Source organism: Callithrix jacchus, chromosome 4 (genome assembly GCF_049354715.1).
Source record: "Callithrix jacchus isolate 240 chromosome 4, calJac240_pri, whole genome shotgun sequence".
Classification (NCBI taxonomy): Eukaryota; Metazoa; Chordata; class Mammalia; order Primates; family Cebidae; genus Callithrix; species Callithrix jacchus.
In genome coordinates this window covers 105,970,851-106,115,029 of record NC_133505.1, presented here as the reverse complement: position 1 = coordinate 106,115,029, position 144,179 = coordinate 105,970,851, and the positions used below count along the sequence as shown (strand labels likewise).

At 37.8% G+C, this 144,179-nt stretch overlaps 1 protein-coding gene across 1 annotated transcript; it reads left to right on the top strand.

The window, feature by feature from the left end:
* Window positions 1-35,194: 35,194 nt before the first annotated feature.
* Window positions 35,195-100,002, top strand: MCHR2 (melanin concentrating hormone receptor 2). The gene is made up of 6 exons (XM_017971280.5): window positions 35,195-35,301; window positions 59,503-59,709; window positions 68,143-68,352; window positions 72,601-72,795; window positions 84,554-84,673; window positions 91,062-100,002. The coding sequence occupies exons 2-6, from the start codon at window positions 59,528-59,530 to the stop codon at window positions 91,375-91,377; spliced, it is 1,023 nt and encodes a 340-aa protein (XP_017826769.2). The 5' UTR covers window positions 35,195-35,301; window positions 59,503-59,527; the 3' UTR covers window positions 91,378-100,002.
* Window positions 100,003-144,179: the final 44,177 nt, after the last annotated feature.

Genomic DNA, 144,179 nt, shown 5'->3' with positions numbered 1-144,179 from the left:
AGTCTACAGGTGGATAATAAAACTTGAAAACATGGACTAGAATATAAGCTAGTAATAGGTATGCTGTATTCACCTAAATTTTTGCCGAATATAATCAGATTAAGACTAATTTGCTCTAAATAAATTTAATTTTACTAGATTTTGTCTTATGATTTACATAAGCATACTAATAATATAATGATTAGATTTCAGATTGGACTTAGAAAAATTTTCAAGGCTAGGAAGACAAATCAAGGTGGGCTTTAGGTTTTATCTGTAGTACCTATAAATATTTTTTTGTTTTCTTTTTCATCTTTTTTGTGATTATAATTTACATACCATAAAATCCACTGGTTTAAAGTACACAATTCCATGACATAGTACCTATAAACAACTTTAAATATGACAACCTAGTTAAATCTTGTTAATACTTTAAATTATATCTTGTTATGAAGAAAATATTTGTATTCAATTTATGTAAGCACATATATGGTCATAAGATAAATGTAGCCACAAATTTTTTGAATTTTGAAGGAACCAGATAGAGTTTGCAAATACTTTAATTCTGTTCACAAAAGTATATTTTACCAAATTGTTGTACACTGGAGGGACCTTATGAGTTTCTAATGCTAAATCTGAAAAATAAAGCATTAAAGAACCATAAATATTTTAAATAAATATTATAAAAATTATAATCCTTTATCAGTTTAGTCCATATAATTGATTCTTTTTTATATTATATTATTAATTCTTTGATCTTTTTTGAGTTTACTTCATGAAGTCATGTTTTATGAATTCATCAATTGTTAGCAGTTTCATGAATTCATCAATTGTTATTTATAAGAGTTTTGGACATTTTTACTTCATTCATCGATTTTAAAGTTATCAGAAACTGCATTCAAAAGTACTCGTTAGAGTATTTTCTATGAATCTGATTGCAGACGCCTTTAGAAAATCAAAACTATAAATGACAAAAACTTAAAATAGCCATGGTTAAAAGTCTGATGAGAATTCTTTGTAACTAACAACAAGGAAATTTAGTCACTTCTACCGTATTTTAAGATAACCAGAATTACAGCTAACAGTATCACAACAGGACTATCAAACCTTTATGAATTTTATATAATTTTTAAAATATCAACACATCTACATAAATAAGAAAGATTTAGCATCACTAATTAGAGATGACTGTTTTTCTAAGTAATCACAAACCTAATAAGGATAGCACAAAGCACAAGAAACTATATTAAGAAAACAAAAAAAATCCTGTTTCTTAGGTTGATTACTTAAAACATTAAACAACAAGCACACACACACACACACACACACACACACTACTCTTACAAGATTTCAAAGTGTAAATATCCCTTTGAAATTCTGTAAAAGTAATGAGAAGACCCAGTAGATTTAAGGTGATGGCACTTTTTTGCAACTTGGTCCCCAAACCTTTGATTAATCTAGGTACTAGTATTAGTGCTTCTCTTTATTGGAAGCCCAATTAGATAACCTTAAAGTAGAAACCTGTTGAAAGAGTACTTCAATTAAATTAGACACTGAAAGAGGTTGTGTCCATGATTATGAGTGTATACCATATTATAAAATAACAATGTAAGCAAGAGAACCATTACCTTTAGAAGGGGAATCTATGGCTTTGAGAAAAAGTGAAAGCAGGTGAAATTGTCTGGTTACATAGAACAATTTAGAGGCATCAAGAAAAGCCAAGAATGTAGAATCAAGTTATAAAGGAGGAAATATTATTTTCTTAGTCCTTTAAGACAAATTTTCTCAGTGTTAGGCCACAATAGCAGAGTCAAACCTGGAAAAAAAAAGCTACAGAAATGGATGAAAAGGTTAAAGAGAACAGCACTCCAGTTCAGTAAAAATATGTGCCTTTTCAGGGAGATTAGGAAGAAGAGCAGAAAGCAATGATGTATGACCTGCAAATCAAACATAGTGAGATGCAGTAAAAAGCCAAACCCTTACGATATGAATCTGAAAGGCTTTAAGAGGAAAATTCTACCTCAAGAAAGGTAATTATCATTTTAAGTGAAAACAGCACTTCCAACTTGAAATTAGGTAGAAACTGTAAAACAAGAGAAAGCTCTAAGCCAGAAGATGGTTGAAAATTTAAAGAAATTGATTTTAGAATTAAACTCCAAACCTGTTGTAATTTTTTTTACTAAAAGTAGATCAACATTCTAGGAAAACCTTGTTGCTTCCAATACAGAGAATCAGATTCTGGTCCTGTATCAGTGCATCCCTGACATTAATTCTCAGTTCTTAGAAAAACTTACAAGCAATTCCCCTCCAATCCCAGCCAACCCAATTACACACAAAATTCCCTTTACAAGAGTTGTAAACCCCTCATGACTTGTTTGGACTTTTCATTATTCTCTTAAACCCAGTCTTTGTCCTATACTGTGACAGTTCATAAATTAGAATTGTATAGGTCTGGAAGATTTCTTAGTAAATAGAGAGTATTTTCTTTTATCTACCAGAATGACCAAACTGCAAGCTCACGAGAGAAATCCAATCAGCAGTATTCTAAGGACTAACCTGAGTCTAAAACTCCAGTAGTAACTTACTGGGTACTTGCATAAAGACAGAGTTTCAGATGAAATGTCCATTTTCATTTGGACTTTTTGGTAGAGTATAAGCAGTGTGGAAGGAAAAAATCTGGCGACCCCAATTCACTATGCCAAAAGGAAAAAATTAAGCTGAAAGCTGTCATGCAAAAAAAAAAAAAAAAAAAAAATGCCTTCCTATTGTTCCTACACAGATAACCACAGATAAAAGGTTAAATATCTTCACAGGTAGGCTATTCTATGTTCACCTTATCTTATGTAAAGTGCAGATTTACTGAGCTTGAGACTCTAATAGGTAATTCACTATTCCCCTATCTGCTTACTTTCTCTTAAAACATGTGGATTAGTATCCCCTTCCTCTTTTCTCTCCAGCTTGCTTTTCCCCTTTAAATACTGAAGTTCTCAAAATCACCTTTGGAGAAAGGCACAAACCACAGACTGTTTGTGTGACATCATGTTCTTTTCTTCCAGGCATGTCCTTAACATTGACAAAATAAACTTCTTAATTGATTGAGACCTGTCTCAGATACTTTTTGGTTTAGAACAGAAAGGCATTTATTAACATTTCCACCTTGTTTCTGAGTTATTCCCAAACAAAGCCACAAATAAAGTTAGATTTATAAAACAGTTAAAAAGGATTTTAGTAATTTTTGTTTCACATGTGTATAAAGTGAGGCTAAGAGCCCAAAGAATTTTGGTGTCAGGTCACCCAGGAAGAAAGTGAAAGAAGATTCCCCAGCCAAGGCCTCTTACAAGAGATAATATCCCTTTGAAATCCTGTAAAAGTAATGGGAAGAGCCAGGAGATTTAAGGTGATAGCGCTTTTTACTGACTTGGTCCCCAAAGCTTTGATTAATCTAAATCATGGTAGTCACTGAAGTCTTACATATAAAGGATTTTGCCTTTGTTATTAAAAATTAGAATAAATGACAGAGATATCAATTCCATTATCAAAAAAAACTGAGTGTTTAAAATTCTAGATTAAAAGTTAGCCCACTTTCTTTTACACAGCATTACTTCACCTTATCATTAAAAAAAAAAAAATCATTGGTGGAGAATGGCAGGGGAGTGGAGAAAGCTCTTGTGTGTATTGGCTGTGGCAGGCTGAATGGGTAGCACATTCTAACTTTATGTATGTAGGCAACATGTATCAAGAAATGCCCCTCTACTGAGTTAGACCAAGCGTCAGGTTCCTGTAGCCCTTGGCTGTATGAAAAACAAGCAATCTCAGGATTCATGAAGGTCCAGTGATTTGGCAGTTTGGACCCACATTTGGGCCACATAGCGGCTAGCAGGAAGAAAACATCCAGCCCAGGGGAGGGAACCAGCCAATTAGTAGGCAAGATCAGATCTGAACCTAGGCCTTGAAAAACTCCGGGAGCACCATTCAAATTATATTCTATGCAAATGAGCTCACATCAGCCAAAGGGAGGTTGAATCTAATGAAGAAAAGCAGACCAAAGGACGGGAAAGCATAGGACAGATGGGTTTCTGATATTCGCCTATTCAGACATAAAGGATACCAGACTTAAGACAATTTTTGGAGACCACTGGGTCCTTTGTTGATCTGGAAAATTTAATTCAATATAAGGATCTATCAAAAGTTAATAAAAAATAAATAGGACATTCATATAATAGAGTATTACGAATATATCATCTTATATGTAGTGACTTTGATTCATTCAACAAATACTTATTTATCATTTACTATGGTTACAAGAACTGTCCTAGACAATAAGAGATAGAATGAAGAAGAAAGATAATATCATCTCTCACCAGAAGCTTCTATTTTAGTGGGAAAACACTAAAAAAGGAAATAAGATTATTTTAGATACCAAATGCTATGAACAAAACTAAACAGATTAATATTATAGAGAGTGGAATTGATCACAGAAAAATGAAATTGAGTAGTTAGGGAAAACTTATGTGATGAAGCAATATTTGGGTTGAGACCTAAATGAGAAGAAGACATTAGCAATTTAAGATGTGAAGATACAGCATTCTAGGCAGAGGGAACAGCAAGTGCAAATCTGAGATCAGAGTAAATCTAGTGAATATGAGACACAGAAATAATTCAGGTGTATCTGAAGTGTAGTGAGAAAAAGGATAGGTGGCAGCCACAGAGGTCAGGGAAGTTAGCATTCTGTAACATCATTTCCAATTTAATTAGGAAGTTATACTTTATCCTAAATTCTTAGCAGGAAATTTTAAGCAAGGATATAACATGGTATAATTTATATTTTGAAAGGATCATTCTGTCTATAGTATAGAGAATAAAGCCATTAGCAGCCATTGTAAGAATCAAAAAATTACTTAGAAGGGATTTATTGGTCCATGTTAATGAAAGTTCAAAGGAAGAAAGGGATTTAGGAATGGTTTAGTTGGATATTTTACTCCATTTCTCTGAGATTCCAATGGCTTTGCCTCCTACTTAGTGGCTTCCTTCTCAGGCTGGCTGAGCAAAATGGCCACCAGTCTGCATATCACATAATGCTTTCTCCTTCATATCCAGGAGAAAAGAACAAGATGGCTCACTTTGTCCATTTGACAAATGCCCTGATATTTGCACAACTGAACCACCTTGAACCAATACTTTGGCCAGATAAATATCAGGAGCTGCTTCGGTTAGTCCTGGGTTGTCTGAACTAAGTACTGAAACAACAGCACATGGATTTTCCTGATAGGCTTTAGGTCATCAGGGTTTTCCCTAGGGATGCTGGTGGGGTCAATCCCACACAAACCACACAGCTGTCACAATACAGAGAGTTGACTGGAGGCTGTCAACACAATCACCATGTCTACTACAGGGAGGAACAGCAAAAAAGAGCAGAACCAGATAGAATGCTTTTGACACAGTTGTCCCTTTAAAAGATAAGAATGGACCACGCACAGTGGCTCATGCCTATAATCCCAGCACTTTAGGAGGCCAAGACAGGTGGATCACCTGAGGTCAGGAGTTCAAGACCAGCCTGGCCAACATGGCGAAACCCCATCTCTACTAAAAACACAAAAAGTTAGCTGAGCCGGGTGGCAGGTGTCTGTAATCCCAGCTACTTGGGAAGTTGAGGCAGGAGAATTGCTTGAATCCAGGAGGCAGAGATTGCAGTAAGCTGAGATCATGCCATTGCACTCCGGCCTGGGTGACAGAGCAAGACTGTCTCAAAAAAAAAAAAAATGACTTTACTTGGGCTGGTGGCAGTGGAGGTGGAAAGAAGTGAATAGGCAATACATTTTGAAGGCAGAGACAAGAGGACTTGCTGCTAGATTAGGAGTTGGGAGTTTATGCTAATTTTTAAGTATGAAAAACAGGTTAGAAAATACTGTATCTCTCCCACATATACTCTAGTTCCTCTTTCAGGCCAAATAAAGATCAGAAGAGTAATGAATGGCAAGCCTAGGTTTGAGCCAACTGACACCAGAGAACAAGCTTCTGTACTTGCCAGTCCAAGTCCCATTTAGGCAGCAGTGTCAACCAACAAGTCAGGTATGAAAAAGTTAACGATTAGCACTTGCTGTACTTTAAAACAAAGGAGAAATAGAACGTGAGTTTTACTCAGAAATTCTTGATCCTGCAGCCTCAATTCAACTCTATTACACACAGCACAGGTTATTTTCCTCATGACCTAAGTCTCTGTCTGAGCCACAGACTCCTGTGACTTTTCCACCTCCAGCACCATGTAATATATGGTACCATATATTCAGGCTGAAGCCTGAATAAATGAATTACATCCCAGATGCCAAATTCCTTGCAGGAGTTTACATACATTGTCTCATTAATTTGATTACTGACTCTATAAGTGTTATCTCCTTTAGAAAAATGAGGAAATTCAAGTGTGTGGGCTGGAGATTTTGAGCAAAGTAAACTATTTTCTCAAAGCCCTCTGTGTGTTGCTTCACACATCCTATGTTACACAACTGACTAACAATATTAAGATTGTTACAGAAATAAGAAAATTAGGACTTAGAAAGATTCAGTATTGTGTATAAGGTCACACACCAAATTAAAGATTGATATGGTTTGGCTCTGTTTTCCCACCCAAATTTCATATTCAATTGTAATCCCCAGTGTTGGAGGAGGGACCTGGTGGAAAGACATTGGATCATGAGGGCAATTTCCTCTTTGCTATTCTCATGATAGTCAATCAGCGACTTCTCAAGAGATCTGGTTGTTTGAAAGTCTGTAGCACCTCCCCCTTCACTTTCTTCCTCCTGCTCAAGCCATGTAGGATGTACCTCCTTCCTCTTCACCTTCTGCCATAATTTAAGTTTCCTGAAGCCTCCCCAACCATGCCTCCTATACAGCTGGTAGAACTGTGAGCTAATTAAACCTCTTTTCTTTAAAACTATCCAGTCTCAAATATGTCTTTATAGTAGCATGAATACGGACTAATACAAAGGTGGATTCAAAATTCCACTTCTGCTGGTTTTGTTTTTTATTGTTGTTTTGGAGTCTTTCCACCACCTCATAATCTCTTTTTGGGTGGGAATGCTTATCACTAAGTTGGATAGGAAAATACAGAACTGGGCTTTGGTGGATGTAGAGAGTGAAAACTTTCTTAGGAAGCCAACAGAGCAGCTCTTTTTCCTGACTTCAAAGTGCCCCACGCCATTCTTGGGAGATAGTTGTGACTCTAGTGAATAAACTTTAATCCTTTCTCCATCCATGGATGTGAGTCATATACAAACATATGGGCGAAGAGGCAGGTAATAGTAGTAATAACACATTTTTTTCACTTTCATACACATTCATTGTCTGATTTTTCAGCAACTCTGAGGGATAAACATAGTGGATATTTTTACTGATTCTCTATTTACTAGGAAACTAAATCTCAGAGAGGTGAAGGGACTGATTCAACACTGTTTGGTGCCAGAAGGGATACATTTTATCTAAATGTATGCAAATATATGCTACCCAGTAAGACTTTCATGTAAACAAAGAAATAGAGTAATTTTAATTTTTTTCTCCTCTAACAACAGCATAATAGGTTAGGTAGTTACTTCATGAGCAGCATTTTAGAGGATGCACATGTAAGGGGCATTATAATTATCATAAAAACCATCTAAAAAATCCCCAGATTTCCCATCTGCAGATGACATTGGAGAAGGCAGTGTTAGGTGTGGATGGCTCTGAATGCTAATGTTGTTATTGTTTTCTACTCCTGTGTACATCCTGGGACCCACCACCCCGGCAGGGATGTGCTGAGGGGCTGTGTGAGCCACACACTCCTGCTGTCTTTCAAGGTCAGCCTAATGGTCACAGTATTCTCCATCAGGCTGGCATGGCTTTTCTTCTCACCCTGCAGGGACCCATACTGTCGTCTGTCAAGAGCTTCCTCCAAATTTCAATGCAGATGAGATTCACCCAGACCATGTGTGACATCAGTTTGAAAATAGAAATATGCATGAAACAAATTTGAGCTCATTTGTGCAAAAGGCATTTATTGAGTGACTACCATTTTCTGCACAAATTCTGAAAGGACTTAAGGCCATGGAAACAAAGCATTTAAAATAGGATCTCATGTATATATATATATATATGGCTTATATATATAAAATATTTGATGTATACTGGAAAGTGAAAGAATATATATCAGGATGTTTCTCTTATTTACACTGTTAGAAAATATCTTTCAAAGCAGGAGCCATATTTGCCATTTTTTCTTTATATATTCTCGGTACCTACTAACTGCTATTCATTGATCCAATGAAACAAATCAGTTTGTTTAAATGAAAGGAGAATCTATCTGGATCAGTGCCTATGCCTGCTTTATTCCCTGACCCTCACCTAAAAAAATGCACAGTAAATTTCCTACCAAGAGTGACAAAAAATTATATTGTGCAGAAAAATTGAATAACATTTAAAATGCCTCTTTATTACCCTATTTTGTTGTTTATTAGCACAAATAATAATTAGCATGTGGTGGCAGATCATTTAACTTTAAATGTATTCACATATAATGCTTGTTGAAAACCTAAATTAGAAGATGGCAGAATAGGAACAGCTCTGGAGTGCAGTTCCCAGCAAGAACAATGCAGAGGGTGAGTGAACACCATATCTCCAAATGAGTTAGTACTGCCCAGGAGATTCCTGGGCTGAAAAGCACCACAAGTTCCCAGCACAGCTGTTCCAGCTGGCACAGCCTGTCTCAGCACAAAAACTTACAAAAATCTAGGCAGTCGTTTCAACTGGCGCCTGGAATGCCTGGGAGACAGAGTCACCCATTCAACTGAAAAAAAGGGGGCTTAACCAGAAAGTCAGGTGATCTGGCTCAGCGGGTCCCACCCCCACAAAGACCAAAAATCTGAAACGCTCTGGATTGAGAGTTTCGCAGCAAGTGCAGTTGAACCCAGGATGGTCCAGCTCTGTTGGGAGAAGGGTGTCTGCCATTACTGAGGCAGTCTGCCATTACCAAGGCATTCCACCATTACAGAGGCAGTTCTAACAATACCTCTATAAACAAAACTGCAAGGAAGTTCACACCACAGCTGGGCAGAGACCACGGCAGTTCAGCAATACCTCTGCTGGCAGACTGCAACTAGGCTACCCCCTTGCTGGGCAGCACAGCTCTGAAAAAAGGCATCAGCATATCAGACACTTATAAATAAAGCCCCACCTTACCAAGACAGAGCATCTGGGAAAAAAGGCAGTTATGAGTTCTGATGCAACAGACTTAAACATACCTGCCCAGCAGCTCTGAACAGAACAATGGAACTCACAGCTCAGCACTTGAGCTCCTATAAGGGACAGACTGTCTCCTCAAGCAGCTTGCTAACCCCCATATATCCAAAGAGTCACCTCATAAGGGAGAGCTCAGGCTGACATCTGGCGGGTATCCTTCTGGGACAAAGATAACAGAAGAATAAACTGGCAGCAACTCTTACTGTTCTGCAGCTACCCAGGTGATCCCCAGTCACACAGGGTCTGAAGTGGACTTCCAGCAGTCCTATAGCAGAGAGGCCTGACTGTTATAATGAAAACTAAAAAACTGAAAGAAATAACTTCATCATCAGCAAAAAGGATGTCCACTCAGAGACCCCATCTGAAAGTCACCAACTAAAAAGACCATAGGTAGATAAATCCACAAATATGAAAAGAAACCAGTGCAAAAAATGAAAACACCCAAAATCAGAAATTCTCTCTTCCTTTGAGGAATCACAACTCATCACCAGCAAAGGAACAAAGCTGGATGGACAATGAGTCTGATGAATTGACAGAAACATTCTTCAGAAGGTGGGTAATAACAAACTTCTCTGAGCTAAAAGAACATGTTCTAACCCAATGCAAAGAAACTAAGACCTTGAAAAAAGGTTTGACAAAATGCTAATGAGAATGAACAGCTTAGAGAATAATATAAATGACTTAATGGAGCTGAAAAACACAACATGAAAACTTCACAAAGCATACACAAGTTTCAATAGCCAAATCAACCAAGCAGAAGAAAGGATATAGGGGTTGAAGATCAACTCAATGAAATAAAATGAGAAGGCAAGATTAGAGAAAAAAGAGTGAAAAGAAATGATCAAATCCTCCAAGAAATACAGGATTATGTGAAAAGACCTAACTTAACGTTTGTACCTGAATGTGACAGAGAGAATAAATTCAAGCTGGAGAACACCCTCCAGGTTGTTATCCAGGAGAATTTCCCCAACCTCACAAGGCAGACCAATATTCAAGTCCAGGAAATACAGAGAACACCACAAATATATTCCTCAAGAAGAGCAACCCTAAGGCACATAATTCTTAGATTCACCAGGGTTGAAATAAAGGAAGAAATGGCAAGGGCAGCTAGAGAGGAAGATCAGGTTACCCACAAAGGGAAGCCAATCAAACTCACAGCACATCTCTCAACAGAAACCCTACAACCCAGAAGAGAGTGGGGGCCAATATTCAACATCCTTAAAGAAAAGAACTTTCAACCTAGAATTTATATCCAGCCAAACTAAGCTTCATAAGTGAAAGAGAAAGAAAATCCTTTACAAACAAGCAATTGCTGAGAGATATCATCACCACCAGGCCTGCCTTACAAGAACACCTGAAAGAAACACTAAATATAGAAAGGAACAACCAATACCAGCCAATTCAAAAATGTACCAAATGGTAAAGAGCACACAATGAAGAAACTGCATCAACTAATGGACAAAACAACCGGTTAGCATCAAAATGGCAGGATCAAGTTAGCACATAACAATATTAACCTTAAATGTAAATGGGCTAAATGCCCCAATCAAAAGACATGGACCGGCAAATTGGATAAAAAGCCAAACCCGTCAGTGTGCTGTATCCAGGAAACCCATCTCACATGCAAGGACACACATAGGCTCAAAATAAAGGGATGGAGGAAGATTTACCAAGCAAATGGAGAGCAAAAAAAAAAAAAAAAAGCAGGAGTTGCAATCCTAGTCTCTGATAAAATATACTTTAAAGAAACAAAGCTCAAAAGAGACAAAGAAGGGCATTACATAATGGTAAAAGGATCAATGCAACAAGAAGAGCTAAGAATCCTAAATATATATGCACACAATATAGGAGCACCCAGATACATAAAGCAAGTTCTTAACGACTCACAAGGAGACTTAGACTCCCACACAATAATAGTGGGAGACTTTAACATTCCACTGTCAATATTATACAGACCAATGGGACAGAAAATTAACAAGGATATGCAGGACTTGAACTCATATCTGGACCAAGCAAACCTAATAGATACATACAGAACTCTCCACCCCAAATCCACAGAATATACTTACATTCTTCTCAGCACCACATTGCAACTACTCTAAAATTGACCACATAATTGGAAGTACATCACTCCTCAGCAAATGCAAAAGAATGGAAATCATAACAAACAGTCTCTCAGACCACAGTGCAATCAAATTAGAACTCAGGATTAAGAAACTAACTCAGAACCGCACAACTTCATGGAAACTGAACAACTGCCTTTGAATGTTGACTGGATAAACAATGAATCAAAGGCAAAAATAAAGATGTTCTTCAAAACCAATAAGAATGAAGACACAACATGCCACAGTCTCTGGGACACATTTAAAGCAGTGTCTAGAGGAAAATTTATAGCAATAAATGCCCACATGAGAAGCAAGGAAAGATCTAAAATAGACACCCTATCATCAAAATTTAAAGAGAGGAGCAAGATAAAAAGAACTCAAAAGCTATCAGAAGACAAGAAGTGACTAAGATCAGAGCACAACTGAAGGAGATAGAGACACAAAAACCCCTTCAAAATATCAATAAATCCAGGAGCTGGTTTTTTGAAAAGATCAACAAAATAGACCACTAGCCAGATCAATAAAAAAGAAAAGAGATAAGAATTAAATAGATGGAATAGAATATGATAAAGCGGATGTCACACCAATTCCACAGAAATACAAACTACCATCAGAGTACTACAAACAACTTTATGCACACAAACCAGTAAACCTGGAAGAAATGAATAAATTCCTGGACACTTGCACCCTCCCAACCCTAAACCAGGAAGAAGTGAAAAACCCTGAATAGACCAATAACAAGGGCTGAAGTTGAGGTAGCAATTAATAGCCTACAAACCAAAAAAAAGCCTAGGTCTAGATGGGTTCACAGCTGAATTCCATCAGACATACTAAGAGGAACTGGTACCACTCCTTCTGAAACTATTCCAAATAATCCAAAAAGAGGGAATCCTTCCCATATCATTTTATGAGACCAACATCATTCTGATACCAAAACCTGGCAGGGACTCAACCAGAAAATGAAACTTCATCCATGATGAACATCAATGAAAAATCTTCAATAAAATACTGGCAAACCGACTGCAACAGAACATCAAGAAGCTTATCCATCATGATCAAGTAGGCTTGATCCCAGGGATGCAAGGCAGGTTCAACATACAAAAGTCTATAAATGTAATTTGCCACATAAACAGAACTAAAGAAAAAGCCTCATGATTATCTCAATAGATGCAGAGAAGGCCTTTGACAAAATTCAACAGCGCTTTATGCTAAAACCTCTCAATAAACTAGGTATCAATGGAACATATCTCAAAATAATAGAAGCTATTTATGGCAAACCCACAGCCAATATCATACTGAATAGGCAAAAACTGGAAGCACTCCCTTTGAAATCTGGCACTAGACAAGGATGCCCTCTCTCACCACTCCTATTCAATATAGTACTGGAAGTTCTAGCCAGAGCAATTAGGTAAGAAAAGAAATAGAGTATTCCATTAGGAAAGGAGAAAGCCAAATTGTCTCTATTTGCAGATGGCATGACTGTATATTTAGAAGACCTTATCATCTCAGCCCAAAATCTCCTTAAACTGATAAGCAACTTCAGCAAAGTCTCAGGATACAAAAATCAATGTGCAAAAATCACAAGCATTCCAATACACCAATAACAGACTTAATGAGAGCCAAATCAAGAACGAACTGCCATTCACAATTGCTACAAAAAGAATAAAATACCTAGGAATACAACTTACAAGGAACGTAAGGGATCTCTTCAAGGAGAACTACAAACCACTGCTCAACAAAATAAGAGAGGACACAACAGATGGAAAAACATTCTATGCTCATGGTTAGGAAGAATCAATATTGTGAAAATGGCCATACTGCCCAAAGTAATTTATAGATTCAATGCTATCCCCATCAATCTACCTAGGACCCTCTTCACAGAAGTGGAAAAAACCACCTTAAACTTCATATGGATCCAAAAGAGAGCCTGCATAGCCAATATAATCCTAGGCAAAAAGAACAAAGCTGGAGGCAGCACACTACCTGACTTCAAACTATACTACAAGGCTACAGTAATCCAAACAGCATGGTACTGGTACCAAAACAGAGATATATACCAATGGAACAGAACAGAGGCCTCAGAGGCAATGCCACATATCTACAACCATCTGAACTTTGACAAACCTGACCAAAAAAATCAATGGGGAAAGGATTCCCTGTTTAATAAATGGTGTTGGGAAAACTGGCTAGCCAAGTGCAGAAAGCAGAAACTGGACTCCTTCCTGACACCTTACACTAAAATTAACTCCAGATGGATTAAAGACTTAAACATAAGACCTGGCACCATAAAAACCCTAGAAGAAAATCTAGGCAAAACCATTCAGGACACAGGCAGAGGCAAGGACTTTATGACTAAAACACCAAAAGCATTGGCAACAAAAGCCAAAATAGACAAATGGGATCTAATTAAACTCTAGAGCTTCTGTACAGCAAAAGAAACAATCATTAGAGTGAACCAGCAACCAACAGAATGGGAAAATTTTTTGCAATCTACCCATCTGACAAAGGGCTCATATCCAGAATCTACAAAGAACTAAAACAGATTTACAAGAAAAAAACAAACAAACCCATTCCAAAGTGGGCAAAGGATATGAACAGACACTTTTCAAAAGAAGACATTTATGAGGCAAACAAACATATGAAAAAATGCTCATCATCACTGGTCATTAGATAAATGCAAATCAAAACCACATTGAGATATCATCTCATGCCAGTTAGAATGGTGATCATTAAAACATCTGGAGACAACAGATGCTGGAGAGGATGTGAAGAAATAGGAAGACTTTTACGCTATTGGTGGGAGTGTAAATCAGTTCAACCATTGTGGAAGACAGTGTGGCAATTCCTCAAGGACCCAGAAATAGAAATACCATTTGACCCAGAAATCCCAATGGGTATATATCCAAAGGATTATAAATCATTCTATCATAAAGACACATGCACAGGTATGTTTACTGCAGCACTTTTCACAATAGCAAAGACTTGGAACCAATCCAAATGCCCACAATGATAGACTGAATAAAGAAAATGTGGCCCATGTACACCATGGAATACTATGCAGCCATAAAAAATGATGAGTTTGTGTCCTTTGTGGGGACATGGATGAATCTGGAAATTATAATTCTCAGCAAACTGACACAAGAACAGAAAAACAAACACCACATGTTCTCACTCATAGGCGGGTGTTGAACAATGAGAACACATGGACACAGAGAGGGGAGCATCACACACTGGGGTCTGTTGTGGGGGAATAGGGAGGGACAGTAAGGGATAGGAAGGTTGGGGAGGGATAACATGGGGAGAAATGCCAGACATAGGTAATGGCGGGATGGAGGCGGCAAACCATATTGCCATGTATGTACCTATGCAACAATCCTACATGTTTTGCACATGTACCCCAGAACCTAAAGTGAAATAATATATATATTTTAAAACCCTAAATTAAAATCATGCCTTAAACGTGTAAAATATTTTTTCAAATGTAGTTATCGTGCTTAAGAAATTGCTTGATGGAAATTTTACCTACTATTTTTTAGAAGGAGTAATCATCAACAAATTCTAACTGATTATTTCTTCAGTGAAATAGCTGGATTTTTTCCTTGACTATATGGAAAGGAGCCCCTAAGTCTTGTATGTTAGATAAAACCTCTCCTCATTCTATGACTAGCATTTTTGCCTAAAAGCCCAGCTCTGTAAAGCATCCTTGTCTAGTAAAAGGGATCTTGGCCACGTGTTCTTAATTCACTTTATAACGTTTAAAAAACTAAAGAGTAGACAAATCCAGAATATAGGCCAGTCTGCAACACTTGTCAAAAAAGCCAGGGATGTGAAAAACAAACAAAAGAAGGCAGGGGACTGTTCTAGATTAAAGAGATAAAAGAGACACAGACAAATGCAATGCCTGAAACTTCATTAGATACAGGTTTAAAGCAGCTAAAAATAATATCCGGCGGATAATCAGGAAAATTTAAGTACATGTTTGACAATATAAAATTATTAATTTTCTGAATTGAAAGAAAGATGGGTGTTACTTATATTCTTCTTTCAATTTTTTGGTAGATTTAAAAAGCTTCAAAAGAAAAGCATTGAAGCTATACGAACCCCTAAAGGAGGGAGTAGCTGTGAGAGATGAATGAGGTACTCTGTTCTGCAGCTGAGTTTCCACCATGCAGCACCTGCTCAGGGTTGGCCCAGGTGTTAAAGGTCCATATGCCTCTAACAGGAAAAGCATTCATGTCAAGCTTTGCTATTGCTTAACTTTCATTAGTAGCAGCACCACTGAATACTCCGCAGGACAAAATGTACATTCATTTATTCATCCCTTCAATAAACATGCATTAAATATCCCCACGCTAGATGCTAAAGATACAACAATGAATAAGAAACTGTTGCCTGTCTGCAGGTTGCTCAAGAATATCTATGTTAAGTGGCCATAGAATTTATCCACATGAAAGCATGTTTGAGAGTGAAAGAGAATATGCTAAAAATAATGAAAAGTACATAATTAAAATACTTATTGAGCAACAAATTTTTACTACATTGGTCCTATTGTATTACTTTGGTAGTTCTATTGAAAACTTTTAAAAACATATAATTACTTCTAAAAATTAAAAATAACATATATTCATGCACCTTAAATAATTTTTAAACAATTTTGTTATATTGACTACCTGAATGCTTTAAAAATGTAATAAATAAAACAATGGCTTGTGGTGCACATTCAGTTGCTTAGCTGCATCTGTCTGTAATATGTTTAGTAAAAGTGCATTTTTTAAATAAGCATCTTATTACTTTCAATTTGTTCATCAAATTGTAATCTGCAAAGTGTTATTTGGGTGGTTAATACATTTGAAATTGTTGACACCTAAAACTGATACTTCTTCGTTTTTTTCTTTCGGTAAAATGTTCTGTCCATAGGCACTGAGGTTCCTGGCAAACTCAGAGCAGTTATGCAGAACAGTCTCACTCCTAATTTCTTCTAACTGAGATGTATAAATATTTTACCCTAATATTGTGACAAGCACTGCTCTCTTGCTTTCCTTCAAAGTACAATTTCTTTGACTAATTATTTTGTAAGAAAAAAAGGATTTATAAAAAACATAGCCTGTATTTATATACTTTTGAATTTTTTGCCAAAAATAAATCCTGCAAAACCTAAGCTTTCTCAATATCTTTCAACTCCAGATGTCAATATGAACTATCCAATCAAAAACTTGAGCTCCATCAATAAGTCAAAATAGTCAAAATTTACTCCTGTACACACGGTTTGAGTTCCCCATAATTTCTTCAGTTCCTCCTTGGTTTTGTAGAAATAAGGTTTTTTGGTTTTTGTTTTTGATACAGGGTCTCACTCTGTCACCCAGTCTGGAGTGCAGTGGTGTGATCTCAACTCACTACAGCCTTGACCCCCACCCCCACCAGGCTCAAGCGATCCTCCCACCTTAGCCACCTGAATAGCTGGGACCACAGGTGTGCACTTGTATAATTTTTTAAATTTTTTTTGTAGAGATGGCATTCTCCTTATGTTGCTCAGGCTAGTCTCTAACACTTGGGCTCAAGTGATCCACCTTTGCCTCCCAAAATTCTGTGATTAATATATTTAACATCTTCCATATTACAGGCTTTCTTTTTACTTTTTCTTTAAGAATAATTTTAGAGTTACATAAAAACTGTAAAAGTAGTATAGTTTTTACATTTCCTGTATATCTGTATATAATACAATTCCTGTATATATTTCATCCCATTTCTCCTTTTGTTAACATCATGCATTAACTTTGGTACACTTGTCATAACTAAGAAATCAACATTGGTACATTACTATTAACTAAACTCCATATTTTATTCTGATTTCATTAGTTTTTCCCTAATGTTCTTTTCCTATTTCAGGATCTCATCCAGGACACATCATTACATTTAGTCATCATATCTCCTTAGTCTCATCTAGTCTATGACAGTTTCCTAGTCTGTTTTTGTTTTTAATGACCTTGATAGTTTTGAAGAGTACTTGTTAGATATTTTATAAAATGCTCTTCAATTTTTGTTTGATATTTTTCTTATGATGCACTGAAAGACAAATACCACAGAGGTGAAATACCTTTCTCATCACATGATCAACATACCATATCACTAGTGATGGTAACAATGATCACTTGCCTAAGGTAGTGTTTGTCAGGAAGAGGGAATTACACTTCCATTCCAGAGGAATTGCATATATGTATTCAGTGCAGGTTCATGTGTAATCATACTACACTTTCAGTTATAATCCAACATTATTATTATTTTGTTTTTCAAATTACTCCAATGTGGCCACTGGGAGCTCTTTCAGGTTGGCTCTTTTATCCCTTCTTCATGCCTTTATCCTTTTGTTTTGGGGTTTCTTCCTTGCTTTCTGGGGCTACAAATGCTTCAAACTCATCTTCTATTTTCCCTGTTCCAATCCTAGCAGAAACTGAGAGTTGCTGACATCAACCATTTCTCTAATGCCCCCTCGTTCCTTTTATTGGAGAATGATATTAGAAAGCAACATCTGGAACCTGGGTACCGAATTTTTAATAATTTCAACTCAGTAAATGCTGCCACAGCTGACTTTTTGACATTACATTCATAGAACAGCTTAATGAGGGATAGATTTACAGGTGACTTCTTAATATACTAAATGGTTAGAAAGCTCATTTACAAAAAAAATTTGAGCACCATTGTAGAACATTAAGATTGGTTGGCAAAGTAGTTCTTCAAAGACTAAAATACTTGTAAATTCAATTGATAATGGGAAGAAAAGAGATGAAATGCAATTTGCCATGTCAAAGCTTGTTTTATTATTCAACATCAACTTTATTGCAAATATTTTATGACATTAACCATGTCATATATATTAAACTCTTTAAACTGCAACAACTACAGACTCTATTCTAACAGATATTATATCACACTTTGTTTGAATACAATTATGGTTTATCTGTACATGATAAACAGCTTCGAATTTAGTTCTCCATAGATTTTTATATTAATACAAATGTTTAAAAGCCTTACTCCACCAAAATTTAAATTCATATCAGTACCACAAAACAAATAGTTCTCTTTAATGTTAAAAATTTTATCTAAGTTTCCAATAGCTTCAGAGAGTTTTCATTTGTTTCATTTTTTCAGAATGCATTTCCTAAACTTTATGCATAGGAGTTAATGCAGAATAATATGAGAAACTAAAAATGAATTTAAGCAAATCAGAGCTTCCTGTTTGAAATTCCCTCTTGCAGGAATTTGGAGAATGGGTTTGTTGGAAAAAAGAATGAGCAACTTATTCAGTAATTTATGGAAAAAATGAAGACAGGCTGAAATAAGACAGTGGCAATGCAGATGAAGACGTGAACTATCTCAGTAGATGTAAAGGTACTGCATTTAACTGAATTTGGTGCCTACATAGATGTGTGAAGTGAGAGAGAAGAAGATGTAAAGCACGAGTTCTAGGTTTTCAATTTGATAACTAGGTGGTTAACAAAACCATTCATGAGATGAAGAATAAAGGATGAGAAGACTTGGAAGAAGACTGTAACCTCAGCAAATTTGGGAGGCTGAGGCGGGTGGATCACTTGAGGCCAGGAATTTGAGACCAACCTGGCCAACATGACAAAACCCCATCTCTACAAAAAAAAAAAAAAAATACAAAAATTAGCAGGATGTGGTGGTGCACTCCTGTAATCCCAGCTACTTGGGAGGCTGAGGCACAAGCATCGCTTGAACTCACAAGGCAGAGATTGCAGTGAGTCAAGATCATGCCACTGCACTCCAGCCTGGGTGATGAAATGAGACTTTATCTAAAAAAATAAAATAAAATAAAAATGAAAAACTCAACAGAAGAGATGGAGGAATGGGGAGTTCAGGTTTAGACAAGCTGACTTTGAAGAGCCTACATCTAGAGAGAGTTTCAGGAGCATATTCCTTCAGTATTTAATTGATAATTGAAGGCATAAAAGAGGTCACATGGGGTTGTAGAGAGAGAAAAGAAGTCTAAGGAAGAATTCCAGCAACATTTAAAGGGTTGTCAAAGGAGTCTGGGAAAGAATGGGCCAACACACAAGGAGGAAACTTCCCTGAATGAGAAAAAAAAAAAAAAAAAAAAAAAGCAGGAGCAGATATGTGTGTCCCATTTGAATGCTTACTGAAAGTTAACCTCTGCAGAGGAGAATTTCAGTAATCAAGTAGATAAGAATGACCTGTCCTGTGGATACCAGTCAGTCTCTTTCTTTCCTGCCACTGTGTCATTGGCCAATCGGCTCATTAACAAAGTGGCCATGATGGCAGAGATAGTGGTTATGCATTAGCTCAGCAACACAGACTTCTACTCACCAAAGCCATCTTGGATATGGCCACAGTTGAACAACTGAACACCAAGACTTGAACACCAATATGACACCATTCCCCATGGTTATCATCCAGCTACCTGCTGGCCAGTTGATTACACTGAACTACTTCCATCATGGAAGGTGCAGTGTTTGTCCATACTAAAATAGAAACTTACTTTGGATACAAACTTGCCTTTCTCACAGCAACGCTTCTCTGCCAAAACTGTCATCTGTGGATTTATTTAGATTGCCTTATCTATCTTCATGGTTTTCCACACAGCATTGTTTCTGATCAAGAAACTTTTACAGAATGCCTTATCCACAGTCGTGGTTTTCCACACAACATTGTTTCTGATCAAGAGACTCACTTCACAGCAAAAGAAGTGCAGCAGTGAGCCTATGCCCTCACCAATGCGGATAGACATTATCTAATTCATTGAGATCTTGGACAGAACAAACAGGTGGACTAAGAGTGAAATCACTCTCCCTGTTTGAGCTGGGGCATCTGTTCTCTCCTGTCCCTGGACATTGGAGAGCCTGGTTCTCTGACCTTAGGAATTAGACCAGGACTTACACCATTAGGTCTCCTGGTTCCCAGCTTGCAGATGCCAGACTGTGGAACTTGTCAGTCTCCACAATCATCATATGAGTCAGTTTTTATTATAAGTCTATATCTAGCTTTCTCTATATTTAGCTGTCTCTATAGTTACCTTTAATCTGTCTAATCCATCTATCTATCATCTACATTCTATTCATTGTGTTTCTCAGGATAATCCTAGTACAGAAGGGTTGCAGAATGGACCATGGAACCTGGAAAACAGGAAAAAAGAGAAGCGCTCAAAAGACTGTGATCTCTGAAAAAGCACACCTTTCCTCTAATAGCAAAGAGGGAAAGATGGGTGTTTGTGGTTACAGTTTCAGGTTTTGGAGTTCAGGGTAATAAGCAGTTCTGGGATAGGACCTGGATTATGTGTGACCTATGCATGATGTCTTATTAAAAGACACTGAGGAAATTGCCATTATTCATCTTTTTAGGTGTAACCTAACTGGGAGCCTAATCTAATGTCATAAATTAGAGTAAGAAATTTATTTTAAAATTGTAATATAGCCTCTTTGTCAGTAAGATAAGTTTACCTTAAGCCATATGATTGACCAAAAAAATCCTTGTAGGTCCTAAAATTTGAGTGGATAAATAGAAGTTAGGGATCACATGCTTGGATGCACTCTGACGGCTTGAGCTGGCACTTAGTTGGCACTGCCACCAAGTGGCCAGTGGGAAGAACTACATTTGGTGCTTGAGCTAGTTCTAAGTATTTGCCTTTCTGCGATCTAACTCTCAAGGTCTGGAGCTACCAACTCTTCAGAGGAATATTTGTGTGACAGCTTTCCAGTGAAATGTGCAATCTGCCAATCCTTTAAATGAGAAAGCACCTAAAATGTGTAGCTTTATGGATGAATTTCTCTAGCATAGGCACAATTTTTTCTTTGACAATTTGGGAAAAGGTTGTTTTCAGAATAACCATATACTTAGAAAAACAGAAATGCCAAACATTGAAAAAAAGAAAAAGAACAAATGTTTGATGATGCCATTTCTATATACAAACCTGAGTCTTCAGATCCTTGCAAATTTCTCAATAAGGAGGGACATGGTAGCACGGCAGACCACATGGATATACACAGGAAAGCATCATGAGCATGGCCTGCCCATTGCCTTTTGCCTTTGTCTTGTGTAATGGAGCCATTTTTACTAAATATATGAGGACACTGTGTATCTTTAAAATATATATTTAAGAGACAAAAGGTGAAATTGGTCAGGATTAAGAAGCAAAGAGTAAATCAGTGGACACTGTCCAATATCTCCTTGACTCTATTGTGGCTCTTCATTAAAATTAAGAAAAAAAAACGGTTATTGGGAGATGAATAGCTAACTTCATTTACTAAAAAAATTCCACAACTGTTAATATTTACTGAGTATTTACCTTGGACCAGGTAAGTGCTTCCTACGTAAGGTAAGGGCCATAGTGCTTGTAGTGTTCTAAGTGATGGAGACACAGTAATACACAAATGAGGTCAAAGTCCCTACCCTTGTAGTGCTGACATTCAAGTAGACTGGGGTAGATATTACTACTACTGCACCACAGATAAAGAAGCTGAAGCTCAGGAATGTAGAAAGTAATTGACCGAATGAGATATTAGGCACTGGTCTATTCTACAACAAAATCTGTGCTTGCTATTTTTATGCTAGGAGCAAGGAGGTGTAACCGCTGACCCCTTCTTCGACCTGAGAACTGAGTCATAATCATTATTACAAAAGGCTTTCTGACATATGCAATATCCTTGGCACCTGAAATCTTTCTTTAAACTTACCTTATAAGGGTCAGGTTTGCTAAGTGTCTCCACATTCTTCTGGGACTTTTTTTTTTAATGATACTGTTTATTAAATTATATTAAAATTAACTTGTGTATATCTGTCTCCCTCGTTGGATTATGGGCTCCCTAGGGAAGGACCATGTCTTATGTATCTTTATAACCGAATCAAGCTCAGGCACTGGCAAGGGTAGGAAATAGTGGTGCAGAATTTTCAGACTAGCATCTTTGAAATGCTCCATTGACTGGCAGTTTCTGCCCACCTCCAACCAATTGCTGTATCCTGATCAAGTCTTGACAAATTCTTGTTGGCTGGAACTTGTTTGAACTTTAGTCTGTGTAAGGGGAATGGAATTGCCAATGGAAAGAGAGACAGACTAAGAAATCTCACCAAGTGCATATCTTTTCTTCTGTGGGTATACCTCTCAATAACCTGAAGGACAGAGCTCTTTGCTTTGCATATGATCACACAGTGCTTTGCATTTGATAAGTTATTTTTACATTAATCACATTGGTTTGGGTTATGAAGTGGGTAGGGCAAGTTTTACTTTCCTCATTTTATCCATGATTGCTCAAAACATTGCTCGAGTTGAGACTCAAAAACATTAAATGACGTCCCTCAAAGCATGCAACTTACACAAGGGGTCTTTAGATTTGATTTCAATCCATACCTAGACCCATACATAGATCTGTCTTCCCTACTGTGCTGCTACTATGAATTTTAGTATCAATTCCACTGTAAACATGTTTTATAATCTGGAATTTAACAAATACGGCATGCCTTTGTATTAGATAGTTTAGCTATTTTTACTCAATACACAAGGACACATTGTACCTTTGAAATAAAGAGATGAAATTCACCAAGATTGAGAAACAGTAAACTGGTGAGTTCTCTTCAATTTCCCCTTGGATTTATGGTGGTGCTATACTAACACTGAGTAAATTAAATTATTTTCTGAATATCTATGCCAGTAAAATGAAGAGTATTTATAAATTATTTGTAAATAATTATAATTCAGAAAACATAAATGTAAATATTAAATGTAGGCATTAAACATTTCACTCTCAGAAAATGAATGTATGAGAAGTAAAGGATCTGAGGCTAATTTGATGGGGACATGAAATAGTAAAACCTTAGAATTCTGAGCTACTCTACCCCAAGAAAGACATCGATGTGCACACAGGAAGTTTCATGGTACCCACATTTCTGCTCTGTCTTCAGCTCTTATCTCAAAGACAAAGGGAGCAGACTATAACACTCCCAATCTCTTTCCCACAGGGTGAGGAGGGTACATACATGGCTGCCCCATTAACCCATGACACTGGCATAAGATACAACTAATAATCACACCAGAATAGCAGGCAATAATTGAGAATGGTCCAGATAAACTGAAATATTTGGTAACCCTAGTAATAAGAGCATGCATTTCTCAGAGCATTTTGGGAGGCAAGTATCCCTACAAACTCTGAAACCAAAGTGAAACTTGTGCAAATTAATTGAGACTGAAAACCAGCCCTGGCATTTCTGCCTTAGCCCAAGAAGCACCAGAGACATAGCAGATGTTTACGGGACCTGATGAAGCAGGAGAAATAGAGTGGATTAAGGCAAAGACAGCTCATTTAAATTTGTTTCCTCATAATTCTTTTTTTTTTTTTTTGAGACAGAGTTTTGCTCTTGTTGCAAAGGCTAGAGTGCAGTGGCACAATCTTGGCTCACCACAACCTCTGCCTCCTGTGTTCAAGCAATTTTCCTATCTCAGCCTCCTGAGTAACTGGGATTACAGGTATGTGTCACCACAGCCAGCTAACTTTCTTTGTATTTTCAGTAGAGACAGGGTTTCTCCATGTTGGTCAGGCTGTCTCCTGACCTCAGGTGATCTGCCTGCCTCGGCCTCTCAAAGTGCTGAAATTATAGGGATGAGTCACTGCACCTGGCCCATAATTCTTGAGGATGGAGTTGGATACTAACATCCACCTTCTCTTTTTGAATTATATGTGGTTTATTATCTATAAGTAGGCTTAGGGTAACTGTTTAGTAGAGTATGTAATTCTCATTGCAAATATTAAAGACAGTAGTTCACAGTGAATCTTTGTGATTGTCTGTCTTAGAACCAAAGGTAAAGCACTCGTCATGTTTTATCAAAGAATAAAAACTAGGCTGTATGCCTTAACTCACTAACTCATCAAAATTCTGCTACCCAACATAAGCAAACTCATAAAAATAGAACTCCTTTAAGAATATTCCATTTACATGTCTTCTATCTTAGGAATGCATATCATACTTTCATTTCATTTGCACTGTAAATATTCATGTATTTATTTTCACAAGATTGCAAGCTCCTCATTGGCAGGGATGATATCTTGTTCATCTTTGTACCCCTAGTACCTGGAATAATACTCCAAGCATTTTATTATTGGGAGTGAATGTCTTCTAAAAGCACTGCTTAACTACAAATGAAAGGATTTTACTAACACTTTAGTTAATAGCACCTTACCACAGACCAGCCAGCCAGGGGCAAATATAGTGGAAAGAAAGAAGTTCACCTAACAGAAGGAAAAAGTGTAAAATGTCAACTGATTTTTCACTTTGTTTTAAGACATTTCAAGTCATAATGATTTATCCTTAGTGAGGCAGCTTCCATGAAAAGCTATGACCATTTTTCAAGAAGCTGGAAAGAAGTAAATTCCTGTACAAACATCATTGCCAATGGTAGCTGTTGAACATGAGCACCTGTGAATGTTTGAAACAAAAGCACAGGCCAAGGCCCCTTAGAGATATAAACAGATATCAACAATGATTCATAGCTACCAAATGAAATGAAAAAGGAGGTGTTTTCTATACATTTCCTGAAACCCCTGTATTTTCTTTGGTGCCTGAAAGCAGTCCCAAGCCTTGGCATTGTGACTAATTTTGAAAAAGTTTTCCTGAACGTGCTCCCCATTTCTGAAAAATTAAGAGAAAAAGAGATCAGCCATATTTCAGGTTATTCATTCTAATTTTTAGCACCAACATAGCTGCTGAGTAACTTTAATAGCAAATATTAGATATGTGATTTGAAAAAAAATAATGAATTTAATTAAAATTGATCAATATAATTCATTGGTCATTTGCTTTAAAAATAAATGTTCTTTATTCTGATTATAAAATCATTCTGAAATTTGGCTAACACCAGAGGTAGATAATAATTCTTAATCATTTAGAAATTTAGAGCCATACCAGACAAGTCATCGATGTGAAATTCAGCAGCCTTGAGAGGGTAAATGGGAACTTACTAATAAGTAAATTTTTGAGTCTGATTGATTGGTAAGGCTTGAAAATTGCTGTCAATTGTTCTAAGAGTTCATCCAAGTTTCTTAATAGCAAGTTTAGGATTTAGACCAACTGCTCTTTGTTGTTGTTGTTTTTTTTAATCCAAAGTGTGTGTTTTATATATTACTATAACCCATGAAATGAGTTTGGGAAGTAATGGATTAATGCAGTCATTCTCAGAGCCTTTAATGTGTTAATGTTGGTTATGACTCTGAAAAGAGGGAGTTATATGTGTCCTGAACTCTTTTGACTATTATATTAGTAATCTACTGCCACAATAATGCCAGATGATAAACCACACCAAAACTCAGTGGCTCAGAGCAATCACCATTTATTCTCACAGAGCTGCAGTTTGACTGGAACACTTCTGCTTCAAGCAGCAGGTCTGGGAATTTGTGTTTTCTATGCTTCTCTCATCCTCCTTGGCTTAGCAGGCTAGCCAGGACATGTTCTTCTTGGACAATGCCAGAGGTACACAGGAGGCCGTGAAAATGCACTAAGTTTCTTAATTTCTACTCCTAAAATTGTCATGCTGTGTCTCTAATCCATATTCAACTAGACAAAGTAAGTGACATAGCCAAGCCCAAAGTCAAAGAGTGATGAACTATGCTCCACCCATGATGAGGCCATTGCATGGAGTCGATCCAAGGAGGGGCTAAAGAGCTAGGACCAATAATTCTCTCAGAACGATGAAACCCTTTGTTTATGGATCATCTCAAGGGACTAGGGCTATACAGGACACGCTTTTAGAAACACTGCAATATCTCACTGCTGTTTATGCAACGCTTATGTTAGTGGGTGTAAAATGATACCTGACTAACTTCCTGAGATGCTGTAGCCTGAGAGACATTTTAAAATATTATAATCTAAATGGAACCCACTACTAGATTTCTAGCAGAGATTCTTCTTGTTAATAGGTCTTTAAAATTCCTTCTCTGGAGGGGGGACTCAAGATGGCGCTGTGAGAACAACCCAGGATTGGAGCCCGTGTTGAATTCGCAAACGGTGAGTCAGTGCTGCATTTCCAGACTGATCTTTGTTGCCCACAGAACGGGGAAACTCCCAAGTATAAAAAGACACGGGACGCCAGGCAGTAGGTCTGCCTGGCGAAGCCGGCAGCCGGGGCGGCGGCGGCCGGCCCTACCCAGCAATCCCCACAGGGCGCGCTTGTCCGGGTGCCTTGTTGAACCGGCAACCTGAGACTTGAGAGGGCTGGACTTGAGACTGAACGAGACTTGCACGGTAGCCCAGCCCAGGGGATTGCAGGGACAGATCGTTTGGGATACCCAGTGGGACAAACAAAACCGCGATTTCAAACTATCCCGGGCAGACTGTCCGAGACGCTCTGTGGGGGAGGGGCGTCCACCACCATGGAGGCAACCTGCCCCAACTGATATACACGCCCACTGCTGAGGCAGCCAGCTGTTGCCGAGGCAACCCGCCCCAACTGAGATACACGCCCACTGCTGACGCAGCCAGCCGTTGCCGAGGCAACCCGTCCCTACTGAGATACACGCCCACTGCTGACGCAGCCTGCCATTGCTGAGGCAACACGCTACAACGAAGAGACTCCGCCGCAGGGCGTGGCGGAGACCACAGCAGAGCCTGCAGGAACAGCGCGAATCACACAACAGCAGGGCGGAGCCTCGGCAGCCAAACAGTGGCTAGTCTGCCTTTGAGCTGGGCAGGACACCTGATCGGACATCCAAAAATAAAGCCCAAACCCCTCAACACAGAGCATTTGAGAAAAAAAAAAAGGGTTGTTTAATGAGCTGTGTTGCAGCAGAATCAAACATAGCAGCCTAACAGCCCTGAATGAACAACAGAGTGCACAGCTCAGCAATTAAACCCCTATAAAGTACAAACTGTCTCCTCAAGCAGCTCCCTGACCCCTCTATATCCAAAAGACTGTCATTAGGCAGGCATCATCCTGGGACAAAGAGAGCATAAAAAGAAACTGGTAGCATCCCTCGCTGTGCCACGGCTACTAGAGGTGCACCCCAGACAAGCAGGGTCTGGAGCGGACCTCAACAGTCGTACAGCGAAGGGGCTAGACTGGTAGAAGGAAAACCAAGCAACAGAAATACTTCATCATCAACATTCTGGGTGTCCACTCAGAGACCCAAACGAAAAGTCAGCAACTACGCAGACGACCAGCGGACAAATCCACAAAGATGGGAAGAAACCACCGCAAAAAGGAGGAAAACACCCGAAACCAGAACACATCGCCTCCTAGAAAGGACCAAGACTCCTCACCAGCAAGGGAACAAAGCTGGACGGAGAATGACTGTGACGAAATGACGGAATTAGACTTCAGAAGATGGATAATGAGAAACTTTTGTGAGCTAAAAGATCATGTATTAAATCAATGCAAAGAAACTAAGAACCTTGAAAAAAGATTTGAAAAAAGATTCGAGGAAATGATAACAAGAATGGATACCTTAGAGAGGAATATGAATGAATTAAAGGAGCTGAAAAACACAATACGAGAACTTCGCGAAGCAAACGCAAGTTTCAATAGCCGAATTGACCAAGCAGAAGAAAGAATATCTGAAGTCGAAGACCAACTCAATGAAATAAAACGAGAAACCAAGATCAGAGAAAAAAGCGCAAAAAGGAATGAACAAAGTCTCCAAGAAATGTGGGACTATGTGAAAAGACCTAACCTACGTTTGATAGGTGTACCAGAAGGGGACGAAGAGAATGAATCCCAGCTGGAAAATACTCTTCAGGACATCATCCAGGAAAATTTCCCCCACCTAGCAAGACAAGCCAACACTCAATTGCAGGAAATACAGAGAACACCACAAAGATATTCCGCAAGAAGAGCAACCCCAAGGCACATAATCGTCAGATTCAACAGGGTTGAAATAAAGGAGAGAATACTAAGGGCAGCCAGAGAGAAAGGTCGGGTCACCCACAAAGGGAAACCCATCAGACTCACAGCAGATCTCTCGGCAGAAACACTACAAGCCAGAAGAGAGTGGGGGCCAATATTCAACATTCTTAAAGAAAAGAACTTTCAACCCAGAATTTCATATCCAGCCAAACTGAGCTTCAGAAGTGAAGGAAGAATAAAATCCTTTGCGAACAAGCAAGTACTCAGAGATTTTGTCACCACCAGGCCTGCTTTACAAGAGCTCCTAAAAGAGGCACTACACATAGAAAGGATCAATCAGTACCAGCCATTCCAAAATCACACTGAATGCTAAAGAGCTTCAACATAATGAAGAATCTACAACAACTAACAGGCAAAACAGCCACTTAGAATCAAAATGGCAGTATCAATTTCACACATAACAATATTAACCCTAAATGTAAATGGACTAAATGCACCAATCAAAAGACACAGACTGGCAAATTGGATAAAAATCCAAAACCCATCAGTGTGCTGTATCCAGGAAACCCATCTCACATGCAAGGATACACAAAGGCTCAAAATAAAGGGATGGAGGAAGATTTACCAAGCTAATGGAAAGCAAAAAAAAGCAGGAGTTGCAATTCTCATCTCTGATAAAATAGACTTTAAAGCAACAAAGATCAAAAGAGACAAAGAAGGCCATTACATAATGGTAAAAGGATCGATACAACAAGAAGAGCTAACGATCCTAAACATATATGGACCCAACACAGGAGCACCCAGATACATAAGGCAAGTTCTTAATGACTTACAGAAGGACTTAGACTCCCACACAATAATAGTGGGAGACTTTAACACTCCACTGTCAATACTAGACAGATCAACCAGACAGAAAATCAACAAGGATACCCAGGGCTTGAACTCAGACCTGGAGCAAGCAAACCTGGTGGACATTTACAGAACTCTCCACCCCAAATCCACAGAATACACATTCTTCTCAGCACCACATCACACCTACTCTAAAATTGACCACATAATTGGAAGTAAAGCACTGCTCAACAAATGCAAAACAACTGAAATCATAACAAACAGCGTCTCAGACCATAGTGCAATCAAGTTAGAACTCAGAATTCAGAAACAGACCCAGAACCGCACAGTTTCATGGAAACTGAACAACTGGCTCTTGAATGTTGACTGGGTAAACAACGAAATGAAGGCAGAAATAAAGAAGTTCTTCGAAACCAATGAGAATGAAGACACAACGTGCCAGAACCTCTGGGACACATTTAAAGCAGTCTCTAGAGGAAAGTATATAGCAATAAGTGCCCATATGAGGAGAATGGAGAGATCCAAAATTGACACCCTATCGTCAAAATTGAAAGAGCTAGAGGAGCAAGATCAAAAAAACTCAAAACCCAGCAGAAGACAAGAAATTACTAAGATCAGAGCTGAGCTGAAGGAGATTGAGACACAAAAAACCCTTCAAAAAATCAATAAATCCAAGAGCTGGTTTTTTGAAAAGATCAACAAAATAGACAGACCACTAGCCAGATTGATTAAAAAGAAAAGAGAGAACAACCAAATAGATGCAATAAAAAATGATAAAGGGGAAATCACCACAGATTCCACAGAAATTCAAACCATCATCAGAGAATATTACAAACAACTCTATGCACATAAACTAGTAAACCTGGAAGAAATGGATAAATTCCTGGACTCCTGTGTCCTCCCAAGCCTAAACCAGGAGGAAGCTGAAACTATGAATAGACCAATAACAAGGTCTGAAGTTGAGGCAGCAATTAAGAGCCTACCTCACAAAAAAAGCCCAGGTCCAGATGGGTTCACAGCCGAATTCTACCAGACACACAAGGAGGAGCTGGTACCATTCCTTCTAAAACTATTTCAAACAACCCAAAAAGAGGGAATCCTTCCCAAATCATTTTATGAGACCAACATCATCCTGATACCAAAACCCGGCAGAGACCCAACGAGAAAAGAAAACTTCAGGCCAATATCCATGATGAACATAGATGCAAAAATCTTCAATAAAATATTGGCAAGCCGATTGCAACAGCAAATCAAAAAACTTATTCATCATGATCAAGTAGGATTCATCCCAGGGATGCAAGGCTGGTTCAACATACGCAAGTCTATCAACGTAATTCACCCCATAAACAGAACCAAAAACAAAAACCACATGATTATCTCAATTGACGCAGAGAAGGCATTTGACAAAATTCAACAGCCCTTTATGCTAAAAACCCTCAATAAACTCGGTATCGATGGAACGTATCTCAAAGTAATAAAAGCTATTTATGACAAACCAACAGCCAATATCATACTGAATGGGCAAAAACTGAAAGCATTCCCTTTGAAATCTGGTACTAGACAAGGATGCCCTCTCTCACCACTCCTATTCAATATAGTACTGGAAGTTCTAGCCAGAGCAATCAGGCAAGAAAAAGAAATAAAGGGTATTCAAATAGGAAAGGTGGAAGCCAAATTGTCTCTATTTGCAGACGACATGATAGTATACCTAGAAGACCCCATCGCCTCAGCCCAAAAACTCCTGAAACTGATAAACAACTTCAGCAAAGTCTCAGGATATAAAATCAATGTGCAAAAATCACAAGCATTCGTCTACACCAACAACAGACTTAAAGAAAGCCAAATCAAGAGCGAACTGCCATTCGCAATTGCTACAAAAAGAATAAAATACCTTGGAATACAACTCACAAGGAACGTAAGGGACCTCTTCAAGGAGAACTACAAACCACTGCTCAACGAAATCAGAGAGGACACAAACAGATGGAGAAACATTCCATGTTCATGGTTAGGAAGAATTAATATCGTGAAAATGGCTATACTGCCCAAAGTAATTTACAGAATCAACGCTATCCCCATCAAGCTACCATTGACTTTCTTCACAGAACTGGAAAAAACCACCATGAACTTCTTATGGAACCAAAAGAGAGCCCGCATAGCCAAGTCAATTCTAAGCAAAAAGAACACAGCGGGGGGCATCACACTACCGGATTTCAAACTATACTACAAGGCTACAGTAATCAAAACAGCATGGTACTGGTACCAAAACAGAGATATAGACCAATGGAACAAAACAGAGGCACCGGAGGCAACACAACATACATACAACTATACAATCTTTGATAAACCTGACAAAAACAAGCAATGGTGAAAGGATTCCATGTTTAACAAATGGTGTTGGGAAAACTGGCTAGCCATGTGCAGAAAGCAGAAACTGGACCCCTTCCTGACACCTTACACTAAAATTAACTCCAGATGGATTAAAGACTTAAACATAAGACCTGGCACCATTAAAAACCCTAGAAGGAAATCTAGGCAAAACTATCCAGGACATAGGAGTAGGCAAGGACTTCATGAACAAAACACCAAGAGCATTGGCAACAAAAGCCAAAATAGACAAATGGGACCTAATGAAACTCCACAGCTTCTGCACGGCAAAAGAAACAGTCACTAGAGTGGATCGGCAACCAACAGAATGGGAAAAAATTTTCGCAGTCTACCCATCTGACAAAGGGCTGATATCCAGAATTTACAAACAACTCAAGCAGATTTACAGGAAAAAAACAAACAAGCCCATTCAAAAGTGGGCAAAGGATATGAACAGATACTTTACGAAAGAAGACATATATGAGGCCAAGAATCATATGAAAAAATGCTCATCGTCACTGGTCATCAGAGAGATGCAAATCAAAACCACATTGAAATACCATCTCACGCCAGTTAGAATGGTGATCATTAAAAAATATGGAGACAACAGATGCTGGAGAGGATGTGGAGAAAAAGGAACACTTTTACACTGTTGGTGGGAGTGTAAATTAGTTCAACCATTGTGGAAGACAGTGTGGCGATTCCTCAAGGCCTTAGAAATAGAAATTCCATTTGACCCAGCAATCCCATTACTGGGTATATATCCAAAAGACTATAAATCGTTCTACTATAAGGACACATGTACACGAATGTTCATTGCAGCACTGTTTACAATAGCAAAGACCTGGAATCAACCCAAATGCCCATTGATAATAGACTGGATTGCAAAAATGTGGCACATATACACCATGGAATATTATGCAGCAATCAGAAATGATGAGTTCGTGTCGTTTGTAGGGACATGGATGAATCTGGAAAACATCATCCTCAGCAAACTGACACAAGAACAGAAAATGAAACACCGCATATTCTCACTCATAGGTGGGTGATGAAAAATGAGAACACATAGACACAGAAAGGGGAGTACTAAACACTGGGGTCTATTGGGGGGAAAAGGGGAGGGCCAGTGGGAGGGGGAGGTGGGGAGGGATAGCCTGGGGAGAAATGCCAAATGTGGGTGAAGGGGAGAAGAAAAGCAAAGCACACTGCCATGTGTGTACCTACGCAACTGTCTTGCATGCTCTGCTCATGTACCCCAAAACCTATAATCCAATAAAAAATTTAAAAAAAAAAAAAATTCCTTCTCTTGTCAAAGCTCAATGAAACTTCAGCTTATAGACTCAATATGGACGCCATGGGTTCCGTTTAGAGAGAGATCATTTTTCTAGAGAGCCTCAGTCAGAATTCCATAAAGCATTTTGAAGGGAAGCAGATGCTTTGATAGGAGTAGTTGATTAAGATTAAGTTCTCAGAAGCTGTGATTCAAGGAAGTGCAGAGCCAAAGACCAAGCTGAGTAGGAAATGATTGCAGAGACAAGTAAAACCCCAGCCCAGGCCAGTGAGGAGCTCAAGAACAGCCTAGGTCCTCAGAAGACATCCATGCCAAGTCAGTACAGAGATATTCCTGAACAATTCCTAATGAGAAGGAATAGACATCAGGACCCACTGCGGGCACTCTGCAGTCCATGGTATAGACACATAGCGTAGTAAGCCTTATTCTCATCAGCATGTGGAGTTAATCATTGCACCAATCTCTTTTATTTTTATAAGACAGGAATTAATGAAACTCACAAAAATCCTTGAACTAAGTGAAAGTTTTTCTGATAAGCATAGCCAGAAGTCTGTAACCAGAATGGGACAAAACCAGGTCAGCAGGAGCGCCACCCACAAAGCCACCTCCCAAGACCTAAATTGCCAGTAACCTGAAGTGCTTTGTCTCACAAAGTTCCCAGTTTCCAGCTGAGAAAAAAAAAGCTGGGACTTTACAGGGAGGGGTGGGGTTTTAATTGGACATTCTGACTCCCCTACAGTTATCTAAAAACATGACCTCATCAGAGAGCTCAAGGTCCAGGGAGAGAACTGGGTGGGATTCTATTTCTGATTCAGCCTCTGTTTCACTGTCTATGGTTTACTTTAATTTTTAACCTCAGTTTCTTTATTAGTAAAATGGGATAACACCCATCTGTGTACCTTTAATTATTATAAAAATAAACAAGGTAATAATACTTTTTAAAGTACACATAAAAGTGGCACCAGAATGTGAGACCAAATATCCTCTGTTGACATCTATGGAAATTGTCATACATAAGCACAGATGCAATTAAACCTCATATGCTAATATTTTCTTGAATAGTGATCTCTAGCACAGGCTTTTTAGCCACCAGTGCTCCATAAAACACAATACAATATATTGGGCTAGAAAAAGAAATTGTATTCTTCACTTTTTCAACTTGGCAACAAGAACAAAAAGAAATTTATTCATCCTTCATTTCAAGTACACAATTAGATAGAATTTGTCAGCATCATCATTCTCATTATCCATCACTGGAACAACGAATTGAAGTAGCAAAAATTGGCATTGCCAATATCCCTGTCTTCAATATATTAACTTGGAAAAAAAACATAAGGTGTATAAACTCATAGTGGACTGCATTTTTATAATATTGGCGAAATAGAAAGGCTTTTTCACGAGGGTATTGTAGAGGGGCTTTAGATAATCAGCCTAATAAATGGTTCAAGTGTTTCTTCTTGTTTTTCTTTCCTTAGAGATGCTTCAAAATCTCTCACTTTGAAATCCAAATTCTTTTTAAGTTTAATCTCCTACATTCACATCTCCTTGGTTTTTCTAAGAGATTTTAGAGATGAGGTCTTTTTGCATGAACACTAACTCTAAGGTGACTTCCAGTTCTGAAATGTATGCTCATTGACTCTAGACTTGCTTTTAAAAATTCTGATGTGCTGAATTTTGAAATTTTAACCAATTTCACTAACCTTTCAAGTTTTTCTCATCTTTCTAACTTAGTGTGAAATACAGGACATTTTGCCATGCCACTCCATACTATAGATGGAGGAAGGATTCTGAAAGGTGCTATAATGATTATTGTCATAGGGACCACATATTGATCACTTACTATATGCCAGGCCTGATTTGAGGGCTTTTGCTTATGTCAAGCCAGTGAAGCCTCTTGGCATCCCTAGGAAGGAAGTTTCGCAATTCTGGTTGTACCGAAGGAGCATCTGAGGATTATAAACATTAAAGTACCTGCCCAAGGTCATATGCCTAACAGTAAATGATAAAGTTGCGGTGGAATTCAGGGCAGGCTGTCTGTCTCCAAAATAGTATGATGTTCCTTTGGGTAGGAAGTGATCCAACTCCAGCTTCTTCCTTGTCACCTTATTTACTAAGTAGCCACTAAGGCCAGCAGATTTGATCAGGGTGCAGGCATGAAGCTCAAGATCATTATCAAGCAGTTGTGCTGGGTGGGTTAAAAGCTTGTGAAAACAAAACAAGTCCCTTGGTGGTATTATAGGTTTCTTCTTTCCTACCTCCTTTCCCACTTCCCTTCCTTTAAACCTTTGGTACATCAATAAACATTTGTTCATATAAAAAGAAGGTCGGGTTTCTTTAACTGCTTAGCTGAAAACACCTGCAAATGCTCACAAGGACTTTAGTGACTACCAGAGTCAAGAGAAGCAGTTGAAAATAAGAAAAAACAAGTTCCGCGAGAGCAGAGATGCCCTCGGATTTTATTCACGAAGGCACCCCACGCTCCTAGAAGAGAACACAACGCAACCGACGCTCGGATTGGATCAAGTTGCAAAGGTAACCCCGCTGGTTCGGCGCTGGGCTGTTCCTGGGTCTTCACCCACCCTTTGGAAATGGAGGTAGGACTGGCTCCCGACCTGTCCCAGAGACCCTCCCACTCCACCACCCCCCCCCCCCCACCTTTCCGCAGCTGGGACCCGCTGCGAGCCTTTGACCACGCGTGCTTATCGGATAGACCGGCAGCCCCGCAGAGAGGAAGGGCGCCAGGGCCGCCAGCCGGCCGCGCGGGGAGGACGCGAGAGCACCCAGGTGACGTTCCGGGGGCCGCGGCGCGGGGGGCGAGCTCGGGCGTGGGCGCGCCCCAGGGCCCGCTGGCTGCGCGGCGGAGACTGTCGGGCGCCCGCTCCACCTGTCGCTCCTCCTCGGGGCAGGCTCGCCAGTACTGTCCGATTGTTGGGGGACCCCCCCTCCATCCCCAGAAGGTACAAAGTTTGGCTCTGTGGAGCCACCTAGGCGACGGAGCGGGGCGGGTGGGTGGCCGGCTTGTTTCACACTCGGCAAAGAAAACGGAAACACAGGTGGGAAAAGAGAGAGGGAGTGGCTTTCCGGGATGCAGCGCCCCCGCGAGACTGCTGGAGCGCGCCGGGCTCTTGCATCCCAGCTCTCCATGGGGACTAAAGAGGCTGAAATAAAGTGGCGAGGGCGAGGCACTAATCACGGGCTTGTTTCCTAATAGCTCAGGAAGTCTTTTCTGAACTAGAAAAGACAAATTCCGTTCCTCCTCCAGGTAGATCCCCGTGTGCCCTGTACGTGGCTCCGGTCGGCCTTCCTTGAAGCCGGCCTTCCCACTTAGGCAACTTATTAATATTATTCTTCTGTCTCATGATTCCTACACGGTCAGGTCATCTGATCTCCTCAGTGGCCCTAGGGAAGTTAGAGAACTGACTGTTAGAGATCTGTGGAGAGTGGGCAGGAGGTAGCCTAGGCCCTTTGCAACTCGGCCCAGGCTTCTGAGAGCATTTGAAACATTCTGAAAGGTTTTTTCTGTAGCGATGAACAGGAAATGTACTTGTGTTTTTTAATGAGGCTTTGCCCCAAAGCCTAATATCTTTGTTTGAGGTAGAATCTTCTTATTAAAATGTCCCTGAAGCTACCACTGAAGAATCAGGCATGAACAGAAAATCGTCTGGATTTGAGGAATGCACAGATATTTCACAGAATTTAGCTCAGTGCAACTGTGGAGGCAGTCTGTTTTCAATAAATGTTTTCTAACTTTTTAACATTGCATTTTTCTACTTAAATAAACCTGTTTGTTACTATGACTTAGTGGGTAGAGATGTTCGGGTGCTGACCGGCTGGAAATGACTGGATTGGGTTGGTAACCCATTATTTGGGTTTCATTTGGATCATGACATCTGTTTAATGTCACAATCGAATTGGCCTTTTGCAGAGCAAACATTTAGTGTCTTATGGCTATGACAAGATAATTACAAGGGCAGTGGTGTTCGACTCTTAGCCTAACTCTTGGCCTATTTTAGACTGCACAAAGCATTCCAATTCCAATAAAAGAGATTTTTGAGCCTGGGGAATAAAGTATGATCAATGCACAGGCCAGCGAATGTTTCTGAAATATTAATGTCGATAGTTAAACAGAGATTGAATAGGGAAGGAAAAACCACCAGGCACTTTAAAGAGGAGCTAGGAACAATTCTACAGGTCCAACATGCTGTGAAAGAACCGATTTCATTTTTAGTGTCAGCCTGACTCTTTTCAAAAACTAGAAATAGATTTTGAAGGGAGGTCTGTTGTGTATACTACTAAGTCCAGTGTCTATTTTGAGAGGCGAGCCTGTTAATTTAACCCAAGTAATGAGCTACATGCAGAAGAGGCAACAATTGTCCTAACTCCCCAGCCTAGCACTTTAGTCCTGGAGTTGGCAGAGTGGGGAGTGGGGGAGCTCCCCCTTCACAAGACCTTTGGAAGCCCATGAGACCTATGGCCCAGGGCAGTGTCTATCTAATCAGAGGTCCCAGGTGCTCTGCGAAGGACAGTCACAGCTCCTGCTCCGCAAGGGATGGAAAATGCTTCTGTTCCCTGAAGACACCAAGATGCCTCTGCCTTCCACAGTGACACCCCCTCACCCAACATGACACCTCCTTCAACCCAGCTGGAAGAAACCTGAGCTAGCACTTATTCAGTCTCCAATTTACTCACCTCCAATCCCTTGTGCATTTATTTTTAACTTTCTGATTCTCAGATGTGAAATGAAATAAATACAGGTGGGGAAAATCGAGCAAAGCTGGAAATGAGAAGAAAAACCTTCATGCCTCAGGGCTGAAATAAAGAGAAACACTTTTGTCAAGAGCCTGCTCTGTTTTAGGCAATGTCCAGGTGCTTCATTTCATAAAATCCTCACAATAACTATGTAGAAAGTATTATTCCCACCTTAACTATATGGAAACAGGCTCAGACAGATTGGTGACAACCTAAAGTCACACTGCTGAAAAATGACAGAGCTAAGATTAGGCCCAAATTTGTCAAATTCTTCTAGGAAGGCAAGCGTGCTTTGCTGGTGAGGGCTGTCAGGGAAAGCCCAAGAAGCTCTGTCCTCCCGCTCCATCTGTCTCTCAGCTTACCTAAGAAGGATGAGCTGAGGCTAAATTTGCCAGAAGCTGTGCCTGGAGAGCATGTATTCACCGCTAGGGCCTCCTATGGAGGTCCTGGACCTCATAGACTGCTCTGCTCCCCTCTTTTCCCACTCTTTTTTTTTATTGCATTTTAGGTTTTGGGGTACATGTGCAGAACATGCAAGACATTTGCATAGGTCCATACATGGCAGTGTGTTTTGCTGCCTTCCTCCCCTTCATCCACATTTGGCATTTCTCCCCAGGCTATCCCTCCCCAGCTTGCCCCCAACCGCTGTCCCTCCCCTCTTCCCCCCAATAGACCCCAGTGTTTGGTACTCCCTTCCCTGTGTCCATGTGTTCTCATTTTTCATCACCCACCTATGAGTGAGAATATGCGGTATTTCATTTTCTGTTCTTGTGTCAGTTTGCTGAGGATGATGTTCTCCAGATTCATCCATGTCCCTACAAACGACATGAACTCATCATTTTTTATTGCTGCATAATATTCCATGGTGTATATGTGCCAGATTTTCCCAATCCAGTCTATCATCGATGGGCATTTGGGTTGATTCCAGGTCTTTGCTAATGTAAACAGTGCTGCAATGAACATTCGTGTGCATGTGTCCTTATAGTAGAACGATTTATAGTCCTTTGGATATATACCCAGTAATGGGATTGCTGGGTCAATTGGAATACCCTCCTACTCCTCTGACCCCAAACTGTCTGTCAAATGCTACAATTCCAGAACCATTGGCATATGCCCCTTCTCTCCACAGGGTTACCACTCTTTCACCACATGCCTGGGTTTCTTCTTTCTGTCCCACCTCAACATTATTGGGAATGTCATAAAGACCCCTCCAAATAAAGCAGGAGATGCATATCTAAGGACATACTAGATGTGGCTCTGAGGACTGAAGAACCCAGGGCCTGGAGCTTCCAAACACCTGGATACCCTGATCAGGGTGGAAAGGAGGAGAGGTGGATACTGAGGCTTTGGGCAGGGTCCAGGATTGGGGCTCCTCTATCTTGGGGAAGGGCAGGAAGGAAAGGAAAAAAACAAGAGTGAGACAGAGAGAAGAGGAGACAGAATTACGTAAATGGCTTTTACCCAGGGGAAACTTTATGATTACAGAAAAGTTCTTAAAATTTAGATTGATTGTGTAAAATTAATGCTGATGAAATGACAGTCTTTTGTAAATGTCTTATGACTTACAGCTAATTTGCCATGCAACTCAGTAACAATTGTGTATTTCATTAAATATACACACATAGGCACACTTTTTTAATAACAGGTGAGCATGATGTCAAGGAAGTCAAGAGAAGAGAATATTTCAAGGAGAAATTTGCAAGGATATTAGGTGTTGCCAGGAAACCTTGAAAACAATGGTTTCATTACAGTGGTGAAGCAAAATCTTGAGTGTGATGATTTCAAATTCTTTCTTGGGCAACAATTAGGATCAGGCTTGCTTCAGAAAGTTAGAGCAGTAGGCAGGTCTATTTAATAAAATAGTATGTATAGGGCATAGTAAAAGGAAAGATGAGTGACGTGCATATTCTGCTAGCTCAGATGACTTTTTGAGACCTAATTCTACTTGTGACATCCTCTATAGACAAACATCTAAGTATGAGGACTCAGGAGTGAAAGTGGTTCTTTTCCAAGAGGTGTTACTAACCTCATGGCAGGGGCTGGGCATGGTGGATCACACCTCTAATCCCAGCTCTTGGGAAGGCCAAGGATGGAGGATCACTTGAGCCCAAGAGTCTGAGACCAACCTGAGCAACATGTTAAAACCCTGTCTCTACAAAATTACAAAAAAAAAAAAAATTAGCTAAGCATGGTGGTGTACTCCTGCAGTCCCAACTACTCAGGAGTCTGACGTGAGAGGATCACTTGAGCATGAGAAGTTAAGGCTTCATTGAGCCATGATTTCAACACTGCACTCCAATCAGGGCAGCAGAGCAAGATCCTGTCTCAAAATAATAATTAAAAAAAAAACAAAACATCATGGCTGACATCAGTCACATATATCTTAAGAAAGACCACTCTCACCCAGATAGCACTTTCTATTGAATCCAAGAGGGAAAAAGGAAGCATCCAGTGTCACTTTCCATTTATCTCAGCATCTAATAAGTAGGCTTCTTTCCCTAACATCTAATGTTTGAGTGCTCAATTTGATCAGCCTGCATCAGAGGTTTAGGAAGAAATAGAAAAAGCTGCTTTCCCACCAAGAATTCATCCATCCAACTTATATGGCACCAATAATAGCACCCCAATTAAAATTGGATGAGTTTTTTTCTGGAGGGTAGGTCTCACTCTGTTGCCCAGGCTGGAGTGCAGTGGTGCAATCTCAGCTCACTGCAACCTCCACCTCATGGGCTCAAGCAATCCTCCCGTCTCAGCCTCCTGAGTAGCTGGGACTACAGATGTGCACCACCACACCTGTCTAATTTTTGTAGAGACTGGGTTTTGCCATGTTGGCCAGGCTAGTCTCAAACTCCTGACCTCAAGTGATCTGCCCTACTCAGCCTCCCAAAGGGTTGAGATTAGGCACAAGCCACCACTCCCAGCCCTAATTAAAATTGTTTTACACATGGATGTAAATTTCTGAACAGCCATCCTGAGTAGAGTTGGGGAAGGTGGGTTGATGTGAGTCATTTACTGAGGCTTAATTTAGGAGGCAACTTTGAAATGGACCATGAAAGACTGAGAAGGAATTTTGCTAAAGTGGGAGATAAGACTGCCTTAACTGCTGTAAGAAATACTGAAGGAAGCAATGAAGCTGTGAGGAGAAAAATTCAGAAGTTCCATCTGAATAGAAGAGACAGGTAGGAAGCAGGGGGTTTAGAGAGACGTGAAATCAGAATTTAGAATATGGAATTAGATGCAAGATATATGGGAAGTTGTCAGGAGGGATAAAGGGTTGGAGAGGAAAAACTCTCAATCCACAAGCATCATGTTAAGCTTATACCATGTGTTTAAGTAGCCTGCAGTTTTCGGGAAGTGCATGTAAACACACAACTTATAATTATAAGGTATGTATAAAGCCTGAGAGTATACAGAAAGGGGAGACTCACAGAGCTGGAATTAATCACGGACTGTTTCTTAAGGGTGAGCCATTTCTGCAAAGAAGAGCTTTCCGCATCAACAAGGAGAGAAAGAGACCTTTATGCAGAGAGAACATGAGTGAAAGCACAGATGTGAAATTAATAGTAACAGCAGTGACAACCAACATTTATTTTCTAGTTGCCGTGTGCCAGGTGCTTTACATTTCCTCACAACAGCCATATGCAATGGGTTTTATTATTCCCACTAGACAGATTGGAAACTGAGGTAACAAAAGAGGTTAATGAATTTGACCCCGTTCTCAATCCTTATAGGGTAGAACCTGGATTCAGCCCCAACATCTCCATGTTTAACCATACATACCACTGACCAGATCCCCACAGAGAAAGAGGATTTTCCCAGAGGCCAGACTCTAGTTTTCAAGAAAACAGCTCCAGTCACAAGCCACTGCCCAGTAGGGAAAATGTTTTTTCTTGTGGCCACCCTCTTCTTTGTTCTTGAAATTCCTACCCCACACAGGGAAGCATTAAGCAGAAAAGTACTGGTCAGTTTAATCTAATCTCTAATAAAGACATCTTTGTTTTTTTTTTGCCTTCAATATAGAATGTTACATGATAGACATAGGATTGCTAAGTTAATGTTTGGACCTCAGCATGGGAAAATCTGTACTTTTAAGTACAAACAACAATAATAATTAATTAATTAATAAGCTAAAAGGATTGACAGCTAGAAAAACCTCTAGATGCTTATTTTTACCGTGGTAGATTTCTGATTGTCAAAGTAAAATGTCTTTTATTTTATAAGCATTTGACCTATTTGAAAGACATGAAGATTATCTAAGGATTTTTCCTTTGTTAAATTTGCAACCCTGCTTTGACATCCACTCAAATATGTAATAACTTTTTATCATAAAGCCTGCAGCAGAAATGAATGTTAATATTTTCATGCAATCCTTCTGGGACTGCACTGTCTGAATGGATATATCTTTTCTCTGGTGTTTTTGGAGCTAGTGTCATGTAATCAGCACCTGTCAGTGGAGCACTGAATATCAGCAGAATAAAAAATTATTCCACATTTTCATTGCTATTAAATACCTCACTCCCAGTTTTAAGTCATCCATGATTTGCTTCAGCAGTGAAAATCCCAATATAGAGGGTATTTTATGTTGATGGTAGTAACTAGTCCTTGGAAAGGTTATATCTAGAAAATCTTTTTTCTCTGTCTCGGTCACTCTCTTTCACTCTCTCGAGCACGTGCACACACACACACACGCACACACAGGCGCTTTCACATGAAGTTTTTCAAGTCCACTCCATTGACTATTTGGACAGCTCTTCCCTGCTTCTCAGAGGGCCAATGGATGAACTATAATTCTATAGAATTACCTCAACCTCCAATAGCTTCCCTCAGGCTCTCAGAACTAGAGCCAATCAGGACATTAGCAGAAACGACTTCAGTCTCAGCCTACTCTGACCTGGCAACCAGATGTTCCCAGGTAAGATTATTTTTCCTTAAAATGATCTCAGAGCAGATTCAGTGGAGCACATTGCCGTCTATTAAAACATCTCACTCATCCCCATAGGTGAGACTGTGGTGCTGGGAAAATTTACATGTGCACCTGAGAACTGGCGTTTTATAAGGGCCCACTGCAGGTCGAGTAAAGTGTGCTAGTGTGCTTTTAGAATGTTTACTTTTTCATTAATTTATAGATAAACTACAAGGCAGAACAATCATCACATAAGTTAAAATGATCAAATTAAAGAAAGATCTTTAACAAACATGTGTCACCAAGTTCATATGAGACTACTTTAATGCTAGCAAATTTCAACAACAAACTCTCTTCATCCAATAAATGCTTGTAAATCTGTTGAGCAAAGTCCGAAGCCATTTAAAATTTTTTTTCTTCCCAATTTAACTGTCTCTACAAAGGAGCATACATTTTTCAAAAATTTTCTTCTTTAATCCTCTTAAAGATCCCTTCTCATGGAATTCTTAAAAGGGATATAAGGTAAATCAGAATTATATTAATTAAAGGGTATTAAATTAGCAACAACATAAATGATCACTGTATAAATTGCTGTCAAGGATATTCTCTATAGTCAGCCTTCCCAGGGAGCTTTGCCCAAGACAAATATGAGGCACAAATGCAAATCACATATGTAATCTTAAATTTTTTAGTAGCCACATTTAAAAGTAAAAAGAAACAGGTGAAAATAATTTTAATAATACATTCCATTTAACCTATTCTATTAACAATGTTATTTTCATAACAACATTTCTATTCATTTTCAATAGAAACTAGTTATTAAGGATTTATTTTACATTTTTTTATACCTAGTCTTCAAAATCAGGTATGTATTTTACACTTAGTGCAAATCTCAATTCAGACAAGTCAACATGCAAGTACTTAATAGCCACATGTGGCTAGTGGTTACTGTGGTTGTAGGGTTGTAGGAAAGTTCAATGGAACATGCATACTGTCCTGCTATCTTAGGTGACAGGAAAAAAAAGATGAATAAAACATGACTCCTGCCCTCAGTGAGGGTGAAGTACAGGGATTCTTTCAGGCTGGGACAGATTATTTCCTTGGGTGTACACTGCTGCTTCTATGGACCTTTCTGCCAATTAGAGACTCTGTGTTCCCAAGTCACCTAACTCCTATATGTCAAAAAATGGGCATAGTGTGCTGATTTTATTAAAACGAGACACTACTAGTATCAACTGAAAGCTGTTTTAATAAATACACCAACCTATGATGTCTGTGAAGTAAATGGTATTCCCCCATGCAACCCACCTACCTCTGCCCCACCTCCCACCACTTGGATGTGGCACCTTTGAGCAGTGCACAACCTACACAGCCATATCAGAAGGCCTGTTCATTCCCTTGGCCTACTACTGCCCATGGCATCTTTTCTCCCCAGTTCTTTCCCTGCCTGTACTCCAACCAACATCAGAACAAGACTGTCTAATTAAAAGATGCCATCTCACACTGACTGCTGTACAGACTGTGAAGCAGGATACATTTTTTGGTGTCTTAGCCTCTCTTATCCACCCCCAACATGCTATCATCCTCTTTCAGGGAGGGCCAATGGATGAGCTGTATTTCTAAAGAACTGTCTTGACCTCCCATAGCCTCTTCCACTCTATAAGATGGGCAAGTCTAGGAAATGTCCTCTTAACACAACCTGCTTTCAGAGAAGAGTCAGATGGCAGTCCTTAATTCTATGTCATTCATTGAATACAATACTTCATCTTTCTCAGGGGTATTCACATTATAAGCATGATTTGTACTGTGGAGATGAAAGTCTATATTCTCAGTTAAATTAAAGTCTGATAAGTAAGAGGAGGGACATCTTCCTGGAGCTGCTGAAATGCTGCTAACCAAGTGGGAATCTACCATGCCTCTGACTGTGGCCCTGCCAGAGAGGCCCATCGGTTGCATTTTCTTCATTCACATTCCTCTATACCTTTGCCACATCAAGTCGGGATCCCTTTTTATATTGATTCCTAAAGTGTTTTTTCCCCTTGCCTGCTCAATTCATGGGTGTAAATCTTGAGTTTACCACATATTTGAAGTATTTATATTGTTTGTACTAGTTTCCAGAAAGGCAATGATATGGACCAAGATTGACTATTAACATCATAAATTGTACTTACCATCTAGCAAACTTTATTATGGTTGAATTAGCTAGCAGTAGCCTTGTTTTTAAGTAGGTGAGTCTTCCTAATTCTGAAGCTGAGGAAATAGCATGACATTTCAAGTTTTTCATTTAAAACTATGCTATGTTTTCGAAAAAGGATAAGAATAATTGGCACCGACTTATCACTAGGCATAGTAGCCACTAAGCCCAGGACCCACAGGACCTTTAGAGGCCAATGGAAATGTTTACATTTCTTTTAAATTCAGGAGGAAAAAAATAAATGTACTCCAACCTGGAGTACAATTTGCCTTAATGCCAATGCAGTGGTAAAATATGATTTTTAATTTTTTTGTAGAGGAAGTAGCTCAAAAAGACAAAAGCATCTAGAGCCTGTGAAAGTAATGATGCAGCCCTACTCTGGATGGTATCACAACTCCTATGAACAGTCTCAGAAGCAGGGTACATTTTCTTCTGTTCTTCCTAAGCAGAGTAAGTTTTCTTCAAAATTTCTCTGCAACTATGTGTAAAAACTTCTCTAGCAAAATGATGAGCTGGAGTTTTCCTAAAAATCTAATAGGTCTTAGAAAACATAAAACTTGAGTCTGAACTCCCTTACTTGTTTTCAAAGAACATTCCCTTCCAGTTAATACATTTCAAGGTCAAAGGAGATTTTGAACATGCTAATTAAAATGTTAGATATTGCTGAAACAGAAGAAAATTAACTTTTATCCACACATTTTGAAAGTGATTCATGAATGAGTAGGATAACATGTCAGACTACGTCTTAGACCCCGTTGCTTATCAAAAGCTAAGTATTTACTTACATCAAACCAAATTCCCTAAAATATAACTTTGTTATAAAATGAAGTCAAAAGAAAATCAGCAGGTCAGGTAAATATTGGCATTCTGGCCTCCATATGCCTAAGGTTGCTTTTGATGTGGAATGTGTGAGTTGCTGACAAAGAATTCTCTGTGGCAAGGGGCCAGCAAGTGTGTGAGGCAAGAATGCCAGCAAAGGACATCAATTTCTTAAAGGCAAAACTGGAATTTGAGCAGTTTTGGTTTAGTCCCTGGTTCTTAGCCAGCAGGCCTTACCTTAGCAAGGCTTAAGCAGTCCATATGCAGGGCTGGATGGGGATGCTGCAAAAGCAGGTGCCAGAAGGTGAACTGAAGTAGGAAACAGGGTTTCAAAGATGCCTGGAGTTCAGGTAGGTGCATTGGCAAACATGAGGTAGCTGGGGAGTGTTATAAAAAAGCCACAGGTGGTGCTCCATGAAAGTAGACAGATGTAGCTAGCTTGCAGCTGCCACACCTGGAGTAGCTTGACCAAAAGGCATAGATAGATGGTGGTTTGAGACATGAGCTGTGGTGCAATGGTGGCTACACAACTAGAGCCTACAGAAGTCCTGCTCCTTTATACCGTCAATCACCATCCATGGCTTCACATCCTAGGACACTAATGCCATCTGGAGATGCCCCAAAGCAGCACATAATTGGTGCCCACCAGACTATGGCTGGTTTTCATATAGGCTAAAAATAGACATTAAAAAGTTGAGACTTGTGCAAAATCACAGTTTCCTAAGGCTATAGATTCTGAACTGTGAAATAGATGTTATATAATCATTGTCATTTGAAGAGACAATTAGAGATTATGCAACCCAAACATGCAGAAGAAAAATATAGGTTTGTTAGCCAGTTAATCAAAATACTATATTATTTTCCCAGATTTTATGTTTGGGATATTTTTAACTTTTTAAAATTTGTAATGTGCTGTCATATGTCTTTTGCCCTAAAATTTGTATTTGTAACTTTGTGTTTTTCCTAAAGACCTTCCCCTAGTTGTTTAAGCTGAAAATTCTACAAATCCTGCATCTGCTCCTGACTGTCTGCATACATACCCTCAAACAGTGAGATACAATTCCTGCATCATTCCAGCAGACAGAAATTTCTCTCTGGTCACTTATTAAAAAATTCAAATGAAGGATGCTCTGAATGTTTGTGATTGAAAAGTGAAATGCCTTTCGTCAGTGAAGAATGAGTATGAAATTCAGTTTTTTAAGCTATATTGATTAAAGTGTTTAGCCACTACTCATCCTAAGGAGGTGGGTAACAGGCAGAAATGAAGTGGTGAGTATGTTTAAAATACACTCCCTGCCAATATGACTGTATTTTTACATCATGATCACCAACTCATGGTGTACTCCTCATTAAGATAAACCCCATTCATCTTTTCTGTCTAGCTTCTTCTTGTCATTTAGAGATAGGTGTGCAGCTGAGAAGTGAGAGGTGGAATGACCCCTAGAAAGCTTGCCTTCTGACTATGAGAGGTGACCAAGCCTAATTTTCCCACATCTAGATCTAGTCATTCTAGCTACTGTCTAAACAATCTCAATATATAGAGATGGGATAATAGAAGTGATCCACTTTCCGCTGGTTCTCTTCACTGTCTGAAGTGTTTTGAACTAAAAGCTGGTGCTATGTTTCTAAACCCATTCCCTTTAGATTAAGGACTAAAAACTAAGAGCCTTAACCTCAGCCCTGTCTTGGTTCACAACTTATTCCTACAGTTCTCACCACCTCCTTTCTATCCCAGAGTTCCATACCCACAGTAAACAAACTCTAGTTCATAATGACGATCATGATGATTATTGTAATAACTGACATTGGTTGAATACTAACTAGAACACATTATTCTCAATGCTTCTTTTGGATTATCACATTAATCATCACAACTTCACTATGAGTTAGGTAATATTATTATTAATGCTTCACCAATGGGGAACCTGAGACTAAGACAGATTATTAAACCAAATTATTTGCCATAGACAGTATGATGTGTGCTGAATGAAGGAATGACATAAAATAGAGTATGCCTGGAGATCACTGAAATACAGATTTCCCAAACAGAGGTCAAATAGAATGTAAGGAGATGGGTGAATCAGGTAAAAAATGGGATCCTCCAGTTAGTTGGGACATAACTTGAAGAACAAATGCATAAAACTTGGATCCATAGGTATGTACGGAGGCGGTGGTTGTTAACAGGCTAATGTGATTGCTCTGTTTTACACATTGTGGCTATTGAAATATCCTCAGTGGTTTTCCTAATTATTAGCAGTAGGGTTTTCCCGCCCGATATTTAACTTGAAAATAGTAACAAAACAAGCAGCCAAAAGCTGACTTGCCAGTTCACTTAATCTCATCATCATGACTGTTTACTGAAATAAGTTGAAGATAATCATTTTAAGGTTTATGTTAAAAAATAATACTATGAAATTATCATTGCAATGCAAGTAAGCTCATCATCTGTTAGTCCTTTTGATTTAATCTCTGCATCATGTTCCTCTTTGCTATATATGTTTTATTATCACTTTTCGGACTTCATAACACTGTCTTTTTGCTTTAAAAAGCCTAATGTTTTTTAAATGCATTTCTCCTGTTGCTTGTCCTAGTCATCATGAATAAATTGTGTATGTATGAAGATGTCAGTGTGTATAGATGAATGATGTGAATCAGAATGCATTAAACTGACACTGTCAGTTTTCTTTCAACACCAATTTCACAAGCATAAATTTCCATGTCTTTTTTTAAAGAAAGACAATCTTGCTACAAAAACATATTCTCAAATGTTTAAGACATGTTTCCTGGGGTCATATTTCAAATAAGTGTCAAAACTTGCAATTGAAGGGATGAAAAAAAGGTTTATACTTTAAAAAGTATCAAGAAAAAAGTACTTTTTTCTTTGATATACAGGGTGGATGGGTTCAACGTAAAGGTACCACATGAGCACAGATGGAGAGACAGTGCAAGGGGGTTTTTGCAAAGGAGTTTTTATGCAGCTAATCTTATTTAACATTGGCTTTCATTATAAAATTAGGGGGAGTTTTCCTGGATGAAAATGGCTCCTACATATAATGAAATCACACTGAATAATTGAGAGATTCTTTATACAAAAGATTATTTAAAACAACCTTTTGATTAAATATTAATAATAATTAAAATATGAACATAATTTAAATACTAATGCTTAAACTTTTTCGACAGCTAATATTTAACAGCCATCAGTGAATTAATATTTTGTTTCTGTATATTTAGCTGATGAAACAGTCTATTAAAAGCCCAGAGATAAGAATATAGTACTTGCTGAGCCTTGTGAAGTACCAAATATTATTGGGTATTCACTTTTAAAGTTTAGAAGCCATATACCTGGAGCCATATACCTTATACACAGTTCACAAAACAAGATGAAAGACAAGTAGGTTTTTTTATTGACATAGATTTATTATTTGATTTGATGAGTTTCCCAATTTGAAATTATATTAAGTTAATTAGTAAAGCAAATAATTTCTTACAAATATGACAAGGATTCACAAAATTCTATTTATGTCTAATTTTCATTGATACACCAATTTGCCTTTACTTCAAATTTAAACATTTACAGGAGATGCTAAACATGAGGTTTTAATTGATACTGAAGAAAAACAGTGATAGCTAAGGTAAAAGAGCTCTTACTTTTTCAGTTATTTAAGGATATAAAGGATATAGTTTACTTTCAAAGTTCATTTCATACACAGTATTATTTAACACATTTCTTTCTTTTCTACTCTTTGAAGCTTCCATCTTCCTCAAAAGACTTGAGAGCTAAGAAATAAATCAAGCAAGATGTATAGGGAGGTGGAAGGGTGAGGCTACAGAGCTTTAGGCTGAGATTTCATTAGCCTACGAGTTGTCAATAACAAGTAAGTCTTCTGACTGCAATTCTTCTTGGTTAAGCATTAAAATAAATTAATATGTAGTCAAATAGTTTATACTCTCAAATCTTATGACATGAAGCCATTAGTCTTAAAAACACATGTAGGGAGCCATATTCCTGTAGATTATATTTGAAGAAGAGATATTGAAATTCATAAATGATTTTTGAGATCATAAAAATTGCTATACATAATTCATTGGAAAAAGTTTGCCTATGCTTTAAACTTAAATCATCATTTTAAAATATGCATATGCCTCCTGAACCTATTTGTTTGCATATATGATTCATATTTTCTTTTTTAAACTTACAGAAGTGGTTAAAAAACAAATGTCATAGAAACTAACTTTCTAAACCAGGAAGAAGTCAAATCCCTGAATAGATCAATAACAAGGTCTGAAATTGAGGCAAATTCATAGCCTATCAACCAAAAAAAGTACAGGCCCAGGTGGGTTCACAGCCAAGTTCTACCAAACACACAAAGAGGAGCTGTTACCATTCCTTCTGAAACTATTCCAAACAATAGAAAAAGAGGGAATCTTCCCTAACTCATTGTATGAAACCAACACCATCCCAATACCAAAACCTGGCAGAGATACAACTAAAAAAGAAAATTTCAGGCCAATATCCATGATGAACATTGATGCGAAAATCCTCAATAAAATACTGGCAAACCAAATCCAACAGCACATCAAAAAGCTTATCCAACACGATCAAGTCAGCTGCATCCCTGGTATGCAAAGCTTGTGCAACATATGCAAATCTATAAATGTAATCCATCACGTAAACAGAACCAAAGACAAAAACCACATGATTATCTCAATAGATGTAGAGAAGGCCTTTGACAAAATTCAACAGCCCTTAATGCCAAAAACTCTCAATAAATTAGGTATTGATGTAATGTATCTCAAAATAATAAGAGCTATTTATGACAAACCCACAGCCAGTATCATACTGAATGGGCAAAAACTGGAAGCATTCCCATTGAAAACCGGCACAAGACAAGGATGCCCTCTCTCACCACTTCTATTCAACATAGTGTTGGAAGTTCTGGCCAGGGCAATCAGGCAAGTAAAAGAAATAAAGCGTATTCAAATAGGAAAAGAGGAAGTCAAAGAGTCTCTATTTGCAGATGACATGATTATATATTTAGAAGACCCTATCATATCAGCCCAAAATCTCCTTAAGTGGATAAGCAACTTCAGCAAAGTCTCAGGATACAAAATCAATGTGCAAAAATCACAAGCATTCCTATGCACCAATCACAGACAAACAGAGAGCCAAATCATGAGTGAACTCTATTCATGATTGCTACAAAGATAATTAAATTCCTAGGAATACAACTAATAAGGGATGTGAAGGACCTCTTTAAGGAGGACTACAAACCATTCCTAAAGGAAATAAGAAAGAACACAAACAGATGGAGAAATCTTCAATGCTCACAGTTAAGAAGAATCAATATCGTGAAAATGGCAATACTGCCCAAAGTAATCTAAAGATTTAATGCTATCCGCATCTAGCTACCATTGACTTTCTTCACAGAACTGGAAAAAAACACCTTCAATTTTATGTGTAACCAAAAAAAGAGTCCCCATAGCCAAGACAATCCTAAGCAAAAAAGGAAACAACAAAAACAACAAAAAACAAAGCTGGAGGCATCATGCTACCTGACTTCAAACTATACTACAAGGCTACAGTAATCAAAACAGCATGGTACTGTTACCAAAACAGAGATGTAGACTGATGGAACAGAAGAGAGGCCTCAGAAGTACTGCCACACATCTACAACCATCTTTGACAAACCTGACAGAAACAAACAATGGAGAAAGGATTCCCTATTTAATAAATGGTGTTGGGAAAACTGGCTAGCCATATGCAGAGAGCTAAAACTGGATCCCTTCCTTACACCTTATACAAAAATTAACTCAAGATGGATTAAAGATTTAAACATAACACCTAACATCATAAAAACCCTAGAAGATAACCTAGGCAAATACCATTCAGGACATAGGCATGGGCAAGAACTTCATGATTAAAACACCAACAGCAATGGCAACAAAGGCCAAAACAGACAAATGGGATATAACTAAACTAAGGAGCTCTGCACAGCAAAAGAAACTATCATTAGAGTTACCAGGCAAGCAACAGAAAGGGGAAAAATTTTTGCAACCTACTCATCTGACAAAGGGCTAACATCCAGAATCTAAGAAGAACTTAAACAAATTTACAAGAAAAAAACAGACAACCCCATCAAAAAGTGAGCCAAGGAATATGAACAGACACTTCTCAAAAGAAGACATTTATACAGCCAACAAACATGAAAAAAAGCTCATCATCACTGGTCATTAGAGAAATGCAAATCAAAACCACATCGAGATACCATCTCACCCTGGTTAGAGTGGTGATCATTAAAAAATCTGGAGACAACAGATGCTGGAGAGGATGTGGAGAAATAGGAACACTTTTACACTGTTGGTGGGAGTGTAAATTAGTTCAATCATTGTGGAAGACAGTGTGGCAATTCCTCAAGGATCTAGAACTAGAAATACCATTTGGCCCAGCAATCCTATTACTGGGTATATACCCAAAGGATTATAAATCATTCTATTATAAAGACACATGCACACATGTTTATTGCAACACTGTTCTCAATAGCGAAGACTTGGAACCAACCCAAATGCCCAGCAATAAAGCAAATATGGCATATATACACCATAGAATACTATGCAGCCATAAAAAGGATGAGTTCATGTCCTTTGCAGGGACATGTATGAAGCTGTAAACCATCATTCTCAGCAAACTGACACAAGAACAGAAAACTAAACACTGCATGTTTTCACTCATAAATGGGTGTTGAACTATGAGAACACATGGACACAGGGAGGGGAACATCACACACTGGTGGTGGGGGCTAGGGGGATGGGGAGGAATAGCAGGCCTGTAGGGAGCTAGAGGAGGGATCACATTAGGAGAAATACCTAATGTAGATGACGGGGTAATGGATGCAGCAAATCACCATGTTACATGTATGTAACAAACCTGCACATTGTACATATGTACCCCAGAATTTAAAGTATAATTTTTAAAAAGTTAACTTTCTCTGGTTATCTTAAATTTTGTAATTACAGAACACTAGATTTTTGTGTATTCTAAATCTGTCTTAAACACTAGTATTTCATTATCTAAACAATAAAATGAAAATGAAAGTAATCATTTTGACTTCTTAAAAAAGCCATATTAGTTGTTTTTAAAACAACATGAGGTGACTGAATATGTTTCTCCAAACCAATTTCTTCAATGAGTTCAGCCAGTCAGTCATATATAGTTGTATTGCCTGAAAATTGCTCTTTTGCTACATTTTTATAAACCTTTTGGCATTAAATTTTCATATAACAGAACGACAATCGAAGTTAACATCATATTAGCTGATGTTTTAAACTTTGAAATAATCAAATTGGAAAGTAAAAGATAACAGTAGCAGAAAATTAAGCCTAAGATAAACATTAATAAAGAAGATAGAGATTTAGATTATTGCCTCAAAACAATATGATCAGATATTAGACTGGTTTTTAACAACACTATTACTGTTATTATGGACTGCAGAACCATAAGTAAAACACTGGATTTCAAGCACAAGAAAAGTAGAACATTGTTGGCTCATCAGGGTCCCTCTGACTCACTTACCAGTCACAATTTACTTTCTCTTCATATTTTCTGATTCTTTCTTTTGCCTAAGTCTGCTGTTGAAACTTTATAGTGAATTTTTCATTTTAATTGTTGCATTTCCCAGCTCCAAAATCTATTTGGTTCTTTTTAATATTTTCTATCCCTTTGCTTAAGGTTTCATTTTGTTCCTGTATTGTTTTAATGAGCTTATTAATCACCTTTATGGTGGTTAGTTTGAATTATTTTTCAGGTAATTAGTATCTAATTGTTTCTTTACTATCTGTTTCTGAAAATTTGCTTGGCTCATTTGATTGGACCAATTTTTCTCTGCTTCTTTGTGTTCCTTGTAACTTTGCATTGGTATCAACACATATTAACAATATAGCTACTTCTCCCAGTCTTTGTAGACTGGCTCCAGACAGGGAAACATCTTCACCAAGCAGCACAGCTACAGATTCAGGGGACATCTCAAACATTTTCTGTAGATGTGTCTCCTCTGAACGTGTGTGTCTAGGTTCCTCACTAGAGAGATTTACCAATTTCTTTTTTCCTGGAACTCATAATCTCTTTCTCCCTTGGTATCTATCTCTTGTACCACAGGTTCTCCAAAACAGCAGCATGCCACCTCTTTTTTTCCCTGGTGGCCTTCCAGGCAACCAGAGTACATGAGGTCTCATCAGTGCCCTAATTTGGGCTATACAGAAACCAGTCCCTCTGGAAACCCCCCAAAAGCCAGAACATCACATACGTGTTCCACTTTTCTCTCCTCCTAAGGAAGAGACTGCCAAGCACCATTGACCTCTGTTGGCTATACCACAGTTCCTCTGGAACAGCAGCACACTGCGCAGCTCTTTCGTCCTAAGGAGCCCCCAGGTATCCAGAATATGCCATTTCCTTCCAATACACTGAGATACATGAGACAAAAACCTGTCCCCAAAGAAGCCCCTTGAAAGTCAGAACAATGGACATATGCTCCAGTTTTCTCTTTCCCCAGGGAGAAGCCAGGAGTTAGAAGTTTCCCCCAATAACATGGTACTGTGCCAGAGAGAGAGACTATGGCAGGAGAGTACCATGGATTCTTCCACTGGCTTTGATGTAGCTGTTTCCCCATTTGCCTTGGATGCAAAGTTTCTTAACTGGTTTCTGGATTTCTCACAAAGGGAATTGGTCCATGCATGGCTGTTGAATCAGTGCTGCCATAGAAGAAAGAGGGTCTAAGATTTCCTATTTTATCATCTTAATGGTGTCTTTTAATGAACAGATTATTTTCATTGTAATCAAATTTTTCAGGTTTTTATTAAACATCTGTGCTTTCTGTGTCTCGTTTATAAAATGTTTTACTCCAAGGACATAAAGATACTGTTCTATATGCACTTCTAAAATCCATTTGCGTTTGTTTTTAAGCCACATGCAGTTGATTTTTATGTATGGATTTTAAATCTATATGCATATTAATGTATGTAACCATATATGAATTCATGTATATGTGTATGTACAATACATATTTATATAGGTGAGATTGTTTTATTTTTTCATTTAGATAGACAGCTGACCCAGAACCATTTATGGAAGAACCTATTCTTTCCTCACTTCTCTCAAGTGACATCTATTCATATATCAAGTGTAGTATGTATGTGTGGGTCTGTTTGAGGGCTCTCTTTAATGTTCCCTTGATTTATTTGTCTATTCCTATTCAAATATCACACAGTGTAGATTACTATATCTTTCTAAAATGTTTTAGTATCAAATAAATTAAGTCCTTCTATCTGGTTCTCTTTTTTTTCAAGAGTTTATTTGCTATTTGTGTTTATTAGCCTTTTGTGTTTAAATTAAATTTCAGAAGTAGCTTGTTATCATCTTTCACAGACAATAAAACTTGGAATTTCATTGGAATTGCATTGAACCTATAAGTCAATCTGGGGAAAATTGACATCTATAGAATAATGAGTTTTCAAATTCATTAACTTGGTATTTTTTTCCATTTACAAGTTTTCTTTAACCTCAGTAAAAGGTTATAATTTTTCTAATAGAGTTCTTACATATTTTTGTTAGGTTTAAATTAGGTATATATATTTTTAACCAGTTAAAAACGTTGACTCTTTAAAATTTTCTTTTTCTAATGGTTTGTAGTAAATATATGGAAATATAATTAAATTTTTGCTTGTTTTTATATCCAGAAAACTGACTAAATTCTCTTATATCTACATAATAATAATAACCCTGAGACTTTCTCTCTCTCCAAGTCTCATACATCCTATCTTTTTTTTCTTCCCCCACTGTACTAGAGAAGCCCAATATTGAAGACAAGTGCTGATAGTGGGCATTCTTTCATGTTCTGAAAGTGAAACGGTTCAGCATTCCATGATTAAAGTTTTCTTCAAGGGAGATGCAATTATCAAAGTAACATAACAGACATGAAAAGAACCAAATGAAAATGAAGAACATTTTTTAAAAATCACATCACTCTCTCAATTGATGGAAAAAGCATCTCTAATATTAAATTAAAAATCCACTGATGCCAAAAAAAAATGCTTGATGAACTAGGAACAGAAAGGAACTTCCTAAATCTGACTAGATACAATACACTTAATCATGAAGCTTTTGAGGCTTCAGCTCAGAAGAAGGGATATCCTGTAAGATTCCCCAGCCTCAGTAGGCCCTGGACCCTGATTTTTCTCTGGACTTCTTCCTGACATGGAACCAGACTTCAAATATTATGTCATCAATAAGTGCCTTCTGGATCAAGATAGCACTGGTGCTACAGTATTCCACATACCTCCCAATATCTCATTCAAAACCCAGCCAGGGAAGGCCCACTGATTTTTCACATCTTGAATATTTTTTAGTTGCTGTACATATACAGACACACATAAATATAAATACAAACACACACACACACATTTTGTCCAACATATTTTATTTTCAGTGGCAAGATTAATCTGAGTAATCTAATTTATCATTGCTATAAAGCAGACTTAGATGACATTTTAAAAATGTATTTTATCAAAACAGTTGATTGAGCAGTTAATTTTCCAGTTCTATTTGGCTTTATTTACTTTTTATTTTTCAGCAGTGAATATTCCTCCTTGAATACTTATTGTTCAATAAGTATTTGCACATGGTGCCTCTGCTAGCTACAGTGCTTTTCCCACACCTGTACTTTGCTGCACTAACTCTTCCTCATACTTCAAGATAGTCCAATAATCACATCAGAAAGGCTAACCCATTTCATTTCTAAACAATCCAAGTTCAGTAGACCCCATGCACTTTATAGGAGACAGAGAGGATATATTTAACAACCTAAGTGTTACAGGAGTACTAGCCAATATGAACAGATCTACAGACTAATAAGAATAGATGTGATCTATAAACAACCAGGACCAGTATAAACTAAGCAAATGTCAGCTATACACAAAACGTGTATTACAGTAAGATGTGGTAAGATACAAAGACTATCATGGGACTTCTCATGCTGTTCTGTAACTTGCTGTTTATTTATCTTTTTTATTGCATTTTAGGTTTTGGGGTACATGTGCAGAACCTGCAAGATAGTTGCATAGGTACACACATGCAGTGTGTTTTCCTGCCTTCCTCCCCTTCATCCACATTTGGCATTTCTCCCCAGGCTATCCCTCCCCACCTCCCCCCATCTGCTGTTCCTCCCCATTCCCCACAATAGACCCCAGTGTGTAGTACTCCCTTCCCTGTGTCCATGTGTTCTCATTTTTCCTCACCCGCCTATGAGTGAGAATATGTGGTATTTCATTTTCTGTTCTTGTGTCAGTTTGCTGAGAATGATGTTCTCCAGATTCATCCATGTCCCTACAAAGGACACAAACTCATCATTTTTGATTGCTGCATAATATTCCATGGTGCATATGTGCCACATTTTCCCAGTCCAGTCTATCATTGATGGGCATTTGGGTTGGTTCCAGGTCTTTGCTATTGTAAACAGTACTGCAATGAACATTCATGTGCATGTGTCCTTATAGTAGAACGATTTATAGTCCTTTGGATATATACCCAGTAATGGGATTGCTGGGTCAAATGGAATTTCTATTTCTTTTTTTTTTTTTTGAGATGGAGTTTCGCTCCTGTTACCCAGGCTGGAGTGCAATGGTGTGATCTCGGCTCATCGCAGACTCCACCTCCTGGATTCAGGCAATTCTCCTGCCTCAGCCTCCTGAACAGCTGGGATTACAGGCACGTGCCACCATGCCCAGCTTATTTTTTGTTTCTTTAGTAGAGACGGGGTTTCACCATGTTGACCAGGATGGTCTTGATATCTTCACCTCGTGATCCGCCCACCTTGGCCTGGAATTTCTATTTCTAAGGCTTTGAGGAATTGCCACACTGTCTTCCACAATGGTTGAACTAATTTACGTTCCCACCAACAGTGGAAAAGTGTTCCTATTTCTCCACATCCTCTCCAGCATCTGTTGTCTCCAGATTTTTTAATGATCGCCATTCTAACTGGTGTGAGATGGTATCGCAATGTGGTTTTGATTTGCATTTCTCTAATGACCAGTGATGATGAGCATTTTTTCATATGTTTGTTGGCCTTATGAATGTCTTCTTTTGTAAAGTGTCTGTTCATATCCTTTGCCCATTTTTGAATGGGCTTGTTTGTTTTTTTCCTGTAAATCTGTTTGAGTTCTTTGTAAATTCTGGATATCAGCCCTTTGTCAGATGGGTAAACTGCAAAGATTTTTTCCCATTCTGTTGGTTGCTGGTTCACTCTAGTGACTGTTTCTTTTGCCGTGCAGAAGCTGTGGAGTTTCATTAGGTCCCATTTGTCTATTTTGGCTTTTGTTGCCAATGCTTTTGGTGTTTTGGTCATGAAGTCCTTGACTACTCCTATGTCCTGAATGGTTTTGCCTAGATTTTCTTCTAGGATTTTTATGGTGCCAGGTCTTATGTTTAAGTCTTTAATCCATCTGGAGTTAATTTTAGTGTAAAGTGTCAGGAAGGGGTCCAGTTTCTGCTTTCTGCACATGGCTAGCCAGGTTTCCCAACACCATTTATTAAACAGGGAATCCTTTCCCCATTGCTTGTTTTTATCAGGTTTATCAAAGATCGTATGGTTGTAGATATGTTGTGTTGCCTCCTATGCCTCTGTTCTGTTCCATTGGTCTATATCTCTGTTTTGGTACCAGTACCATGCTGTTTTGATTACTGTAGCCTTGTAATATAGTTTGAAGTCTGGTAGTGTGATGCCTCCCGCTGTGTTCTTTTTGCTTAGAATTGACTTGGCTATACGGGCTCTCTTTTGGTTCCATATGAAGTTCATGGTGTTTTCTTTCAGTTCTGTGAAGAAAGTCAATGGTAGCTTGATGGGGATAGCATTGATTCTGTAAATTACTTTGGGCAGTATAGCCAATTTCACGATATTGATTCTTCCTAACCATGAACATGGAATGTTTCTCCATCTGTTTGTGCCCTCTCTGATTTCGTTGAGCAGTGGTTTGTAGTTCTCCTTGAAGAGATCCCTTACGTTCCTTGTAAGTTGTATTCCAAGGTATTTTATTCTTTTTGTAGCAATTGTGAATGGCAGTTCATTCTTGATTTGGCTCTCTTTAAATCTGTTATTGGTGTATTGGAATGCTTGTGATTTTTGCACATTGATTTTATATCCTGAGACTTTGCTGAAGTTGCTTATCAGTTTCAGGAGTTTTTGGGCTGAGACGATGGGGTCTTCTAGGTATACGATCATGTTGTCTGCAAATAGAGACAATTTGGCTTCCACCTTTCCTATTTGAATACCCTTTATTTCTTTTTCTTGCCTGATTGCTCTGGCTAGAACTTCCAGTACTATATTGAATAGGAGTGGTGAGAGAGGGCATCCTTGTCTAGTGCCAGATTTCAAAGGGAATGCTTCCAGTTTTTGCCTATTCAGTATGATATTGGCTGTTGGTTTGTCGTAAATAGCTTTTATTACTTTGAGATATGTTCCATCAATACCGAGTTTATTGAGGGTTTTTAGTATAAAGGGCTGTTGAATTTTGTCAAATGCCTTCTCTGCGTCAATGGAGATAATCATGTGGTTTTTGTTTTTGGTTCTGTTTATGTGGTGAATTATGTTGATAGACTTGCGTATGTTGAACCAGCCTTGCATCCCGGGGATGAATCCTACTTGATCATGGTGGATAAGCTTTTTCATGTGCTGTGCAATCAGTTTGCCAGTATTTTATTGAAGATTTTTGCATCTATGTTCATCATGGATATTGCCCTGAAGTTTTTTTTTATTTTTGAGTCTCTGCCAGGTTTTGGTATCAGGATGATGTTGGTCTCATAAAATGATTTGAGAAGGATTCCCTCTTTTTGGATTATTTGGAATAGTTTCAGAAGGAATGGTACCAGCTCCTCTTTGTGTGTCTGGTAGAATTCAGCTGTGTTTTGGTAATCTGTGAAACTGTTATGATCAAGGACCAATCAAACTCACTCTGGAATCCTGAGTTCCATGGAATCTTGGTTAAAAAAAAAAGAGAGGTCCCAGTAAATATTATTTGAATTAGGTAAAGGAAATTCTACTGAGGGAATGTTCACTAAATAAATCACTTTCTATTACTTCACAGCTTTATTTCTGGAAGTCCATGAACAATGAATTCATTTCACTCATCTTACTGGAACACCTCTACTGAACTTTTAAATAAATCCTGGAATAAAGAGTTTGCTTATGAAACTGCCAGTGTTGTAGATACAGTCATCCTCCCTTCCATGATTGGGATTATCTGTTCAACAGGGCTGGTTGGCAACATCCTCATTGTATCCACTATAATAAGGTAAGGGCTTCTTTTTATTTCCTTTCATGCTTTAGAAAACTACATTCAAATCTCCCAAAATGAATCCCTTCCCCTGTAGTATTTTGCTTAATGAAATGCAATTTTGGAAATATTTGCTTAAGATAATTAAGAAAAATAAAGAAGATTCTATAAGTACTCTCATCATGTGTTAGGTAACATCTCAGTTGCAGACCTCAACATGCTAAGACCTAGGCTAATGCTTACTGCTGGGTCAGTGAGATTTTAGAGCAATGATTCTGTCTTAGCTGCATATTAGAATCACCTGGGGAGCTTTAAAAACTCCTGATAGGCAGTTTCACCCCAGATCCATTAACTCAGAATCTCTAAGACTAGGGCCTGGGTAAGATTTGAAATTGCAATGCAACAATTTATTTACCAGCAATAAGAATTATCCTAAAAAGCTGACCTGTTTAGGCAGGTGAAAGAGATTCTTTTACTCACTTGGGCTAAAGAGAGACTTCATCTGATCACCAGAGGATGCAGCGAGTCATGGGCTGTTCCCCTTCATGTAGACCAGCCTATATCACTCAAACTGAGAAATATCTGCCCCCTCAGTACCTGCTGCCTGGGTACCACATCTCCCACCTAATTCAGGTAGTTTCCTCATCTCAAGTAGAGCATAAAATTTCACCTGGAGAATAAGAAATAATTATTTGTTTTCAGGGACTTGACCAAATGGACTCAGAATTAATGCACACAAGCCCTATAACTCGTTGATATATGTTTGCTATCCTGATTATTTTCACATGTAAGTTTTGCTGGCTTTAATAAATACAGGATGTTAACTTTTTCATCCTGGTTTCTGATTACACTTAAAATTGCCATTTTTAAAATGTTTGTCCATATTTATATGTTACAAAATATATTTTAGACTGCAAGTTTAATATCCCTTATCCAAAATACTTGGGACCAGAAGCGGTTCAAATTTCAATTTTTTTTTGCACTGTTTGTATACGCATAGTGAGATGTCCTTGAGATGGGACCAAGTCTAAACATAAAATTCATTATGTCTCATTTACACATTATAAATGTAGCCTGTAAGTAATTTTATGTCATATTTTAAATAATTTTATGCATGAGACAAAGTTTCTGAGCATCGAACCATCAGAAAGCAAAGGCATCACTCTCTTCAGCCACCCATGTGGACATCTGTGGTGGTTTGGCATCACTGTCATTTCTGACTCCATATTGACATCCAACTGATAAACACTTTCTTACACTTATTCACACAAAAGTACTTAGCAGTAAAAACTATGACCATTAATACCACTAATAGAGTGAAAAAATAATAATGTGTTCAGGGTAAGTAGGCAATCCAGTAACATCACCAGAATACCTGCATTGGCTGCGAAATAACAGCAGCTGAGGTGGCTCGGAGGGCCATTTTTCCCTTGGAGACACTGTCTGTTGTGCAGCAGCATTTTGACTGCAACCCATAAGATGAGGTCAGGTGTGGAATGTTCCACTTGTAGGGTCATGTTATTCCTCAGAAAGTTTCAGATTTTGGAGCGTTTCAGATTTAGATTTTAAAGTTAGGGATGCCGAAGCCATGCTACCTAATAGGTGTTTTCAGTATCATATTAATACATGCAACAAACTTTTGTGGTGCATATTACACTTAAAAAGCACAGTTGTAAATTCATTTAGTCTCCAAATGTCAGTACTATTATTACAGCTATCTTGGGAAAGAGGCTCAGATGAGTCAATAACTGGTCCAGCATCACAGAGCTAGTGAGTAGCAATCCTGGCAACTCAAATCTTATTCCAAATTCTAGGCTATTTTCTCTAAAACTAATGAAAACAAAGAGATCATCGAAATTAGAGAGACAGTGTTGGATTTGCCATAAAGATAAAAGAATACTCACAGACTTAATTGAGAGCAAGAAGAGCCCTCAAGATGGTCATGCAGATGGTGATCATCACCCCTGAGAAGGCTCAGAACTCGTCACTTCCCCAGATGGCATCTCAGCAGCCAGCCCGCTCTCAAACTTTCATTTGCGCCATCTCTGCAATTAGAAGTAAAGAACAATGGTATTTTTTACACCAGCCATAGCTGAAGATTTATTTAGTACATTGGGATTCTACTCTTAATAAATTCAGGCATTCCTTGTTGTGTCCTATAAAGACATTTATGAATATCAAGCATTTTAAACACTTTTGAGTGCTGGAAGAAATTCAATTCAATATATATTACTAAAAACCTATTGCATGCCCCGCATTGCCCTAGGGTTTATGAAAATACCAAAAAACTGACAGCATCTATCTAACAAGTTGATACTCTAGTGGAGAAGATGAGATCTAAACTCATGGAATAATTTGAAAAATAATACAAGAAAGACATTAAAAACAATCATTTAAGGGAAAAAAGATGGCTCAGATAAGTTCTAGGAAAGAAAATGGAAGTAATCAAATATTCTAAGGGAGCCTCAAAGAGGCAGTAGTGCTGAGTAGAGAGTGAATAGCCAGAGACTTGAGAATGTTTCTAGCTCATCCCCATTGGCCTGTTGGACCTGCCTAGTTCTCCTTCCATCTCTCCCTCATGCCCCTCAGTATTTCTGCCCTGCTCATCTACAGATACATATAAGGTGTCCTACACCCAAAAGCCTTGGTACTGCCATTGAAAAACCAAGTCCATATTAGTTGCTAGCCCTTCTGAAATGTTTGCATCTTTACAGGCAATGTTTATATGCAAAAACTCTTCAGTGTGGGATTCCAGGTCTTGTGACCAGCTGTTGAAGAGATATTTGGAGCTAGAGAAATTTCTTGGACTCCTCAATTTACACCAGTAGATAACAGCTTAATCCCATCTACTTATACAGAGAAAAAGTTGGAAAAAAGGAAGACATGTGCAATGTGAACTCTTCTAAAAGTTAATTCTGAGCTATAATTTATGAAAACAGATTTTCAACATAAAGTCGATAATAGTCAAAAAGTGGGGGGAAAAACACCTGAACCATTATACTGACCAATTTGTTTGCATTATTCTGAACAATATATCATTTATTCATATTATCATTTTATACATAATGTGAGAATATGCATTAGATAAAGGAATGCTAATGGAGCTTTTAAAATAAACATTTTAATTTCAAAAAGTACTGGGAACAAATTTAATTAAAACAACAGTTTTAATTTTTTTGCTAAGACTTTAATACTTTTCTTTGCAAACATTTATTAATCTTTCAAAAGTCATTTGAAAGCAACTTACCTTTATTTATTTACTTGGCTAGGAATTTATCAACTTTTTTGCAAATTGCTCTCTAAATATTTTAAGGCAATTTGTATTAATGTTTTCATCATGCTTTGCCATGATCTTTTATTTGTTACTTTCTGAACAGACAGGTGAATTAAATAAAATATTAAGACTATAATAAAAATAAGGAGAAATAAATAACATTTAAACAATATTTAATGACTTTCCCTTTTATGGTAATAGTTGTATCAAAACCAGTGTTCATCAATAGAACTGAAAGTTAGTAAAATCATTAATGATGCTGGAAAGCAAGCAATGAACTAATTTCTGACTTTGCCAAATGAAGACTAGAAGTATATATAAAATAAATATGTTTAAGGAAGATGGAGCTTCAAGAATAAGATGTTCTATGTGCCTTTTTTAAAAAGCAAGAGGCGATTTGTGCATTAGGAGGGTGACTGTAAAATAATGAGGCCAGATCGTCAGTAGTCTGTTGTACATTAAATTTATAGCAGGTCAAAGAAGCCAGTTTAGAAAATGTATGCAGAAAATTGAGCCAATTATGATATTTTGTTCTCGCATTCCCAAGAAACAAGTCAACCCCATTACTCAACTATTCTCCACAAGCACAGCAGGCCCTGGAAATCACCTACACTTCAATAAAGGGATTGACTTTTTTTGGTCAGACCCCCACATTCACCTTCTGAACTCATCTTTCTTCTGTTTACTGACAGACTCCCTTGAAGTGGGCAGAGTCTCTATAAAAGGTGCCCTATCCTCCCAAAATAAAGAGTTCCCATTTTGTCACTTCCTGCCCATCTCCCTGTCAAGTCAACTAATTCACATTAAGTTGTGAATTCATGAAACAGAGATTACAAGATGGATGATGTGTTAACCTAGAGGAGTACTATCTAATGGTAGAATTCCAGTTGCTGACAGGGATGGGAAACATTTAGAACAGAGGTCTCTTCCTTTTTACCCCACCCAGATTAAACAATAACTGACAGCTCCCCCTACCCAGCCCTCTACCATTTCAAGTGTCACCAATACACAGACTCTTGTTGGAATTGACCCTTATCCTTGGCTACACAGATATGTTTTAGATGCCAGAGTACCATGCAACCACATCTGATCATATGTGCTATGGTCCAGTTGGCCAATATCCTCAGCTGGCTTGGGAATCCAAAGGAGTTAAATGGCTTGCCTAAGGGCACAATGAGTGATGCCATAGGAATGAACATAAAATTCCCAGTTAGGTTCTCTTTCCACTATATTACTGTATATATCTAGAGCAGGGTTGGCAAATATGTAACTCTGCTGTAAACTCTCACCCTTAGCAGTCATCTCTAATCACACAGGTCTGTCCTGTATAGCATCTGTGTAAGGACTCAGAATTCTCAAAACAGTACTTCAGGAAATGACTATTGATCCATTGGCATTGGCTCATGATAGCAATTTAATTCAACTAAATGCCAAATGGGATGGTAAGGCAACCCAGAGATTAACAAGAGCAGGAATTCAGTTCTACATCCCTCACCCCAATGCCACTTTCCTCTCCCTCCCCCAAGCTGGAGGGAGATAGAGAGAAGGAAATTTTACAGACCTCAGGAGTCTAGGCTGCCTGGTGGGAGCTGGAGCCACAGTGGTATCTTGGACCATGGAGTGAGGGCTACGGGAGAAGCTGGAACCATGAGAGAGATGCAGCCGCTGCCCAAGATGCCGACAGCAGAGAGGGGAAAGAAATATTCTGGCTTCTCCTTTCCTCCTTACTCTCAAGTTCCCAGTGGTACTTGATTGGCCAAACCTAATCAGAAGCCAGTTGGCAAAGGGGCCTGAGGACAGGCTGGCAAATGACAAGCACAGCAGCCCACATATGTAGTGTTATGTTTTGTTAGTTTTACTTAATCCATATCATATATTGTTATTTCTGATTGTAAAAGGTTCACATGGTTTTAATACAAATTTTGAAAAAAGTCACAAAATACAAACAATAAAGTAAAATATCAGTCACCAAATAGGTGATCACTGTCATCACCTGACATATTGTTCCTGCAAAATTTTTACAAATAAATTTAGAGTCATGCTATATACATAATTTTATATAATTAAAGAATTATATAAAATTTCTTAAAAAAGAAAGAATACTGATTATGTATATTTAAGAAATTCTTGGGGGAAGGGGTGGGAAAAAAAGAATTTCTAAAAAAGAAAGAATGCCGATTATGTATATAGCATGACTCTAAATTTATTTAATTTTTTAACTTAATAGTATAAGTATTTTCCCATCTGATTAAATATTCTTTCAAACTATGACTTACAACAGCTACATCCTATTGAGTGTGGTAGTGTGGAGTACCATAATTCCATAATTTATTTTACCATTCCTCAAATTAATGAGCATTAGATATGACCACATTAACCATATGGAACATGTTAGTCAAAATTATCACAAGTCTTTGTATTTTATTTTAAATGTATACATCATAAGAAACATAAATCTCATGAAGTCTGACAACAGGAAATCTGAAGATAAATGAGACCTAAAAAGGAATATAATTTATGTAGTTAGAGATTCTACAATTTCTATTTAGTTGTTTTTAATTTTGATGTTGTGGCTTTCAGTAAAGAAGACAACAATAAATATAATGCATTATTTATATTGCCCTAGTAATTTATGTCCAGATACATTTATCCATTGCTTCAAATTCTCTTTGTACTATACAGAATATGATCTAGAAACACTTTATTTAATTCTTTTTAATTGCCAATTAATGGCCTGCACTGTCCCCACAATAGAATTACCATAATTCATTATCAGTAAACGATAGGTACCCCTCCAGAGAAAAGCAAGAGCCGTGGATCTAATTACTGCAATTGAGACCTAAGCAATTGCTTATGGTTTATACCCCCAACATGCAAATAACATCTATTTATAGACTAAGATTTATGATTTTTTTTTTTAGATTGTAGCTCTTTCTGACTGCTAATATCTGTCCCTCTTCCCTATCCCTTCTCCATTTCCCACTCTCAATGACCCTGAGAGGACAGGGAATGAGAGTACAAGGACAGCCAGCTGGCTGCTCTTTTGTTTGACATGATCTTTCCTTCGGGTTTCTTCTCCCTCTTCGTCATTCTGGTGTGGGCCACCAAGCTCCTGAGGGCAAGATACCAACCTGTTTTTTTAGTGGCAACAACCTGTTGTTGAATGGTATGGTTGCTGAATAAGGACTCCATGGCAGTAACCCCTCCACAGAGTGAATGCCACCAAGGCCTGGAGAAGAGATGGGCTCACCCCGTCTGATGTTTCACATGAGAATCTGACAGCTGAGAAATGAAGTTCATGGGCTATAGAAGTTGTAGCCAATGAATAATGAAGACACACAATAACTTCCAAACAGCAGAGCACTAGTCCTGAAATAGGAGAAAACTAGAAACTGTGGCATAATTTTAGGACTGTTTCTTATATGCTCTTTAAATTCATATTTGTCCACATCTGCCAAGAAACCTGTCTTAACACTTCCCACAAAAGAGGAGAGGGTCTCCTTCTTTGCGCTCTTGTACTTGTCTCTAGTTTTCACCTATCAAATTGTAATGTGATTGTTTATTTATGCATGTCTACACGATAAGCTCCTTGATGATAGGGTTTATACATAATTTAGCTTTACAGCTTCAGAGCACAATATTATGCCTGCCATATAATTGATGATGCTCAATAAAGTGTTCATTGAATTAATGAACAGCATCTCCCAAAGATGATACCTGTTTATTATCAAATGTGCCAGCTCCTTAAAATAAGAACCAATTAAATTTTAAATTTCTGCTCTTAGAAATGTATTTCACCTAGTGATGAGAATGCCACATCTAGATAGCATTGAATTCACTTCTCCCAACCCCTGCTCCCCACAGGAGACATGAGATCATTCTCAGTGCCATCTATCAGCTCCCTCTTTTCAGATGACTGTCCTCCTTGTCTGGATCTCAGGGTCTTTATTAACAGTATTTGCTAATCGTTAGATTTTACTGGAATATTTCTAAGTCATTGTTGAAATCTTAACAATGGCCTCAGCTGCAAAAGGAAGAAATTGCATTAGACAACATAAATCATTTATTTTCAGTCTTCAGCTGTTTTAAATACTAGGAGTGAGTAAAGACTAAATCTTTTGCCTGAGTATATTTAAAGTTGGTATAACTTGTTGCTGCAGAAAAAAATTACCCCAAACGTCTCAAAAAAAATTACCCCAAACAAAGTGGCCGGAAACAATAAACATTTACTATCTCACATGTTTCCAATGGTCAGAGATACAGGAGCAGCTTAGCTAGTTGATTCTCACTCATGATCTTCCAGGGTTACAGTCATCGGTAGGCTTGGCTGCAGCTGGAGGATCTGCCTCCAAGGTAGCTCACTCCCATACCTGACAAGCTGGTGCTGACTGGTTGTTGACTGGAGCTTTCAGTTCCACTCCACGTGGACCTCTCCATACTGTTACCTGAGTATTCTCACAAGATAGCAGCAGGCTTCCGCCAGGGAGAGCAATCCAACAGAGAGCAAAGAGAAACCCCCACAATAACTTTGTGACCTAATTTCAAAGTCACACACTGTCACTTCTGCCATATTCTCATTGTTACAAGCAAATTAATAAGATCAGCAGTCAAAGAGAGGGAATTAGGCTCCAACTATTGAAAGGAATGTCAAAGAATTTGTGAACATTTTTTTTTTCAAGATGGAGTTTTGCTCTCGTTGACCAGGCTGGAGTGCAATGGTGTGATCCTGGCTCACTGCAACCTCTGCCTCTTGAGTTTAAGCGATTCTCTTGCCTTGGTCTCCCTAGTAGCTGGGATTACAGGTGCCTGCCACCATACCCAGCTAATTTTTTGTATTTTTAGTAGAGATGAGGTTTCACTATGTTAGCCAGGCTGGTCTCCAATGCCCGACCTCAGGTGATCAACCCACCTCAGCCTCCCAAAGTGCTGGGATTACAGGCGCGAGCCACTGAACCTGACTTGTGGACATATTTTTAAACCATCACAGTAAATTACCAAATAAATAGTTCAAAATGCTTAAATATACACAAGTCTAGGCATTTGCTCTATGTGTTTGTGTAGGTTTTCCTTTAACATTTAAAATGCGTTATGGCAATTAAAAATTTGTATCAGGTAGCATATATTGAAGAGTCTGCATACATTCAGTGTCAATCCTCAGTTTCCTCCATCTCTTTCAGATCCAGGAAAAAAACAGTCCCTGACATCTATATTTGCAACCTGGCTGTGGCTGATTTGGTTCACATCGTTGGAATGCCCTTTCTTATTCACCAGTGGGTCCGAGGGGGAGAGTGGGTGTTTGGGGGCCCTCTCTGCACCATCATCACATCCCTAGATACTTGCAATCAATTTGCCTGTAGTGCCATCATGACTGTAATGAGTGTGGACAGGTAAGTTAAGGACTTTGAAATATCTTAATAAAATTCAGAGGTGCCTGTGCTTCCCCAAGCTCATTCCAATTTAAGCAACATCAGTTATGGTTTATAACAGCACAGCTCTTCTTCGTTTGTTTGCTTCATTGCAGGACTGATTACTTACAAATATTTCGTTTAATTTTCACAGAGGTTCTATTTTTAATGCAAAGTAAAATACAACAATCTCTTTTTTTCTAATCATTCTTTTTGACTCCGCTTTATTTGCAATTCACTGTAAGAAGAAAATCACAAAACCATGAAATATTAGAAACCGGAATGAATTTCCCCCATCATTTTTACAATAAGAAAACTGAGGCCCAGAGAGGTGAGGAGATTTGCTAGAAGGACACAGAGAATTAGTGGCAGAGCCAAGAATTAAAGTAGGTTTCCTTAGTCCCTGTCCAGGGCTATTTCTGATACGTTTACTGTCTCATATACTGGTTATTACCTCATAGCTCTAAGGATTCGGTGGAGTAGAGGTTCCTATATGACCATGAAGCAATTTCCCAGTGCCAGGAAGACCATCTTTTACAAACATTATTGTGATTGGTTAATACAAATGCTGTCATTTTATATCATTAGAAATGTATTCCACTATATCCTGGAATGTGCCATAGCCCTTTTCACCATCCATGTAAGCTAATGTTGTTTGAGGAGATAATGATGGTGGTTAGTACTTATGGAGTCAGTGAGTGGGAGAGCTCAGTTCAGACCCAAGCCATCTGCCTGTAGAAATGGCAGGTAGTTGTAACTGCCTCACTGTCTGGCCTGTCTAGAAAACTTGCTATCTAGGATGAGACCTGTATTATCCAGATGCAGAATGTCCCCACCAGGTCCTAGCAGCTCACCCCAAACAGAAACAGGGCCTAAAGACAACCATAGTATTTCCAACAGTGATAATCTGTCCTCCAGAGCAACCCACTTAAAATCTCCATCTGCCTCCTTCCCAACCCAACCTTAACCCAACATATTTAATCCTTGCTCTGATCTACTGTCTTTTTCCTTGGTTTCAAATATATTACATAAATCACTGTGTGTGTGTGTGTGTGTGTGTGTGTGTGTGTGTGATTTATTGTCTAGTTACCCTGCACCTCAAATGTAAATTCCACCAGGGCAGGGTCTTTGTCCACCAATATATCCTAAATGTGTGTGCGTAACAGTGCCTGGCACTCAGGTGCTCAAAAAATATTGATGAATGAATGAATGAATGTCTTGAAGAATATGTTAAATTTCCCTGGGTTCATCCAGAAATATTCTTTAACCCTGCCTCTTTCACTCTTCCAAATGGGACTTTCGGTGGGGAAGTGATGAGCCATTCTTTAGATGAACAAAAAAAAATTGGCAAGGTTTATATAAATCATTCACTCTTAAAAAAATAAATAATCATGGTAAATTTTAAAAAATCATTTTTTCTGCAAGAGAATTTTCAAAATATAGAATGTGCTTTTCAACTTATAATTAACACATTTTTAAATCAATACATGGCATAGGTCTAGTTAGCTCAGCTGACGCCAGCCAATGTGACTGTGTTGTGAGAAAAGCCCCAGAAGCTTGTCAGGGTTTCAATACCAGGAAGAAGGCCTTGAACAGACCAGGTTCACTGTAGAAAAGCAACTTAAAGTACAGGCCATACCAATAGTAATCCCATCTTGGGGATAATATGAGCTTTTTTATACCCTGTGCCTTGGATGCAAGAGAATATTGGCTTTTTTGGGGGAAAAAAATATATATACTCCTGTAAATTTCTTACTATAAATGAAGTAAATTGGCATTTTCTGTCTTGGAGCAGACCAACTGCATGTATTTCCTAATATTGACAGGTTTTTCTCTGTGTACGTGTGCACACATGCATGCATGTGTATCTTACACCTAGCCTTTTGTTTTATTTTGTTTTGTTTTAATCTAATGTACATAGTATGCTAAAATTTCGTTTCACATTTAAGACATTCTGCCCTTTCTTTCCCCTGGCCTTCACTCTGTAAGATCAGGTGGTAAGAAACAAATGAAGAGGATATAAAATGGAACTATTTCCTTCTTCATATTTCTTGTAATTCTAACTGTACTAAATTCATCAAAGTTTAACAAAATCTGCAGTTTTGTAAAAGAGAAATGAGGCTTGCTTTGTAAGAGCATAACTAAATGTCAGTGCCATCAATATGCCTTAGTGGTTACATATTTAAATCATTTTAATTGCCAGTTTAATGGATTATACGTTTTAAGTGTTTCCAATAACTCATTTTCTTTCCCTAATTAGTAATAACTGCAAGTGTATAGAATGTTTAGTAGTGAACTCCTATCTCTATAGCCATAAGAAAACAATATATAAACATTCAAAATGTTTGCCTTCAAATGAAAGCTACCTAGACTTTCATTAGTGGCTACTTTTATAAATAAATTCTCTAAAACATCAAGAGTCAGTAAGTAGGAGCCAAAATTTGCAATTTATTCATTAATTTATTCAAAAAATATTTATTGAGCATGAACCATATGCTAGAGATTGTTGGACACATAGGATACAGTGGCCTTAAACTAATAATCAAGGCTCCTGCCCTCATGGGGCTTTCATTCTACTGGTATAGACAGACATTAAGTGAGGAGTCCCACAAGTAAATGTATATTTCCACATAGTGATAACACACTAGGGGGAAAAGCAGAGTCTACCTACAATCTTTTTTTAAAATAATCTTTTATAGTTATGTTCTCTAGTATAGAATGGGTGGTCAGAGAAGGCTTCTCTAAGAGGGAGACAATTAAATAGGAACTTGAAGGAAGAGCAGGAAGAAGCAGAGGCAGATCCTGTCAGGCAGGTAGAACACCATGTGCCTGACCTTGAAATGGGAAGAGCTTTGAGGAAGTCAAGGGAGAGACTAGCACAGGCTCCAGCTTGAGCGGCAGGCAGTACCAGGTGAAAAAAAAATACCTGTGGATCATGGAAGGAATTCTGAAAATCGATGGAAAACCACTGAAAGGTTTTTAGCTGGGGAGGGAGGCTATCAGAAAAGATTCCTTAATTGCTTGATGCCATGACTTCATCATCCTATAATTCCAGTAAAAATGAAGACTGGGCTGCTATGCAGTCACTACATCATCCACTTCCCCAGCAGGGAGAAAAGAGGCTCTTCTCTCCTTAGCCACGGGGAATGCTTGTGCACCATGCAAAGGATGGGTAGCTGTGGAGCCCTGATCAGAAACCACTCTCTGCATGCCAAAGGTCCCTTAACTGAATGCAAAATATCCTGCTTCTGGTGCAAAATTGAAAGAACAAGAAGACAATAAATTTTTCATTTTTATGAGTCTTCATTAAATAGCTTTACAAAAACTTGGAGAAAATTAAATGACCATAGAAACAATTTTTACATTTGTTGAATTTCTACTAATACTATCCTCTACCACCCGCAGACCCCAGCAAAGCTGTGCTTTTTCAAATAGCCTTCCTTCTGAATCTGAGCTCTCTTTTTCATTCTTCAGCTTTCATTTTTCTCTGAAACATTCTTGGATTTGCTGGAGGACCAAATGTACTTGATATGTCAGAATTTCAAGTTTGATTAATGACTACCCTTTTTTTCCCTGGCTCTCAAATGAAAAGAGAAAGCATAAAGAAAAATGCTTCCCCATAAAATGAGCCCATTTCTTCCCTCTGGCTTCTAGCCTAAGTTCCTTAAGGAATTTGCATTGTGTATACTAGTCACACTTGTTCATCCTCACTGTGACGTCTGTGAGCTGAAACTCCATGGGCCCGGTGACTTTAGTGTAAAACCATCTGGGCAAAATGTTTGTTCTGTGTGCCTGAACCCTCTTCTGCCGAGGGATTCTCTTAGCCCCACACATTCCCCTCCTTCCTGCTTCTGTGTCAGTAAATCCTGCTGGGAAAAGGGTCATTTCCTTCTCGAGGAAATCCCTGTTCGGAGACAAAGTTTTCCAGAGTCTAATTTACAGGAGAAGCCCCTTTGTAAAGAAAGAGTTTGCACTGCAGAATTTTACCAATTATCAGTGTGTTCATAGAAGAAACAGCTATTTCAGTGACTGGTTTATTCAGACTTGCAGGGTCAAGAACTGTTTTCTCTACAGATACTAGGCAGCTCTTAAAAACTATAACTTTCTTTTGCTCTGATAGAGGTCTTCTTCACAATAATGCTAATAATTTACTCTCATCGTGAACCTTTCATCCTTGGAGCTCAGTGCTTTTATTGATTGTTCTAAAACTCTTCCTAACTGACTTTGCAGGTACTTTGCCCTCGTCCAACCCTTTCGACTGACAAGTTGGAGAACAAGGTACAAGACCATCCGCATCAATTTGGGCCTTTGGGCAGCTTCCTTTATCCTGGCATTGCCTGTCTGGGTCTACTCGAAGGTCATCAAATTTAAAGATGGTGTCGAGAGTTGTGCTTTTGATTTGACATCCCCTGACGATGTACTCTGGTAAGTTGTCAAAACTTAAGAAGAATGAGTTGAATTAAGTTGTGAAGTACTTCATTCTCCTTGTCAACATGTGAGCAGCCTTGAAGAGCATCCTTGTGGATCCTCTTCTTACCAGTCTCTCTGCTTATGTTTCTCCACACATGCAATCAAGGTGATAGTTTGATTTTTAAGGGGAGGGTAATCTTTAGAAAAAGATTTTTTTTTATTGGATTTTAGGTTTTGGGGTACATGAGCAGAGCATGCAAGACAGTTGCGTAGGTACACACATGGCAGTGTGCTTTGCTTTTCTTCTCCCCTTCACCCACATTTGGCATTTCTCCCCAGGCTATCCCTCCCCATCTCCCCCTCCCATTGGCCCTCCCCTTTTCCCCCCAATAGACCCCTGTGTTTAGTACTCCCCTTTCTGTGTCCATGTGTTCTCATTTTTCATCACCCGCCTATGAGTGAGAATATGCGGTGTTTCATTTTCTGTTCTTGTGTCAGCTTGCTGAGGATGATGTTCTCCAGATTCATCCATGTCCCTACAAACGACACGAACTCATCATTTCTAATTGCTGCATAATATTCCATGGTGTATATGTGCCACATTTTTCCAATCCAGTCTATTATCAATGGGCATTTGGGTTGATTCCGGGTCTTTGCTATTGTAAACAGTGCTGCAATGAACATTCGTGTACATGTGTCCTTATAGTAGAACGATTTATAGTCTTTTGGATATATGCCCAGTAATGGGATTGCTGGGTCAAATGGAATTTCTATTTCTAAGGCCTTGAGGAATCACCACACTGTCTTCCACAATGGTTGAACTAATTTACACTCCCACCAACAGTGTAAAAGTGTTCCTTTTTCTCCACATCCTCTGCAGCATCTGTTGTCTCCAGATTTTTTAATGCTCGCCATTCTAACTGGCGTGAGATGGTATCTCAATGTGGTTTTGATTTGCATCTCTCTGATGACCAGTGATGATGAGCATTTTTTCATATGATCGTTGGCCTCATATATGTCTCCTTTCGTAAAGTATCTGTTCATATCCTTTGCCCACTTTTGAATGGGCTTGTTTTTTTCCTGTAAATCCGTTTGAGTTCTTTGTAAATTCTGGATATTAGCCCTTTGTCAGATGCGTAGACTGCGAAAATTTTTTCCCATTCTGTTGGTTGCCGATCCACTCTAGTGACTGTTTCTTTTGCCGTGCAGAAGCTGTGGAGTTACATTAGGTCCCATTTGTCTATTTTGGCTTTTGTTGCCAATGCTTTTGGTGTTTTGTTCATGAAGTCCTTGCCTACTCCTATGTCCTGGATAGTTTTGCCTAGATTTTCTTCTAGGGTTTTTATGGTGCCAGGTCTTATGTTTAAGTCTTTAATCCATCTGGAGTTAATTTTAGTGTAAGGTGTCAGGAAGGGGTCCACTTTCTGCTTTCTGCACATGGCTAGCCAGTTTTCCCAACACCATTTGTTAAACATGGAATCCTTTCCCCATTGCTTGTTTTTGTCGGGTTTATCAAAGATTGTATAGTTGCCCGGCAGAGACCCAACGAGAAAAGAAAACTTCAGGCCAATATCCACGATGAACATAGATGCAAAAATCTTCAATAAAATATTGGCAAACTGATTGCAACAGCAAATCAAAAAACTTATTCATCATGATCAAGTAGGATTCATCCCGGGGATGCAAGGCTGGTTCAACATACACAAGTCTATCAACGTAATTCACCACATAAACAGAACCAAAAACAAAAACCACATGATTATCTCAATTGACGCAGAGAAGGCCTTTGACAAAATTAAACAGCCCTTTATGCTAAAAACCCTCAATAAACTCGGTATCGATGGAACGTATCTCAAAGTAATAAAAGCTATTTATGACAAACCAACAGCCAATATCATACTGAATGGGCAAAAACTGGAAGCATTCCCTTTGAAATCTGTCACTAGACATGGATGCCCTCTATCACCACTCCTATTCAATATAGTACTGGAAGTTCTAGCCAGAGCAATCAGGCAAGAAAAAGAAATAAAGGGTATTCAAATAGGAAAGGTGGAAGCCAAATTGTCTCTATTTGCAGATGACATGATAGTATACCTAGAAGACCCCATAGCCTCAGCCCAAAAACTCCTGAAACTGATAAGCAACTTCAGCAAAGTCTCAGGATATAAAATCAATGTGCAAAAATCACAAGCATTCATCTACACCAATAACAGACTTAAAGAAAGCCAAATCAAGAACGAACTGCCATTCACAATTGCTACAAAAAGAATAAAATACCTTGGAATACAACTCACAAGGAACGTAAGGGACCTCTTCAAGGAAAACTACAAACCACTGCTCAACGAAATCAGAGAGGACACAAACAGATGGAGAAACATTCCATGTTCATGGTTAGGAAGAATTAATATCGTGAAAATGGCTATACTGCCCAAAGTAATTTACAGAATCAACGCTATCCCCATCAAGCTACCACTGACTTTCTTCACAGAACTGGAAAAATCCACCATGAACTTCATATGGAACCAAAAGAGAGCCCGCATAGCCAAGTCAATTCTAAGCAAAAAGAACACAGCGGGGGGCATCACACTACTGGATTTCAAACTATACTACAAGGCTACAGTAATCAAAACAGCATGGTACTGGTACCAAAACAGAGATATAGACCAATGGAAAAAAACAGAGGCACCGGAGGCAACACAACATATCTACAACTATACAATCTTTGATAGAAAAAGATTTTTAATTCAATCATGTCACCTCAGTGGACACCCATATATTTAAATATGGATTTTAAAGATTCACAGCAGCCAGATGCAGTGGGAAAGCAGCAATCAAGGGAGGTAAGGAATTTCCAGAGTCACCCAGAGTCAAATCTCATCAGTATGCAATTGTAGTTTGCTTGAATTGTGTCCCCTGTAAAGATATGTTCAAGTCCTACACCAGCACCCCCCATACTTGTGAATGTGACCTCATTTTGAAATAGGGTTTTTTCAGATATAATCAAGTTAAATTAAGGTCATGTTTGATTAGGGTAGGCCCAATGACTGTGTCCTGATAGGGAGAAGCAGATTTTAAGAAACACAGAGGCACACAGAAAAGAGAATACATGTGAAGACAGAGGCAGAGATTGGAGTTATATGTGTGTAAGCCAAGGAACACCAAAGATTGCCAGAAACCAGCAGAGGCGGTAGGAGGGAGCATAGAGCAGATTCTCCTTCAGAGCCTATAAAGGACCAAACTTGCCAGCACCTTGGTTTCATATGTCTAGCTTTCAGAACTGTGAGAGAATAAATTTCTATAGTCTTAAGCTATCTAGTTTGTGCTAATTTCTTACAGCTTTCCTAGGAAACTAATAGAACTATCATAGCCATTTTATACAATTTAATTTAAAAAGAAATTAAAAGTCTTTAATTTGATATGTGAACACAAAATTGGAATTCATGATTAAATTCTCTGAGCAACTACCAATGGCCAATAACTGCCAGATATTTTTCCATGTGCTGTCTCAGATTAGCCTGGCAGATTCCTTTCTCCTACTCCATCACTTGTCAAACCAATGAGTCATTTCTGCATTATGTGGACATAGCCAAAGAAGAATGGAGGTAAAGGACCTGCAAATGCACAAATCCAGTAAAAAAAATTCATATGTGTGCATGGCTTGTTCATTTTAATATAACAAAGCATTATAGACTAGATGGCTTGTAAACAGTACAAATTTATTTTTTACAGTTCTGGAAGCTGGAAGTCCAAGATGAAAGTGCCAGCATGGTCAAGTTCTGATGACAGCCCTCTTCCAGGTTGCAGTCTGCCAACTTCTCATTCTAGCCTTATGTGGCCAAAAAAAAGAGAGACAGGAAGCAAGCTGTCTTGTGTCTCTTCTTATAAGGACACTATTCCAATTAATGAAGGCTCTATTCTCATGTTTTTACTTCCCAAAAACATCACTTCCTCATACCATTATATTGGGGGTTAGGTTTTCAACATAGGAACTTTCAGAGAACACAAACATTTAGAACGTAACAGTGTAACATAGATAGGATTGGACTTACAGTTCCAAAATGGCAGCATAGAAACAAGCTAACTGCACCCCCCATAAGCCCTCAGAAAATAAAAAACAAATACACAGTACCAAGGTTATCATTAGAAATATCCCAGAACTCCAGAACTCAAATATGAGGATAAGACTGTTCCTTGGGCTTCAGAGAACTGAAAAAAACAAAATAAAAAAACCTCTAAGCAGACTGCAACAGAATCAGACTTCCACATCTGTGACACCCTCTCCCCCATTCTGCCTGACACCAAACACATGAAAAACATCCCCCCAACTCACAGTTTCTACTCTGAAAAAAATGAGATCAAGGTAGACACCAGCTTTCCCACCACCTTGGGTTCCCTAACAAAATACCTGTCTCTGCCTTAACCTATGGGAAATATCACAAGTGCTGGAAGGGAGAAATATCCCTGAGAACAGACAGAGACAAAGTGGATAGGTGGGACATTTGCTCTGTAACTCAGCCAAAGAAGACACTAAATCCGAATGGCTATTCACACTGCAGGAGGTATGTTCAGCAGATGTTCTGAGCACAAACCCCTAGCCAGGCTTCCCACACCTCCAGGATATATCCTTTGGGACCTCTCCCATTAAAGACAGGCTGTGACTGATGGGTTACTAGCGTCTCATCCTCATATTTGAGTTCTGGAGTTGTGGGATATTGCTAATGATAACCTCAGTGCTGTATATTTGTTTTTTATTTTCCAAGGGCCAAACTAGGTGGTTAAGGCATCACCTAGAGCCAAATAATCTCTAAGTAAATATATGTAATAAAAACCAAAACAAGTCAGACAGAGAAGACTGAAATAAATAGCAAATCCTCAGTGCAAAGACATAGATGTGCATCCACAAGAAGCAACAGCAGTGAACCATGATCTCCCCAAATGGACAAAGCAGGGAACTAGTAACTGACCTTAATGAGACAGCAATATGTGATCTCTCTGCCCAATAATTCAAAATAGTAGTTTTGCGGAAACTCAGTGATCTCCAAGATAACACAGAAAACCAATTCAGAAATATATCAGAGAAATTTAACAAAAAGCCTGAAATAACTTAAAACATTAAAAAGAAAGCTTGGAACTGAGAAATACACATGTTGAACTGAAAAAGTTACTAAATTTCTCAACAGCAGAATGGGTTAAGCAAAGGAAAGAATTACTGAGCTTGAAGGCAGGCTATTTGAAAATAATCAGAAAGAAAAAAAGAATGAAAAGAAATGAAGATACAGAAAAAATTACTTCAAAAGACCAAATATAAGACTTATCCATGTTCAAGAGGGAGCTGAGCAAGAAAGAGCAAGGAGCAGAAAGCTTATTCAAAGAAATAACAGAAAATTTCCCAAAACTTGAGAAAGATGTAAATATCCAGATGTAGGGAAATCAGAGAACACCAAACAAAATCAACCGAAAGCAGATAATAAATTCTCAAAAGTCAAAGAAAAAGATAGAACTCTAAAATCAGGAAAAGAAAAGAAGCAAATAACGTATAAAGGAGCTCTAATTCATCTGGAAATGGACTTCTTACCAGAAACCATACAGGCCAAGAAGAAGTAAAATGACACTTTCAAACTGCAAAAAAATAAAAATAAAAAATAAAAAAAATTATAAGATACTGCAGTCAGCAAAACTATCCTTCAACTATGAAGAAAAGATAAAAGTGTTTCCCAGACAACAAGACGCTGAAGGAATTCCCCACAACCAGATCTGTCTTACAAGGAATGCTAAAGGGAGTTCTTCTCTTGGGAAAAAACAAGCAAACAAACAAACACTAATGTGCAAAAAGAAAACATTTGAAGATATGAAACACCTGGATAAAACTAAATACATTGGCCGGGCGTGGTGGCTCACACCTGTAATCCCAGCACTTTGGGAGGCCGAGGTGGGTGGATCACGAGGTCAACAGATCGAGACCATCCTGGTTAACATGGTGAAACCCCGTCTCTACTGAAAATACAAAAAATTAGCTGGGCATGGTGGCACGTGCCTGTAATCCCAGCTACTTGAGAGGCTGAGGCAGGAGAATTCCTGGGCAGAGGTTGCAGTGAGCCGAGAGTGCGCCATTGCACTCCAGCCTGGGTAACAAGAGCGAAAATCCATCTCAAAAAAAAAAAAAAAAAAACTAACTAAATACATCAAAAAGCAACAAGTATTAAAATACTCTAATATTGTAATTGTGGTATACAATCCATTCATAATTCTAACATGAAACCCAAAAGACGAATCTATCAAAAACAATAACAGCTATAGTGACCTGTTATGAGACAGATAATATGAAAATATGTAAACTGAGACAACTAACAGTTAAAATATGGGGGAATGGAGTTAAAGTGTAAAACTTTTTCCATTTTTCCTTTGCTTCTATTCTTTGTGATGTAAGATAAATTATCATCTCTTTAAAATAATTTGTTATATGTGTACGAGTTTTTGGCAGCATCATTGTAACAACATGGCAAAAATCCATAATAGACTTTTTTTAAAAAAGTAATGAATTAAGACATTCCACTAGAGAAAATCACTTTTTCACAAAGGAAGATGGTAAGAAAAGAAGAAAGGAAGAGAAAAGTTACAAAACCAGAAAACAAGCAACAAGATGGCAGTAGTTAAGTCCTTACTTATCAATAATAATACTGAATGTAAATGGTCTTGATTTTCCAGTTAAAAGGCAGAGAGTGGCTTAATAAAGAAATAAGACTCAACTATATACAGCCAAGAAACCCACTTCACCTATAAAGACACACATAGACTGAGAGTGAAGAGATGGGAAAAGACATTCCATATAACTGGAGATCAAAAAGAGCAAGAGTAGCTATATTTAGATAAAATAGATAGACTACAAATCAATGACTGTAAAAGAAGACAAAGAAGATCACTCTATAACAATAAAGGAGTCAATTCAGCAAAAGGATATAACAATTATAAGTATCTCTGCACCCAACATTGGAGCTCCCAAATATATAGAGCAAACACTAATAGATCTGAAGGAAAAGAGAGGCTGCTGAGTAATAATAGACAGAGACTTTAACACACCATTCTCTGTAATCGACAGATCATCCAGTCAAAAAATCAACAAAGAAACAGCAGAGTTAAACTACACACTATTAGGTCTACAGACCTAATAGACTTGACATTTACAGAACATTTCACCCAACTGTTGCAGAATGCAAATTCTTTTCATCAGCATGTAAAATATTCCCCAGAATAATCCTATCAAGCCACAAGACACATCTGATTAGATTCAAAAAAGTAGAAGTTATAGCAAGTATCTTCAACCACAGTGGACTAAAACTGGAAATTAATAACAAGAGAAACCTTGGAAAACACACAGACACATATAAATTAAATAGCATGCTCCTGAATATCAGTGGGTTAATGAAGATATTTAGAAAGAAATTTAAAAATTGTTTTGAAACAAATGAAAATTGAAATACAGCATAACAAAATCTATCAGATATAGCAGAAGCAGTACTAACAAGGAATTTTATAGCAATAAATGCTTATATCAAAAAGCAGAAATACTTAAAAAACAACCCACCTTAAAGAATGTACCTTAAAGAATTAGAAAGGTAAGGTCAAACCAAACCCAAAATTAGGAAAGAAATAATGAAGATTAGAAAAGAAATAAATAAAGTTGAGACTAAAAAAAATACAGATGATCAACAAAATGAAAAGTTGGTTTTTCAAAAAGATAAAACCAACAAATCTTTAGCTAGACTAAGAAAAACAGAGAGAAGATCCAAATAAACAAAATCAGAAACAAAAAAATGGAAACATAACGACTGAGATCTCAGAAATACAAAGTATTGTGGGAAACTGTAATGAATAACTAAATGCCAACAAATGGGAAAATAAATAAATTCCTGGAAACATATAGCCTGCCAAGATTGAACCATGAAGAAATAAACAACCTCAACAAACCAATAGTTAATAAGGAGACTGAAGCTGTAACAAAAAGTCTTCTTTTGAAGAAAAGTCCAGGACCTGATGGTTTCACTGCTCAGTCCTACCAAACAGTTAAATAATTAATATAAATTCTCTTCAAACTTCAAAAAAAATGGAAAGAAAGGAATATTTGCAAACTCATTCTACAAAGCCAACATTACTCTGATACAAAAACCAACCAGAGATACACTAAAAAAGAAAATTACAGACCAATATTACTGATGAACATAGATGCAAAACTCCTCAACAAAATACTAGCAAACAGAATTCAACAACACATTAAAAAGATCATATATCACAAGCAAGTAAAATTCACCATACAGAAATCAATAAATGTGAGGACAGTTCACCATACACAAATCAATAAATTTGATTCATCACTTTAACAGCACCAAGAACAAAAACCATATGATTTCAATAAATGCCAAAAAAGCATTCAATAAAATTCAGCATCCCTTTCTGATAAAACCTTCATCAAACTGGTTATAAAAGAAACATACCTCAAAATAACAAAGGCCATACATGACATAGCAACATTTAATTTTGCACTGAATGGGGAAAAATTGAAGGCCTTTTCTGTAAGATCCAAAACAAGACAATGATACCTACTTTCACCATTTTTGTTCAACATAATGCCAGAGCAATTAGGAAAGAGAAAGAAATAAAGGACATTCATATTGGAAAGGAAAAAATCAAATAGGCTTGTTCACAGATGGCATAATATTGTTTAGAAAAACCTGAAGACTCCACCGAAAAACTATTAAAACTCATAAATGAATTCAGTAAAGTTGCAAGATACAAAATGAACATATAAAAATCAATAGTATTTATATATGCAGTAATTAAAAATCTGACAAAAAATCAAAAATGCAATTGTCTTCAAAATAGCTACAAAGGACATAAAATACCTAGTATTCAATTCAACCAAAGAAGTTATATATCTGTACAAGAAAAACTATAAAACTCTGATAAAAAATACACATATAGATAGATACCTGATGAAAGAAACAGAATGCAAAAAAGATAGTCCATAATAGATGCTCATTAATTGGAAGAATTAATATTGTTAAAATGACATACTACCCAAAGCAATGTACAGATTCAGTGCAATCTCTCTCAAAATACCAATAACAGTTTTGACAGAAACAGAAAAAAAATTCTAAAATTTATATGGAACCACAAAAGATCCTGAATAGCCAAAGCAATCCTGAGGAAAAAGAACAAAGTGGAGGCATCATGCAACCTGACTTCAAAATTCACTAGAAAGCCATAGTAACCAAAGAAGCATGGTACTGGCATAAAAAGACACAGTTATCAATGGAACAGAATAGAGAATGCAGATATAAATCCACACATTTATAGCCAACTCATCTTCAACAAAGTTGCCAAGAACGTACAATGGGGAAACGACAGTCTCTTCAATAAATGGTGCTGGAAAAACCGGAAAACTATATGCAGAAGAGTGAAACTAGACCTCTCACCATACACAAAAATCAAATTGAAATTGATTTAAAACTTAAATCTGAGACTTGAACCTATGAAACTACAAGAAGAAAACATAGGGAAATGCTCTAGGACATTGGTCTGGGCAAAGACTTTCTGTGTAAGACCTCAAAAGCACAGGCAACCTCAGCAAAAGTGGATAAATAGGATTACCTTAAACTAAAACACTTTTTCACAGCAAAGAAAACAATCAACAAAGTGAAGAGACACCCACAGAATGGAAGAAAATATTTGCAAACCATCCGACAAGTGATTAATAACCAGAATATACAAAAAGCTCAAACAACTCAATAGCAAAAAACCTCAAAAAATCCAGTGTAAAAAATGGACAAAAATCTGAACAGACATTTCTCAAAATAAGACATACAAATGGCCAACAGTTAAGTAAAAAGTGCTCAGTATCACTAATCATCAGAGAAATGCAAATCAAAACCACAAGGAGATATCATCACACCCCAATTAAAGTGGCTTTTACCAAAAAGACAGGCAATAACAGATGCTGGCAAGGATGTGGACAAAGGGGAACCTTCATACATTGTTGGTGAGAATGTATATTATTTACAACCACTATAAAGTCTCCCTGAAAAACTAAAAATAGAACTACCATATGATCCAACAATTCCACTACTGGGTTTATATCCAAAAGAAACAATATTAATATATCAAAAAGATATCTGTACTACCATCTTTACTGCTGTACTATTTAAGATAACCAAAATATGTAATTACTTTAAGTACCTATCAATATGTGAATAAATAAAATGTAGTATATATATACAATAGAATATCATTCATCCATAAAAAACAAAATCCTGTTATTTATAGCAACATGAATAGAACTGAAGGTTATGTTAAGTGAACTGAGCCAAGTACAGAAAGACAAATATCACATGTTCTCACTTATACGTGGAAGCTAAAATAGTAAATCTTGTAAAGATAGTATATTGGTGGTTACCAGAGACCAGGAAAGGTAGAGGAAGTGGGTAAAGAAGAGAAGTTGATTAAGGGGTACAAAGATACCCTTTGATAGAAGAAATAAGACCTAGTGGTTTATGAATCAGGATAATTATAGTTTAAAGTATCCTATTGTATATTTCAAAATAGCTAGAAGAGAATAAGTTGAATGTCTCTCACATTTAAAAAAGACAAATATTTAAGATAATATTCCAAAAATGATTTGATTTTTACAAATTATATGAATGTATTAAACTATCACATATACTCTGAAACAATGTATATCTATTATGCATCAGTGAAAATTATTTAAAAGAAACATATATAAGATTGTTTATTCATATTTCTCCCACCAGCATTGGCTATCCTCACAGACAAAAGCCATCAGCCAATTGAAAAGTGAAGAGGTCCTTAATCACTGGCGTTAATAGATAAATATGGGTCCCAACCTATCTAAAAGGAGAGCACAACCTGAGGCTGACTATATGATTATATGATTTTGGCCTGTGTCAAAGGAACAAACAATAACAACAAAAAAAGATGTGCTATTTTGCACTAACATCTGCTTCTGCTTCTCCTATTTTTGGTTGGTCATTGTAAAATATATTCGGAGGTTGCAGCCTCTCTTATTCCTCCTAGAGTTAAGTCTTTAAGTTGAACAGCAGTTGGAACAACTGTGTTGCATTCAGATTCCCTCTGGTCCCAGGTGCTCTCTCTGCCATTCTTGCCACACCCACACAAATTGGGCCTACCTCCTTTCACTGAGACTAGGATTCTGTCAGGTAAGAGGACACTTGGCATCTGTGCAGAAATGGAGTGGACTCAACTGACAATCCAACCTCCCGCTGCTTGCCTGGGTTCAAATTTTACCCCTGCCAGTTACTGCTGGGTAATCATGGGCAAGCCACGTAACCCCTCTGTGCCTCAGTTTTTTTCTTCTGTAATGTAAGGGTATTAATGACATTATACTCATGGGGTTTCACAGATTCAATGGGTAAATTATATACAAAATGCTTAGAACAGTGCCTACTATACAATAAAAGTTACATACTGTTGCCTGTCATTGTTAAACACTGAAGATTAATAATAGGTAGCCTCACCTGTTCTACACTCAGTACATTTGGGTTTGGCTAGAGAAGAGACAAGCATTGTTAGTGAACAATGAAGATCAGGGCCTCTCTACAATAAAGCAACCAAAGATCTTGAGCTTTTCCACAAGGACTTTTATCCTGGACTCTGAAAAATGAAAGAATCATATCTTGGAAACTGCAAAAGCCAATTTCTAATTCAATTAATATAATGGTGTTCTCTCTCTCTCATTTTACAGGTATACACTTTATTTGACTATAACAACTTTTTTTTTCCCTCTACCCTTGATTTTGGTGTGCTATATTTTAATTTTATGCTATACTTGGGAGATGTATCAACAGAATAAGGATGCCAGATGGTAAGTGTTTGCCTTTTTTGCTTTATTTGTTAAAAGAACAATTTCGATAGCCTAAGATATCTACAACAAAAACTTAGGCAAAAGTGATTTGAAACATACCACATTTAGACATGTGGACATTGATATATGCCTATACAAAGAATTTCTGGAAAATAAGACATGTACTAAATAAACAGCTAAAGAATCTCTCAGTGACAGATGTTGAAATCACTGATGTAATGGTTTCATTAAATGCATACAGAACTCAAGATTCTATTTCAAGAATAATTTTATATTTGTTATTAACAGTTATTTAACTGTTTCTGTTGTTCATAATGCAGATTTGCATGCATATGTAAATATCTTAGATGTTATGTGCAACCTTTTAATTTTTGTCTTACATTAATAAAGCATAATCCATTTGGGAATAAAAAGGAAGTAGCCACAGTTATAGAAAAAAATTAGCTTATAAATGTATCCCAGGGAGCTGAGTTGGTGAGAAGGTTAAAATGAAATCATATGGAATATCAGACACCAATAGCTGGAGAGAATGCCTGAGCCTTTTTAAAACAGTTCTCCAAATAAGATCATTTTGCTTCTGACACTTTTCTCAGAAATGCTAAGAGCATCTTATGAAACAAATCTCATACACATGCAAGAAATTAGAGGAATGACAGTGCCTACTCTGATAAACTGCAGGGGAATCATTGTCTTCAAATGACTTTTAGTTCCCATGCTTTTAAAATTATTCCCAAGTTTTGTTCATCTGTTTCCCCCGTGTCCCAGAAACATTTCCTAATGTTTAAATGCCTAAATATGAAATAACATGATTAAATATTGGAATCTTAAAATATGTTTTATTTTAGAATAATTTGCATTTCTGAAAAGTAAATAGTAGCAATATAGGACAGATAGTACAGCAGATGTATACAGGGTTTCCAAATACCTCCCACTCAGTTTTCCCATTGTTAATATCTTACATCATCTAGGACATTTATCAAAACAAAGAAAATTGTATTACCTTACTGTTAACTAAATTCTATTATTTTTTTCTTTGAGACAGAATTTCACTCTTGTTACCCAGGCTGGAGTGCAATGGCGCCATCTCAGCTCACCACAACCTCCACCTCCTGGGTTCAAGCAATTCTCCTGCCTCAGCCTCCCGAGTAGCTGGGATTACAGGCGTGCGCCACCATGTCCAGCTAATTTTTGTGTTTTCAGTAGAGACAGGGTTTCACCATGTTGACCAGGATGGTCTCAATCTCTTGACCTTGTGATCCACCTGCCTCAGCCTCCCAAAGTGCTGGGATTACAGGCATGAGCAACCGCGCCCAGCCAACTAAATTCTATTTTTTATTGGACTTCACTAGTTTTTTCATTAAAGTCCTCAATCTGTTCCAGATTCAATCGAGAATAGCACACTGCATTTAGTTATCATGTCTTCCCAGTGTCCTCTAATCTGTAAATTTCTCACTCTTTCCTTATTTTTCATGACCTTCGTAGTCTTAAGGAGTACTATCCAGGTATCCTGTAGAATGTTCCCAATCTGGGTTGTTGGATATTGTATTATGATTAGACTGTACTTACATGTTTTTGGAAAAGAATCAACTCTTCTTATATAGAAGAATCAATGTATCACAGTATATCTGGGGTCACATGACAGCTACATTATATCACTGTTTAGCCTTGATTACATGGTTAAGGCAGTGTTTGCTAGGTTTCTCCACCATGAAACTACTGTATATCCTTTTCTCTATTCTATTCTTTGGAAATGAGTCACTAAACATAGCTTACCTTCAAGGGGGAAGCAAAAAGATGGAAATTAAGCTCCAACTCCTGAAAAAGGAGTATCTACATAAGAATCCCTATATTATTTGTAATTCTTCTGTAAAGAAGGTCTGGCTCTTCTCTCCTCATTTTATTCAATATTCATATTAGTATAGACTGATATATTTATTTTATACATTGAGTCATAATTTAATGCTTTGTTATTTATTTGGTCTCTCAAAATGTTCCAGCTTTGAACTTTACATGCCAGAAGAGAGTGGCATAAATATTTAAACACTGAAGGAAAAAAATTATACCCTAAAATAGTATATCCCGCAAAAATACCCTTCAAACATGAAGGAGAAATAAAGACTTTCCCAGATGAACAAAAGCTGAGGAATTTCATCAACACTAGACCTGTCTTACAAAAAATGCTAAAGAGAGTACTTCAATCAGAAAGAAAAGGATATTAATGAGCAATAAGTAATCACTTGAAGTTACAAAACTCACTGGTAATAGTAAATATCAAGAAAAATGTAGAATATTATAACACTGTAACAGTGGTGTGTAAACTACTTTTGCCATAGTTGAAAGACTAAATAATGAACCAATCAAAAATAACTACAACAACTTTTTGAGACACAGATAATACAATAAGATATAAAACTAGTAGGTTTTTACTAGTTTTCTTTTTGCTTGTTTATGCAAACAGTGGTAAGTTGTTATAAGGTTAAAATAATGACTCATAAGAGTATTTGTAAGCCTTATGGCAAGCTCAAGTCAGAAAACATATGATGGATACATTTAAAAATAAAAAGCAAGAAATTAAATTCTATCACCAAAGAAAATCACCTTCACTAAAGGAAGACAGGAAGGAAAGAAAGAAGGAAGAGAACAAACACCACAAAACAACCAGAAAACAAATTTTCAACTACACAGACACAAATGGACTGAAAAAAAAGGAATGGAAAATATATTTAATACCAAAGGAAACCAAAGAAGAGCATGAGTACTTTCATCAGACAAAATAGATTTAAAGATGAAAACTTTAACAAGAGACAAGGTTAATACATAATGATAAAGGTGTCAGTTTAGCAAGGGCATATAACAAAAATTTAAAATATATATGTACCCAACACTGGAGCATTCAGCTACATAGGCCCCAATACAATAGTAGCTGGAGACTTTAATAACCCACTTTTAGCTTTGGACAAATCTTCCAGACATAAAAATCAACAAGGAAACACTGAACTGAATGTGCAATGTAGACCAAATAGATCTAATATATATTTACAGAACATCTCATTCAACGGCCGCAGAATATACATTATTTTCCTTAGCACATGGATCATTCTCAAGGATAGAATATATGTTAGGTCAAAAAACAAGTCTTTAAAAATTCAAATAATTGAAATAATATCAAACATCTTCTCTGACCATAATGGAATGAAATTGTAAATCAATAACAAGAGAAATTCTGGAAACTATACAAACACATGGAAATGAGAAAGTATGCTTCTGAATGACAAGTGGGCCAATGAAGAAATTAAGATGAAAGTTAAAAAATTTCTTGAAACAAATGATATTGGAAACACAACATACTAAAACCTATGGGATACAGCAAAAGCAGTGCTAAATGGGAATTTTATAGCTCTAAGTGCCTACATCAAAAAGATGAAAAAATGTCAAATAAATGGTCTAATAATGTACCTTAAAGAACTAGAAAAGCAAGAGCAAACCAAACCCAAAATTAGTAGAATAAAAGAAACAATAAAGATCAAAGCAGAAATGAATGAAATGAAATTGGAATGAAAAAAAATACAAGAGATCAATGAAACAAAAATCTGGTTTTTGAAAATTAAACAAAATTGACAAATCTTTAGCAGATTAACTGAGAAAAAAGAGAGAATATCTAAATAAATAAATTTAGAAATAAAAAAGTAGGCATTACAACTGATACTACAGAAATTCAAGGATCATTAGTGGCTATCATGAGCAACTATATTTCATTAAATTGGAAACTCTAGAAGAAATGGACAAATTCCTATATATATATATAAAACCTACCAAGATTGAACCAGGAAGAAATCCAAAACCTGAACAGACCAATAACAAGTAATGAGATCAAAGCCAAAATAAAAAGTATCCCAAGAAACAAAAGCCCAGGACCCAATGGCTTCACTGAATCCTACCAAACATTTAACTAATACAAATTATATTCACATTATTCTGAAATATGAAGGAGCAGAGAATAATTCCAAACTCATTCTACAAGATTGGTATTACCATGATAGCAAAATCAGACGAAGACACATCAAAACAAGAAAACTACAGGCCAGTCTCTCTGATGAATATTCATGTAAATATTCACAATGAAATATTAGCAAACCAAATTCAACAGCATATTAGAAATCTCATTCATCCTAAGTGGGATTTATCCCAGGGATGCCAGGATGGTTCAACATATGTAACTCAATCAACGTAATACATCATATCAACAGAATGAAAGATAAAAATCATATGATCATTTAAATTCAATATATCAAATTGAAATGTCAAATGCTGAAAAAACATTTGATAAAATTCAACATCCCTTTATGATAAAAACCTTCAAAAACCTTGGTATAGGAGGAACATACCTCAACATCAACATAATAAAAGCCATATATGACAGACACCAGCTAGTATACTGAATGAGGGAAAAACTGAAAGACTTTCCTGTAAGATTTGGAACATGACAGGGAGGCCCACTTTCACCACTGTTACTCAGTAGAATACTGATGTCCTAGCTAGAGAAATTAAACAAGAGAAAGAAATAAAGGACATCCAAATGGGAAAGGAAAAAGTCAAATTATCCTTGTCTATAGATGACATGATTTTATATTTGGAAAATCCTAAAAAGACTACACACACACACACACACACACACATAAAACAACTATTAGAACTGATAAACAAATTCGGTAAAGTTTCAGCATACAAAATCAACATACAAAAAATCAGTAGCATTTCTATATGCCAAGAGTCAACAATCTTAAAAAGAAATAAAAAAGTAACCCATTTATAATAGCCACAAATAAAATTAAATACCTAAAAATTTACCCAAAGAAGTGAAAGATCTGTATAATGAAAACTATAAAGCATTGATGAAAAAAATTGAACAAGACACCAAAAAATGGAAAGATATCCCACATTCGTTGATTGAAAGAATCAACATTGTTAAAATGTTCATACTACCCAAAGAAATCTACAGATTCAAAGCGACCTCTATCAAAATACCAATGATGTTCTTCACAGAAATACAAAAAACAATCTTGACATTTATGTGGAACCACAAGAGTCCCAGAATAGTCAAATACATCCTAAGCAAAAAGAATAAAACTAGAGGGATCACATTACCTGACTTCATATAATACTATAAAACTGTGGTAACCAAAACAGCATGGTACTAGAATAAAAACAGAGACATAGACCAATGGAAAAGAATAGAAAACCCAGAAACAAATTTACACATCTACAGTGAACTCATTTTCAACAAAGGTGCCAAGAATATACACTGGGGAAAAGACAGTCTCTTCAATAAATGCTGTTGGTAAAACTGGATATCCACATGCAGAAGAATGAAACTAGAACCCTATTTCTCATTATATATACAAATTAAATCAAAATGTATTAAAGACTTCAGTCTAAGACCTCAAACTATGAAACTACAAGACAATATTGGGGAAAATCTCCAGGGCATTGGTCTGGGCAAAAATTTCTTACTCCACAGTCAAAGGCAACTAAAGCAAAAATGGAAAATTAGGATCACATCAGTTGAAAAGCTTGGCTATCTAAATTGCCAGGATTTAGAAGCAGCCTACGTATTCATCAGCAGATCAATAGATAAAGATAGTGCGGTATGTATACACAATGGAATACTATTCAGCCATAAAAAAGAATGAGATACTGTCATTTGCAAAAACATGGATGGAACTGAAAGTCATTATGTTAAGCAAAATAAACCAGGCACAGAAAGACAAATGTCACATGTTCTCACTTACTTGTAGGATCTAAAAATCAAAACAATTGAACTCATGGACACAGAAAGTAGAAAGATGGTTACAAGAGGCTGGGGAGTGTAGTGGGGGCCTGGAGGTGAGGTGAAGATATTAATAGGTATTAAAAAATAGCTCAAAAGAACAAATAAGGCCTAGTATTTGATAGCATAACAATGTGACTATAGACAATAATAATCGTACATTTAAAAATAACTGAAAGAGTGTAATTGGATTGTTTGTAATACAAAGTATAAATGCTTGAAGGGATGGATACCCAATTCTCCATGATATGATTATTACACATTGCATGCCTGTATCAAAACATCTCATTTATCCCATAAATATATACACCTACCAAGTACTCACAAAAAATAAAAATAAAAATTTAACAAAAAAAAATGTTCCAGCTTTGGAAACTTTGGAAAGTTTTCAACAAGAATAAAAAAGAATGTATTACAATGCCCTGAGTAAGTAGGATTATAATAATGAGCTTCATATTTCACTGCAAAGCCATTATGAACTGTCCAAAAGGTCCTAGGAATATATTGCCCGTAATTTCTAAGGTTGTTTATACTCTGTCTATCGGATTGTTTCCTTTGCAGTTGCAATCCCAGTGTACCAAAACAGAGAGTGATGAAGTTGACAAAGATGGTGCTGGTGCTGGTGGCAGTCTTTATCCTAAGTGCTGCCCCTTATCATGTGATACAACTGGTGAACTTACAGATGGAACAGCACACACTGGCCTTCTATGTGGGTTATTACCTCTCCATCTGTCTCAGCTATGCCAGCAGCAGCATTAACCCTTTTCTCTACATCCTGCTGAGTGGAAATTTCCAGAAACGTCTGCCTCAAATCCAAAGGAAAATGACTGAGAAGGAAATCAACAATATGGAAAATACTCTGAAATCACACTTTTAGGAAAGATCACCATGAATCTAAACGTGATTGTCTATTTTACTGGTATTATTAGAAAGGATAGGTGTACAAATATGTTTATGCCCATTCTTCTTATGTACTTGTGACTTATCAGCATGGAACAGAAGTGTGAGCATGCAAATGCAATGAGTTTAATATGCTAACTTTAGCAAGATGCAAAATGTTGATCAACATTATGGGTAGGGAATGGGATAGTCTAATATACCTAAGCTTCATGATGATGTATACTATTTCAGCATGTTCTAAACTAGTCACTAATGAAAATGGCCATCCATGGCCATTGACTCAAAACTCACCAAGGAACATGACCTTGCCCTCCACACTGTGGCCTCACTGTAACAGTGTCCTCAAGGTTTCTAGGAGGGTATCACCTTACAATGAAGTCTGAAATTCGGCTATTTTTTATCTAAAAAATGCCAGTTTTATATGGTTCAATCTAATTCCTTCAATAACTAAGCCCCACTTTTTAGAGCAACAGTTATCATTTATTGCACACATGCAATGTGTAAAATTACATGTAATCTGTGAAATAAGTATTATTACCTTTGTTTACTAAGGCTCAGAGAAGAGAAGTTCATAGGCCTAATGCTTCAATGGCTATCTAGGAGCTGGGCTAACATTCAACTCTACCTGTTTCTTTTCTATTGCACCACCTTGACAACCTGTACTCATCATACTGGAGAACCCAGTAACTTGGAGTTTCTTTTGCTTTCTCCTGTAGCCCTACAAGAGGAGAACTAAAGTCTGATAGAAATGAGTTGATGTTTTAAGCATTCTTTTGGATTTACCTTTGTTCTCACACCTGCAAACTGTAGAAACTAGCATCTGCACTTTAATAATAATAATAACACTTTAATAATAATACTTTACTTTTGGACTTGTAGCACCATTAAGAAACAGTCTCTTTATGTTACAATTTTAAAAGCATTCCCTTTAGGTTACAGTATACATGTTTGTTCCAAGGCACAAAAAGTCATTAGCCCTTACATTTTCATGGTATTCATTACATCTATCTTTTTCTCTTTAGACTTACATGTAGTTAAAAAAGGAAACAATACATTTAAAGCCTGGGTCCTACACTAAGATAAATATTGTTATTTTGTTTGTGGGCAAAATCTGTAAACCCACCTTCTTCATCTAAATACATAAAATTGCTTGCTCCATAAACATCTGAAACCAATTTTCAATCAGTCCTTTCTAGAAAAAGAGTTAACCACCTGATCTGCATTATTTTTATATCTCACTTGTGTTTGGATAAACTTGTATTTGAACCAACTCAGATGTGAATTTTAACCCAATTTATTTTACTCTAGAATTTTTAGGTAACATTTCATAACTGGATAGATATTTAAGTGCATATCTGGTTGAATGGTTCTGTAAACAACATGAGAACTACAAACTGAGAGAGGTAGCATCTGAGACATTTTATTTCAACAGCTGAGGCTAGAGACCTACAGGCACAGCCAGATGCTCCTGTAAAACGTCAATCTGAAACTGTGTCATGGTCACAGTTTCAGGGGTCTTCATTCTCACTTTTCTAAGGTGCAACAGTCAGAACTCAGTGAATAATACGGACTTCTGAAGACCTAGCACAATGGGTCAGAAACATCTTATGTGATAATTAAAAAGCAATTGTTTACTTTCATTGTCTTTTTTCATACAGAAAATATTATGATTTTAAAGACTTAAGTAGTTTTTTTTTTGTTTTGTTTTTTGTTTTTTTTTAATTTTTCATTGGATTATAGGTTTTGGGGTACATGAGCAGAGCATGCAAGACAGTTGCGTAGGTACACACATGGTAGTGTGCTTTGCTTTTCTTCTCCCCTTCACCCACATTTGGCATTTCTCCCCAGGCTATCCCTCCCCACCTCCCCCTCCCACTGGCCCTCCCCTTTTCCCCCCAATAGACCCCACTGTTTAGTACTCCCATTTCTGTGTCCATGTGTTCTCATTTTTCATCACCCACCTATGAGTGAGGATATGCGGTGTTTCATTTTCTGTTCTTGTGTCAGTTTGCTGAGGATGATGTTCTCCAGATTCATCCATGTCCCTACAAACGACACAAACTCATCATTTCTGATTGCTGCATAATATTCCATGGTGTATATGTGCCACATTTTTCCAATCCAGTCTATTATCAATGGGCATTTGGGTTGATTCCAGGTCTTTGCTATTGTAAACAGTGCTGCAATGAACATTCGTGTACATGTGTCCTTATAGTAGAACGATTTATAGTCTTTTGGATATATACCCAGTAACGGGATTGCTGGGTCAAATGGAATTTCTATTTCTAAGGCCTTGAGGAATCGCCACACTGTCTTCCACAATGGTTGAACTAATTTACACTCCCACCAACAGTGTAAAAGTGTTCCTTTTTCTCCACATCCTCTCCAGCATCTGTTGTCTCCAGATTTTTTAATGATCGCCATTCTAACTGGCATGAAATGGTATCTCAATGTGGTTTTGATTTGCATCTCTCTGATGACCAGTGACGATGAGCATTTTTTCATATGATTGTTGACCTCATATATGTCTTCTTTCGTAAAGTATCTGTTCATATCCTTTGCCCACTTTTGAATGGGCTTGTTTGTTTTTTTCCTGTAAATCTGTTTGAGTTCTTTGTAAATTCTGGATATCAGCCCTTTGTCAGATGGGTAGACTGCGAAAATTTGTTCCCATTCTGTTGGTTGCCGATCCACTCTAGTGACTGTTTCTTTTGCCGTGAAGAAGCTGTGGAGTTTCATTAGGTCCCATTTGTCTATTTTGGCTTTTGTTGCCAATGCTCTTGGTGTTTTGTTCATGAAGTCCTTGCCTACTCCTATGTCCTGGATAGTTTTGCCTAGATTTCCTTCTAGGGTTTTTATGGTGCCAGGTCTTATGTTTAAGTCTTTAATCCATCTGGAGTTAATTTTAGTGTAAAGTGTCAGGAAGGGGTCTAGTTTCTGCTTTCTGCACATGGCTAGCCAGTTTTCCCAACACCATTTGTTAAACGTGGAATCCTTGCCCCATTGCTTGTTTTTGTCAGGTTTATCAAAGATTGTATAGTTGTATTATGTTGTGTTGCCTCCGGTGCCTCTGTTTTGTTCCATTGGTCTATATCTCTGTTTTGGTACCAGTACCATGCTGTTTTGATTACTGTAGCCTTGTAGTATAGTTTGAAATCCGGTAGTGTGATGACCCTCGCTGTGTTCTTTTTGCTTAGAATTGACTTGGCTATGCGGGCTCTCTTTTGGTTCCATATGAAGTTCATGGTGGTTTTTTCCAGTTCTGTGAAGAAAGTCAATGGTAGCTTGATGGGGATAGCGTTGATTCTGTAAATTACTTTGGGCAGTATAGCCATTTTCACGATATTAATTCTTCCTAACCATGAACATGGAATGTTTCTCCATCTGTTTGTGTCCTCTCTGATTTCGTTGAGCAGTGGTTTGTAGTTCTCCTTGAAGAGGTCCCTTACGTTCCTTGTGAGTTGTATTCCAAGGTATTTTATTCTTTTTGTAGCAATTGCGAATGGCAGTTCGCTCTTGATTTGGCTTTCTTTAAGTCTGTTATTGGTGTAGACGAATGCTTGTGATTTTTGCACATTGATTTTATATCCTGAGACTTTGCTGAAGTTGTTTATCAGTTTCAGGAGTTTTTGGGCTGAGGCAATGGGGTCTTCTAGGTATACTATCATGTCGTCTGCAAATAGAGACAATTTGGCTTCCACCTTTCCTATTTGAATACCCTTTATTTCTTTTTCTTGCCTGATTGCTTTGGCTAGAACTTCCAGTACTATATTGAATAGGAGTGGTGAGAGAGGGCATCCTTGTCTAGTGCCAGATTTCAAAGGGAATGCTTCCAGTTTTTGCCCATTCAGTATGATATTGGCTGTTGGTTTGTCATAAATAGCTTTTATTACTTTGAGATACGTTCCATCGATACCGAGTTTATTGAGGGTTTTTAGCATAAAGGGCTGTTGAATTTTGTCAAATGCCTTCTCTGCGTCAATTGAGATAATCATGTGGTTTTTGTTTTTGGTTCTGTTTATGTGGTGAATTACATTGATAGACTTGCGTATGTTGAACCAGCCTTGCAACCCCAGGATGAATCCTACTTGATCATGATGAATAAGTTTTTTGATTTGCTGTTGCAATCGGCTTGCCAATATTTTATTGAAGATTTTTGCATCTATGTTCATCATGGATATTGGCCTGAAGTTTTCTTTTCTCGTTGGGTCTCTGCCGGGTTTTGGTATCAGGATGATGTTGGTCTCATAAAATGATTTGGGAAGGATTCCCTCTTTTTGGATTGTTTGAAATAGTTTTAAAAGGAATGGTACCAGCTCCTCCTTGTGTGTCTGGTAGAATTCGGCTGTGAACCCGTCTGGACCTGGGCTTTTTTTGTGTGGTAGGCTCTTAATTGCTGCCTCAACTTCAGACCTTGTTATTGGTCTATTCATAGTTTCAGCTTCCTCCTGGTTTAGGCTTGGGAGGACACAGGAGTCCAGGAATTTATCCATTTCTTCCAGGTTTACTAGTTTATGCGCATATAGTTGTTTGTAATATTCTCTGATGATGGTTTGAATTTCTGTGGAATCTGTGGTGATTTCCCCTTTATCATTTTTTATTGCATCTATTTGGTTGTTCTCTCTTTTCTTTTTAATCAATCTGGCTAGTGGTCTGTCTATTTTGTTGATCTTTTCAAAAAACCAGCTCTTGGATTTATTGATTTTTTGAAGGGTTTTTCGTGTCTCAATCTCCTTCAGCTCAGCTCTGATCTTAGTAATTTCTTGTCTTCTGCTTGGTTTTGAGTTTTTTTGATCTTGCTCCTCTAGCTCTTTCAATTTTGACGATAGGGTGTCAATTTTGGATCTCTCCATTCTCCTCATATGGGCACTTGTTGCTATATACTTTCCTCTAGAGACTGCTTTAAATGTGTCCCAGAGGTTCTGGCACGTTGTGTCTTCGTTCTCATTGGTTTCGAAGAACTTCTTTATTTCTGCCTTCATTTCATTGTTTACCCAGTCAACATTCAAGAGCCAGTTGTTCAGTTTCCATGAAGCTGTGCGGTTCTGAGTTATTTTCTGAATTCTGAGTTCTAACTTGATTTCACTATGGTCTGAGAGGCTGTTTGTTATGATTTCAGTTGTTTTGCATTTGTTGAGCAGTGCTTTACTTCCAATTATGTGGTCAATTTTAGAGTAGGTGTGATGTGGTGCTGAGAAGAATGTGTATTCTGTGGATTTGGGGTGAAGAGTTCTGTAAATGTCCACCAGGTTTGCTTGCTCCAGGTCTGAGTTCAAGCCCTGGGTATCCTTGTTGATTTTCTGTCTGGTTGATCTGTCTAGTATTGACAGTGGAGTGTTAAAGTCTCCCACTATTATTGTGTGGGAGTCTAAGTCCTTTTGTAAGTCATTAAGAACTTGCCTTATGTATCTGGGTGCTCCTGTGTTGGGTCCATATATGTTTAGGATCGTTAGCTCTTCTTGTTGTATCGATCCTTTTACCATTATGTAATGGCCTTCTTTGTCTCTTTTGATCTTTGTTGCTTTAAAGTCTATTTTATCAGAGATGAGAATTGCAACTCCTGCTTTTTTTTTGCTTTCCATTAGCTTGGTAAATCTTCCTCCATCCCTTTATTTTGAGCCTTTGTGTATCCAATTTGCCAGTCTGTGTCTTTTGATTGGTGCATTTAGTCCATTTACATTTAGGGTTAATATTGTTATGTGTGAATTTGATACTGCCATTTTGATGCTAAGTGGCTGTTTTACCTGTTAGTTGTTGTAGATTCTTCATTATGTTGAAGCTCTTTAGCATTCAGTGTGATTTTGGAATGGCTGGTACTGATTGATCCTTTCTATGTGTAGTGCCTCTTTTAGGAGCTCTTGTAAAGCAGGCCTGGTGGTGACAAAATCTCTGAGTACTTGCTTCTTTGCAAAGGATTTTATTCTTTCTTCACTTCTGAAGCTCAGTTTGGCTGGATATGAAATTCTGGGTTGAAAGTTCTTTTGTTTAAGAATGTTGAATATTGGCCCCCACTCTCTTCTGGCTTGTAGTGTTTCTGCTGAGAGATCTGCTGTGAGTCTGATGGGCTTCCCTTTGTGGGTGACCCGACCTTTCTCTCTGGCTGCCCTTAGTATTTTCTCCTTTATTTCAACCTTGTTGAATCTGACGATTATGTGCCTTGGGTTGCTCTTCTTGCAGAATATCTTTGTGGTGTTCTCTGTATTTCCTGTAATTGAGTGTTGGCCTGTCTTGCTAGGTAGGGGACATTTTCCTAGATAATGTCCTGAAGAGTATTTTCTAGCTTGAATTCTTTCTCTTCGTCCCCTTCTGGTACACCTATCAAACGTAGGTTAGGTCTTTTCACATAGTCCCACATTTCTTGGAGACTTTGTTCATTCCTTTTTGCGCTTTTTTCTCTGATCTTGGTTTCTCATTTTATTTCATTGAGTTGGTCTTCGACTTCAGATATTCTTTCTTCTGCTTGGTCAATTCGGCTATTGAAACTTGTGCATGCTTCGCGAAGTTCTCGTATTGTGTTTTTCAGCTCCTTTAATTCATTCATATTCCTCTCTAAGGTATCCATTCTTGTTATCATTTCCTCGAATCTTTTTTCAAATCTTTTTTCAAGGTTCTTAGTTTCTTTGCATTGATTCAATACATGATCTTTTAGCTCACAAAAGTTTCTCATTATCCATCTTCTGAAGTCTAATTCCGTCATTTCATCACAGTCATTCTCTGTCCAGCTTTGCTCCCTTGCTGGTGAGGAGTTTTGGTCCTTTCTAGGAAGCGAGGTGTTCTGGTTTCGGGTGTTTTCCTCCTTTTTGCGCTGGTTTCTTCCCATCTTTGTGGATTTGTCCGCTGGTCATCTGCGTACTTGCTGACTTTTCGTTTGGGTCTCTGAGTGGACACCCAGAATGTTGATGATGAAGTATTTCTGTTGCTTGGTTTTTTTTCTACCAGTCTAGCCGCTTCACTGTACGACTGCTAAGGTCCGCTCCAGACCCTGCTTGTCTGGGGTGCACCTCTAGTAGCTGTGGCACAGCGAGGGATGCTACCAGGTTCTTTTCTGCTCTCTTTGTCCCAGGATGATGCCTGCCTAATGTCAGTCTTTTGGATATAGAGGGGTCAGGGAGCTGCTTGAGGAGACAGTTTGTACTTTATAGGGGTTTAATTGCTGAGCTGTGCACTCTGTTGTTCATTCAGGACTGTTAGGCTGCTATGTTTGATTCTGCTGCAACAGAGCTCATTAAAAAACCCTTTTTTTTTTTTTTCTCAAAAACTCTGTGTTGAGGGGTTTGGGCTTTATTTTTGGATGTCCGATCAGGTGTCCTGCCCAGCTAGAAGGCAGACTAGCCACTGTTTGGCTGCCGAGGCTCTGTCCTGCTGTTGTGTGATTCACGCTGTTCCTGCCGGCTCTGCTGTGGTCTCTGCCACGCCCTGCGGCGGAGTCTCTTCGTTGTAGTGTGTTGCCTCAGCAACAGCAGGCTGCGTCAGCAGTGGGCGTGTATCTCAGTAGGGACGGGTTGCCTCGGCAACGGCTGGCTGTGTCAGCAATGGGCGTGTATCTCAGTTGGGGCGGGTTGCCTCGGCAATGGCTGGCTGCGTCAGCAGTGGGCGTGTATCTCAGTTTGGGCGGGTTGCCTCGGTAATGGTGGACGCCCCTCCCCCACAGAGCGTCTCGGACCGTCTGCTCGGGATAGTTTGAAATAGCGGTTTTGTTCATCCCACTGGGTATCCCAATCCCTGCAATCCCCTGGGCTGGCCTACTGTCCAAGTCTCGTTCAGTCTCAAGTCCAGCCCTCTCAAGTCTCAGGTTGCTGGTTCAACAGGGCACCCGGACAAGCGCACCCTGTGGGGATTGCTGGGTAGGGCCGGCCGCCGCCGCCCCGGCTGCCGGCTTTGCCAGGCAGACCTACTGCCTGGCGTCCCGTGTCTTTTTTATACTTGGGAGTTTCCCCGTTTTGTGGGCAACAAAGATCAGTCTGGAAATGCCGCTCTGACTCACCGTTTGCGGATTCAACGAGAAGAGCTCCAATCCTGGGTTGTTCTCACAGCGCCATCTTGAGTCCTCTCTCAGACTTAAGTAGTTTTAAAACACAGACCTTTCTCTAGTAGCATTCGCAATAGTCGTCAAGTAATTGGTCAATGAATTATTTTAAATTGTATTTACTAAGAGTCGTAAGGAGCTTTAGCATTTAATCAAAGTAGAAAATAAAAAGAGTGACTAATAAATTTATTTTTGTTCCTTTATATAGCTTTTCTATGCATAAGCATATTTATATGCAGATTTATCAGAGGTGGTTTGATAAAGATTCTTTATGTGTTTTATATGTTTGGCCAAGGTATGTATACATGTTTACTCTCAAGTGAAGTTAATAATGATACTTGGATATTTGTCACTTGATCAAAAAATAATTTATCCTTATTCTATGTTTATTCAATTCTAGGTTCCTCATTTAAACTTTGATCATCAATTAATAAAATGAATGAGTAAAAATTGCTTATATATTAATTTACTTATGGCTTGTAGCTTCTACTTTAAAGATTTTTTTATAATTTTATATTCTCTTAATAGAAATAATTTCTCCTGAATAAAGACTAAATGTTTCAGAATTAGTAAAATGTATCTTAAATATGGCCAGTAGTTTGAAGGCACTTATCATACCAAATTGTCAGAAACCTAGAGTCTTGTATTATATATTGGAAATTACTGCTTTTTGTGGGTTATAATGTCACAGGGTCACGGAACCTTGAATATGAAAGATACTCTGGAGGTTATCAAATGTTAAAGATAAGAAAAGTGAGCCACAAATAAAACAAATTTTTTTAGCACAGTTCATTGTGTTTCCAGAGACCCATACCTAAAAAGCAGCTAGAAGCCAGCCCTGAGTTCTTTCTACCAAGCCATAGTCCCTCCCTTGTAGAACAGTGTGAAAAAAACCAGTGAGAAAATTACAGTTGGTAATAGCTATAACACTTAAAAGTTTAGGGAGTAAATCAAGATTGTACAATTGTACTTTAAAAATTGTCAAATTTTAAAGAAATACTTGACTCACAATTTACTTGGATTTCCTGTCAGAATGGCAGACAGTAATTACTCGTTCACGTCAGAGTTCTATGGAATCAGCCCAAAGCAAAATAGACAAATTAACAACATTTTCTTTTACTCCCTAATTTTTGGTTGACAGCTCTCTACGCCAATAATTTAGTTCATTCTACAGAATGCCTCCTCTCTTACCTAGTTAGGAACAGCGCTACAGTTCCTACAGTTACAATTCCTTTATGACTTCACCCTAGCAGGAGTAGCATCAAATTTTTCCGTTTGTGATTTTAGCAAGTAGTTTCAATATAGCTGTAGTCCACTCAAAAGACTATACTTAATTGGTGTCTTGATTTCTGGTGTTTGTAAATTCATCATTTAACCCATATTTACAGAACGCACTATTCTGAGCTCGACTGAGAATAACATTTTTAAATGCCTAAGACACTACCTCATCTCAAGAACTGAAAATCCAGTGTCTCCTATGCTTCCTGTAGATCAACTGTACCCACTTAGGTATCCCAAAGGACAATCTACAGTGGCTTTTGATTCTAAAACACAATTCATAAAACATGCCACTAATTTAATAACTGCTTTACGAAGTAAAAACACATCATTCACATTAATAGATACACCCTAATTTTGGAAACACACATGGAACACACATTACAGAACTGAAGGAAGAAAAGAAACAGTATTGACAACTGTCAGTACATTTTCTTCTAAGATTAACTGTACTCATCTCATCAGTCTATAAAAGGATTCTTCATTAAGTGATTTCATTGCTACTATTGTCTGAATTTAAAGACAAAAGTGAATCATATCAATGGGTCAAAATTGATTAAATATCTCACAAAAAATATTTACTTTTTTCATGTAGGAATTGAGAAAAAATGGGAATAATGTTGAATTAAATGTATTGCAATAACAGCAAAACCAAAAGAATTTACTACCTTAACAACAGAAAAACTTAACATTGCATTATGAAAATAAAATTTTGAGTTTCTTGATGAAGAAAAGCTACCTCTGCCTCATCACACCATCATTGGGAGTTTAATTCTGGGATACTACTTCAAAGGTATTCTTTTCTATCAGAAACCTATGTAAAAGTATAAGTAGCCCTTTACTCAAAAGTGGGGGGAAAAATATTCCTAAAACACTGCATGATTTTTACTGAGACAACAGGTGGTTCCTATAGCTTATTAAAATGTGTTGGTCTTTCTAATTTATAAAATTGAATACATTTTCTATTTCTCTGAAAAACATTCAAGGCAAATATCTATCTTTTACTAATAAATATAAATATTACAGAGACTTTTTAATAACAGCTATCTAAAATATAATATGTAGGTCTATTCCCAAGCAATTGACAAAATTATTTCCAGAAATAAGAAATAAGGAATAAGGTTTCACTCCTCAATTTTCAATGTTGTTTTGAAACCTTTGTAATTCCTGGTGTCAGTAGACTTGGTTTACGTTTCACCCTGGTCAATTACTAGATATAAAATCCTTGCAAAGAACACGAACAGACACTTCTCAAAAGAAAACTTTCATGCAAGACAAACATATGAAAAAAAGCTCAGCATCATTGATCATTAAAGAAATGCAAATCGAAACCACAATGAGATACCATCTCACACCAATCACAATGGCAATTATTAAAAAGTCAAGAAACAACAGATGCTGGTGAGGTTGCAGAAAAAAAGGAATGCTTTTACACCACTGATGGGAATGTAAATTAGTTCAACCATTGTGGGATACAGGATGGTGATTCCTCAAAGATCTAGAAGCAGAAATACCATTTGACCCAGCAATCCCATTACTGGGTATATACACAAAGGAATAGCAATCATTCTATATAAAGATACATGCATACGTATGTTCATTGCAGCACTATTCACAATTGCAGAGACATGGAATCAATCCAAATGCCCATCAATTACAAACTGGATAAAAAATGTGGTACATATATACCATGGAATACTATGCAGCCATGAAAAATAATGAGACCAAGTTCTTTGCAGGGACGTGAATGGAGCTAGAAACTGTTATCTCCAAAGGCAGCAAACCACATTGCCATGTATGTACCTATGCAACAATCTCGTGTGTTCTTCACATGTACCCAAAACCTAAAATGCAATAAAATATATATATAATATATATTATATATGAGTTACATACATTATATATTATATATATATTATATATACATTACATTTATATATACATTTACATATACATATATATATATACATTTACAACAGGAAAAAAAAAAGAAACTGTTATCCTCAGCAAACTAACACAGGAACAGAAAACCAAACACCGCATGTTCTTGCTTATAAGTGGGAGCTTAACAATGAGAACACATGGCACCTTGGGAAGAACAACACACACTGGGGCCTGTTGGGAAGTTGAGGGGAGTGAGGGCATCATGAAGAATACCTAATGGATGCTGGGCTTAATACATAGGTGATGGGTTGATCTGTGCAGCAAACCACCATGGCACACATTTACCTACATAACAAACCTGTACATTCCGCACAGAAGAAAATATATATATATATATATTTTTTTAAATGTTAACTAAACTACTCAACTTTATAGGTTTGGAAACTGGAGCCCAAAGAGGGTAAAGTGATAACTCAAAATTAAAAGCTTTTTGTTGACAAAACAAGGGCAAAATTTTGAAGCTCCTGACTCTTAACCCTTCCCCAGTTTCCACCATATTCTTCTCAGGCTACAGTCAGAAGGTAGGGGGCTGTGGAATCCATGCCAAGAAGTTGGTTTATAAATGTAGTGAGATGCCTTGAAACTTTATGAGAAGGGCAGAATCACAGTCAGATCTGTGCTCTTAGAAATAGGTGGCACTAGCATGTGTAATGAAAAGGACGGGAAAAGCCTGAGGCTGAAAAGCATAGGAACTTATCACAATGGTCCAGGAAATAATGTCTCAACCAGCACAATGACAATACAGGTATATACATATAGCTACCATTTGTTGAGTGCATACAGTATACCAGGCATTGTGCATAATCTCATATAATCCTCTCACCAGCCCTCAAAGCTACATACCATTATTGTCCCCATCTTATACATGAAGAATCCAGGGCTTGAAAAGGTTAAGTAACCTGTCTATGGTTACTCAACTAGCAACCCCACTATGCTTCTCAAGCTTCACAATGGATGCATGTCACTTGGAGATATTGTTAAAATGCAGATTCTGATTTGGTAGATCTGGGGTGCAATCTAAGATTATGCATTTCTAACAAGCTCCCAAGTAATGCTGATGCTGCTGTTTCACAGAACACACCTCAAGCTGCAAGGAGTTGGGTCCAATAGAAATGCAAGGGAGGAAAGAGATAAGAGAAACCTTCAAAAATAAAATTGGTTATGTGGAATGAGGAAGCGAGAAGATGACGAAATGATTTTGAAATTTCTACCCAATGGGAAAGCTACTGATTAGCATAAAAACCCGGGAGAAGAATCAGCTGCAATCTGTACTCATTAAATGGACTTTCTACCCACGTGTTTCTAGATCAATATTAAAAAGAAAAAGAATTTAACATACTTTTTTGGCAATTATCAACATCAGGCTACTAGAAGAAGTTAACAGTATACATATCTACATGCTTATTCGACTGTATTGTTCATTAGCAACCCAGCCACACAATAATTTCTCTAGTTTCATAATATCACTATTAACTCTTTAGAGTTTTATATCATTCCTTAAAATAAAGATTGATGTTGAGATGGAAAAGTATAATACAGACACCAGGGATAAATTATTGCATAAAGAATATAGAGAAGTGGGGGAAGAGAGGAAAACCACAGGCTACAAAGCCAGTAAACCTGAGTTTGCATCCCTAAATTGCCACTTAGTGCCTGCAAGACATTGAACAAGTTCAATATCTACTCTAACTCTCAGTTCCTTATCTGTAAATTGTAGATGATAACATCACCCATTTCAAACTGTTGTGAGACATGTATGCTTAAGGCACTTCAAACACTGCTTAGATATTACAAACACTCAGTACTTTTAGCGTTCTTATTCACCCTGTCATCTTCATTATCATGATTATCAACATCATCACTTGAAAATACTTGATTGAGGGCCAGGTAGGGTGGCTCATGCCTGTAATCCCAGCACTTTGGGAGGCCAAGCAGAAGATCAAGACCATCCTGGCCAACATGGTGAAACCCCATCTTCCGTCTCTACTAAAAATACAAAAGTTAGCTGGGCATGGTAATGCATACCTGTAATTCCAGCTACTTGGGGGGCTGAGACAGGAGAATCTCTTGAACCCAGGAGGCCGAGGTTGCAGTGAGCCAAGATCATGCCATTGCACTCCAGCCCAGTGACAGAGCAAGACTCCATCTAAACAAGAAAAAAAACTTGATTGAAAAGACAGTCACAGTACTTTGCAATTTCTCCCATTGACAAGTAGTCTACTTTGAATCTAGACTGCCTTGAAACTTCCTTTTACCAATAGAATGTGGCAGAAATGACACTATGTAAATTCCAAAGCCTAGGTAGGCCTCAAGGAGCCTTGAACCTGCTTGAGGCAGTTCTTGAAGGCCCTTGAACCTGCTTGAGACACTACGTAATAAAGCCAGTCTAGCCTACTGGAGGTTGAGAGGCCACATGAAGGAGAACCCAGGTACCTGAGATGGCAGACAGTACCAACTGCCAGACCTGTGGGTGACACCCTCTGGCCCAGCTGACCCTCCAGCATTTGTAGCCATGAGAGTGGCTCATAACCAACAAAGGAACCATCCACCCAATCCAAATTGTTCTTGTTTTTTAAGTCATAAGTTTTGCAGTGATTTGTACTGTAGTATAGATTACCAAAATAGGATCCTTGAAAGTAAAAATTAGTAAAATAGTCCTTGTCATTTAAAAAATTGTGAGCCTCTAAAGCATGCAATTATTATGAATCTTGATTCATTCATTCATTTATTCCATTAGAATATGCTAGCCGCTCCATAAATATTTATAGAGTGAATAAAAAAATATGCGTCAGATATAGCTTGGCAAAAAACATTTTCCTGCCCTTACAGTTTATAGTCCAGTTAGTATTAAAAGTGCTAATAAACAAATAAGTCTATAAATTGTAATAGGTACCTATAGGAGAGAATAATAAAGAAAAACCCAAGCTGCACTGGGCAGCTTTTCATGAGTACTTAGCAGCTGTAAAACAAATTCACTTCCAGCAATTTTATTCTAAAAAGAAATAGCTATAGCATCGAACAGAAAATGCTTAAAGTATGAGGAAGCTGTTGTTCTATTTCTTTTCTGTTTAAAAGGGTAGATATAAATAAACTGCCTACAGAGATGGGGAAAACAGATGGATTTGAAAATTCAAACTCACACTGAATGTAATTAACTTGAAAAAGGAGAGAAACCAATGAGGTCTGACATCATAAGTGCCCAGGAGACAGGCAAAGGGCTAACTTATTTTTAACACCACAGTAGTCTCAGCAGTAACGAAAATTCAAACTCCATTACAGTCTCTGAAGAGGTGAAAGAGCAAATGAAGAGAGAAAAGAAATGTGGCTATTGGAGAGTAATTAACATTTTGACCCAGTTGCCAGCCTGAGTAGGTATTTGCTGCTTTTTAACAGAGTTTGGGATTCCCAGATCATTGCAAATGAGAAGGTCTCCTGAAAGCACTGTGAGTACTGTTTACTATTTGATTCTGCAAAAGGTACACCTGAAGAGAAAAATGGACTTGCTCCAAACACTTCTTCAGCAACCCAGAAGGATTGCCTTCTGCACAGAGGCTGCCTGATTATACATTTACAAGGAGCACTCTGTGATAATTGTAATGAAGAAACAACAAGATGACCCTTGGCCTTGAGATAAAGGACACTTTTGCACTTGATGACAGTCATGATCCAGGCCACTGGAATTGAGACTTCAATGTAGCCTGATGTACAAAGCCTTTCACAGTTGAACCGCGGTGACCATTCTTCTCTACTCACCCTGCAGTTTGGTCAGTCCTACACATGGGTATCCATTCACAAATCCAGGGTTTTTTTTCCCTCCACCTAACAAACCTCTACTCATTACACCACATTTAAATGTTATTTTCTTCCATTCCTACTCCCAAAGCAAGCCAAGTTGGTCATCCCCTTATTAGTACTTTCATAATACTTTGTGACTCTTACTTGCATAATTGTTTGATGCACTACATTGTAAGCTTCTCAAATCTAAAATGCATCTGACTCATCTTAGTATCTTTGGTACCTAAGTTTCTATTACATAATAAGTATTCAGGAAACACTTATTTGATGAAATGAATAAATGAATGAATTAATGAGAAAAGAAGAGAGACAAAACACTCTCAGGGATATTGAAGTGTATCTGTGTGCATGTGTTGTACATATATTTATATTCATATTTATATGCATTTTCATAGTTACACATGGGTATGGAAAGATATCCATCTAGATGTTAACAAATCGATTTGTTATATAAACTGAGAAAACATGTCTATCATTCAGGTGCCTTACAAATCTCTTTAAACCTCCTCTTATTATTTCTTTATTCTAAATGTAGTGATAAAACACTGACATATCACTTATGTATTAAAATTCTTGCAGACATTTTGCCTTTATTTGAGTTTAGCTAGGATTTTCTGAAAGGCAACTAATTTGCATTCCTTAAGATTTCATGTGAAAAAATATAAATAAATGAGATAAAAAAGATTTAATGTGGCTTTAAATGCCTTACTGTGAATCTATGAAAAAGGTATTTAATAAATGATACAAGTGCTTAACTTAAAGCCCGCACCTCTGTAAACCAATTTCTAACTTCAAAAATGTCTAGCACATCTTAAGAATGTTTGAAAGTTCAAAGAATAACCTTTTCAAATTTATAAAATTAGATTAGGTATCAAGTGGAAAATACTCAGTTCTGTCTCCTTTTTCAATGAATTAAATTCCCGTAAATGTTATCAAGTTAAATATCTACAGGTTCTAAAGACAGCTGGTTCTATAATACCAGGTGTCTTCTCTACATGAACACTTTCTATCTTGCTTCCATAGAATTATTATAATTTGATGGAATTATTTGAAAAACAATTTAAATATATTCTTGTAGTCCAGATGTGGGTTTTAAAGATAACATTTATTTTTTATCTCTGAATTTATAAAAGGTATAAGAATACACTCACTTTAGAGAATTTGGAAAACAAGAAATACAGCCACTGTGGAGAACAGTTTGGAGGTTCCTCAAAGACTAACAATAGAACTACTTATGATCCAGCAATCCCAAAGATAAAGAAATCAGTATATCAAAGCTCTCATGCTTATTGCAGCACTATTCACAATAGCCAACATGTGGAACCAACCTACATATCCAACAGCAGATAAATGGACAAAGAAAATGTGGCATAAATACACAATGGAATACTATTTGGCCATAAAAAAGAGTGAAATCGTGTCATTTTCAGCAACAAGGATGAAACTGGAAGACATTATGTTAGGTTAAATAATCTGGCAACAGAAAATTAAACACTGCATGTTCTCACTCATATGTGGAAACTAAAAGAAATTGATCTCATGGAACCAAAAAGTAGAACAGAGGATACAGGGCATGGGGAAGGGAGAGACAGGGAGAGATTTGTAAAAAGATACAAAATTACATCTAGATAGGAGAAATAATTTCTAGTGTTCTAGACTACTGTAAGATGACTATAGGTAACAATAATATATTGCATAGTTTTAAACAGCTAGAAGGAGTATATTGAATATATCCAACATAAAGAAATAATAGGTGCTTAAGATGATGGATATGCCAATTACCCTGATGATCACTATTATATGTATCAAAAAATCACTATGTACCCCATTTATATGTGCAATTACTGTGTCAATTTTGTAAAGCAACTCATAAAAAGAAAAGAAAAAAAAATCCCTAATTCAGAAACCAGATAATCATTGCTAACATTTTATTATAATATTTTATTACAAAAGTAATAAAAAATATAAAATTTAGAAATACAAAAAGAAAAAGTAAAACGAAAATCACAATGGTTTATATTTTTTTTCTAAGCCTGTAGGTTATCTTAACACAATTTGCAATGGTATATATTTTTAAACAGAACTTAGGTTACTCTTAATTTTTTGAGGTTATAACTAATATGCAATGGAAATTTTTGATACATAAGTATTGTCTGAGTTTTTGTCAGTTTTTTGAGACAGATTCATAGAAGAGAAAAAATAAATAAAAGAATACTCAGGTCTTAAAATTCTTAATACCTATTGCCACACACCATGAAACCACCTGCCTAGGCAGATAACAGCATCTGTTCCCCATCTTCTTGATACCGTTCAATATTATTATTTTTCTTCTCTACTAATATAACAGGTCAGAATTGTTTCCCAACTATTTTATGCATTTCTTTAATTTCTAAGTAAAAGGAGGCATTCTTCATATGTTAATTGACCATTTTCATTCTGTGAATTAAGCTCCTTGAAAACAGGATGTTTGTCTATCCCAAGGTCCTTTGTGTCTGCCACATGATAATCAGTCAATGTCTGCTGTAGGAAAAATGGTATTTTCATGTGCTTTAGCCTTTTTTAAAATATTTTTAATGTTTTCTTATTTATTTTAAAAGGCTATTCATATACCAAATGTTGACTGTAATTATTTTCTCCAATTTCTCATTTTCCTTTTAATCTTCTTTATAGTATTTTTTAGTGAACCATCTTCCCTTTTTTTTTTGAGATGGAGTCTTGCTCTGTCACCCAGGTTGGTGTACAGTGGTGCATGGCATAATCTCAGATCACTGCAACCTCTGCCTCTGAGGTTCAAGCAATTCTCCTGTTTCAGCCTCCCAAGTAACTGAGATTAGAGGCAAGCGCCACCACACTCAGCTAATTTTTGTATTTTTGATAGAGACAGGGTTTCACCATGTTGAACAGGTGGATCTCAAACTCCTGACCTCAAGTCATCTGCCCACCTTGGCCTCCTAACATGCTGGGATTACAGTGAGCCACCATGCCAGGCCCCATTTTTAATTTTTACGTTTTTACATCATATTTTTCAGCTTTTTTCCTTTGTGGGTTTTTTTATTTTTATGCTTTTATGCTTTACGAACTCCTTTTCCATTCTCAGATGGTTTTTAATGTAAATATAATTTGGTTATTGATTATTACTTCCATTAATGGGTTTCATTTAAAAAGAAATTTAATGCCTCTTAAGAATAAATTGGCATGTCCTGGCATGTCCTGGACAATCCCTAAAAAGTAAGAATATTAGACACTGAAGAGGATACATTTTTCTTTGCAAAGATTTTTCTTTAATTGATGCATAATAGATGCACATAGTTTGGGGATATATAATAATTTAATACATTAATTTATAAAGATCAAATTAGTGTAGTTGGAATATTCATCTCCTTAAATGTTTGTGTCTTTTTATGCAGGAACCATTCAGATTTGTTTCTAGCTATTTTGAAGTATATAATAAATTATCATAAACTATAGTTACCCTATTGACCTCTCTAACATGGTCTTATTTCTTCTTTCAAACTGTATATCTGTAGCTATTAATCAACTTTTCTTCTTTATCCCCTTCCTCTACCTTCCACAGCCTCTGGTAACCACCAATCTACTCTCTATCTTCATGAAATTCACCTTTTTAGCACCCATATATAAGAAAGAACATATAATCTTTGTCGTTCTGTGGTTGGCTTACTTCACTTAACATGACCTCTAGTTTTATCCATGCAGCAAATGACAGAATTTCATTTTTATAGCTGAATAATATTCTGTTGTGTATATATGCCACATTTCCTTTATCCATTCATTTATTGATGGGCACTTAGGTTGATTCCACATTTTGGTTATTGTGAATAGTACTGCGATAAACTTGGGAGTGCAAATATCTCTTTGATACATTAATTTCCTTTTATTTGGATATATATGCAATAGTGAATTGCTGGATCATATGGGAGTTCTATTTTTAGTTTTTTGAAGAAACCTACATACTGCTTTCCACAGTGGCTATACCAATTTACATTCCCACTACAATGTATGAGGTTTCACCATTTTCTACAACCTTGCCAGCAGTCATTATTGCCTGTCTTTTTTATTAAAGCCATTTTAACTGGGATGAGATAATATTTCATTGTACTTCTGATTTGCATTTCTCTGATGACGAATGATGTTGGAGTTTGTTTTATATACCTTTTGGCTATTTGTATGTCTTCTTTTGAGAAATATGCAGATCTTTTGTCCATTTTTTAAATCAGATTTTTTTGCTACTGAGTTATTTGAGCTCCTTATATATTCTGATTATTAATCCCTTGTCAAGTGAATAGTTTATAATTTTTATCTTAGCTTGTATTCTATTTATTAACTTTGTGGGTACATTGTATATACAATATATTATATATATAATATATTTTATATATATATATATATACACACACACACCCCACACAAAGGGTACATGAGATGTTTTCATACAGGCAAACAATGTGAAATAAGCACATCATGAAGAATGGGGTATCCAACATCCCCTCAAGTAGTTTGCACATACTTTCTCCCCCATTCTGTGGGTTGCCTCTTCACTTTATTGATTGTTTCCTTTGCTGTGCAGAAGCTTTTTCATTTGAAATAATCCCATTTTTCTATTTTTGCTTAGGTGGGCTGTGCTTTTGAGTTTTTATTTTAAAAAGTATTTGCCCAAACCAATGTCCAGAAGAATTTCCTCAATATTTTATTCTAGTAGTTTTATGGTTTCGGGTCTTAGATACTTTCAGGGATAATTTCTATAGCTCATTACAAGGATTCTTAATCTGGCATAAATTCTCTAAGCCTATAAAATTCAATGTGCACTGTTCTGGCAGGGTCCAAAAGGATCTATGATTCCAAAATGATTAAGAACCATTAGAGGTTCTTCAAAGAACGTTCATGCCTGATGTTATCTGGATTCTCTAATATTTAAACATTTACAATTTTTCTACAACCGTAGAGCTTGACACCCCAGGAAAAGGAAGAAGAATAAGGCTGAAGAATAATGACTGGAGTTTTTAAGCTGAAGAACAAATTCAACACAAGCTTTCCTAAAGTTGCTACCATACTGAACCCAGACTTTGCAAATGATAACTTAGAATATTGGGTGCCAGTACATGTTCCTGTCACTAAAAATTCAATAGATCCGAAAGCTACATATGTCAATCTTTTCACATAAACTCATAGAATTTCTCAATTGGCTGAGACCTTACAAGCTATCTAACTCTACATCACTGTCCTTCCCAAAGTGTTTCAAGCAAGTAGTCAGCAAGCCTATGATTAAATATATCTAGAGATGAGGAACTCTTTCCTTCTTAAGACAATTCATTGCAGAATTTCTCCCTTAAGCCCCTATTTCATGAAGATCTAAGTTTTCCATTTATCTTACTGAATCAGTGGAGCCCAGGTAATCAGATAACACCTGCAGGAAATCTGCTGAAACAACTTTTCAGGCCTTTTAAATAAATGAGCTGAGACATAATCAAAACAGCATGTCACTGCCCTGTACAGATTTGTGCTGAAAGGTTTATGAAACAGTGTGAAATTCTGAATACAGAATACTCTTTAAAAATGAAACCAGAATTCAAGTTATAAAAATCATGTAGTGTGGTATGAGCTATACCGATTTTTATTTTATTTATTTATTTATTTATATTTTGAGACAGGGTCTTGCTCTGTCACCCAGGCCAAAGTGCAGTGGTATGATCTAGGCTGACTGTAACCTCCACTTCCCAGATTCAAGATATTCTCGTGCCTCAGCCTCCAGACTAGCTGGGACCACAGACATGTAACACCATGCCCTGCTAATTTTTGGTTTTCTTTGTTCGTTTTGTTTTTGTTTTTGTTTTTGTTTTTGAGATGGAGTTTGCCCTGTTGTCCAGGCTGGAGTGCAATGGCATGATCTCGGCTCACTGCAACCTCTGCCTCCCGGGTTCAAATGATTCTCCTGCCTCAGCTACCTGAGTAGCTGAGATTACAGGCTCCCACCACCATGCTCAGTCAATTTTTTTATTTTCAGTAGAGACAGGAGGTTGCCATGTTGGCCAGACTAGTCTTGAACTCCTGATCTCAAGCGATCCTCCCACCTTGGCCTCCCAAAGTGCTGGGACTACAGGTGTGAGCCACTGCCACCCAGCCTATACTGATTTTTAGACCTCCTAACTTGGGGAAACAAGGACAGTAGTTAATTTCTGTGTAGGTGATCATTAAGGTATAAGATCAGGCTATTTCCACAAAACTGGCCAGTTATTTTGAAAAAGTGAAAGCAAATGGGCAGAAATATTCTCCATTTTGACTTGAGGAGATGCCAACACGAACAAATGTCTGAATGGTCTCGGGGTTTCCCAATGCTGGATGGTGACAGAAAACAGACTATCATCTAGATTTCTGCAGAACAATGGAATAAGGTCTAGAACTAACTGTGTAGTTATCTTCTAGCACAAATATGCATGTGACTGCAAAAACTCATATGAAATAATGTTAGTCTCTTTAAACAATCATTTAAATAGTAATCTTATTATTTGTCAAAAGATACAATATGGACCAAGTATGGGGATTAGCCTATTAATTTGTATATTGCTCACAGCAACAAAGAGAACAAGTTCAATCAGAAACCTCATGGGGGAGTCAATGCTCAATTAGGGCAAACTCAGAGGCAGCTCATTATAGACCTTTATCACCCGGACCAGGTCCCTAAAGAAAACAACCCTGACCTAGTTAACCAATGCTCTGAGTCTTGTGCTTTGAGTTCCTGTTTAGAATAATTTCTATATAGAGTTTTGGCATAGATATTTCTAAATGCTTATCTGTTTATTTAGGATATGTACTAGTAGTGTTTTTTAAGCTACAAGTTGCATCCAGAAAGACATGAAACCAGTTTAGTGGCTCAACCAAGCTGTTTTACCTCCTTTTCCCCCTTAATTAATAGAACAGAGCAGAGTTGTGCATACAATATATGATTCCAGGTATGGTGCGCATACACACACACACACACACACACACACACACACACCAGTATGTGATATAAAATATATTTCTTACTCCAGGTTAAAAATCAAATACATGTGAAAGACATTCCTCTGGGGGAGAGAGATTAGAGAGACAGAGAGATGAATAGATGGACAGACAGACTCTAATTTATTTAGGGAAAGATCACACCCTTATCGCCAAAATCCAGATAATAATATTTTTCTAAAAAGCATTTTCTATAATACGCTGTCAAAAAATATTTTTAAACAGCTTCATTAATCTTCACAACTCTCCTGTGTGGGAAAATTGGGCTTATATTAAATGATTCTGTCAACTTTACCTCAAGAGAATGGATTTCTATAGATGGTAGCTGCCAATTTTTATTTGCCAAACTAAGGATTTTTCAAGAACATAGAATAAGATTTTAGAGTTGTGACTAAAAATGAAATGTCAGTAGTGATTTATTTCTGACAAAAACGACTTAGACCAGGCCAAAGCACAGACTCAGAAAGAATAAAACACCCTCCCTGTAGCATGCCTTTTCAACTTGCTTTTCTCTACTGCTAAGTATCAGTCATCTAGAAATAAACTATCTGCATTATGAATTATTTATGTAAAACTCACACACACTAAGCATATACACATGTTTCTCATTGCCATAGTCCTTTTGCCTCCTGCCTCTTTGGCTCAGATATAAGGTACAAAATGCTTGCCTGAATCACTTCTGGAAATCCAAGCTTCTTGATTACTATGGCTTACTTGCCTAATTGAACCTCTGATACTAGCCAAGCCCACTATTGACCCTATCATGTACCTATTCACCCTTAGTAAATAGCTATTGCCAAGCCCGGCATATATCCCTTTTCCTGACTATCCTCTCAGTTTATATCACCCTGTCTCACCAATAAATCCCAATGTATCAGTGCCATGCATTTTGTTGTAGAGCCACATGGTAAATTACAAACTTCATGGAATGACTGTAAGACTAAAGTACAGCAAACTGCATTTTACATCTTGATCCAAATACAGTTGAAATTTTCCCTCAGAACGTGTAGATACTCTAAAAATTCTTAAGAGACTTAGTGGAGGAAAAAGGTGCTATGAGCATTTGGTGGTATGTTGGTATGCTTAGGGAACACAATTAAACATAGTTGGCTCTTTTCTAAGATTTCCTCAATTGCAATAGACCCTCAAGGCCACAGTCAACCCCAGTGACTTCACAAAAGAAAGGGCCTCTTAATTAGGGGCATGAAAATATGATAGCTCCTATTTTCTATAATGGTTGACCAAAAGACTCATTCCCTCACCACCAGTGATGCCGAACAGATCTAGATATTGATATCTGCAATCACCCAATACAACTTTGGAACTGGATAAGAGCAGGAGAAAGACACAGGCAGGACCAAATACCTGCATAAGATAATGAATGAACTTTAAAGAGTTGATAAGAGGTGATAGATAAATGAAGAACATAAAGAAAATGGACTTCATTTTTAAAATAACTTTTTAAGTAACAAATGTGTAGGATAAAGTTAAGTGCTGAAATGTCCATTTTATTTAATTAACCACTCGGTTCTTTCGAGCACTTGGTCAATGTGGTGAAGAGAAAAATAGACAAATAGTTCTTTGATTTAGCTGACTAGTCAACCCAGTTTAAATGGCTGATTCCTTTATTATACATAGAGCCACCTCTCAACCACTTTCAAAATATAAGAAAGCTAATATTTAAATTACTAGCATTTGTTTCTGTTGTCAATGTATTAGGTCCAGATCTACTGTAGTGTGAGCAGGGATATGGGGTGTCCACCCCAGGCTTTAGTACTAATATGTTAGATATAAAAGAGAATGGAATAGCACAGGAAAGAGATATTTTCATGGAAAAGGGTACTGCCGGCAGAAAGAACAAGCAGAGAGGACAGATCAGGGTCAGTGGAGGTCAGTCTCTAAGGAAGCGTTCCGCTTTCTTCTCTCCTCAACAGTTGCAGCAGATGAAAAACAAAAATTAAATCATAGACCAGAATTTAAGCTTTTGATTACGTGACAAGAGATACTCAAAGAAAACAGCAGACTTCAGACATGTGAGTGGGTTTGCATTTTGTATCTAAAGGAAATATAACCACCCTATGCTGGTGACCTGGAACATATTTTGATTATATTTTCAAAATCAATTAATTTCCCAAACTCTTGAGGTGAGCTACAACATCCTAGATTCAACAATTTTCTGTAAAAATGTCTCAGTCATTACTGACTCTATCTCCTTCAATAATCCTAGTCTACAGCAAATACAGAGCCATTGTCCTCCAGTCCATCTTGAGATTACTCTTCCAACCCTCTCCACATGCATCTCACCTAAGAGTCTTTGGCAAATCAGCTAAAATACCTCACCTCCTTTCACCTCCTGGTGGTACCTCTGGCAGCAGCCGAAGCAGGAGTTCAGCAGCATGATTCCAAAGGCAGTTGCTGCAGTGGCAGTAGGAGAGGTGGCCGCTCATCATGGGTAACATGCCCTTTTCTGAGTTGCTCCTCCATCCTTCCAAGAAGTGTTCAGCCAATTCCCTGCATTAATTCCTCTCTGCTTGAGATACCTGACGTGATTTCTATTTTCCATATTGGACCCTGACAAATAGAGAAAGTACTTATTGTCACTGTTCATCTTCTCCAATTTTGTTCCTTATATTTTATTAATTTAACAATTAAATGTTTTGTTCAAAATTATAGACTCCTATGAGATGTATAGTATCAGAGATAGGCATATTTCCTTTCACTCTGCCCGTATTATATTGTTTTCTAACCTTTTCTCCAAGAAAGGTTTGACATCTGAGTACAAAAGTATTCCTATTTTTTGTTATATGTGTATTATTAAGATTAGAAAAACTTGTTGGAGGCAAGTTAATGAATTATTATTAACACTGAGTTTTTTTCCTCTAAAAGGGAGATAACTTGAGTCACTTCAAAGGAGCCACTTAAAACACAATTGAATCTTAAGCATTTGTTTCACATGAAATATCATGCTAGTTCTGATGAAAAGAGAAAAGAAGAATGCCTACACTGAATGCTTACTGCTAAGCATCTTCTGCTCGTGACTTGGATTCTTTTGCCAGCAGAGCAAAACTTCAGCTTTACAAACACATCTAAAAATATTACGCTGATTACATAACCAGCTCTTAAATATTATAATAAGAAACAATCACTTTTACAATGAGATAAACTTTACCCAAACAAATTATTTCTTAGTTTTATAACTCTTCGATAGCTATTAAATGGTTTATATTGCCCACTTATGCCCAAGGGGATTCAATTGATTGGTCTGAAAATCGACTAGTGTCTATTTTGATCTTCTTATGATAGGATAACCACTTAACAAAGTAAGACCTTTATTTTTGCCAGCCCAATATCTTCTAAAGAACTTACAAAGGGACCAGCTGGCAGAAGGAAGCAAGAGTGTTTGAAGATAAATTCTGCTGAATCAATTCAGAACGCTAAGACTTGGAAGTGTGGCAAAAGCAGAACATGCAAATGAACATCAAATGAAATATGGTATCAAATTATCTCTGAGACATATGTGGATCCTGAAACTATTGAAACCAAGTCTAAATGCATTTGGAGTTTGGTATGAAAGCTTTGGTTTGGTAAATATAATGCTACAAAAAATTATAAGTTTGATAAAATGGCAATATTATATTTTCCAAAGACATATTTTTTGTCCATCTTGGCTTAAAATAACTAGCAACTAACAGCATTGCTGCCTGAGAAATCAGAGTTTATGCTAAGAGTCTTGAGAAGCAATTACTGCCTTTCTTTGAACTTTCAAATATATTTGAAAGTAATCAGAGCATAGTGACAGAATCACGATCTCACACTCCACAAGTGCCAGTTAGTTCCACTCAGTTTCATGGCAGTGGCTAGTCTCAAACCCCAGCCATCCTGCAAATATATTCTGCCCGTCCCATGAAAATAGAATGAAACCATCAAATAATGGTGTTTTAGAACTTCACTGGACCTTAGGTATCCTTTCAAGATATTAAAAGATTTATCTGAAGTCCTGTAACAATGAGTTAGGCAGTGAAGACGAGCACTGAATAGTCAGTTCATTCTGCCTCAGGCACATGAGTGAGGGTCCTGGGCCCAAGAGTCCCCACATGCAAGAAGCTATGTCAGAGCGTGTCCTGCAACCATCAGTTAATCACACATTCCACTCATTCCCCCTTCCCAGGTCTTTGAAATCCATTCCACCTTGACAACAAATTCTGAGTTGTGGCCTAACATCAGTGTGCAAGACACTTTTGTATTTTACTAGTGAATTCATTTTCAAGGAGGAAATATGCCTTCAGCTATCTGCCTATTTTCAAGAAAATTTTCAGATATTTTATACAGGTTCAGTTTACCAAAGCTAGTGATGCCATTGTAAATTAATGCATACCAAAGTTGATAAGTAAAACCAAATGTTGCTTACAACCTTAAGTGAACACAATTTTAAATAATAGTGTTCTAGTAAATGTAGTTTCTTATAACAAACATTTCAGTCTAGAGGTTATATGTCAACAATTTAGAGAGATAGTCAACAAAAAAATCTTTTACTTCTATAGCAAAGCTCTTTGCCCTAATCAGCAAACTTTATAGTGATAGGATAACTTTATAGTGATGGGATACAAATAAATATTAATTAAATTTTGTGGTAGTAACAGTTATGCAAGAATTCACTAACGTTGTTCTCATCGTAAGTGATGGCTAGCCGCGTGCTTGTCCTCCCAAAGCACTTGCGTCAACAGTCACCATTTGCCCAAGTTTCTTCATTTACAGTCATTAAAGTTAGTAGTTTCTGCCCTAATATGTTTTCTAGACAATACTGGGGTAAAATATATGAAGCTTATGATTTTATGTTTTCACACCTCTTTTTTTTTCTTATGGGCCAGGACCCTTTTAAAGAGCTCAATTGGACCAAGTTTCAAGTGGGTCTGACCGGAGCTCTTTAAAAGGGTCCAGACCCATAGGAAAAAAAATGTCTTGCATGAACTCACTTTCATGTGAACCTTTTAAAAATTCAAATATGCAGAGACAGAGAACAAAACAGTGGTAACCAGGGGCAGGATAGGGTGTGGGACATTGGTGGCAGAAGGAGGGGCCAGGAAATAGGGAGATGTGGGTCAGAGGAAACAAGTAGCAGATATGTAGGATGAGCAAGTCTAGAGATCTAATATACAACATAAGGACTATAGGTAATGAAATTGAACTGTATATGGCATTCATGCTAAATGAGTAGATTTTAGCTGCTCTTGCTACAGAAACAAATAAAAAATTGATAACTGTGTAAGATGATGAATATGTTAATTTGCTTCACTATAGTCACCTTTTAACTATCTATATATTTCCCAAAACATCATGTTTTATACCTTAAATATATACAGCAAAAGTGATTTTTTAAAAAGAGGGGTATTCAGGCCTTTCCTGAATTAGGTACTTCAAGCAATAGAATGCTCTCTTGCTGCCTTTAAGAAGCAAGTATCTAATGCTATGAACTGCCTAGTGAGAGGGACAGCCTCTACAGCTGAGGATCTCAATTTTACAACGACAGGGAGCCAAGTTCTGCCATCAAACTGATTGCATTTGGAAGAGGACCCAGGCTTCAAATGAGAATACAACCTAGCTGATACCTTGGTTTTAGTCTTGTAAGCAAAAAATCCAGTGATTCCATGCTCAGGCCTAAAGAAATTATGACATAATAAGTGAATATTGTTCTAAACCACTAAACAACATACATAAATAGTAAACTTTACAAGCTTGGTTGGCCAATATCTGTGTTTATGTACAATACCTATTTAACCAGTTTGAAAAGGGAACTTCAATGTATTTATCTGCCATACTACATTCATTTAATTCTTCTTTCCATTTATCATGAGCTTATTTTATTTTTCTGGAGCATAGTGACATGTATCTACAATCTGACAATTGTTCTATCATTAATATGCCAAGTTGTAGTAAGGGCACTTTTAATCTTTAACACCTATATGACATTTCAATAGGGCACAGAGAAAACCATCAGTTTTTCATAATGGAATTTTATTCTACCTTCAAAAGTTGGTAGATCAAGTGATCTATTGCCAATGACTTTTACAAAGGATAAAATAAAAATTAGACAATTTCTGGGATCTTTTGATCCAGAAAAACGTCAAATATACCTTATGACAACAGAGGCATTCAAAAAGCAGTAGGCCTATCAGCAGAAGCCTTCATTTTCCCATTCCAAGCTTATGTTTCCTGTAGAGACAAAATGCACTTTCAAGACAGTTCCACTCATCAAGTTCCAAATAACTCAAATCAATCCCTGTGATTGTGGAAATCTTAGTAAATCCACTGTCTCACATGCAAGACCTCAACATAACCCTAATCACTTTCCTCAATTGCATTCAAGCCATTCACAGCATCCACATCTCCTCACTCAGGATGTTCTTCCTGCCCTCACTGCCATCTCATGACACTCATCCCAAGGGAGCCCATTGTTTGGCCTGCACCCTTCCCCAGTCAGATAGCTCTGCACTTGGTTGGAAAGCACTAGGCTATACATTTTATTTCGGTGTGTCCCAAAAGTTCCTAATAAGTATCATCTAGCTAGTAGATAAATAAATAGTAGATAGCTGTATTGATAGACAGATTCCCAGGACCCTTCCCTGAAAATCCTTGTTTAGAGGTTTGTAGGAAAGCCCTGGGATTCTTGCTTGTAACCACACTCTGGGTAACACTTATGATCACATGCCTGATTCGATAGCATCATCTGAATTAGGAAACTCCAAACTCCCAGATAGTGATATGTGTTTTTCAAAGTTTGAAGCCATCTAGGTGAGAAATAAACACACCCGTCTCCCCAGAACCCACTCCTTGCAAGTGTTATTCCTTGGGGCCTTACCCCTTTTAAGCTATTTGACTGTTATCTGAATGCACCTGAGTTTGTGAGCTTTATTTTAGTAACTACCTACGTATTTATGCTTGCTCTTTTGCATAAAATTTTAATTCCCTAAAAATAAATAGAAAAAAAGTAAAATCTTGTCATTTTTGAAATTCCTCCAGCATTCAGAAAGGTTTGTTTGCACATTTTTTGCTCTTCTTTATTTCCTTTACATCCTTTGTTTTCTGGGCAGTTGTAGTGTTGTTGTTGTTGTTGTTGTTGTTGTTGTTGTTGTTGTTGTTAACTTGGTGGCCCTACATAAAATATTCTCTAACAGACTATATGAGCCTTTGGGGCACATGAATGGTAGGCTGACAGGCATGGAACTCCAATTTCACCATGACTCAGGGCTGGAGCAAGCTCAGTTTTCTTTCTACAAGATTAAGGCCCTCTGGTTTGACCTATTAGGCATCACTCTCTGAAATCAAAGACAATAACATAGCAAGTATGCTGAAACTGTTAGCATCCTGATAAGACAATATCCACTGTGCTCTCAACTGAAGCATTTACTCTGGGGAAAAGGTGCCATTCACTATTCTTTACTCTAGTAGAAAGACTGGGCAATCCTTTTACCCAGCATAAAGCTCGAAGGATTGACCCAGTGTTACACACAGCTATTTCTCTAAAAGAATTAGAGGATCAGGTTCCCTTACTTGTATTTTCCTTTAACAATGCTACTTTATAGGATCTAGAAAAGAAGAAAAATGTGATCCAGGAGGAACTTACTGGAGTTAAAAGATTGTGTGCGTGTGTGTGTGTGTTTGTATTCAATTTATATATACAATTTTATATATTTATATATATTTATATATATTTTAAATTATATATATTATACATTTTAAATTATATAATTATGAAATATATATAATTTAAAATATATATATATAATTAAATTATATATATATAATTTTTTTGGAGACAGGGCCTCCCTCTCTGGCCCAGGCTGTAGTGCAGTGGTGCCATCTTAGCTCACTGCAACCTCCACCCTCTGGGTCCAAGCGACTCTCTCACCTCAGCCTCCTGAGTAGCTAAAATTCTGAGATGACACGTGCATGCCAATACAGGCCTGGATAAGTTTTATATTTTTAGTATGAATGAGGTTTCACCACATTGGTCAGGCTGATCTCAAACTCCCAACCTCAGATGATCCACCGCCTCAGTCTCCCAAAGTCCTGGGATTACAGGAATGAGCCACTGTGCCCAGCCTAAATTTAGACAGAGGAAATAGGCTTAAATGCAGCATGAGAGATTTTAGTTGTTAGGGACAAGGTGTCAACTGAGAGTAAATGGCTTCTGCTGAAGGTCATAATTTCTTCCTTCCCAGAACTCCCAAAGAAAAGCACAAAAAGCCCTGAGTTCTGGGTGTTTCAGACTTCCATCTACCCATAAATAGCAGGAGAATAGAGGAGACATGTCCTGAGTACTTTCAACGAAGATGTATCAAGTGCTTCTTCTGTGGCAAAGACAGTTTCAAACACTGGGACACAAAGACAAACAAGTCACTGCCCTGAAAGTTGAAACACAGCAATTTATAAAGTAAAACCAAATCAGTGCTATATATTGAAGATAAATGAAAGATGATTTGGGGCACAGACATAAGTTTTACCTCTGCCTAAGGCTAAGAGCAGGAACAATATCCATGAAGACTAAAAAGAAATCTTATCTCTTGGCTTAAGTCTTGATAGCTGAGTAAAAGCTCACCAGGTAAACAAAATGGGGCACGACATACTAGGCAGAGGGAAGAGCACATGCTTAGAAGTTTTGGAGAGTAAAATTCAGTCAGATTTAGGTATAACATGCACCAGGAGGGGTGAGGGTGGGAGGAGAAGGCAACTTAAATAGGTAGTTGGACCAGTAGGCAGATGTTAGGTGATAAAGCTCATTGGCTAGGCCATCACCCTTGGAGGACAGCCTCCCACACGGACTCATGTGCTTGGTTAAAAGAATGAATATTTGGGCATCAGGATTTGTCCAAGATCTGAACCAGAAGGGTTAATAATAGATGTGTCCTTAAGAAGTTACTTAAGAGAACAGCAGAAATACAACATCTGAAGCAAGAAGTCCCACCTGAACCCCAAAATGGTAACCTATATTGAAGTAAAGGCAAGACCTCCAGATAAACATGCCTAATTGAGCACACATTTTTAGGCCCTCTTTCTTCTGAAAAAGAGTAAAGGAATTTAGTAAAGGAATTTTTAAAGTGTGTACATGCACAAGGACAAAGAGTTAAAAGAGAAGGCCATAGCAAGTGAACAATTTCTTTAAAACATAAAAATGGAAAACAGACAGAAAAGTGGTAACTGATATAGAAGAGGATGAAACCTAAGTGTCTACAGAGAAAGAGGACAAAGGGAAGCAAACCCAGCAAGACACAGGAAAGGCCAGATACTGGGAATGCAGGGGCAAGGCACAAGACTGAAAAGGAAAGTGATGAAAGTTTTGATGCTGAGTAATTACACACCCCTAAATTTGCTTCACCATCTTTGTGGCCAAGAGAAGATCCTCATCTATTCCTCCTGACTCTTGCTGTCAAATGCTGACAATCATGCATACATATTCTCCCCAAGCAGATAACTAGGAGGTTATTTTCTGGAGAAACTGGCCCATATTAGTCAGAAAGAATATGCCTTGCTGTAGTAATTAATAAATCCTTTTAAAAGTGTGTTTCTTACTCTCATCAGTCTGGAACAAATCAGATTGTATTTCCCTATATCATAGCTAAACATCTAGAACATGTAGAATTGGATAATGTTACAGGAGGAAAAGAGAAAGCTTGAGGATTATGTAAGATGTGTACAAATTGATGTCCACATCTCATTGGCCAGAATCAAGTCATATGGTCCTACCTTAACTAAAAGACAGATGGAAATTTTGGATAGGCACACGAGTATTGGGTAAGCATTTACAGTCTCTGTCATGTAACCTCAAAGAAATGATTAAAAACTCTAACATTTACTGTTTTCTCCTACAAAACAATTATCCCATAATTATCCTTTGATGAACCCTACTTAATAAACTCAACCAATGCACATGAGATTCACTTTAGCTATTTAGTGTCAGAGTACTATATGTCTGAGAGTGTCTTCCAACATGGAAAATAGAGACCAATATTAATAAATGGGAAAAAGAAAACAACAAAAAGAAATAATGACAATACAGAAAAAAGAAGAAAACTACCACCCTGAAAACTGGAGAGACAAGTGAATACAAAGAATACAGATCAGCTTCTGAATCAGAAGCTACTGCAATCTGTAATCTTTGAACACTTCAAAGGTAAAGTAAAAAAATTGCTAAGCATTGAGTTTGGGCTAGCAAGAGAGTTTAAAATCCTTGGGGTAGTTTTTTCCTGAGAGAGGGACATACACTTGCATGAATATTACCTCTAGGAGCCCCTTCAGCTTGTCATGGAGAAGAGCAGAGAAAAATCCCATGTAGCCTTTCTGTCTCATCTAAGGAGACAGGGGAATGTGAGAAGCCCTTATGACAATCAAAGCCCAGAGGCATAGGCCCACTAAAAACTGAGACCTAATTATAGAAATATATGTTTTTCCTTCCTCCCACATCTTACCATCACATCAATCAGGCTCTTATATAATAACAGTGGATTGTGGCAGAAAGAACTGCAAGGCTCAGATTTTACTAAAGAAGGAGTATCTTGGAAAACCCAAAGATAAAAGAGGAGACAAAAATTAAGACACTAGAGGAAACTGAAGGCTCTAATATCCATAGCTACAACAAACAATAAACACACCCTAACTCCAGATAAACATACTCTCACACTAAAGGCCTATCTACCTCAATTCTTAGTATTGTGTCTAATCTTCAACAAAAATTTACAAGTCATAGTAAAATGCAAGGAGAAACATAATCTGAAAAGACATATCAAAACCATACTCATATATGGCAGGTATTTAGAATTATCAGTAAAATAATTTAAAATAACTAAGATTAATATACTATGGCTCTGATGGAAGAAATAGACAATATGCAAGAATAGATGGATAATATAAGCAGAGAGATGATAACTCTAAGAAAGACTCAAAAGGAAATGCAAGAAATAAAAAACTGTAAAAAAAATTTAGAATGCCTTTGATGGGCTCATCAGGAGACTGAACACAGTCAAGAGAAGAATTAGTGAGCCTGAAGCTATATTAATAGAAACTTCCTAAACTGATATGCAAAGAGAAAAAAGAATGAAAAAAAGCGAAAGATAATATTCAAGAACTCTGAGACAATTACAAAAGGTATAACCTATGTATAATTGGATACCAGAACAAGAAACAAAGAGAAAGCAGCTGAGGAATTATTTGAAGTTATAATAGCTAAGAATTTCCTAAAATTGATCACAGAAATCAAACCACAAATTCCAAAAACTTATAAAACACCAAGCAGAATAAATATCCAACCCCTGAAAAATATCTATGCCTAGGAATCATATTCAAACTGCAGAAAACCAAAGTCAAGAAAACCTTGATAGAAGCCAGAGGGAAAAAAACACCTTACCTATGGAAGAACAAGGATAAAAATTACATTGTATTCCTCATCAGAAACCACACAAACCAAAAGAAAGTAGAATAAAATATTTAAAGTGTTAAAAGAAAAAACCACTAGCCTTGAACTCTGTATGCAGTGAAATTAGCCTTCAAAAGAGAGGAGGTAGCAGATTTTATTAAGGCAAATATAACTGTGGCAATTTGTCACCAGTAGACTTGTCTTGAAAAAAAAAAAAAGCGAAATTCTTTGGAGAGGAGGAAATGACATAGGTTAGAAATATGGCTCTACATAAAGAAAGGAAGGGTGTCAGAGAAGGAAAAAAAAAAGTAAAATAAAATCTTTATTTTTCCTGTTTTATCTATAGATAATTATTCATTCAAAGTAATAATAATACCAATGTATTGGGTGATATAGCATATGAGTAAATGAAATAAGTGGCAGCGATACTATAAGGAATGAGAGGAAGAAATTGGATAGGCACCACCCATGAAGTGGTATAGTGTCATCGAAAAGTAGATCTAGGTTACTTATAAATGTATATTGCAAACCTAGGGTAACCATTAAAAAATTTTAAAAGAATATAATTGATATGCTGAGAGGAGAGAAAATGAAATTATATAAATGCCTACATAAAAGCAAAAAAGAGGAAGACTTTTTAAAAAAAGAAACAAATAATGAATTAAAAAATTACAAGTAAACTGGAATGTTTGGGGGAAATAATCAATATGTATAAGGAAAACTCAGGAAACTGAAACATGAAACAAATAAACACTTGAAGTGTGAGAAGGAGTTGCACAAGAAAAATAATGTAATTATACTTAATTGTTTAACTCAATATAATAAAGTATAAGCTGATTTTGATAAAAATTATAATTACCTTAAATAGGTAGAGCAGGAGAAAGGGAATTATAAAAGAACTAAACACTGATCTGCCACAATAAAAGTTAGTAGATAATAATCAAACAGGAAACAAGTATTAGGAATATAAATATTATATTTAGAAATGTGGAGATAAATGCCACAAGATGAGGCTTAAAATATAGAAAGTGGTTGCTTCAGGGGGCAGGTTTTCAGTGCATATTTTTCTACTAGAATCATTTTAGTACTATTTGGGTTTTTTTAATAATGTGCATGTATTGCATTAATAAAAATAAATATTCACATTAAAAGTAAAGATAGACTAAAAAGCAAAGAATAGCCTGGAGTCAAGGACTGGATCAGTCAATAAGGTTTTTCCAATATTTTCTTTGCTCAAATTGGTTTTTATTGGGCAGCTCTGTGTGTGCTTCTAGCACAGTAGAAAATGGTAGTTTTCAAACTCTGCTCCAAGAAACCCTAGAGTTCTGCAGAGGAGTCTTAGGGCCACCCCATGGGATGGGGTAAGGGCAGAGCATTCTTTTCAGCATCTTCAAGTCCCTTCCCTGGCTTAACTAGAGGGGCTTAACTTTCATCTTTTTTCGTTTTTATTCCACATAAGATCTCATTTGAATAAATGTTTCATTGCTGCTGGAAGAACAGCAATGTTAAAATCCTCTACCTGCCAGTTTTGAGCTAGATAACCTTAAGCTAGTCCTTTTACCTTTCTGTACCTGCTTCAACTGGAGGCAATGAGGTGTGTAAAGCACCTAATACATTGCCTGATCCACAGTAGGTACTCAGTAAGTGTTGACTTCCCTTTTTCTTATCACCCTGGAAATCCTAAACGCACTGTGTGGTCCCTCACACTAGGACCCCCTAGGGCAGAAAAAAATACCTTTGCTTTTCTGGCTAAATGGAACAGGAGTTAGCTGGCAACCCCATTCCTTTCTTTATGCCTGGAACACTGACAGGTACAGTAGCATCTATATTGTGACCACCAAGGAAAGGCCAAGAGAATCACAGAAATGTTGCAGATATAATAGCTTTGCTCTATTAAATCAATGCCACCAGATACCATATCAATCAGAGTATCAGCAGGAAACATGTGACACACTCAAAGAGTAACTAAACAGAGGTTCATAAAGGGTCTCACTTTACAAAGATGTGGGCAGGCCTAGGAAAACCAATAAACAATGAAACCTCAGGAACCACCAACAGTGAGAAGCCATCACAACTTCAAGCTTGAAAGGTAAGGAGAGGAAGGTTTTATCACAACAGCCCTGAACCAGGAAAAATGGAAAGGGGATTCCCCATAGAAACTGTTGTTTTAGATAAAAGATACCACAGTCCAACTGGGCCCACCAGAGAGGAAGGCAGGGAAAGAAATATCCCAATTTCTCTCTCCTCCCTGCTTGTGATCTCCAGCTGTTGCCTCTCTGTTGGGCCCAAACCAATCCAAAGTCCAAGGGTAAGAGTGCACAGGTAACACACTCCTTAGGGATCAGCTCCTTTGTGCCCAGAGCACAAAGCAGAGCAAAAAGATGTGGACAATGGGCACAGCCAACCACCTCCAAACTTTTTATTATATGACACAAATTCCATGTGTTAAAGCCAATATTAGATCTCTGAACACATTCTAACATAACACATCCATTAAATATAGGCCATTAGACAGACTTTGCCTGGTGGAGGATAGCCTGGAGTTGGAACTAGTATAAAGTTCTGATAGGAGGCTGTAGGTAGAAATAGGGAAATGATGATAGGGGAAAAATCCCGAAGATTAACAATCCTTATATTAATCACATGGTATTTGGGGAATAGGGGCAGAATTCTGTATGGTCTCACAAAGCTATTCACATTTAGGGTCTTCTGTCTTGGCTGCTGAATTTATGATGGCAAGCAAAGGTCAAGTGCCTTTTAAATCAGAGATATTGGAAAGGGCTCTACAGAAATGGACCCCTGCAACCATCTGAATTACAATATTACTTTATGTGGGAGGTCATAAATTCTTAATATTTCACAGAGGAAGAGAACTGCTAGTTCACCTGTAGACACAGACCCAGGGTATTTTGTGAGTTCATTTGCCAGGACTAGACGGGCCCCAGACCTCTAGAGACAGTTCTAGGCCCTCAGGTTAAAGGTGTCAACAATAATTTATACCAATCTAGGTCATGTAGTAACTCAGTTGGAGAAAGCATGCCCAGGGCCACAAATTATTGGTTAGAGGCAAGGTCGCATGTACAAAAGTTTTTAAATGGGGTTTCCAAGATGGATGACATGGAAATTGAACCATGTGAATAACTATGATTTATTCACAAGTTAAGTTGCTTGGGGGGGTATATATTAAGGGCTCAATTAAATAACACCCCATTGTCAAGTTTGTAACTGATTAAGAAATAAGTCCCAAGAGACAGACAGATGGAGATCAAAAGTCAGCTTTACTTTTGATAAAGTGGATTAAATAACACGAATTTAAATCAGTGGTCTCCATTGGCATCCTGAAATCAACTCTGGAAATATTCTTACCCGCTCCATGACAGGTGGAACTGGAAATCACAGGACACCCCATTTAGGGGCAAAGTTCACACAATAATCATTTCATATACTGAGGACAGACCTAAATACACCTGCTATGCAGGCCAGCAGTTTGAGAGGGAGCTCAGGAAGTTTGAATGGAGCAATTTCCTTTGCTTCCAACCAAACTCACCAATCAGATAAGGAGCAAGTGGGGGAGGTAGAGAGGGCTGGGAAGAGATGTCACTGTCATGGAAGCTCCTCGTGGCAATGAGAAGCAAGTGGAATGGAATTCAAATGGCTACTCTCTGTTTACTGTTGTGACAGAGGGATGGAAGCGGGAGGGATTTTTCCTATCAGCATGAAAAAGTTCAAGTCACACCCATTCAAAAAGTAGCACTAGGCCCTTCATGGCCAGGATTTTGTTCTCTTGACATAGTCAGACGGATTTTATTTTGCCATAGATTGGCACAAGCAAATGAGAAAGCTGAAGATAGAGCGGAACTTATGGCATATCAATACATCCATTTGTATCATAAAAAAGTAATTGGCTTAGCAAACACCAGAAGGGAAATGTAATGTAATATAAGATAATAGCTACCTAGACAACCATAGTCCAGTAGAACAGCTGAGACTTCATCAGTAGGTTCACAAGAGAGGATATTTGAAAAGGATGGAAAGAACCACAAGAAACTACAAACATCCTCCTGTTCCCTGCCCATCCCACCCAGCGTAGCACCAACCAGGTAATAAGTGGCAAGCTCCTTCACAGTGAATGCCTGACGACAGTGACCATCTTGGCATGGGCTTGGAAAGATGCTTGTCCTTTGTGTAGGAGCAGGCTTTTTGCTAAGATTTAGTCATGAAACTAAACAAAGAAAATAAATAGGTGAACAATGCTAATACAGTCCTCTTTAAAAAGCAAATGTTAAAAGCTTGAAAAATTTCTTATTGATCAAACTGTTTCCACACTTCTACTCACCCTCCCACCTACCATCTCCCAGGAGGAATTCTGTTGTGGGCAAAGTGATCAGATGCAGGAGACTGCCCTCCATGGATACGGTTTACTGCTGAGGCCAGTGGGCCACCAACAAAAGTGTCATTTGCAAGGACTTTATCCAGCCCAGATCCTGGGCCAGTGTGAAACTGGACTCTGTTAATAAAGTTGTAGTTTGTCTTATAGGATATTACTCCATCACCAATAGCTTGGGTTTTCCCCTAGAAAGTTCTTATCTTTCCCCAATAAGGAATCTTGTCTTGCGTACATGAGCCCATTTTTCTGTTGCCCTAGCATCAGTTAACCATGAGTGTGTTTCCAGCTAGGTCTGGGGTTCCCATAAGCCTAGGCAAGGGCTTATGTCAAAAAGATGTTAACTATTGCCTCTAGCCTGCAAGAGTCTAATTCTTAGTCTTTGGGAAGGATTTCCAGCCTGTAGAAAGAACTGAGTTGCCCCCAGTTTGGTTGGTCAAAACACTTCTTTTGGAGGATTTTATTTTCTTTTGGAGTTTTTATTTTGTAACTGCTAATTTTGAAATCAGGAATAGTCTTTGCCATTCTTATAACAGCAGTTTCTGTAGCTTACAAAATAAACAATGAAGCATTTCCCAATTTTTACTTTGTCAAATAAGAACATTTTAAAACCATTCTCCTATTACTATCATATTGTGGGGAAAAAAGACATTTTGACTGGGAGCAGTGGCTCACACCTGTAATTCCACTTTGGGAGCACTTTGGGAGGCCAACACAGGAGCATTATTTGGGGCCAAGAGTTCAAGACTAGCCTGACAAAATAGTGATACTCTGTCTCTACAAAAAAAAAATTTTTTAATAGCCAGGCATGGTGGCACGAGGCTTTAGTCCAGCTACCTGTAAGGCTGGGGCAAGGGCATTGCTTAACCCAGGAACTGAAGACTGTGTTCAACCATGATCATGACACTGCACTCCTGACTGGGCAGCAAAACAAAATCCTGCCCCTACAAAGCAAAGCAAACAAACAAAAGAAAGAAAGAAAGGAAGGACGTCTAACAAAACCACAGAATGACAGGTACTTTCTCTTTAAACCGAAAAATAGGTAGCTTTATGAAAAAAAATCAACCTTATCTTTATTTGCCAAATTTTATTGAGAGCCAGTGAAAACACTGTTATAGTCTAGCATTTGGAAAACCACTGCTCTTCAACTGTAGGTTGCAAGGACACAGATAAGTATAGGATACAAATAATTATTTAAACTTATGAGAAATCAGGACTAATAACATGCATTTTTATTCAGGCAAGTTATTTACAAAGGCTAGATTCTACCAAATATTTGCAAGGCAGCTTTCTTCTACCAGTCACTTTCTCAGAAAACAAAATTGTAATTTTTTAAAAGAAAATTACATATGTACAACAGTACAAATTTAAATAAAAGCTAAAAGCTAATTTTAATGCTGGGCATCAAAATGAACAGCGTGCATGAAATTCCAAGGGCACGGTTGGCAATAAATTTTCTTCATTATAAAGACAATGTTTTTCCAGTGGGTGGAAGCAGGTTTGGGCTAGCAGAATTTTCAATAAATTAAAATACAGAAGCTGAAAGCAAACAGAGGAACAATGCCAGGAAGGCCCTTTTCAGAAAGCATGTTTTGAGAGGCTGCATAAATTGATGTTTATTTGTCTTGATGAATATATTCTCCTCTGGTCCACCCCACTTCCTCCCCTATCCCCACCAACCAACATTCACCGATCATCTCCTAAAAGAAACTAATCTGTGGTGAACAATGAATCACAGTTGTATCATTAAGACTATGGCCTCATCCCTAGAATATCAGCACTGCAAAACAATAAAATATGGTGATAATAAAATGGATTCCAAAAAAAATTTACTGGAAGGCACTTTTCATATGTTGAAAGATAAAGAGCTTTACTTGAAACTCAGAAGCAAATTACTCAGACCCAATGGTGTTATGTATATAATTCAATCAATAAATATTGTTAATAGGCACTGTGGGACATTCAAAAATGAAAAAGGCACAATCCCAGCTCTCCAGGAACTCAAGCACAATAGTTAGAAATGATATGCAGTCCTCCTTGAAGACCATTAAGCTGGGCCCCATGCTGGGCTATGCCGTAGGCAGATTAGTTTCAAACTGAAGACATCAACAAAGAAGGGCTACTAATAAAATAAAATCATAGCTAGAAGAGTTGCTCACACCTGCAATCCCACACTTCAGGAGGCCAAGGCAGATGGATCGCTTGAACCCAGGAGTTCAAGAGCAGCCTGGGCAATATGCCAAAACTCCATCTCTACAAAAATAAAAATAAAAATACAAAACTTAGCTGGGTGTGGTGGCACACACCTATAGTCTTACCTATGTGAGAGGCTGAGGTGAGAGGATTGCTTGAGCCCAGAACAAGGCTTCAGTGAACTGTGACATGCCTCTGTACCCCAGTCTGGGTGACAGAGCAAGACCCTGTCTCTAAAACAAAATAAAATAAAACCATGAATTTTATCTAGAGTTTTATGCTCAGAAAATCTAAAAAGAAGTTATTTTAATTTAAGTGTGTATATAAATTTTGCATCTTATTTTAAAATATGTTTTATTTTGAATTGTTCATGTGGATAACAAGGTAGTCCCAAGGTATCAGGCATCCTAAGGGTCTTGCATGTGTCCAGGGTTGAATGTGGCCTTTCCTTCTGAGATCTAGTGGCATTTTGAAGAATTAAATATTTGTTTTCATAAAAATTTATCTAGGATAAGAATTGACTATGCATGTATGATTGTGAATCATTAGTTTTATGCATAGGGTGTTATCTTTATCCTACATCTTTACAGTGATTTATAAACTATCTTACAGTGTCTGCTTCTATCTGTGAGCCTTGGACTTCACACTTTCCACCTTGATTATAAACCATGGAAGGCAGTAACTATGCCTTATCCAGGACATCTGTTTTATAAGTCAATCCTTCACATGTCATTTCCTACTGATGTTACTCATTTTTTTTTTTTTTTTTTTTTTGAGACGGAGTTTCGCTCTTGTTACCCAAGCTGGAGTGCAATGGCGCGATCTTGGCTCACCACAACCTCCGTCTCCTGGGTTCGGGGAATTCTGCTGCCTCAGTCTCCTGAGTAGCTGGGATTACAGGCACGTGCCACCATGCCCAGCTAATTTTTTGTATTTTTAGTAGAGACGGGGTTTCACCATGTTGACCAGGATGGTCTCAATCTGTTGACCTCATGACCCACCAGCCTCGGCCTCCCAAAGTGCTGGGATTACAGGCTTGAGCCACCATGCCCGGCCCTGTTTCTCATTTTTATAACCCATTTAGTTGTGAGCCATCATGTTCACAATAATATCTATGATAAGCCAAGAAATCACCTTGGTTTCAACTTTGGCATATTACCATCAATTTCTTGTGTAGTTGTCTTAAGAAAAATAGACTATTACATTTTTACTGTCCTAAGACAAAACAGAAGGAAGGGAAAATTCTAAGCATTAAACAAAAGGCATCTCTGTCCCTCAGCAGCTAGTCTCCTGGGTAGGGTTACAAACGCGATGGACCTGTACTTATTCACTATCTGTGATTATTCTTAACCTTAAAAATATTGACACTGAGCCTAATGGATTTGAAGAATATATTGGGGTGTGGTATCAAAGCAAAGTCATAAAAATCTGTTTCTAAATCAGTGTGAACTTGAGAGAAGGGTAGGTGGAATAGAGGAACCATCAGCATTGCTGATTCTCAATGTTAGCTATACATGATAATCACTCAAGCAGCTTTGAAAAACAGATTTCTAGGAGTGGGCCCAGGCATCCCTATTTTTCAAAGCTCCTCAAGCCATTGTCATGTAGCCAAGGTTGAGAATCGCCAATAGTGATGGTTCCTCTATTCCACCTACCCCTTCTGTCAAGTTCACACAGATTTAGAAACAGATTTTTATGACTTTTCTTTGATACCATATCCCAATATATTCTCCAAATCCATTAGGTTCAGTGTCGATATTTTTAAGGTTAGGAATAACCACACAGGCCAGCCATGGTGGCCCATACCTGTAATCCCAGCACTTTGGAAGGCTGAAGCAAGTGGATCACTTGAGGCCAGGGATTTGAGACCAGCCTGGCCAACACAGAGAAATCCCATCTCCACTAAAAATATAAAAATTCACCAGACATGGCAGCACACAGCTGTACCCCCAGCTACTGTGGAGGCTAAGGCAGGAGAATCACTTGAACCTGGGAGGTGGAGGTGCAGTAAGCCAAGATCATGCCACTGCATTCCAGCCTGGGTGACAGAGTGAGACCCTGTCTCAACAAATAAATAAATAATTAACAGAGAGTTATTCCATGTTCATGAATAGGAAAACTCAATATTGTAAAGACAGCAGTTCTTCACAGCTTGACCTATAGATCTATAGATTCATCCAATCCCAATCAAGATTCAAGATACATATACATATTTCAAGATTTTATATATATATATACATATACATATATATATATGTATAAACAAACTGATCCTAGTATTTATATAGAAAGGCAAAATAGCCAATAACAGAAAAAAAAAACAAGAACACATTTGGAGAACTGTACCTAACTTCAAAACTTACTATAATTCTGATGTAATTCAGAGAGTGTGGTATTGGCAAAATAAATAAATAATTTAAAAGAAATAGACAATTAGATCAATGGAACACAGCAGAGCCTCCAGAAATAGACCTGCACAAATACAGTCAACTGGTATATGACAAAGAAGAGAAAGCAATTCAGTGGAGAAAGAACAACCTTTCAGCAAGAAGTGCTGAAACAACCAGACATCCACATGTAACAAGATAAATTGGATTTCATTAGAACTTAAAACTTCTGCTCTGTGAATGACAATTAAGAGAATGAAAAGACAAAGCACTAACTGTGAGAAGATATTTACCAAACACACCTGAGGAAGGACTTGTAACTAAATTAAAAAAAAAAAAAAAAAACCTTAAAACTCAATAATGAGAAGACAAACAGCCTAATTTAAAAATAGGCAAAATATCTGAATAGACACCTCACCAAAGAAAACATACAGATACAAAATGAGAAAATGAGCATATGAAAATATGCTAAACAGAATTTGTAAGTAGGGAATTGCAAATTAAAACAATGATAAATGATTATTTAACTATTAGAATGACTAGAATTTTCCCAAAAACTGACCATTTCAAATGTTGGTAAGGATGTGGAGTAAGAGAAACTCTCATTTATTGCTGGTGAAAATGCAAAACAGTACAGCCACTTTGGAAGACAGTTTGGCAATCTTCTATAAAGCTAAACATAATCTTATTATTCAATTTAACAATTGCAGTCCAAGGTATTTACTCCATTGAGCTGGAAATGTATGTCGACACAAAACCTCTATACATCACCTTTTATTCATAAACACTGTAAACTAGAAGCATCCAAACACATCATTAAATAGGTGAATTAATAAACAAACTTTAGTACATACATACAGTATAATATTATCCATCAATAAGAAAGAATGAGCTATCAACCATTTAAAGGCACGGAAAAACTTAAATTATATTACTTTGTGAAAGAAGCCAGTCTGAAAAGGCTACATACCATAAAATTTCAATTACTTAATGCTCTGGAAATCAGAATACACTGGAGACAGGCAAAACGATCAGTAGTTGCTAGGGGTGCAAGAGAAGTATAGAAGGATGAATATGTTAAGCACAAGGAATTTTAAGAGTAATGAAACTACTCTGTATGATGCTGAACATTGAATGCTGGATACATGATATTATGCATCTGTCAAAATGAATAAAACCCTATAACACAAAGATAGTTTAATATGCAAATTTTTGAAAGCATATTTAGAAGTTTGGGAAGGGAGTAAGGGGTAAAGGTGCTGACCCAAGTAACTGTGGAAATAAATGAAGTCTGTAAGACTAGAGCCAAAAGGAAGTGCAAATCAGTGTGATCTTCTAGTTTGTAAGTTGTTTCTCATATATAGCACTAACAGATTACTGACACTGCTATACATGTACACTGGAATTGAACAATTAAGTAAATGAATGATGAACAGTAGGAACCACATTTCTCATTGTTGGAGCAGGAATTTGCAGATAAGCAAGGAGTAAAGATGAGAATGATCCATTTGGCAATGGATTAGATTTGGAAACACCAATAAGAACTCATGCTTAAGTTACTATAGCTACAGATAGCTTAACATAGAAAGAGTTACAGATAAAACAAAATACCGTATATTCTCACTCACAGGTGGGTGATGAAAAATGAGAACACATAGACACAGGAAGGGGAGTACTAAACACTGGGGTCTATTGGGGGGAAAAGGGGAGGGCCAGTGTGGGGGGGAGCTGGGGAGGGATAGCCTGGGGAGAAATGCCAAATGTGGGTGAAGGGGAGAAAGGAAGCAAAATACACTGCCATGTGTGTATCTATGCAACTGTCTTGCATGTTCTGCACATGTACCCCAAAACCTAAAATGCAATAAAAAATAAAATAAATAAAATATAAAATAGATAAATAAAACTGTCTTGAAAGGGGAAAAAAAAAAAAGAACACTGACATTCACAGCTGAATAAGTGGACAGAATAGCAGTCCCTGGATGCAGTATGCCTCAAGATTCCTTTCTCTGCCTTCTCCCATACATTCCAAAAGGAAGTTCAATAGTCAGCAGCACCTCCAAGACTATCTCCTTTGGGCCAATATCATAAGATGGACACCGTAATCCTGATGCCTCTTAGAGGCTGAGGGGCAGTGGTGTGCTCCAGCTGGCTCATCCCAGCCCAGGTGGGCCAGTTATTCAATTTTCAAGAATTTTCTTGCAAGCCAGTTGTTAAACATACCCATTAAAATACTGTAAATGTGTAAATTATGTTAAAAACAAGGACAATAAATATTCAAAATAAAAAAAGTTTATTTTGAATAAAGTTTATATTAAATAATTTAAAACCTTTGCAAGCTCAAAAAAAAGAAAGACTTATAGATATGTGTATATACATGGGTCAGTGTACAAAAAAATAATTATTCACTCTGCCAACTGAGAGGACCTAAAAGAAAACACACCCCAATAGCAAAGAACATATCTAATTTTCAGATCTTTGTTTCTAGTACCCTTCACTAATAAGAAAAACCAGGCCTTTGAGAAATGGCTGATTATAAGCATAAAATATATAATAAGCGAGGGGACCGACTCAAGATGGCATGGTGAGAACAACCCAGGATTGAAGCTCTCGGTGAACATGTGGAGGGTGAGTCAGGGCTGCATTTCCAGACGGATGATTCTTGCCCACAGAACGGGAAAATTCCCAGGTATAAAAGAGACATGGGACGCCAGTGAAGCAGGTTTGGATGGTGCAGCCAGCGGCCGGTGCAGCCGGCGGTAGGTGCTGCAGCGCAGCGGTGCTCCACAGCACTCCGCACAAACCGCACTGGTCTGGGTGGCCTGTTGAACCAGCAATCTGAGACTTGAGAGGGCAGATTGGCATATCCATCTGATTGAATGGGACTTGGACAGTGAGCCAGGCCAGGAGATTCCAGGGAAACGGCGTTTGGGCCAGGGCAGTGGGACAAACAAAACAGCGATTCCAAATGCTCCGGGTACAGAGTTTCACTGCGAGCACAGCTGAGCCCAGGATGGTGCATCTCGGTAAGGGAGGGGCGTTTGCCATTACCGAGGCAACCCGCCCCTACTGAGGTACACTCCCATTGCTGATGCACCCTGCTGTTGCCAAGGTAACGTGCCACAACAGAGAGACTCTGCCACAGGGCGTAGCCCGTGGCAGCAGGGTGGAGACCACAGAAGAAGGGCAGAGCCTGCAGCAACAGGGTGGACCTCACACCAGCAGGGCAGAGCCATGGCAGGCAAATAGTGAATAGACTGCCTCCTAGCTAGGCACGACAGTGCAACAGACACATAGAGAAAACCCCAACCCCCAAGACAGCGCATCTGAGAAAAAAATCGTTTTTTTTTCATGAGTTCTACTGCAGCAGAATTAAATGTAGCAGCCTAACAGCCCTGAATGAACAACAGAGCTCACAGTTCAGCACTTGAGCTCCTATAAAGTACAGACTGTCTTCTCAAGCAGCTCCCTGACCCCTCTATATCCAAAAGACTGACATTTGGCAGGCATCATTCTGGAACAAAGATAGCAGAAAAAAAAATCAGTAGCATCCCACTCTGTTCTGCAGCCACTATAGGTGCACCCCAGACAAGCAGGGCCTGGAGTGGACCTCAGCAGTCATACAGTGGAAGGGCTAGACTGGTAGAAGGAAAACCAAGTAACAGAAATACTTCCTCATCAACAACTTGGGCGTCCACTCAGACACCGAATCGAAAGTCAGCAAATACTCAGACTACAGGTGGATAAATCCAAAAAGATGGGAAGAAACCAGCACAAAAACGAGAAAAACACCCAAAACCAGAACAGCTCGCCTCCTACAAAGGACCAAAACTCCTCACCAGCAAGGGAACAAAGCTGGATGGAGAATGACCGTGATGAAATGATGGAATTAGACTTCAGAAGGTGGCTAATCAGAAACTTTTGTGAGCTAAAAGAACATGTTTTAAATCAATGCAAAGAAACTAAGAACCTTGAAAAAAGATTCGAGGAAATGATAACAAGAATGGATAACTTAGAGAGGAATATGAATGAATTGAAGGAGCTGAAAAACACAATACAAGAACGTCGCGAAGCATGCACAAGTTTCAATAGCCAAATTGACCAAGCAGAAGAAAGAATATCAGAAGTCGAAGATCAACTCAATGAAATAAAATGAGAAACCAAGATCAGAGAAAAAAGCACAAAAAGGAATGAACAAAGTCTCCAAGAAATGTGGGACTATGTGAAGAGACCTAACCTACGTTTGATAGGCATACCAGAATGTGACGAAGAGAATGAATCCAAGCTGGAAAATATTCTTCAGGACATTATCCAGGAAAATTTCCCCCACCTAGCAAGGCAGGCCAACACTCAAATGCAGGAAATACAGAGAACACAACAAAGATATTCTGCAAGAAGAGCAACCCCAAGGCACATAATCGCCAGATTCACCAGGGTTGAAATGAAGGAGAAAATACTAAGGGCAGCCAGAGAGAAAGGTCGAGTCACCCACAAAGGGAAGCCCATCAGACTCACAGTAGATCTCTTGGCAGAAACTCTACAAGCCAGAAGAGAGTGGGGGCCAATATTCAACATCTTTAAAGAAAAGAACTTTCAACCCAGAATTTCATATCCAGCAAAACTGAGCTTCATAAGTGAAGAAAAAATAAAATCCTTTGCAAACAAGCAAGTACTCAGAGATTTTGTCACCACCAGGCCTGCTTTACAAGAGATCCTGAAAGAGGCACTACACATAAAAAAGAACAACCAGTACCAGCCATTCCAAAATCACACTAAATGCTAAAGACCATCAACATAATGAAGTATCTACATCAACTAACGGGCAAAACAGCCAACTAGCATCAAAATGGCAGTATCAAATTCACACATAACAATACTAACCCTAAATGTAAATGGACTAAATGTACCAATCAAAAGACACAGCCTGGCAAATTGGATAAAAAACCAAAACCCATCAGTATGCTGTATCCAGAAAACCCATCTCAAATGCAAGGATACACAAAGGCTCAAAATAAAGGGATGGAGGAAGATTTACCAAGCAAATGGAGAGCAAAAAAAAAGCAGGAGTTGCAATTCTCATCTCTGATAAAATAGACTTTAAAGCAACAAAGATCAAAAGAGACAAAGAACGCCATTACATAATGGTAAAAGGATCGATACAACAAGAAGAGCTAACAATCCTAAACATATATGGACCCAATACAGGAGCACCCAGATACATAAGGCAAGTTCTTAATGACTTACAAAGAGACGTAGACTCCCACACAATAATAGTGGGAGAATTTAACATTCCACTGTCAATAATAGACAGATCAACCAGACAGAAAATTAACAAGGATATCCAGGGCTTGAACTCAGACCTGGAACAAGCAAACCTGATAGACATTTACAGAACTCTCCACCCCAAATCCACAGAATATACATTCTTTTCAGCACCACATCACACCTACTCTAAAATTGACCACATAATTGGAAGTAAAGCACTCCTCAGCAAATGCAAAACAACTGAAATCATAACAAACAGCCTCTCAGACCATAGTGCAATTAAGTTAGAACTCAGAATTCAGAAAATAACTCAGAACCACACAGCTTCATGGAAACTGAACAACTGGCTCTTGAATGTTGATTGGATTAAACAGTGAAATGAAGGCAGAAATAAAGAAGTTCTTTGTAACCAACAAGAATGAAGACACAACATACCAGAATCTCTGGGACACATTTAAAGCAGTCTCTAGAGGAAAATATAGAGCAATAAGTGCCCATATGAGGAGAATGGAGAGATCCAGAATTGACACCCTATCGTCAAAATTGAAAGAGCTAGAGGAGCAAGATAAAAAAAAAACTCAAAACCTAGCAGAAGACAAGAAATAACTAAGATCAGAGCTGAACTGAAGGAGACAGAGACACGAAAAGCCCTTCAAAAAATCAATAAATCCAAGAGCTGGTTTTTTGAAAAGATCAACAAAATAGACAGACCACTAGCCAGATTGATAAAAAAGAAAAGAGAGAACAACCAAATAGATGCAATAATAAATGATAAAGGGGAAATCACCACAGATTCCACAGAAATTCAAACCATCATCAGAGAATATTACAAACAACTCTATGCACATAAACTAGTAAACCTGGAAGAAATGGATAAATTCCTGGACTCCTGTGTCCTCCCAAGCCTAAACCAGGAGGAGCTGAAACTATGAATAGACCAGTAACAAGGTCAGAAGTTGCTCAAACTTGTGAAAGAGGCCTTAGCCACCTGGCTTCCCAGCTGTCTCTAAACTAGGTGTTCTGTTTAAGTCTGTTGGGATAGAGAGACAAATCTCTAAATTTAAAATGTTTTATTTGGAAAGCAAGATTTGCAATTTAGAGCATACAAACAGTCAAACAGTCTGAGTGGTCTTTGGTATATCTAAAGAAAAAAAGAGAAGGTTAGAGGTTTTATTAGAAAGAGAAATGTCATGTATTGTTTTGAAAGAAAGCTCTTCGGGACTAGTAAACTTTTGGGACCTGGCAGTGTCTGATTGGTGAGTGATTGCAGTAGGATAACCAGACTTGGAGTTGCAGCAGGTTGCTTCAGAAGTTATTATATAAAACTGGTTTCGGGAGAGGACTCAAGATGGTGCTGGGAGAACAACCCAGGATTGAAACTCATGGTCAATGCACGGAAGGGGTGAGTCAGGGCCACATTTCCAGATGGATCTTTGTTGCCCACAGAACGGGGAAATTCTTAGGTATAGAGGAGACGCAGGATGCCAGGAAGATGTTTTGGCTGGCACAGCCGGCGGCCGGTGTGGTGGCGGCCAGCACTGTGGCGGCACTACACAGCAGTTCACACAAAGTGCGCTCATCCGGGTGCCCTGTTGGGCCAGCAACCTGAGACTTGGGAGGGCTGAATTTGAGACTGAACGGGACTTGGATAGTGAGCCAGCCCAGGAGATTCCAGGGTGACAGCGTTTGGGGTAGCGCAGTGGGACAAACAAAATGGTGATTCCAAACGCTCGCTGTGGAGGGGTTCCCTGAGGCCGCAGCTCCGTGGGGGAGGGGCGCCCGCCATTACTGAGGTACACGCCCATTGCTGATGCAGCCTGCCGTTGCCGAGGCAACCCACTAAAACAGAGAGGCTCCGCCACAGGGCGTGGCCCATGGCAGCAGAGGGGAGACGGAGGCAGAAGGGCAGAGCCTGCAGCAACAGGGTGAACATCACACCAGCAGGGCAAAGCCTCGGCAGGCAAATAGTGACTAGACTGCCTCCTAGCTGGGCAGGACAGCGCAGCGGACACTCACAACGAAAGCCCCAACCGCCCCCCAGACAGAGCATCTGAGAAAAAAAGGGTTTTTTTATGAGTTCTGTTGCAGCAGAATTAAACATAGCAGCCTAACAGCCCTGAATGAACAACAGAGCTCACAGCTCAGCACTTGAGCTCCTATAAAGTACAGACTGTCTCCTCAAGCAGCTCCCTGACCCCTCTATATCCAAAAGACTGACATTTGGCAGGTATCATTCTGGGACAAAGATAGCAGAAAAAGAAACTGGTAGCATACCTCACTGTTCCGCAGCTGCTATAGGCGCACCCCAGACAAGCAGGGCCTGGAGTGGACCTCAGCAGTCGTACAGTGAAGGGGCTAGACTGATAGAAGAAAAACCCAGTAACAGAAATACTTCATCATCAACAATCTGGGTGTCCACTCAGAGACCCAATCGAAAAGTCAGCAACTACACAGATGACAGGTGGATAAATCCACAAACATGGGAAGAAACCAGAGCAAAAAGGAGGAAAACACCCGAAACCAGAACACCTCGCCTCCTACAAAGGACAAAAACTCGTCACCAGCAAGGGAGCAAAGCTGGATGGAGAATGACTGTGACAAAATGACAGAATTAGACTTCAGAAGGTGGATAATCAGAAAATTTTGTGAGCTAAAAGAACATGTTTTAAATCAATGCAAAGAAACTAAGAACCATGAAAAAAGATTTGAGGAAATGATAACAACAATGGATAACTTAGAGAGGAATATGAATGAATTAAAGGAGCTGAAAAACACAATACGAGAACTTCGTGAAGCATGCACAAGTTTCAATAACCGAATTGACCAAGCAGAAGAAAGAATATCAGAAGTCGAAGATCAACTCAATGAAATAGAACGAGAAACCAAGATCAGAGAAAAAAGCACAAAAAGGAATGAACAAAGTCTCCAAGAAATGTGGGACTATGTGAAGAGACGTAACCTACGTTTGATAGGTGTACCAGAAGGTGACAGAGAGAATAAATCCAAGCTGGAAAATATTCTTCAGGACATTATCCAGGAAAATGTCCCCCACCTAGCAAGACAGGCCAACACGCAATTACAGGAAATACAGAGAACACAACAAAGATATTCTGCAAGAAGAGCAACCCCAAGGCACATAATAGTCAGATTATACAAGGTTGAAATAAAGGAGAAAATACTAAGGGCAGCCAGAGAGAAAGGTCGGGTCACCCACAAAGGGAAGCCCATCAGACTCACAACAGATCTCTCGGCAGAAACACTACAAGCCAGAAGAGAGTGGGGGCCAATATTCAACATCCTTAAAGAAAAGAACTTTCAACCAGAATTTCATATCCAGCCAAACTGAGCTTCAGAAGTGAAGGAAAAATAAAATCCTTTGCAAAGAAGCAAGTACTCAGAGATTTTGTCACCACCAGGCCTGCTTTACAAGAGCTCCTGAAAGCACTACACATAGAAAGGAATAACCAGTACCAGCCATTCGAAAAATCACACTAAACGCTAAAGAGCATCAACATAATGAAGAATCTACAAAAACTAACGAGCAAGACAGCCACCTAGCATCAAAATGGCAGTATCAAATTCACACATAACAATATTAACCCTAAATCTAAATGGAATAAATGCACCAATCAAAAGACACAGACTGGCAAATTAAATAAAAATCCAAAACCCATCAGTGTGCTGTATCCAGGAAACTCATCTCACATGCAAGGATACACAACTGCTCAAAATAAAGGGATGGAGGAAGATTTACCAAGCAAATGGAGAGCAAAAAAAAGCAGGAGTTGCAATTCTCATCTCTGATAAAATAGACTTTAAAGCAACAAAGATCAAAAGAGACAAAGAACGCCATTACATAATGGTAAAAGGATCGATACAACAAGAAGAGCTAACAATCCTAAACATATATGGACCCAATACAGGAGCACCCAGATACATAAGGCAAGTTCCTAATGACTTACAAAGAGACGTAGACTCCCACACAATAATAGTGGGAGAATTTAACACTCCACTGTCAATATTAGACAGATCAACCAAACAGAAAATCAACAAAGATATCCAGGGCTTGAAATCAGACCTGGAGCAAGCAAACCTGATAGACATTTACAGAACTCTCCACCCCAAATCCACAGAATATACATTCTTCTCCGCACCATATCACACCAACTCTAAAATTGACCACATAATTGGAAGTAAAGCACTGCTCAGCAAATGCAAGACAACTGAAATCATAACAAACAGCCTCTCAGAACATAGTGCAATTAAGTTAGAACTCAGAATTCAGAAACCAACCCAGAACCACACAGCTTCATGGAAACTGAACAACTGGCTCGTGAATGTTGACTGGATAAACAACGAAATGAAGACAGAAATAAAGAAGTTCTTCGAAAGCAATGAGAACGAAGACACAACATGCCAGAATCTCTGGGACACATTTAAAGCAGTCTCTAGAGGAAAGTATAAGGCAATAAGGGCCCATATGAGAAGAATGGAGAGATCCAAAATTGACACCCTATCGTCAAAATTGAAAGAGCTAGAGAAGCAAGATCAAAAAAACTCAAAACCCAGCAGAAGACAAGAAATAACTAAGATCAGAGCTGAACTGAAGGAGATTGAGACACAAAAAACCTTCCAAAAAATCAATAAATGCAAGAGCTGGTTTTTTGAAAAGAGCAACAAAATAGACAGACCACTAGCCAGATTGATTAAAAATAAAAGAGAGAACAATCAAATAGATGCAATAAAAAATGATAAAAGGGAAATCACCACAGATTCCACAGAAATTCAAACCATCATCAGAGAATATTACAAACAACTCTATGCACATAAACTAGTAAACCTGGAAGAAATGGATAAATTCCTGGACTGCTGTGTCCTCCCAAGCCTAAAACGAGGAGGAAGCTGAAACTATGAATAGACCAATAACAAGGGCAGAAGTCAAGGCAGCAATTAAGAGCCTACCACTCAAAAAAAGCCCAGGTCCAGGCGGGTTCACAGCCGAATTCTACCAGACACACAAAGAGGAGCTGGTACCATTCCTTCTGAAACTATTCCAAATGATCCAAAAAGAAGTAATCCTTCCCAAATC

Excerpts from the sequence above, each read along its gene's own strand:
- MCHR2 (XM_017971280.5), top strand. The coding sequence starts at position 59,528 with ATGAATTCATTTCACTCATCTTACTGGAACACCTCTACTGAACTTTTA. Across the intron at positions 59,710-68,142 it reads ATTGTATCCACTATAATAAG|ATCCAGGAAAAAAACAGTCC; the intron begins GTAAGGGCTTCT and ends CATCTCTTTCAG. Across the intron at positions 72,796-84,553 it reads TCCCCTGACGATGTACTCTG|GTATACACTTTATTTGACTA; the intron begins GTAAGTTGTCAA and ends CTCATTTTACAG.